General features: G+C 45.4%; 1 protein-coding gene and 3 long non-coding RNA genes across 6 annotated transcripts in view; 1 reads left to right on the forward strand and 3 right to left on the reverse strand.

Annotated features, from left to right (window-relative positions):
- Positions 1-39,814: 39,814 nt before the first annotated feature.
- LOC143816641 (uncharacterized) lies at positions 39,815-44,138 on the reverse strand. The gene is made up of 2 exons (XR_013223970.1): positions 43,798-44,138; positions 39,815-40,123 (listed from the first exon to the last, which is right to left on the reverse strand). It is a non-coding gene; the product is annotated as an uncharacterized LOC143816641 (long non-coding RNA).
- Positions 44,139-57,045: 12,907 nt separating this feature from the next.
- On the reverse strand, positions 57,046-85,670 carry LOC143818416 (uncharacterized). The gene is made up of 4 exons (XR_013224527.1): positions 85,018-85,670; positions 72,982-73,067; positions 72,753-72,901; positions 57,046-57,079 (listed from the first exon to the last, which is right to left on the reverse strand). It is a non-coding gene; the product is annotated as an uncharacterized LOC143818416 (long non-coding RNA).
- On the reverse strand, positions 81,287-82,036 carry LOC143818415 (uncharacterized). Its single transcript, XR_013224526.1, has 3 exons — positions 81,721-82,036; positions 81,586-81,646; positions 81,287-81,404 (listed from the first exon to the last, which is right to left on the reverse strand). It is a non-coding gene; the product is annotated as an uncharacterized LOC143818415 (long non-coding RNA).
- A 27,758-nt stretch (positions 85,671-113,428) lies between the features above and the next one.
- Positions 113,429-144,179, forward strand: part of DIAPH3 (diaphanous related formin 3) — a 766,072-nt gene continuing 735,321 nt past the window's right edge. For 2 of the 3 annotated variants that reach the window (XM_077297278.1, XM_077297276.1), the window contains exon 1: positions 113,442-113,814. In XM_077297278.1, the coding sequence (XP_077153393.1) occupies positions 113,701-113,814 (114 nt within the window). In that variant the 5' untranslated portion in view covers positions 113,442-113,700. Of the gene's footprint in view, positions 113,815-144,179 lie in introns of all 3 variants that reach the window. The other variant, XM_077297277.1, reaches the window with a different exon arrangement.

Consider the following 144,179-nt stretch of genomic DNA (forward strand, 5'->3'; position numbering starts at 1 on the left):
CTATCAAAACACCATCCAGAAATTACTTTAAAACTCTGGCATTAACTCATAACACCAGAGTGGCAATTCCTGTTCACAAGAGCTTTCCAGACACAGTAACGAAACTACAGCTGTGAACTGGAACAAAAATGCAAAAACAAACATGGACAAGAGTCCAACTTATCTAGTAGTTGTCTAGGAGCAGGAACAAGCACAGAGAGGCTTCTGATAACATTGTTGACCGGCAAGCAACTAACAGAGCAGCAAGGTTATATAGCGACTCCCACATCTTGATGGGAACAGGTGAACAGAGAAGATGAAGACACCAGTTCAATTCCACCAGTAGCCACCGGGGGAGCCCAGAATCCAAATTCACAACACATCAGCTGGTTCTCGGCAGTGTCTTTTGCTCTTGTACCTTTTGCTCCCCATCCTGGTTCCAGTATCGTCAGCTGGTTCCGGGCAGAGCCTTTGGCTTAGGTGCCTCCTTCTGGGTATCTGATTTCCACCAACGTCTGGTGGTCCTTGGTAGTGCTTTCTGGCATGGGTACCTCCTGCTTAGTAACCGGGTTCCAGTACCGTCAGCTGGTCCTCGGTAGTTCCATTGGCTCTTGTACCTTCGGCTACCCATCCGGGTTCCAGTACCGTCAGCTGGTTCCGGGCAGAGCCTTTGGCTTAGGTGCCTCCTTCTGGGTATCCGAGTTCCACCAACGTCTGGTGGTTCTTGGTAGTGCTACTGGCACGGGTACCTCCTGCTTAGTAACTGGGTTCCAGTACCGTCAGCTGGTCCTCGGTAGTTCCATTGGCTCTTGTACCTTCAGGTAGCCATCTGGGTTCCTGTACCGTCAGCTGGTTCTTGGCAGTTCCTCAGCCTTCTTGTACCTTCTGCTACATTTCCAAGTTCAAGACCCTAAAGATAACGACCCTGAAGACCACCCCGTAGATGACGACGACCCCGGAGATAATGACCCCTGAGACGATGACCCTGGAGACGATGACCCTGAAGACCACCCCGAAGAAGACGACGACCCCGGAGAAGACGACCCTGGAGACGACGACCCTGAAGACCGAGAAGCAGAAGAACAAGAAGCTGCAGAACAAAAAGCAGAAGAACATTAAACATAAGACTAAAAATCAGAGCAAAAGACATTATCTAAATTATAAGCAGAAGAAGACTAAGCAGTGCATGGGGTGAGTCCGTTCCTCCTCGTGGTGCCCCTGGAAAAGAGCTGCTGCTGCAGGCCAAACTGAACACGGACAAATCCTGTTGTAAATCTTTTGTGACAGGCAGAACGGAAGGTGTAATCTTCAAACTTTTATAGGTAACAACTACAGGTATGCCTGTCACAAATAATAATATGATGAAGAAGAAGAATATGAAGAAGATGAAAAAGTAGAATATGAAGAAGAATAATAGTTGAATAAAAAGAATATGAAGAATGTAAAAAAAAGAATAATAGGAAGAAGGTAAAGAAGAAGAAGATGAATAATGTGAAGAAGTTGATGAAAAAGATGCTGCTGCTGCTGAGGATGATGAAGAAGAAAGTGTGGGAGAAGTAAAAAAGAAGGTGAAGAGCATGGAAGCAGTGAAACATAAATATCTGACAAAATATAAAAAAATCTTAACATTGTCAATATCTTTGTAACTCCGAATGTCTTAAAAAAAAGAAAAATCCTGCTATTCCATTTGATTTTCCTAAACCTCTATGCCTTTAATGTCTCCTCCACCTCCCCTTGTAGAATTAACCTACAAGGAAAGAAAGGGTTTATTTTAATTCCGATATTTTTGTCCCATTGACTTGCATTGGTATCGGGTATCGGTATCGGCGATATCCGATATTTTTTTAATATCGGCCGCTGCAATCCGATACCGATACTTTTGAATATCGGAAGGTATCGCTCAACACTAGTAGGGGCACACTTAAGGAAGATCGAGGGAGGTGTTTTTTGGTAGTCTGTCACACCGCTGGATTAGCGGTGACATCACTGAAAGAAAAAATGCAGACCACCAGCACTTATGACAGGTCATGACAGGGCCCTCAAGGATGATGTGCCTGGTACAAATTCAATCAAAAAAGGGTAACCCAAAAGAACACCTCCAGTGGTGTTATTAATAGAAATTAACATAATGTCTTCAGCAGAGCAATAGAGGTTACTGAGGTAACCATAACAACCTCACAGACACTAGGTAAAACAGGTAAACCAGAAAAAAACACTAAAAGCAAGAATTGTTTTAAAAATATCATAAATCCACACAAATGTATATAAAAAATAAAAAACACAATTTTAAAAAGAAAAATTGTAGTCCTGTAGTTTATTTTTCCTCAGAAAATTAGTCACTCACAGGGACAAGCCGTTTGATGATGCAATTTTTAGTCTGTCATCTTCAAAACAGGATAAACAATCCTAGGATTATCCGATAAAGGCGAAAAATGTCTCAATGTGCACAATACATTTCTGAATAAAAGTAAATATGAATGGAAGTAAAAATTTTCATAAAAGATCACGTTATATGTTGCGTTAGAGGGTTACCTCAGGAGCTCGCAAGTTTTGCGACCTACATCACCTGGGCCTACGCCACGCCCACTTGTATTTACCTTGTACCCTGAGAGTAGTCCATATTCACATTTCATACATGGAAATGGGGTGAACCACCCCAGGAGTAGTTGGCTGACCAAAATTACCCCAAGAGCGCAGCGACAACTCACTCAACAGGTCAAAAAGGCCGCACAACAACATCCAAAAAACTGCAGGCTTCACTTGCCTCAGTTAAGGCCTCATGACTCCACCATAAGAAAGAGGCTGGGCAAAAATGGCCTGCATGGCAGAGTTCCAAGATGAAAACCACTGCTGAGCAATAAAAACATAATGGCTTGTCTGATTTTGCCACAAAACATATTGATGATCCCCAAGACTTTTGGGAGAATACAATGTGGACTGACGAGTCAAAAATTGAAATTTTAGGAAGGTGTATGGAGTGTTCATTAAAGATTTCCCTTAACCCACTTCCTTTGGACTGAGAGCCATGAAACTTGGCACAGATATTAGCCCTTCTCTACATAGGTGCCATGCCCGCATCCTGACTGGGTGGTGTGAGCAAGGGGACTGTGGCCCCACTGTGCCACAAACCTGGCTACCCTGGAAGGGGCATGACTAAGAAGCTACCTTGGTGTTCACTGGAGCCTGTGATGGTGAGGTCAGGCTTGTGCGGCAGGTAGCTGCCAGGTGTCACTCCAGGGTGGTGTCTGGCTGTGGCAGCTGATCCCACTGAGGGACGAAACACTAGTGACAGGTGCGAGCTAGTACATACAGGCATGACTGGTACTCTGGCAGGTGCGGCGCGCCCCCACACCGCCGCAGGGCCGAGGGGTACCCGGAGCCGGGCCTCTAGGTCTCAGTCCTGGGGTTGTCACGGTGGCTAGACCCGGTCCGTGGCCCTGTCCGTCAGTGGGGGACGTCCGGTGAAATAAGTGGTGCTAATGGTGGTGTAGCGGTGCAGTTGTGGGGTGCAGGTCGCGGTAAATAACAAGGACACCAGGTTGCAGTCTCTTTACCTCTTTACTGGAGATCTCTGAGTCCTCAGTCCAGAACACGGTTCACCAGGCCACGCAAGTCCAGCCGGTCCAATGGCACCTCCAGAGTCCTCCTCTCAGGTGGAGATCTGTGCCTTCCTTCTAGCGCTATGTGTTGTAGTCCTTCCCTGCTGTGCTCACGGAAAGTGACCCCACAACGGTTGTGTCTGTTTCTTAAGTTCCCTCACAACTCGATTTGATGTTCCTCTGTAATCCACCCCTTCCCTGTATTCAGGTTGGAATGGCACCCGTTTGTCAGGTAGGCCTGGAGTTCTTCCGGGACCCTAGAGACGCCCCTCTCCCGCAATTGCCCCCCAAGACTTCATAGGTGATATGTGGTAGACAGCCCGCCTGAGACCGACTGTCCTGCCGCTGTTTGGAGTATGGCTTGAAGCTGTATTCTAATCCACTCCCTCGGCGTTCCGGCCACCGGTATTGCGCCTCAGCAGGGTGCTGCCTCTTTCAACAAAACCCCTGCTGGTATTCTCCTTCTGCTTGATCTCGTTTCTCACTCAGCACAATCTGCCTCGCTTCTAGTCCTTTCTTGGGCACCGCCGCTAAGCTGAGCAGGCACGGTCCCGTTACGTTCTCTCAATGCCAAGCCTCTGCCAGGATCCCACCCCTGGCAGAGACCCTACAGTCTCTCCCTTCACAACACCCTCTGCCACAGGGTGTTGCTCTGTTCAATCCCGTCAGCGTTCTCTTCTAACTTCCTGCCTGACCCCCAGTTTACCCACTATGGTGGGGAGTGGCCTAATGAATAGCACCCTTAGCTCCCCCCGGAGGCCCTGCTGTGAAACATATTGGTGTCTGTGATACCTGATTGGAGGAACTCCTTCAGTGCCATCGAACGTACCATGGCTCCCCTTAGTGGCAGAGCCACAGTACTGCAACGACCAGAACTCTGGGGCGCTGCACTCCCCCCTGGTTAAACACAGTACTCCGGGACTGGGAAGAAAAACAACAATACAGATTAGTAAACAGACATACAATTTTGTTGAGTGCAAAACAATAAGTATACTTGAACAGGCTTCCCTTTATGGGAGGTGAGGACACTTTTAACGTTACAAACATAGTCAACATTATAAATTACAGGCTATACATAACTCCTGTTACCCAACCGGGTATTCTACTTAGTGCAAATTCTGGAACAATAAATTAACATTGCCTTTAAGAAACATACACTCTTAGTTTACCAAAGGCCTTCCTATAATCACATTACAGGGTAGGGTAACTTCACATTCTCCTACTTTGAACCTGCAGGACCGCCTGTCCCTATGGCACCAGACCTACTGCCTCTCCTTTCTTTTACAGGACCGCCCCGTTCAGCCAGAGCCTACTGCCTTTCGCTACTATACATAGTATAGACATAACATTCCTTTCGTTTAAAGAACTCTGAGCCAGCTCTACTCGGCTCCTTTAAGGACTCATTCTCTAACCCCTACGGGTTCGCTTTCTGTCCTTAGTAACAAAGTAACTTTCTATGGGGACGCAGGGTTTACCTTCTATCCTCACCTTCATCATTACTTCTTTACTTTCAACTACGCAGATCTCTACTTCTACCCCTGCGGGCTCTCTGCATCTTTTCCTTTCACAAAACATTATTTTCAGATTTCAAAATTCAAACAATTTAAACACATATAACTTTTCATGTCAAACAGTTACATTCTTTTTCTCAAAGCATCATCATGTTACCGTTCTAAAACAGTATCGCTTTCAAGTTCAATTCCACGCATCCCCTTTAAGAGGGGACCAAGCCTTTCTGAGGTAGCTCGTCTTCTCAGCCTACCAGTCCACGCAAAGGCTCCGGAATGGCATCTTCGCAAAGTGTCTTTTAACTAAAACCAATAGGAAAGGTATCTTCGCAAAGTGTCTTTTAACTAAAACCAGTAGGAGGCACCCTTAAGAAGGTGCAAACTATTTACAAGGAAGTTCGAATCATGCACAGTCCATGATTTCTGCAGTTTGTGTAAAACTTCTGGAAAACAACAATAGTGACCCCGGGTCAACAAAGGGGTCACCTTTTAAAGTTTACCCTGGACGGGTTTAGCAACAAACAATCAGGAACAGCTAAAGGAAAACTATTTACACTTTTCAGGTTTCCGAGGTTTATTCTTCTTCAGGTGGCTTTGGTTCCGGGACCCCGGCCACTGTAGCGCCAGTGTCCGCGGTGGGTCTTCCCAGTGCAGTCAGACCACTTGACGCCTGAACCTGAAGACGGATCCTGGCTGCCAGCTCAGTTGCTGCAATGATATGGGCGGTGGCAATGTTGGTAAGCTCCGCTACATTTAGTTCGATCGCAGCTGAGGTAGTAGATGACACTCTCTCAGATCCACATCGGCGAACGTTGCGGGCACACTCTTCCCGGGCACTCCGATGGCGGATATCTCCTGACCGTGCAGGCTTCAGACCCTGGTTCACGGCTAATGCAGCGGAGACTTGCCCCATCTCTTTCCAGTCTTTCCATTGGGAAATCAGGCACTGTTTATATTGTTCCCAAGTGAGCACGGCAACGGCGTGGCTTCTTCTCCAAACCCCATTCGACTTAATCCGGGGGGCCTCCCACCGGAGAACCACTCCCTCTGAGCTCACATCTAGGAACTCCCCCATTGCGGTCGGTGGCAGGGGTACCAGACCCTTCATCACTTCGGGGGATGATGCCACCATTCCCGCCATGAAGAGGCGGCTACTGTTGTGAGAGGGGTCGGTCGCGAGAGCGGGATCGAGCGGGGAGGCAGGGGTGTCTTCCGTACCTACGCCTGATGTGGTTCCACCGATGTCGCTCCGGTCCATTAACAAGGGTGCTGGAGTCGGCTGCAACCCGGACTGCGGCTCCTCCAATAGGATTCTCGGATTCGGCTCCGCTTGCTGTAGTTCCTCCTCCTCTAACTCCGAAGTCAGGATTGGTGGACGTAGCCCCGCTGTCGGGTCCGCAGGCTTCCGGTCCATCGTTGGTGAAGAAGGGCAGGCCGGAACTGCTCCTTCCTCGCTCAGGCACTCGCTGTTCATCATCGCTGCCTGATAGTCGGTCGCAGCGCATGCACCTAACTCCGCCATTTCTCCGAGGTCCAGCTTCTCCATCCCCAGCCCCTCGCTGTTGCATATCAAGGGGTGTTTCTCTTCCGTTTTGGGGCAGGCCATTCCTCTGCAACCAGAAGTGCAGGGGGCGGTAGCCATTTCTCGCGCCACACTGGGAGTCTCCGCCCATAACACGCCCTCCTTCCCCTTGGATGTAGCAATGGCGGCGCCTTTTGGCGGGAACTTTTGGCGGCTAATGGCGCAGCACAGTCTTACAATAAAGTACAGTTCAAGCACAGTAAATCACAGTCTCTAGGCACACATGACCTGATTCTTCAGGCTTAAGTAGATCCTGTTCGTGACGCCATAATGCGGCGCGCCCCCACACCGCCGCAGGGCCAAGGGGTACCCGGAGCCGGGCCTCTAGGTCTCAGTCCTGGGGTTGTCACGGTGGCTAGACCCGGTCCGTGGCCCTGTCCGTCAGTCGGGGACGTCCGGTGAAATAAGTGGTGCTAATGGTGGTGTAGCGGTGCAGTTGTGGGGTGCAGGTCGCGGTAAATAACAAGGACACCAGGTTGCAGTCTCTTTACCTCTTTACTGGAGATCTCTGAGTCCTCAGTCCAGAACACGGTTCACCAGGCTACGCAAGTCCAGCCGGTCCAATGGCACCTCCAGAGTCCTCCTCTCAGGTGGAGATCTGTGCCTTCCTTCTAGCGCTATGTGTTGTAGTCCTTCCCTGCTGTGCTCACGGAAAGTGACCCCACAACGGTTGTGTCTGTTTCTTAAGTTCCCTCACAACTCAATTTGATGTTCCTCTGTAATCCACCCCTTCCCTGTATTCAGGTTGGAATGGCACCCGTTTGTCAGGTAGGCCTGGAGTTCTTCCGGGACCCTAGAGACGCCCCTCTCCCGCAATTGCCCCCCAAGACTTCATAGGTGATATGTGGTAGACAGCCCGCCTGAGACCGACTGTCCTGCCGCTGTTTGGAGTATGGCTTGAAGCTGTATTCTAATCCACTCCCTCGGCGTTCCGGCCACCGGTATTGCGCCTCAGCAGGGTGCTGCCTCTTTCAACAAAACCCCTGCTGGTATTCTCCTTCTGCTTGATCTCGTTTCTCACTCAGCATAATCTGCCTCGCTTCTAGTCCTTTCTTGGGCACCGCCGCTAAGCTGAGCAGGCACGGTCCCGTTACGTTCTCTCAATGCCAAGCCTCTGCCAGGATCCCACCCCTGGCAGAGACCCTACAGTCTCTCCCTTCACAACACCCTCTGCCACAGGGTGTTGCTCTGTTCAATCCCGTCAGCGTTCTCTTCTAACTTCCTGCCTGACCCCCAGTTTACCCACTATGGTGGGGAGTGGCCTAATGAATAGCACCCTTAGCTCCCCCCGGAGGCCCTGCTGTGAAACATATTGGTGTCTGTGATACCTGATTGGAGGAACTCCTTCAGTGCCATCGAACGTACCATGGCTCCCCTTAGTGGCAGAGCCACAGTACTGCAACGACCAGAACTCTGGGGCGCTGCACTGGCACTGCTGTCACTCTGGCAGGAAGTTAGGCATGGCTGGCACTCTGGCAGGCAAGTGGGCACGGCTGGCACTCTGGCAGGTGGGCATGGCTGGCACTCTGGCATTCAGGCACAGCTGGCACTCTGGCAAGAAGGCAGGCACTCTGGCAAGCAGGTTGGCACTCTGGCGGGCACGAGTAAGGAACAGATAGGAACCAGTTCAGACTGGAGGGACAAGGACCTGCTTCATGAGACACGGGAACACAGGCTGCAATGAGTAGTATAAGGCAGGTAGGAACCAATACAGACTGGAGGGACAAGGACACACAGGGCGCAAGTGGGAGCAGGTCAAAGCCACACGATGCAGAGAGCAGAACAGAGTCACAGAAGGCGAGACGGGAATAGAGCAGAACCACAGGAGGCGAGACAGGAGAAGAGCAGACCCGCAGGAGGCGGAGCAAAGAGCTTAACCCCATGAGGCAGAGCAAAGAGCAGAAACGCAGTAGGTGGAGCAAAGAGCAGAACTGCAGGAGGCAGAGCAAAGAGCAGAGCCGCAGGAGGCAGAGCAAAGAGCAGAAGGAGTGTATACAAGGAACACACAGTGGAATAGGAAAGGCTCCATACAGGGATACAAACAGACACAGGTATAGGACTAAGTTCAGACAGGGTCAGGAACGGGACAAGGCACAGAAACAAAGATTCAGACCAGGGTACGAATCCCCGCTGGGTGGCTGAAATAAGAGACAAAGGTACAGGCCAGGGTACAAAGCCCCCCCGGGTGGCTGACAAGAGAGATAAAGCAAGACAGGACCTGGCAACTCAGCAGCAAGACACTAACTGAGTAAATACGTTGCTCAGGCATCCCCCTAGGGGTGAGAAAGCCTTAAGTACCTGAGGCCTCTTGGCAACTGGTTGGGGACACCTTAGGAAGGTGCACACAATCACTACAAGTAACAAGAAGTGTCGAGGCCACCGCCCTAAGCATAAAGCCAGGAAGTATGCAACAAGCAAGGACACGAGACCCAGAGCACAGAGCCGGCAGAGGACAGAACTCACAGCATGGCCCGGAGTGGTGAGTAAGAGGGGAAATGGGAAGCCATGCAGTGATGCCTGCAGGGATGATACAATAGGTGCCACCTAGGGACACACAATTCTTTCATTTCTTTAAACACCTTGGTTGTATGTTGATGGGTTGCTCCAAAAGCCACATTTCGACTTCAGAAATCAGAGTCCCATCATGTGGAAAATGCTTGCCCTTCAAAATTAACTTCATGGTTGGAAAGAGATGGAAGTCTGATGGTGCGAGTTTGGGTGAATAAGGGGGATGCAATAGAATTTCAAAGCCACAGGAGCATGCTTCCATTTGGGCAACATGTGAGTTGTGAACTGGTGCATTGTCTTGCAGAAGGCGAACACCTTTGGTGAGCATGCCATGTCTCTTGGTTTTGATAGCCTCCCACTATTTCTGCACCAGTGAAGCATAGTATGCACCAGTGATCATGGTACCCTTTTCTAAGAAATCCATCAATACTACTCCGTGCTGATCCCAAAATACTGTGAGCATGACCTTGCCTGCTGAAGTATGGGCACATGCCTTCTTTGGAGGTGCTGAGTCATGATGCTTCCATTGCATCAACTGGACTTTAGTCTCAGGATCATAGTGATGGACCCAACCTTCATCCTGTATGATCAGTCTGGTGAAAAAGTCCATCTGGTATCCATAGCACATCATCAATAGAGCCTGAGAGAATTGTGAAGATGGTCTTGGATGATTTTTTCCACGGACTCCACATTAATCTTAATATTTTTGGCTAGGTGGCGAATGGTTACGCGGGGATTTTCCAAAATGGCGATCTCCACTTGATGGATGGTGTTGTGATGTATTATACATAGTCTGTTTAGAGTCTTGTGCTTGGGTGCGAGGAAGACACAGTAGACACAGGTTTAGTTTTGACTTGCTTGTATTACTGCATACAAGTATGCCACAGGGAAAAAGGCTTTACACAATTGCAGGTACACAGGCTGGAGACACGGCAGATGACACAGCAGGTCAGAGTGAACGTTAAGTTCAACAATAAGCACAAACTGGTTCAGAGTCTCTCTCTCTCTGTTACTTCCCTTGCAAATGTAGATTAGCATGCAGCAGAGTTCCAGTGTCCACAAGTGTCCCAGAGATCCACAGTAGAAGATGGAAAGAATACTAAGTCCAAGACTTCCAGGAGCAGGTCACAGGCTGACTGCAGACATGATTCAGAAGCACTGATTGAACAGCTGAGGCTGCTTATAAAGGCAAGAGGCAGAGAACAGGGTGGAAATATAGAAGCTAGAAACTCCATACTGACTCAGGGCAAAGTAGCTGCAGCAGGACAATGCAAAATGGCTGACGGAAAAGTCAGGTTTCAATAACAGAAAACAACAGCAGATATAGCAAAAATACTGAGAACCTTACAGGTGTTTTCATCAATAGCAGAGTGGGGTCGCCCTGGAATTCGAGCTGTTTACACCGTCCAACCACATTTGAATTGACGATGATGGGGAATCATCACTATAAACCTCTTTCATCTCATTGAACGTCTACTTTGGTGTGCACTTTTCAAGTAAAGGAACTTGATGACTGCTCTGTATTCCACTGGGTTCTTTATCAAACTTCACACCACTTCAGCACCTGTAAAATTAAGACCGTTATCTGTTCTGAGTTGCCAATTTGCACGTAACCAAAAGAGACTTATATCATTAAACTTGTGCAGTTTCAGCATCCTGTGACAAATAGAAGTGGGTCAGGGGAAATCTTTAATGAACATCCCTCAAATGTCCAATTACATCTGGTGTAGAAGTAACACAGCTTTTGGAAAAAGGAACATCATACCAACAATGAAATATGGTGGTGGTATTGGGATGGTCTGAGATTCTTTTGCTGCTTCAGGACCTGAAAGGGTTGCTGTGATAAATTGAACCATGAACCATGAACTTGACTGTCTTCCAAAAAATCCTGAAGGAGAATGTTCATGAACTCAAACTGAAGCGCACTTGGGTTCAGGGCCGGCGTTAGAGCAAGGCAGACTAGGCAGCTGCTTGGGGCCCCTACTCCCTTGGGGGCCCCCAGCATCTACAGCAGAAGCTTCACTGATAATAGCATTATCAGTGAAGCTTCCGAGTAGAGACTGGTTAAGGACCTGTAGTGACATCACGATCAGGTGACCTGCCATGTGACCGTGATGTCACCACAGGCCATGTACTCTGGGAATGTTTGTAGCAGTAAAATAGGAGCCTGCAGTGAAGCACAGGAGCAGCGGCCACTGAACCTCCCCCATCAGCGTGATAGAAGCGCTCATTGGCCAGTGCCCTGTCCTGCTGAACGGAGCCTCTGAGGGGAAGGGAGAGAGACCCAGCACCAGTAACAACCTGAGCCGGCAGATAAGTAAAGAGCACCGTCCCACTGTGTGTGTGCTGCTCCTGGTGATGATGGCTCCTGTCCTGCTGTCAGCAACTCCTGCTCTTGTCGGCAGTCCCAGCAGAGGAGAGGGCAGAAAGGTGTCTGCTGGGAGCAGGAGGAGCTGCATCTGATAGTGTGCATCATCTCATTCCCTCCAGCATAAAGGTGTGTGTGTGTGGTGTGTATAGCGTGTGTCATGTGTAGTGTGTGCTTATGTGAATCACATGTATCAAATGAGCATTTGTTGTGCTGCATGTGTGTGCCGTGTATGTGTGTGTATAAGTGTGTCTTTGCTTGGTGTGTGTGTGTGTGTGTGTGTGTGTGTGTGTGTGTGTGTGTGTGTGTGTGTGTATATATATATATATATATATATATATATATATATAATGTGTGTGTATCTATGTGTATATATATGTGAGTGTATGTATGTGTGTATAAATGCGTGCCATGTATGTGTATAAATGCGTGCCATGTATATATGTGTGTGTATAAGTACGTGCCATATGTGTGTTTATGTGTGTGTAATATATATATATATATATATATATATATATATATATATATACACGCTATGTATGTGTGTATGTATAAGAATGCTATGTATGTGTCTGTGTATAAGTGCATGCCATATATATGTGTGTGTATATAAGTGTGTGCCGTGTATGTGTGTATACGTGCGTGCCATGTACATGTATGAATGTGTGTATAAGTGTGTGTGTATAAGCATGTCATGTGCGTGTGTGTTTAATTGTGTGTATATATATATATATATATATATATATATATATATATATAATTTTTTGCATTATTCTATATAAACATACAGTGATAGTGTGTGTGTTCCATGCACATTTTAAAATAATGGTTGAACAGACTAGAGTGTGTGTGTGTGTGTGTGTGTGTGTGTGTGTGTGTGTGTGTGTGTGTGTGTATATATGTATGTATATATGTATATATATATATATATATATATATATATATAGACACACACACACACACACACACACACACACACAGCCCTGCTGCTTATAGCATGATACTATATGGGGACAGATTGATCTACTAGTGTCCTGTCCCCATGATTCGATTCGTCCTCAGACGATGTAAAGAGGCCGAGAAACAAGAGCCAAACGACTTCGGCTACTTTCACACTAGCGTTAACTGCATTACGTCGCAAATCCGTTTTTTTGCCGAAAAAACGGATGCGTCAAAAAAGTGAAAAACGTATGCAACGCATACAGCATTTTGACGGATCCGTCGCAAATCCGTTAAACGTTTCCGTCAAATACTGGATGCGTTGCATACGTTGCATCCGTTTTTACCATCCGTTGCATCCGTTTTTACGACTGATCCGTTTTTAAAATGGGAGGCTCCCAAATTTGATTGGCTACTGGAAAATATGGAAAACTATATAGTTACTGTTTTTACAGCCCATCTTTGAGGGTTTTAGTTTTGTGGCAGCGATGGAAGGTGTTCTTGTGAGCATTGCTAGTTTGGTTACCGACATTATCTTTGAGACAAATCGCCTGGATATCATAGTGCGGGAGAAGGAGGCGGCAGCGGAAAAACGGAGGATGCTTCTGCAGCAACGGAGACGGAGGCGACTCTGGATACATCCGATTAATGAACTACGGATGATGATAAAGGGATCCAAACCCTACCCCTAACCTCACCCCTAACCGTTTAATGAACATTTTCTGACAGTCATAGTGCCACGTATTTCAGTGCCACGTATTTCAGTGCCACGTATTTCAGTGCCACGTATTTCAGTGCCACGTATTTCAGTGCCACGTATTTCAGTGCCACGTATTTCAGTGCCACGTATTTCAGTGCCACGTATTTCAGTGCCACGTATATAAGTGCCACGTATAACCACGTAGTTATAGTATTTATAGTACGTGGCACTTAAATACGTGGCACTTAAATACGTGGCACTTATATACGTGGCACTTATATACGTGGCACTTATATACGTGGCACTTAAATACATGGCTGGCTGGGGTCTTGTGGCTGGCAGTCTTCTCTCTGGGTCTTGCTGGCATATGTGGGGTTGAAGGCCCAGGCCAGGTTTATATAGATTTGGGGGTGTCTGGCCAATTGGCAACAAAATCCAGCTTCTGAGCATGCTCAGTGTAAAAAAAATGTATTGCAGCGCTGCATTGCGTCGTACGACGTGTCCCGACGCATCCGTCGCTCATAGGCTTCCATTGTAGCCAACGACGTATGCCGCAGGATGCGTCGCGACACGTTTTTTAGGCGGAGACAAAAAACGTTACAAGCAACGTTTTTTGCCGACGACGTGTGGCCAAATTTTGACGCATCCGTCGTAAAACGGACACGACGTATGCCAATCCGTCGCAATACGTCGCCAATACAAGTCTATGGGGAAAAAACGCATCCAGCAAAAACTTTTGCTGGATGCGTTTTTTCTGAAAAAAGACGTTTTGAGACGTAATGCAGTTAACGCTAGTGTGAAAGTAGCCTTCAATGTTGTCAATCGCACGCATCGAACGGTCTGAACTCAACGCATGTAAATGCAACCAAAATGTTTGAGCGTCATGGTGCAATATGTATGTGAGCATTGGGGGCCTCATTTTAAACTTTTGCCTAGGGCCCCACTTTGTCTAAAACCGGCCCTGCTTGGGTTAGGCTACTTTCACACATCAGGTTTTTGCCGTCACGCACAATCCGGCGAGTTTTGAACAAAAACGGAACTGTTTTTTCCCAACGGATCCGTTTTTTTTCTCATAGCGTTGTATTAGCACCAGATTGCGCCTGATGGCCACATGATTCATCCGTTTTTTGCCGGATCCGTCAAAAAAAGGTCTTTCCGGAGCACGGAGAAAATGTACAGAGGAAAGTTTTCTTTCTGTCCGGCAAAAAAACGCCCAGCAGTCGCAAAAAATGTCCGGCAAAAAATGTATGAAGCTGAGATTTGAAATTATGAATCCGGCCCTCGAATCCAGTTTTTCATGCATTTCTCTATCCAAATCATGCACATTTTCCATTCTGGTGTCTCTCTCTCTCTCTCTCTCTCTCTCCTTTTTCCCCGGAACAGGAAGTCAAAACTCTATCCGCGACCCCGGCATAATAAAAAAAAACCCGGATCCAGCAAAAAAACGGATCCATTGCATCAGTTTTTCACAATTTGCAATAGATCTGTTTTTTCAAAAATTCACCGGATCCTGCCTGATGGAATAAAACACACCGGCAATTCCACCTCTGAATGGCTTAAGAAAAAATTAAGACTTTGGAGTGGGCAAGTCAAATTTCTGACCTTAATCTGATTGAGATGCTGTGGTTTGGCCTTAAAAAGATGATGCCAATGTGGCTGAATTACAACAAAACTGCAAAGATGAGTGGACCAAATTTCCTTCAGACCATTGTAAAAGACTCATTGCCGGTTATCACAAACGCTTGTTTACAGTTATTGCTGCTAAGGGTGGCCCTACCAGTTATTAAGTTTAGGAGAAAATTAGTGATGAGTGAGTATACTCGTTACTTGAGATTTCCCGAGCATACTCAGGTGGTCCCCGAGTATTTGAGCATGCTCGGGAAAACCCGAGTAACGAGTATACTCACTCATCACTAGAGAAAATCATTTTTTTTTACACAGGGCACTATAGGTTTGGATTTCTTTTTCCCCTAATAATTAAGATGTTCATTTAAAAGCTGCATTTTGTGTTTTTAATTGTGTAAACTTTGTCTAATATTTACATTTATTTGGTGATCTGAAATATTTAACTGTGACAAACATGCAAAAGAATAGGAAATCAGGAAGGGGGTAAACATTTTTTCACACAACTGTATTTAAATACTGTGCGACATTAAGTTTACAAGTGTTGTACTGCTGTTGGTATCTGAGTAGAGAATGAGGTATCGCTCATATCCAGTAGTTTGTACTTTTGAAAGCTGCTGATTTTATTTCACACGACGATGTATCCATTGCCTAAATGGCATAAATAAACCAGTATCAGCTAACAGCTATGTACTAATGTGGCCATTACTGTGCATTCAATAAAAAATAACAACTACCTGAGTACTTTGCCACTATGTAAACTGTAAACTGCAATTTCCTCCATACATGTCTGATAAGCAGAGTATTTGTGCAATATATTATCACATAATTCTTTCAATACATTTTAGGTGTTATAAAACCATTGAGCTTTAATTCTAGGTGCATGAAGTTGTCATAGTAACCAAGAAGACGGTATTGTGTTGAATACAGAAATTTTGACTTTCTGGACATTGGTGCTGCTCATTTCATAAATGCACTACTATATTGTTAAATAACATACTAGATTTCAATGCAAAAATTACACTGTGTGCAGAACTATTAAGCAAGTTGTATTTTAGAGGATCATTTTTATTATTGATCACCAACCATGTTCTCAATCAACCCAAAAGACTCATAAATATCAAAGCTTAATATTTTTGGAAGTTGGAGTGTTTTTTTTTTAGATTTGACTATCTTAGGAGGATATCTGTTTGTGCAGGTAACAGTTACTGTGCAGAATTATTAGGCAACTTAATTAAAACCAAATACAGTATATTCCCATCTAACTTTATTTTTACCAGGTAAACCAATATAACTGCACAAAATTTAGAAATAAACATTTCTGACATGCAAAAACAAAACCCCAAAACATTGGTGACCAATATAGCCAACTTTCTTTATAATGACATTCAACAGCCTTCCATCCATAGATTCTGTCAGTTGCTTGATCTGTTTACGATCAACATTGCGTGCAGCAGCCACCACAGCCTCCCAGATACTGTTCCAAGAGGTGTACTGTTTTCCTTCCTTGTAGATCTCACATGGTTCTCTATGGGGTCCAGATCAGGTAAACAAGGGGGCCATGTCATTCTTTTTTCTTCTTTGAGACCTTTACTGGCCAGCCACACTGTGGAGTAGTTGGATGCATGTGATGGAGAATTGTCCTGCATGAAAATCATGTTTTTCTTGAAAGATACCGACTTCTTCCTGTACCACTGCTTGAAGAAGTCTTCCAGAAACTGGCAGTAGGTCTGGGAATTGAGCTTCACTCCATCCTCAACCCAAAAAGGTCACACATGTTCATGTTTGATGATACCAGCCCATACCAGTACCCCACCACCACCTTGATGGCGTCTGAGTCAGAGTGGAGCTCTCTGTCCTTTACTGATCCAGCCTCATTTCATCAGTCCATAAAACCTTTGAAAAGTCAGTCTTAAGATATTTCTTGCCCCTGTCTTGATGTTTTATCTAATGTTTCTTGTTCAAAGTTTGTAGTTTTTCAGCCTTCCTTACCTTGGCCATGTCCCTGAGTATCGCACACCTTGTGCCTTTTGTTACTCCAGCAACGTTGCAGCTCTGAAATATGGCAAAACTGGTGGCAAATGGCATCTTGGCAGCTTCATGCTTGATTTTCCTCAATTCATGAGCAGTTATTTTGCGCCTTTTTTTCCTAACACGCTTTTTGCCACCTGTTGGCTATTTGCCATGAAACGCTTGATTGCTCGGTGATCACGCTTCAAAAGTTTGGCAATTTCAAGACTGATACATCCCGCTGCAAGACATCTCACAATTTTGGACTTTTCAGAGCCCGTCATATCTCTGTTCTGACCCATTTTGCCAAAGGAAAGGAAGTTGCCTAATAATTAAGCACACCTTATATAGGGTTTTGATGTCATTAGACAACACCCCTCCTCATTACAGAGATGCACAGAAGCTTATTGATGGTTAAAGGAAGCAACTGACTGCAGTTATTTATTCCAAAGGGTGTGCAACCAAATATTAAATTGAGGGTACCAACATAATTTTGTTTAAAAAAAACATAAAAGCTATCAGACCATGTCAAGGTGGCCCTATTCGGCATGGTCCTCTAGTATTGAAAACTTAACATATTTTAAGTTACGTAAATAGGTATAAGGGCAGAGAACAGCTGAGACCCATGTAGTGGACACCCAGCCCTGGTGAACTATATGAATGTAATATCTAGCTCAAGGAAAAAGAAGGCCACACCCTTATTTGCAAAGAGTGTAAAAAACTAAAACAAAAACCTAACTAGATTAACTGAAATATAGGTTGGTGTGCATGCAGTGTGTAGGCGCATGTTCACACTGGCCACTAAACAGATAAAACCTAAGATAAAATCAAAATAAGCAATTACCCTGCAGTAAATAAACAAACAGCAATAGTGCATGAAAATAATATAGGGTACTTAGTTAACATAATTTTGATCAAAAAGCATTAAAGCCATCCTACCACGTCAAGTTGATCCTATTCAGGACAGTACTAATTAAAAGCCCTGTATGAATGGAGAGGTGGTCAATCAAGTGCTCAGCTGGTCAATCAAGTGCTCAGTTGGTCTTCAGCTCTCTCAGAAGAAAAGAATGAAGTAGCAGTGCATATGATTAACTACTGTTTTTTTCACCCAGGGCTCTGTCAACTTTTGATTTAAGGAGGACCTGCCATTTGCTAAAAAATTGAGTTAAATAACTGGTAAAAATTCTGGATCTCTTCTGATTCTCCATTGATTTCAATTGTGAGCTACATCAGTCCATTGCTGAGATATTCACATTTGATGCTTTAGTTGAGCAGTATGTTTCTTTAAAGCCTGTTCTGGCAGTGAGCATTTTAATCCCTCTCAGATGTTGCCAATGACAGCTGGAGACTGTTATATCAGCTGCCAAGCTGTGATCACCAACATTTGGGAGGGAGGGGTGAAAGCGCATGTCCCAGAGAAGACTCTAAAAAAAATCCACTAAATCACCTAGTTGGACTGCAAAGCAGAGATTTCACATGGTGCACTCCAAAAGAAACAAGTGTGAATACCTTTACAATGGAGCAATTCAGTTCTAAACAGAAAAAAGTGGCAGAATCAGGGGAGCTTAGGATTTTTTCTATTTTTTTATCAAATTTATGCTAGCTAAGTACCCTATGTTATTTTCATGCACTAGTGCTATTTATTTATTTACTGCAGGGTATTTGCTCTTTTTGCTTTTATTTCAGGTTTTGTCTGTCTATCAGTGGTGGTTGGTCTCCCAGGCAAAGAGCAAATTCTTTCCAATTGAGCTTGTAAGCGATGTACTGAAGCTAGCTGGATTGTCAGAACTGGGTAGCGTCAGTGCCACTGCACTCTTCCAATAATGCAAAGCTGCAACATGAGAGAGTACATATTTCAAGACAGTAGAGCAACTATGCCACTGGCCGAACTGTCACCACGAAGCAGAGGAGTACTGAGGTCCACAAGTTGAGATTAGAAAACCTCTTTAAGCTTTATTTACAGTCCTTTTAAAATTTAAGTAATTAACAAGACTAATAGAAATCTGAGAAGTAAAATTATTTCTGACTTCTTTTGGACAGCTAAGAGATATTATTTTTAGGGATCAGGGGACCCAAACAAAAAAGTTTGGGGTCTGTACTGGACACCTAGTGACCAGTACCGAACCCCAAACATGAACTTTTGCTTGTTGAAAGGCTGCAGGGCACCCAGTCAATAAGCTTTTACAGTGTGGGCACTTTCGAAGCCATTGCATCCATACCAAGTTTTGGCAACGCTGTGATTGGCTGGCGCACCATGTGACCCAGCTTGTATAAAGGCCGGATCCTGAGTGCCACCGCCATTCTGCTTTCAGTAGTGTAGGGATAAGATGGATCTGGAGTGAGGGACAGATTCTGACTGCGTACTCTGCAATAAAAAGCTGCTATGTGTACTCTGAAACTCATATCTGTGGGAGTACTTTGCAAAAATGCCACTGTGTGTACCCTGCAAACACTGCCTGGGGAGTACTGTGCCTTTAAGCTGCTGTGTGTATTCTGCACCCTCTGCCTATGGGAGTACTGTGCCTTTAAGCTGCTGTGTGTATTCTGTCCTGGCACCATGTGAGTACTGTGCCTTTAAACCGCTGAGTGTACTCTGCACCTTCTGCCTGTAGGAGTAGAGTGCCTATAAGTTGCTGTCTGTACTCTGCCCACCCCCACGGTGGGAGTACTGTGCCTTTAAGCCATTGTCTTTACTCCTGCACCCTTGATTGTTGAAGTACTGTGCCTTTAAGCCACAGTATGTACTCTGCCACCCCCACCATGTGAGTACTGTGCCTTTAAACTGCTGTGTGTACATTGCCCCCTCTGCCTGTGGGAGTACTGTGCCTCTATGCTGCTCTGTGTACTCTGCACCCTCTGCCTGTGGGAGTACTGTGCCTCTAAGCTGCTGTGTACTCTGCCATCCTCCACCTGTGGGAGTACTGTGCCTCTATGCTGCTCTGTGTACTCTGCACCCTCTGCCTGTGGGAGTACTGTGCCTCTAAGCTGCTGTGTACTCTGCCATCCTCCACCTGTGGGAGTACTGTGCCAAAAAGCACTGTGTATTTTCTGTGGTTTGTGAAATATATAATTGCCATCCTCCATCTCATTGCCATTTCTAGGCCAAATGAATAATTTTTCTGGACCAGTGTGTTTTTTTAGTAGTCTGCAGAATATTTGATCCTCTGATATATTATATCCTCTGTCAAATAGACTAACTTCATGTCCTAAATGTCACTTTATTAACTCCGATCTGATGCACGGCCTTTGGTCTTGCCCTGTGTCAGTTTCATTTTGGGGACTAGTTTCAAACTTGGTTAACACTATTTGGGGTTCAGAGTACACCCTATCTCCTTATTTAGCCTTATTACACTTCGGGAATGATGTGGATAATCATGGCAGAAAGGTGGGTGTTCCCCCTATACTGATACATACATTGCTTACCGTATATACTTGAGTATAAGCTGACCCGAGTATAAGCCAGACCCCTAATTTTGCAACAAAAAACTGGGAAAACTTAATGACTCGAGTATAAGCCTAGGGTGGAAAATGCAGCAGCTACCAGCAAATGTCAAGAATAAAAATACTGTAGATACCAATAAAAGTACAATTAATTGAGACATCAGTAGGTTAAGTGTTTTTGAATATCCATATTGAATCAGGAGCCCCATATAATGCTCCATACAGTTCATGATGGGCCCCATAAGATGCTCCATACAAAATACGCCCAGGGGTGGGATTCAGCCAGTTCTCCCCGGTTCGATGGAACCGCTTGTTAAAAAAGTAGCCAGTTCCCTGAACCGGGGAGATTCAGAGCCGCGATCCGGTACCACGCCTCCCAACCGTCCTTGTCCCGCACTGTGCAGAGCCGCATCCCAGGCTCCAGGTGCAGAGAGCCGCACACCACATATATGGCTGCCGCTGCTCTGTGCGCACAGGACCTGTGATGAGGTCACAGGAGGGGAGGAGTTAGGAGTCACATGATCAGGGGCCACCGTGTATTTCAGGACTCTGCTGTGCTGGTTGTCATGGTGCTGGACGACGGTAAGCTTATGTGTGGGGTCAGGAGTTGTTTACCCCCTTAATGACCGCCAAAACGTCTTTTAACTGACCTGAGATATAAGAGAATAGCGTCCTCGTAAAGGTGACAATCCAGCAGCTATCAGCTGTACACTATAGCTAACAACTTGCTGCATCAGCCATGATTGCACCGTCCAAATCTGTTTAACCCCTTAGATGCTGCTGTCAATAGACTATATCATGTAAATGGTTAACAGAGTAACTGCTATTTATCCCAATTTGTGCCCTCAGATCATGATTGTGTGGTCCTGATGTTTGCCAAGGCAATTCATGACCAAATAGTGGCCTTACAATCTGCCGGCTGTTGTAACCTGTTCAGAAGTTAGCGGCATTTAGGCCTGTCCCACACGTCCAGATATTTCCGGTACCGGAAAAATCGGTACCGGAGTTATCCGTTTCCGTGTGTCCGTGAGCTCACGTGGCACATCAGTGTGGCACACGTGCGGCAGCCGTGTGCCGCCCGTGTGCCGACTGGGTACCACACGGACCGTGCTGGAGACAGCGCTACAGTAAGCGCTGTCCGCAGCGTGGTGCTGAAGCCACCATTCATCCCTTCCCAATTTGTGGGACCCCTAAAGGCACTTCAAACATGGATAGGTCCCTAAAAAAAGAAATTTTGTATATTTCCTAGAAAAAAATTAAAAAATTACTGCTACATTTTTAAACCTCCTAAAATGCTAACAAAATAAAAGAACATTTTACAAATGGTGCTGATGTAAAGCAGACATCAGGGAAATGTTGTTTATTAATGTTTTGCTGTGGTATGACTCTCTAGCTTAAAGGGATAATCATAAAAAATTTGAAAATTGCTAATTTTTTAACATTTTTCTCAAATTTGGATATTTTTTATAAATAAGCACAAAACATATCGACCTAAACTTACTGTTATCATAAAGTATAATGTGTCACGAAAAAACAGTCTCAAAATCACTGGGATTTGTTAATGCGTTCCAGAGTTATTACCAAATAAAGTGACACTGATCAGACTTAAAAAATGTGGCTTCATCACTAAGGGGTTACAGTGTGGATGTAGTAGAGCCGTGTGTGTGTGTATGAGGTGTGTGTGTGTGTACAAGGTGTACAGAGCTGAGCCATGTGTGTATGAGGTGTACAGAGCAGAGCCGTGTGTGTGTGTACGAGGTGTGTGTATGTATGAGGTGTACGGAGCGGAGCCGTGTGTGCATGAGGTGTATGGAGCGGAGCTGTGAGTGCATGAGGTGTACGGAGCGGAGCCGTGTGTGTGTATGAGGTGTACGAAGCGGAGCAGTGTGTGAATGAGGTGTACGGAGAAGAGCCGTGTGTGTATGAGGTGTACGGAGCGGAGCCATGTGTGTATGAGGTGTACAGAGCGGAGCCGTTTGTGTGTATGAGGTGTACGGAGCGGAGCCATGTGTGTATGAGGTGTACGGAGCGGAGCCGTGTGTGTATGAGGTGTATGAAGCAAAGCTATGTGTGTGTATGAGGTGTGCGGAGCTGAGCTGTGTGTGTGTATGAGATGTACGGAGCGGAGCTTTTTGTGTGTATGAGGTGTGCGGAGCGGAGCCGTGTGAGTATGAGGTGTACGGAGGTGAGCCGTGTGTGTGTATGAGGTTTACGGAGCAGAACCGTGTGTGTGTATGAGATGTACGGAGCGGAGCCGTTTGTGTGTATGAGGTGAACGTAGTCGAGCCGTTTTTGTATGAGGTGTATGGAGCAGAGCCATGTGGTGTACGGAGCGGAGCCATGTGTGTGTATGAGATGTATGGAGTGGAGCCGTTTGTGTGTATGAGGTGTACGGAGCGGAGCCGTGTGTGTATGAGGTGTATGGAGCAGAGCCATGTGATGTACGGAGCTGAGCCGTGTGTGTGTATGAGATGTACGGAGCGGAGCCGTTTGTGTGTATGAGGTGTACGGAGCGGAGCCGTGTGTGTATGACGTGTAGGAGCTGAGCCGTGTGTGTGTATGAGATGTACGGAGCGGAGCCGTTTGTGTGTATGAGGTGTACGGAGCGGAGCCGTGTGTGTATGAGGTGTATGGAGCAAAGCCATGTGGTGTACGGGGCTGAGCCGTGTGTGTGTATGAGATGTACGGAGCGGAGCCGTTTGTGTGTATGAGGTGAACGTAGTCGAGCCGTTTTTGTATGAGGTGTATGGAGCAGAGCCATGTGGTGTACGGAGCGGAGCCGTGTGTGTGTATGAGATGTATGGAGTGGAGCCGTTTGTGTGTATGAGGTGTACGGAGCGGAGCCGTGTGTGTATGAGGTGTATGGAGCAGAGCCATGTGATGTACGGAGCTGAGCCGTGTGTGTGTATGAGATGTACGGAGCGGAGCCGTTTGTGTGTATGAGGTGTACGGAGCGGAGCCGTGTGTGTATGACGTGTAGGAGCTGAGCCGTGTGTGTGTATGAGATGTACGGAGCGGAGCCGTTTGTGTGTATGAGGTGAACGTAGTCGAGCCGTTTTTGTATGAGGTGTATGGAGCAGAGCCATGTGGTGTACGGAGCGGAGCCGTGTGTGTGTATGAGATGTATGGAGTGGAGCCGTTTGTGTGTATGAGGTGTACGGAGCGGAGCCGTGTGTGTATGAGGTGTATGGAGCAGAGCCATGTGATGTACGGAGCTGAGCCGTGTGTGTGTATGAGATGTACGGAGCGGAGCCGTTTGTGTGTATGAGGTGTACGGAGCGGAGCCGTGTGTGTATGACGTGTAGGAGCTGAGCCGTGTGTGTGTATGAGATGTACGGAGCGGAGCCGTTTGTGTGTATGAGGTGTATGGAGCGGAGCCGTGTGTGTATGAGGTGTATGGAGCAAAGCCATGTGGTGTACGGGGCTGAGCCGTGTGTGTGTATGAGATGTACGGAGCGGAGCCGTTTGTGTGTATGAGGTGTACAGAGCAGAGCCGTGTGTATGACGTGTAGGAGCTGAGCCGTGTGTGTGTATGAGGTGTATGGAGCTGAGCCGTGTGTGTGTATGAGGTGTACGGAGCAGAGCCGTGTGTGTATGAGATGTACGGAGCGGAGCCGTTTGTGTGTATGAGGTGTACGGAGCGGAGCCGTGTGTGTATGAGGTGTATGGAGCAGAGCCATGTGGTGTACGGAGCGGAGCAGTGTGTGTCTATGAGGTGTACGGAGCGGAGCAGTGTGTGTGTATGAGGTGTACGGAGCTGAGCCATGTGTGTGTATGAGGTGTACGGTTCTGAGCCGTGTGTGTGTGTGAGGTGTACGGAGCTGAGCCGTGTGTGTGTGTATGAGGTGTACGGAGCTGAGCCGTGTGTGTGTATGAGGTGTACGGAGCTGAGCCGTGTGTGTATGAGGTATACGGAGCTGAGCCGTGTGTGTATGAGGTGTGTGGAGCTGAGCCGTGTGTGTGTATGAGGTGTACGGAGCGGAGCCATGTGTGTATGAGGTGTACGGAGCAGAGCCGTGTGTGTGTGCGTATGAGGTGTACAAAATGGAGCAGTGTGTGTATGAGGTGTACGGAGTGGAGCCATGTGTGCAAGGTGTGCGGAGTGGAGCCATGTGTGTATGAGGTGTACGGAGCTGAGCCGTGTGTGTCCGAGGTGCACAAAGTGGAGCCGTGTATGCTAGGTGTACGGAGCAGAGCCGCGTGTGTACGAGGTGTACAGAGCGGAGCCGTGTGTGTCCGAGGTGTACGGAGTGGAGCCGTGTATGCAAGGTGTACGGAGCAGAGCCGCTTGTGTATGAGGTGTATGGGTGTATGGAGCAGAGCCATGTGTACGAGGTGTACGGAGCGGAGTAACTATGTGTGGCCATTATACTGTACGCAATATCATGTGTAGCCATTATACAGTGTGGAGCATCATGTGGTGCCATTATACAGTATAGAGCATCATGTGTGGCTATTATACAATATGGAGCATCATGTGTGGTCATTATACTACAGTATTGAGCATCATGCGAGGCCATTATACAGTATAGAGTACTGTGTGGCCATTATACAGTATGGAGTATCATGTGTGGTCATTATACAGTATTGAGCATCATGTGTGGCCATTATACAGTATGGAGCATCATGTGTGGCCATTATACAGTATTGAGCATCATGTGTGGCCATTATAAAGGAGCATCATGTGTTGCCATTATACAGTATGGAGCATCATGTGTGGCCATTATACAGTATGGAGCATCATGTGTGGCCAATATACAGTATGGAGCATCATGTGTGGCCATTATACAGAATTGAGCATCATGTGTGGCCATTATACAGTAAGGAGCACTATGTGTGGCCATTATACAGTATGAATCACTGTGTGTGGCCACTATACAGTATGGAGCATCATGTGTGGCCATATTTTTTTGTTTATAATTATTGCTGATGAAACAGTGTGATCAGCAGTGCTAAATGGGTGTGGTAGGAATGTGGATATGGGTGTGACTAGGTGTAAAATGGGTGTGGTCAGAGGCGTGGCCTAAAATTTGCCGCTACGCGCGCCGCAAACTTTACCTTCTTTCCCTTCTTCAAAAGTTGGGAGGTATGGTTTGACTGCGCCCCTACCTCTATATGTTTGAGGAAAATGTGTGTAAATGGGTGTGGTTTTCCTACACACAAACACAGATTTAATCCCACCCCTGAATACGCCCCATATAATGCTCCATAAAATTTATGATGGGCCCCATAAGATGCTCCATATTAAAATATGCCCCATATAATGCTGCGCAAATGTTGATTATGGCCCCATAAGATGCTCCATACAGATATTTGCCCCATATAATGCTACACAAATGCTGATTATGGCCCCATAAGGTGCTCCATATAAAAATGTGCCACATATAATGCTCCATACAGTTCATTATGCCCCCATAAGATGCTCCATATAAAAATGTGCCACATATAATGCTCCATACAGTTCATTATGCCCCCATAAGATGCTTCATATAATAATGTGCCACATGTAATGCCGCTGCTGCAATAAAAAAATGACATACTCACCTCTCGTTGCTGCCCGCTGCTCCTCAGCGTCCCATCTCCACAGTGACTGTTCAGGCAGAGGACGGTGCGCACAATAATATGTCATCGCGCCCTCTGACCTGAACAGTCTCTGCAGAGGATGCAGAAGGTGGAACGAGGAAAGGTGTATATGAAATACTCACCTGCTCCCAGCGCGGTCCCTGGCAGCTTCTCCCGGACAGATGGTCTCTGGGAGCCGGCAGCTTCTTCCTCTGTTCAGCAGTCACTGGTACCGCTCATTACAGTAATTAATATGCTGCTCCACCCCTATGGGAGTGGAGTCCATATTCATTACTTTAATGAGCGATACCACGTGACCGCTGAACAGAGGAAGAGCTGCGGGCGCCGGACCATGGGACATGCAGGGACCGCACCAGGAGCGCCAGGAGCAGGTGAGTATGTGACAGTCGTTGCTCCCCCTCACCCGCCGACCCCCCCCGCCAACCATGACTCGAGTATAAGCTGAGAGGGGCACTTTCTGCACCAAAAAATGGGCTGAAAATCTCGGCTTATACTCGAGTATATATGGTATATTGGTGAAGAAACTGCTACTTAAATATTGGCTAGATCCAAAGTCCCCCATTGTAGAATTGATAGCACAAATGAAGCATTTCATGGAGGCGGAGCAAAGGCATGCATGATGTAATAAAGAAATGCAAGTGGGCAAGTTTCTTCTAAAATGGAGGCAATTTATTGTGAATTGTTGCTCTTTGGAGCAAAAGGAATATGGTTGAGCCGTTTAGATCTACAGCATGGTATATACTTGAGGATCTCAAGAACAACCTGAGGCTATTGCAGCTGAATTAAAGTAGGGGAGGTCATTTCTATGTCAGTGATCATAGTTTATAATTTGATTACAAAATAACAGTTTTTCATGATGTTATTCAATAAAACTCAATGTCATCTAGGTCACATGTTTAAATAATTGATGATAGTTTAGAGATTTTAATTTTAATTTTTGTGTTAATGTCATGCCAGCTGAATTTGCAAAAGTCTGTATTATCTGCCCCGTCTGCACACGGGTATTTGATATTCTTCTACAGCCTGGTGTGTTAACGTATTTTCTGAAAATTTCAATAAAAATTAGGTTTTTAAAAAAAGAAATAAATAATTGGCATCGGCCATCTTGTTACCATGTCTAGTAGGAAAGTTTTAGCATGCAATCTATCAGGATGCGAGGTGCTGGTGTAATGGTGCGAATAACCCCTGATCAAGGTAATCAAATTGACCGCACACTCTTGAGTTCAGGTGATGCAAAATCATTTTATTAAAGTTCATGAAAAAAGGGGGATATGACAGCAGCAAGGCGTGGGAGCGCCAACACAACCATAATACAAAGCTCCCTCTATCCAATACCCTGTACTGACGACAATACAGCATTTTTTCTATGTTAGGGTATGGCTCCACGGTCCGGAGGGGCGGCGGTATCGCCGCAGCGGCGAAGCCGCTTAGCGCTAAGCCCCGCCCCCTTCCTGGGACGCGATCATGCCGGATGTGTTAACTCTTCACATCCGGGATGATCGCTCGCTCCCATAGGGCCCTGTGATATGCCTTGCGGGGACGCTGCGTCCCCACAAGGTGTACGGGCATGCTGCGATCTGAAAAGACGCGCAGCATGTCCGTAGTCGCAGGGCCGCCGCGTGCGGGTTTCCACGCATAGTGGAGACGGGATTTCATAAAATCCCCTTCACTATGCAGGAACATCTGGACGCTGCTTGTTTGACGCTGCAGCGCTGCGCAGCGTCAAACAAGCAGCGTTTCCTGAACGTGGAAACATACCCTTACTCTGACCTGGAGATTCTCTTCCTCCTCCATTAACACTATTTGATCAAACCCTATCCTGCAACGATCAACGACATAATAAGTAAGGACCAGAATGGGTCGAAACGTCTATAATGTACTGTAGTTGCTTTGTATTGCCATATCCCCTTTTTTTCACGGACTTTAATAAAATTATCTTTCATCTCCTGAACTCAAGAGTGTCTAATGAATTTGACTGCCTTGTTGCCATTTCTAGGCCAAATAAATAATTTTTCTAAACCGGTGTGTGTGTTTAATAGTAGTCTGGGAAATAAATAATTGGCATCAGTACTTTTCTAAGCCAAACAAATAATTTTTCAGGACCAGTGTGGTTTTCTTAGTAGTCTGGTAAATAAATAATTGGCATCAGCTGTCTCTTTGCCATAGGCCAAATATATAATTTTTCTAAACTGGTGTGTTTATAGTAGTCTGAGAAATAAATATTTGGCATCCGCCATATTGTTGCTATTTCTACGTCAAAGAAATAATTTTTCTAAAGCGGTGTGTTTTATAGTAGTTTGGGAAATAAATAATTGGCATCAGCCATTTTTTTCCATTTCTAGGGCAAGAACATAATGTTTCAGGACTGCTGTGTGTTTTCTAGTAGTGTTGCCAATTATTTATTTGCATCAACCATCTCGATGCCATAAGTAAGCCAAAGAAATAATATTTCAGGACCACTGTGTGTTTTCTAGTAGTGTTGCAAATAAATAATTGGCATCAGCAATCTTGTTGCCATTAATAGGACAAGGAAATACATTTTCTGGACTGATGTGTTTTCTAGTGCTGTTGCAAATAAATAAATCTACTCTTCCACCATCTCTTTGCAAGTAGTGTTTATAAAAAACACTACCAAAAATGAGGAAAGCATCAAATAGGGGACTTGGACATGGATGTGGTGGTGCTGGTGTAACTGTTGATGGTAGTGGTGGTGTAGCTGATGCAGGGAGAGGACGAAGTCATTCTGTACCTGCTACATGCCCAAATACAACACCTTCCCCCGGTGCATTTAGGTGACAGGACGTTATGTGTCCTTTTGTAGGACCACATACAGCTGCATGAATGGTGATGCCACATGATGTTGAAAAGGTGTTAGATTGGATGACTGAGAGTGGCTCCAATTCCTTCCCATTATCTTCCACTCTGGCCACTGCAGAAGGTGCACAGTTGGCACTGTCCGGCTTGCACCTCACCTCCTAGCATTCTCTTCTGCTTTTTGATGATTCCACTGGCTGTGGTTCCACGGCCCATCCATCTGGCTTAGCCCCTGAAGTGGGAGTGACTGAGTGCACTGATGTCCATCCACTTATTATGTTGCAGGATGAGTATGTGAGAGGGCTAGTGCACATGGTCAATGGATCACCGCAGGACAAATCAGATGATAGCGAAACTCAGTTGCCAACTGCAGTGTCTTCATGCAAGTGTCCAGACCAGCAAGGGGGGCAGGGTTGAGGAGTCGGTGGAAGATGATGCAGGGCATGATGAGGTCCTACAGCCCACATAGAGCAGAAGCCAGTAGTGTAGCTACTGGGGGGCAGAGGGGGCCTTCGCCCTGAGCCCCGTCATATGAAGGGGCCCAATAGGAGCTGGCACTGTCACTTCAGTGATGAGGCACAATACAACACAGGAGGAAAGCAGTAAAATGCCTGCTCCCCTGCCTGACAGAGATTATGCACGCTGGTAGCGCAGTGGCTAGTTGCAGAATCTCCCTCCTGCACTGTATTGTACTTAGAGATTCAAATACTTACCTCAGGCTATCCTCCAATCTGACGGCTCCCTTCCTACAAGAACTCCAAAACATTTTGATTGGGGCCCTTGATGATAACATTATCTCTAAGCAGGTGTTCGATGGGCTGCTTGTGAGATCACCGAGGGTTCCCACCTTCTATCTTCTGCCCAAGGTCCATAAGGATGCCCTCGACCCTCCGGGACGCCCCATCGTGTCGGGGATTGACGGCATTTGTGACCCGGTTTGCCGTTTTATTGATTATTACCTCAAACCTTTAGTTGAGACCCTTCCGTCTTTTGTCAAAGACACGACGGACGTCCTGTCCAGGGTCGACGGCATCCTTGTGGACCAGGGCACTATTCTTGTTACGGCTGACGTTGAAAGCCTTTATACATGCATAGATCACTCACATGGCCTGGCGGCTGTCCGTCGCTTCCTGGGGGCCTCCGACCTGGACGGCCCTTTATGTAGGCTTATCCTCGAGCTGGTTGGGTACATTGTCATGGTTCCCAATGGCAAGGGAACGTCAGAGAACTTAAACTACAGACTAGCTCCTGGGTGATGGAATCTCGAGCTGACCGTGAGCTAAACCTACCACACAACTAACAGTGGCCGGGTGGCGTACCTACGTTTTATCCCTAGACGCCTAGCGCCAGCCGGAGGACTAACTAACCCTAATAGAGGAAAAGACAGACCTGGCTTACCTCTAGGGAAATTCCCCCAAAAAGGAGACAGAAGCCCCCCACATATATTGACGGTGAGTTCAGAGGAAAAGACATACGCAGTATGAAGGTAGGTACAGCAAAGCGAGGTCCGCTTACTAGATAGCAAGAAGATACAATAGGGAACTTCACGGTCAGCTGAAAACCCTATTAAAATACCATCCCGAAATTACTTTAAGACTCATGTGTCAACTCATGACACCGGAGTGGCAATTTCGGCCCACAAGAGCTTCCAGCTACAGAAAAATAACATTACTGTGAACTGGAACAAAAATGCAAAACAAACTTAGGACTAAGAGTCCAACTTAGCTGATAGTAGTCTAGAAGCAGGAACATGCAACAGAAAGGCTCTGGTTACATTGATGGCCGGCACTAGAATAACTGAGCAGCAAGGCTAAATAGGATACACCCATATCCTGATGGAAACAGGTGAACAGAGAAAGTGAAGCACACAAGTCCAGTACCACCAGTGACCACCGGGGGAGCCCAAAAACCAAATTCACAACAGTACCCCCCCCTCAAGGAGGGGGCACCGAACCCTCACAAGAACCACCAGGGCGATCAGGATGAGCCCTATGAAAGGCACGGACCAAATCAGAGGCATGAACATCAGAGGCTGTCACCCAAGAATTATCCTCCTGACCGTAGCCCTTCCACTTGACCAGATACTGAAGTTTCCGTCTGGAAACACGGGAGTCCAAGATCTTCTCCACAACGTACTCCAATTCACCCTCAACCAACACCGGAGCGGGAGGCTCAACGGAAGGCACAACCGGTACCTCATACCTGCGCAATAATGACCGATGGAAGACATTATGGATAGAAAAAGATGCTGGGAGGTCCAATCGAAAGGACACGGGGTTAAGAATCTCCAAAATCTTATACGGGCCGATGAACCGAGGCTTAAACTTAGGAGAAGAAACCCTCATAGGGACAAAACGAGAAGACAACCACACCAAGTCCCCAACACGAAGACGAGGACCAACACGACGACGGCGGTTAGCAAAATGCCGAGTCTTCTCCTGGGACAACTCCAAATTGTCCACCACCTGTCCCCAAATCCGATGCAACCTATCCACCACAGTATCCACTCCAGGACAATCCGAAGACTCCACCTGACCGGAAGAAAAACGAGGATGAAACCCCGAATTGCAAAAGAAAGGAGAAACCAAAGTGGCAGAACTGTTGTGGATTCTGTTTGTGGGCTCCCTCTGGTGGTTACTGCTGGTACTGGGTGACTTTGGTGGGTTGCGGCCTTTGGTTTCCACCTGTCCATCAGAGGCTGGGTGTTTCCTATTTTACCTGGCCTTTCTGTCATTCCCTTGCCGGCTATCAATGTATTCAGATGTGCTCTGTTTGGTTCCTGCCTACCTGCTCCCAGATCTTTCAGGATAAGCTAAGTGCTGATTTTCAGTTGTTGGTTTTTTTGTCCAGCTTGCTTATTATGTCTCTATGCTAGCTGGTAGCTCTAGTGGACTGAGGTTCTCCCCATGTGCCATGAGTTGGCACATGGGTTCTTGTAATCTCAGGATGGTTTTTTGATTAGGGTTTTTTGCTGACCGCTCAGACCCCTTTTGTATCGTTCTGCTTTCTAGTTTACAGCGGGCCTCAATTTGCTGAACCTATATATATCATCTCTATGTGTGTGCCTTCCTCTCATTTCACCGTCAATACATGTGGGGGGCAACTATACCTTTTGGGGTTCATTCCTCTGGAGGCAAGTGAGGTCTTTATTTTCTCTGCAGTACTAGTTAGCTCTTAGGCTGGTGCGTGGCGTCTAGAACCAACGTAGGCACGCTCCCTGGCTATCTCTAGTTGCGTTTGTCAGGCGTAGGGCAGCGGTCAGCCCAGGTTCCATCACCCTAGAGCTCGTCCGATATTTTGTATTACTTTGCTTGTCCCTTGCTATCCCTAGCCATTGGGATTCATGACAGTATAGCCGGCCCACAAAGTGTTAATTGTTTGGGCTGAAGCAGGAGAAAAAGAAGTGTTTAAGGGAAATTTTTTTTTTTTTTTTTTTTTCCTTCAGAGTTTTGCTGCCTAGCCCTTAATTGCTGTCTAGCTGCTTATTACCTCCTCTTAACCCTTGAATGGCTCTGATCTTAGCTGTTTAACATGGATGTCCAGAGTTTGGCTTCCAGCCTGAGTAATCTCGCGGCAAAAGTTCAAAACATACAGGATTTTGTTGTTCACACTCCCATGTCTGAACCTAGAATTCCTATTCCAGAGTTCTTTTCTGGAGATAGATCTACCTTCCTGAATTTCAGGAACAATTGTAAATTGTTTCTTTCTTTAAAATCTCGCTCCTCTGGAGACCCTGCTCAACAGGTCAAGATTGTAATATCTTTCCTGCGAGGCGACCCTCAGAATTGGGCATTTGCATTGGCACCAGGGGATCCTGCATTGCTCAATGTGGATGCATTTTTTCTGGCATTGGGATTGCTCTATGAGGAACCCAACCTGGAGATTCAGGCTGAAAAGGCTTTATTAGCCCTCTCTCAGGGGTATGATGAAGCGGAAATATATTGTCAAAAATTTCGGAAATGGTCGGTGCTTACTCAGTGGAATGAGTGCGCCCTGGCTGCAAACTTCAGAAATGGTCTTTCCAAGGTCATTAAGGATATTATGGTGGGGTTCCCTACGCCTACAGGTCTGAATGAGTCGATGGCTATGGCCATTCAGATTGATCGGCGTTTACGGGAGCGCAAACCCGTGCACCAGTTGGCGGTGTCTTTTGAACAGGCACCTGAGACTATGCAATGTGATAGAATTCAGTCCAGAAGTGAACGGCAAAATTATAGGCGGAAAAATGGATTGTGTTTTTATTGTGGTGATTCAGCTCATGTTATATCAGCATGCTCTAAACGCACAAAAAGGGTTGATAAATCTTTTGCCATTGGTACTCTGCAGCCTAAGTTCATTTTGTCTGTGACTCTGATTTTTTCACTGTCTTCCATTTCCGTCGATGCCTATGTGGATTCGGGCGCTGCCCTGAGTCTTATGGATTGGTCATTTGCTAAACGCTGCGGTTTTAGTCTGGAGCCTCTGGAAGTTCCTATTCCTCTGAAGGGAATTGACTCTACACCATTGGCTATGAATAAACCGCAGTATTGGACACAAGTGACCATGCGCATGACTCCCGTTCATCAGGAGGTGATTCGCTTCTTTGTACTGTATAATTTACATGATGTAGTAGTGCTTGGTCTGCCATGGTTACAAACTCATAATCCTGTCCTGGACTGGAAAACAATGTCTGTGTTAAGCTGGGGATGTCAGGGGCTTCATGATGATGCACCTCCGATTTCAATCGCTTCATCTACTCCTTCTGAGATCCCTGCGTTTTTGTCTGACTATAGGGATGTTTTTGAGGAGCCTAAGCTCAATTCGCTCCCTCCTCATAGAGAGTGTGACTGTGCTATAGAATTGATTCCTGGCAGTAAGTTCCCTAAGGGTCGTTTATTTAATCTGTCACTGCCAGAGCATACTGCTATGCGGAATTATATTAAGGAGTCCTTGGAAAAGGGACATATTCGTCCATCTTCGTCCCCTCTGGGAGCAGGTTTTTTTTTTCGTGGCAAAAAAGGACGGTTCCCTGAGGCCTTGTATAGATTATCGCCTTCTGAATAAGATTACAGTTAAATATCAGTATCCATTGCCATTATTGACTGATTTGTTTGCTCGCATTAAGGGGGCTAGGTGGTTCACTAAGATAGATCTTCGCGGTGCGTATAATCTGGTGCGGATAAAACAGGGTGATGAGTGGAAAACCGCATTTAATACGCCTGAGGGCCATTTTGAGTATTTGGTAATGCCTTTTGGGCTCTCCAATGCTCCGTCAGTCTTTCAGTCCTTTATGCACAATATTTTCCGTGAATATCTGGATAAGTTTATGATTGTGTATTTGGATGATATTTTGGTGTTTTCTGATGACTGGGAGTCTCATGTTCTACAGGTCAGGAAGGTGTTTCAGGTTCTGCGGGCCAATTCTCTGTTTGTGAAGGGCTCAAAGTGTCTCTTCGGAGTCCAGAAGATTTCTTTTTTGGGGTACATTTTTTCTCCTTCTACTATTGAGATGGATCCCGTCAAGGTTCAGGCGATTTGTGACTGGACACAACCTACATCTGTTAAGAGCCTTCAGAAGTTCTTGGGGTTTGCTAATTTTTATCGTCGGTTCATTGCTAATTTTTCCAGTATTGTTAAACCTTTGACTGATTTGACTAAAAAGGGTGCTGATGTTGCTAACTGGTCTCCTGCGGCCGTGGAGGCCTTTCAGGAACTTAAGCGCCGGTTTTCTTCTGCTCCTGTGTTGTGTCAACCAGATGTTTCACTTCCTTTTCAGGTTGAGGTTGATGCTTCCGAGATTGGAGCGGGGGCGGTTTTGTCACAGAGAAGTTCTAATGGCTTGGTGATGAAGCCATGTGCATTCTTCTGTAGAAAATTCTCGCCCGCCGAGCGCAATTATGATGTGGGTAATCGGGAGCTTTTGGCCATGAAGTGGGCATTTGAGGAGTGGCGTCATTGGCTTGAGGGTGCTCAACATCGTGTGGTGGTCTTGACTGATCACAAGAATCTCATTTACCTTGAGTCTGCCAGGCGTTTGAATCCTAGACAGGCTCGTTGGTCATTGTTTTTTTCTCGTTTCAATTTCGTGGTTTCATACCTGCCAGGTTCAAAGAATGTGAAGGCAGATGCTCTTTCCAGGAGTTTTGTGCCTGACTCTCCTGGAGACTCTGGGCCTACTGGTATCCTTAGGGATGGGGTAATATTGTCCGCCGTATCCCCAGACTTGCGACGTGCATTGCAGGAGTTTCAGGTGGATAAACCGGATCGTTGTCCACCAGAAAGACTGTTTGTTCCGGATGATTGGACCAATAGAGTCATCTCCGAGGTCCATTCTTCTGTGTTGGCTGGTCATCCTGGAATATTTGGTACTAGAGACCTGGTGGCCAGGTCTTTTTGGTGGCCTTCCTTGTCTAGGGATGTGCGTACCTTTGTGCAGTCTTGTGAAGTGTGTGCTTGAGCTAAGCCTTGCTGTTCTCGGGCCAGTGGGTTGTTGTTATCCTTGCCCATCCCGAAGAGGCCTTGGACGCACATTTCCATGGATTTTATTTCTGATCTCCCGGTTTCACAGAAAATGTCCGTTATCTGGGTTGTGTGTGACCGCTTTTCTAAGATGGTTCATTTGGTGCCCTTGCCTAAGTTGCCTTCCTCCTCTGAGTTGGTCCCTTTATTTTTTCAGAACGTAGTTCGTTTGCATGGGATTCCGGAGAATATCGTTTCTGACAGGGGATCCCAGTTTGTGTCTAGATTTTGGCGGACGTTTTGTGCCAAGATGGGCATTGATTTGTCTTTCTCGTCTGCATTCCATCCTCAGACGAATGGCCAGACGGAGCGAACTAATCAGACCTTGGAAACTTATTTGAGGTGTTTTGTTTCTGCTGATCAAGATGACTGGGTTGCTTTTTTGCCACTGGCCGAATTTGCTCTTAATAATCGGGCTAGTTCGGCCACGTTGGTCTCTCCTTTTTTTTGTAATTCGGGGTTTCATCCTCGTTTTTCCTCTGGTCAGGTGGAGCCTTCGGATTGTCCTGGAGTGGACGTGGTGGTGGACAGGCTACATCAGATTTGGAATCAGGTGGTGGACAATTTGAAGTTATCTCAGGAGAAGACTCAGCAGTTTGCTAATCGCCGTCGCCGCGTGGGTCCCCGACTTCTTGTTGGGGATTTGGTGTGGTTGTCTTCTCGTTTTGTCCCTATGAAGGTCTCTTCTCCTAAGTTCAAGCCTCGGTTCATCGGTCCTTATAGGATCTCGGAGATTCTTAACCCTGTATCTTTTCGTTTGGATCTCCCAGCATCGTTTGCTATTCATAATGTGTTCCATCGGTCGTTGTTGCGGAGGTATGAGGTGCCCGTTGTTCCTTCGGTTGAGCCTCCTGCTCCGGTGCTGGTGGAGGGAGAATTGGAGTATGTTGTTGAGAAGATCTTGGATTCTCGTGTTTCCAGACGCAAACTCCAGTATTTGGTTAAGTGGAAGGGTTATGGTCAGGAGGATAATTCTTGGGTGGTCGCCTCCGATGTTCATGCGACTGATTTGGTCCGCGCCTTCCATAGAGCTCACCCTGATCGCCCTGGGGGTTCTCGTGAGGGTTCGGTGACCCCTCCTCAAGGGGGGGGGTACTGTTGTGGATTCTGTTTGTGGGCTCCCTCTGGTGGTTACTGCTGGTACTGGGTGACTTTGGTGGGTTGCGGCCTTTGGTTTCCACCTGTCCATCAGAGGCTGGGTGTTTCCTATTTTACCTGGCCTTTCTGTCATTCCCTTGCCGGCTATCAATGTATTCAGATGTGCTCTGTTTGGTTCCTGCATACCTGCTCCCAGATCTTTCAGGATAAGCTAAGTGCTGATTTTCAGTTGTTTGGTTTTTTAGTCCAGCTTGCTTATTATGTCTCTATGCTAGCTGGTAGCTCTAGTGGACTGAGGTTCTCCCCATGTGCCATGAGTTGGCACATGGGTTCTTGTAATCTCAGGATGGTTTTTGATTAGGGTTTTTTGCTGACCGCTCAGACCCCTTTTGCATCGTTCTGCTTTCTAGTTTACAGCGGGCCTCAATTTGCTAAACCTATATATATCATCTCTATGTGTGTGCCTTCCTCTCATTTCACCGTCAATACATGTGGGGGGCAACTATACCTTTTGGGGTTCATTCCTCTGGAGGCAAGTGAGGTCTTTATTTTCTCTGCAGTACTAGTTAGCTCTTAGGCTGGTGCGTGGCGTCTAGAACCAACGTAGGCACGCTCCCTGGCTATCTCTAGTTGCGTTTGTCAGGCGTAGGGCAGCGGTCAGCCCAGGTTCCATCACCCTAGAGCTCGTTCGTTATTTATTTGTACCTTGCTTGTCCTGTGCTATCCCCTAGCCATTGGGATTCATGACATATGGCATTGTCTTCCGAGCGGAGTCCTGAGCCTATGCAGTGTGATAGGATTGTGTCTAGAGCTGAACGACAAGGATTCAGACGTCAGAATAGGTTGTGTTTTTACTGCGGCGATTCTGCTCATGTTATTTCTGATTGCCCTAAGCGTACCAAGAGAATCGCTAGTTCTGTTACCATCGGTACTGTACAACCTAAATTTCTGTTGTCTGTGACCCTGATCTGCTCATTAATGTCATTTTCTGTCATGGCGTTTGTGGATTCAGGCGCCGCTCTAAACTTAATGGACTTAGAATTTGCCAGACGTTGTGGTTTCCCCTTGCAGCCTTTGCAGAGTCCTATTCCTTTGAGGGGCATTGATGCAACACCGTTGGCTAAAAATAAACCTCAGTTTTGGACACAGCTGACCATGTGCATGGCGCCAGCCCATCAGGAAGATTGTCGTTTTCTGGTTTTGCATAATTTGCATGATGCTATTGTGCTGGGTTTCCCATGGTTACAGGTGCATAATCCGGTATTAGATTGGAAATCTATGTCTGTGACTAGTTGGGGTTGTCAGGGGGTTCATGGTGACGTTCCTTTGATGTCAATTGCCTCCTCCCCCTCTTCTGAAATTCCTGAGTTTTTGTCAGATTTCCAGGATGTATTCAATGAGCCCAAGTCCAGTTCCCTTCCACCGCATAGGGACTGTGATTGTGCTATTGACTTGATTCCAGGCTGTAAGTTCCCTAAGGGCCGACTTTTCAACCTGTCTGTGCCAGAACATACCGCCATGCAGAGCTATGTTAAGGAGTCCTTGGAGAAGGGGCATATTCGGCCATCTTCTTCACCATTGGGAGCAGGTTTTTTTTTTGTTGCCAAAAAAGATGGCTCCTTGAGACCCTGTATTGATTATCGCCTCTTGAATAAGATCACGGTCAAATTCCAATACCCTTTGCCTTTGCTTCCTGATCTGTTTGCTAGGATTAAGGGGGCTAGTTGGTTTACTAAGATTGACCTTCGAGGGGCATATAATCTTGTTCGTATTAAGCAGGGTGACGAATGGAAAACTGCGTTTAATACGCCTGAAGGCCATTTTGAATACCTTGTAATGCCATTCGGACTCTCTAATGCTCCATCTGTGTTTCAGTCCTTCATGCATGATATGTTTCAGAATTATCTTGATAAATTCATGATTGTATATTTGGATGATATTTTGATTTTTTCAGATGATTGGGAGTCTCATGTGAAACAAGTCAGGATGGTATTTCAGATCCTTCGTGATAATGCCTTGTTTGTGAAGGGGTCTAAGTGCCTCTTTGGAGTACAGAAGATTTCTTTTTTGGGCTTCATTTTTTCTCCCTCATCTATAGAAATGGATCCGTTTAAGGTTCAGGCCATTCATGATTGGATCCAGCCCACATCCGTAAAGAGCCTTCAGAAATTTTTGGGCTTTGCTAATTTTTATCGCCGTTTCATTGCCAACTTCTCCAGTGTGGTTAAACCCCTGACCGATTTGACAAAGAAATGCACTGATGTGACGAATTGGTCCTCTGCGGCTGTTTCTGCCTTTCAGGAGCTTAAACGCCGATTTACTTCTGCCCCTGTGTTGCGTCAGCCAGATGTTTCTCTTCCTTTTCAGGTTGAGGTTGACGCTTCTGAGATTGGGGCAGGGGCCGTTTTGTCTCAGAGGAATTCTGATGGTTCCTTGATGAAACCGTGTGCCTTCTTTTCTCAAAAGTTTTCGCCTGCGGAACGCAATTATGATGTCGGCAATCGTGAGTTGTTGGCTATGAAGTGGGCATTTGAGGAGTGGCGACATTGGCTTGAGGGGGCCAAGCACCGTATTGTGGTCTTGACCGATCATAAGAATCTGATTTATCTCGAGTCTGCCAAGCGGCTGAATCCTAGACAGGCCCGATGGTCCCTGTTTTTCTCCCATTTTGATTTTGTGGTCTCGTATCTTCCGGGTTCTAAGAATGTTAAGGCTGATGCCCTCTCTAGGAGCTTTTTGCCTGATTCTCCTGGGGTCCTTGAGCCGGTCAGTATTCTGAAGGAAGGGGTGATTCTTTCTGCCATCTCCCCTGATTTACGACGGGTTCTTCAGGAATTTCAGGCTGATAAACCTGACCGCTGTCCAGTGGGGAAATTGTTTGTTCCTGACCGATGGACTAGTAAAGTGATTTCAGAGGTTCATTGTTCTGTGTTAGCAGGTCATCCTGGGATTTTTGGTACCAGAGATTTGGTTGGTAGGTCCTTTTGGTGGCCTTCTTTGTCACGGGATGTGCGTTCTTTTGTGCAGTCCTGTGGGACTTGTGCGCGGGCCAAGCCTTGCTGTTCCCGCGCTAGTGGGTTGCTTTTGCCTTTGCCGGTCCCTGAGAGGCCTTGGACGCATATTTCTATGGATTTTATTTTGGATCTTCCGGTTTCCCAGAGGATGTCAGTTATCTGGGTGGTTTGTGACCGGTTTTCTAAGATGGTTCATTTGGTACCTTTGCCTAAGTTGCTTTCCTCTTCTGATTTGGTTCCGTTATTTTTTCAGCATGTGGTTCGTTTGCATGGCATTCCAGAGAATATTGTGTCCGATAGAGGTTCCCAGTTTGTTTCTAGGTTTTGGCGGGCCTTTTGTGCTAGGCTGGGCATTGATTTGTCTTTTTCTTCCGCATTTCATCCTCAGACAAATGGCCAAACCGAGCGAACTAATCAGACTTTGGAAACTTATTTGAGATGCTTTGTGTCTGCTGATTGTCACGCCCTACAGATGGGTCTATCGGGTGGACCCTCTGGACCGCAAATACAGCGGTTGCTGATACCAGGAAGGGAGAGCCAGACCAAGAAAGCAGGTTAAAAGCTTTATTGTAAAGTAATACAAATACTAGGGGAGACTCCCCAAAGGAGGGCCACAGGACCACAACACCAGGGTGCCTCTAAGGAGTCCAAGGCTTGGAGTGACCCCTATACAGGGATTTCCCCTTGACCACCAATAGAGGGTCCGATGAAGCAGACACCTGTGTTAAACCGACCTAGGAGGCTGGGGAGAAATGAACTGAAAAGACAGGGCAGAACGTGGAACTAGGAAGCAGGCTGAAGACTGCAGGGAACCGTCCAGGATCCAGGACACAGGATGCCGAGAAGGCCAGACACGATCCTAGGGGAAAAAGGAACACAGAGTAAGGCAGGCAAACTGGATTGGTAAGCATAGCAGGACAAGACCTGGAGCAGCAACTTCAGGATAATAGAAGTTGCCCAGGCGGAGTCCAGGAGTGACTGAGATCCTTTTATCCCTCCAGCCTGCAGGTGATAGGCCGGGAGGAGGGGCAGTGAGTAGGAACGGGCTGGCCGTTTAAGAAGCCAGAGAGCTGGCCTGCCCGCCCCCTATGCACTCCCTAGGAGAGGGAGAGGAACGAGGAAGTGCAGCAGACATGGGAGCAAGGACCCGGGCAGCATGTCTGCAGGGATGGGCCCCGGAGCGCCGGCGGATGACCGGAGCGTGACCCTGCTGGCTCAGGACAGAACCGGAGGAGGTAAGAACAGGCGGGGAAGAGAAAGTAGGTGCCCCGGACTGCGAGGTGGTGACAGTACCCCCCCTCCAGGCCCCCCCGGGCAGCGACTGGCAAGGAACCGACGTAGGAGACGAGGAGCATGGATGTTGCCCTCCGGTTCCCAGGACCTCTCCTCAGGACCAAACCCCTTCCAGTCGACTAGGTACCATGTGGCACGCCCTCTCTTCTTCACGTCCAGAATGGCACTGACCTCATACTCGTCATTGGCCGATATAGGAGGAGGACGCTCTCCCGGATCCTGGGAGAAGCGGTTGAGGATCACAGGCTTGAGGAGGGAACGGTGGAAAGAATGATGTATTCGCAGAGAAGGAGGCAGTTGTAGCTGATAGCACACATCGTTGAGTCTCCGGGACACCTCGAACGGTCCGATGTACCGAGGTCCGAGCTTGAAGGAGGGCACCTTAAGGCGGACGTACTTGGCTGATAACCATACCTTGTCACCCGGTTGAAACATCTGGGCATCAAGTCTTCTTTTGTCGGCATGGTCCTTCATACGCTGGGATGCTTTCTCAAGAGCTACACGAGTCTTGTTCCAGATGTCGGCGAAGTCACGAGCCACGGCCTCTGCTGCAGGATTGGTAGTAGCGATGTCCAAGGGGGTCGGGATCCTCGGGTGCTGCCCATATACAATAAAGAATGGAGTGTTACGTGGAGACTCACCAACATGATTATTGTACGAGAACTCCGCCCAAGGCAGTAGGGACGTCCAGTTGTCGTGGTGTGCGTTGACAAAGTGCCGTAGATAACCTGCCAACACCTGGTTTACCCGTTCCACCTGTCCGTTAGTCTGTGGATGATAAGCCGAAGAGAAGTCCAAGGTAATATCGAGTTTCCTGCAGAGAGACCGCCAGAATCGGGACACGAATTGAACTCCCCTATCGGAAACAATGTTGGAGGGTAACCCATGCAACCGGAGGATATGTAGAACAAACAACTCGGCCAGCTTGGGTGCCGAAGGAAGACCAGGCAGAGAAACGAAGTGACCCATCTTGGAAAATCTGTCCACCACGACCCAGATGACAGTATTCCCGGAGGATGCAGGAAGATCCGTGATGAAGTCCATCGCAATGTGTTGCCATGGTTTTGATGGTACAGGCAAGGGCAAGAGTTGACCGGCGGGAAGCCGTTTGGGGGTCTTGTTGCAGGCACAGGAAGAACAGGCAGAGACGTAGTCTGTCACCTCTTGACGCATCCCAGGCCACCAGTAGTACCGGCCGATCAACTGTAGGGTCTTAGTCAGACCCGCGTGCCCAGCTAGTAAGGAGGAATGTCCCCAGCGGAGGATGCGTTCTCGATTAGGTTCAGGCACCAGCGTCTTCCCTGGGGGTACCTGCGACAGTCGGAGCGGTGCAACCATGATCACCTTGGATGGATCGATGATGGGACGAGGTTCCTCCTCATGATCGTCGGTAAGAAAAGAGCGGGAGAGGGCGTCAGCCTTGACATTCTTATCTGCGGGACGAAAATGAAGACGGTAATCAAACCGAGCAAAGAATAAAGACCAACGGGCCTGGCGAGGATTGAGCCTCTGGGCAGAGTGGAGATAGGCCAAGTTCTTGTGGTCAGTGTAGATCACCACCGGGTGCACTGCTCCCTCTAGGAGGTAACGCCACTCCTCCAAGGCCATTTTGATGGCAAGCAACTCACGGTCACCAATGGAGTAATTCCGCTCACAGGGGGAAAAGGCCTTCGAAAAGAAGCCGCAAGAGACCTTACGTCCGGAGGCGGCTCTCTGCGTGAGGACGGCCCCGGCACCTGTGGAGGATGCGTCCACCTCCAGAAAGAACTGCTTCTCAGCGACGGGCCTGTGCAGGGCTGGTGCGGAGGAGAAGGCCCGTTTGAGTGCCTGGAAGGAGCACTCAGCCTCTGGAGCCCATCCATTAGCAGGTGTTCCCTTGCGTGTGAGTGCAGTGAGGGGCTTGACCAGATCCGAGAAGTGCGGGATAAACTGCCGGTAGTAGTTGGCGAATCCCAAGAAGCGCTGGATGGCTTTGATCCCGACCGGCCGAGGCCAGTTCATGATGGCTGACACTATATCAGGATCCATCTCCAGCCCAGAGTCAGAGACGATGTATCCAAGGAACGGCAGAGAAGACCGCTCGAAGAGGCATTTCTCATACTTGGCGTACAAGCGGTTCTCCCGTAATCGAAGGAGAACTCGTCGGACGTCTCTTCTGTGTGTGGGTAGGTCTGGGGAGAAAACCAAGATGTCATCTAGGTATACCACAACACATACGTACAGCAAGTCACAGAAGACGTCGTTCACGAACTCCTGGAAAACGGCTGGTGCATTGCACAGTCCGAAGGGCATCACCCGGTATTCGAAGTGACCATCACGGGTGTTGAAGGCGGTTTTCCACTCATCACCGGCCCGGATGCGGACAAGGTTGTAAGCCCCTCGCAGGTCCAGCTTGGTGAACAACCGGGCTCCCCGGAGCCGATCGAAGAGTTCTGGAATAAGAGGCAGAGGGTACTTATTCTTTACCGTGATGGCGTTTAATCCACGGTAGTCAATGCAAGGACGCAAAGACCCGTCCTTCTTTTTCACGTAGAAGAACCCGGCTCCGACAGGGGATGTGGACCTCTGGATGAATCCCCGGGCCAAGCTGTCTGTGACGTATTCTGACATCGCCTGAGTCTTAGCAGGGGACAGTGGGTAGATTCGTCCTGTAGGAAAAGAGGCACCTGGAACCAAATCGATGGGACAATCATAAGGCCTGTGCGGGGGCAAGACCTCTGCTTCTCGTTTATCGAAGACGTCCGCATATGCCCAGTAGGCCTCCGGAAGTCCAGGCAAGGACGTAGGTGAGGGAGGCAAACGGATAGGCCGGACGGACAGCAGGCAATGGCTATGGCAGGCCGAACCCCAACGCTGGATCTCCCCACTTCGCCAGTCTATGACTGGCTCATGCATACGCAGCCATGGCAGACCGAGCAAGAAAGGTGGGGAGAGAGTGGGTAGCACGAGAAAGGCAATCCTCTCTGTATGGAGAGCTCCAATCTGAATCTCCACCTCACTGGTAATGCCCTCAACGGAGTCTTGTAGGGGTCTCCCATCAACGGAGGTGATGGTGCGGGGATGCTGCAGGGGGTGTATAGGGATGCCGAGGCGGAGAGCCATGTCTCGCTGAATAAAGTTACCTGCAGATCCCGAGTCCAAATACGCCAACTCTGAGAACCGCCTGTCACCAATTTTCACCTGTATGGAAACAGTTAATGGTAGAGAGGTATCACTCTCACCTAGGATGGCCTCTCTTACCTGTCCTAGGTGGAGGAGTTTTCCGGTCTTCTGGGACATTGCCGGCGGAAGTGGTTGGAGCCACCACAATAGAGACACAACCTCCGGGCGACTCTCTCCTCACGCTCCCGGGGACTCAGCCGGAGACGATCCACCTCCATGGGTTCGGGTGCTTCGGCAGACGAGGCGTTACCTGGTAACAGGGGCCTCTGAAAAGAGGGTGCCAATCGAGGTGGTCTTCTCTCCTGGGCTCTCTCCTTGGTGCGTTCTTGTAGGCGGCGGTCCATCCGGACGGCAAGGGAGATGTATTCGTCCAGGGTATCGGGGAGGTCTCGTACGGCAAGCTCGTCCTTCAGGTGACTGGATAACCCTCTCCGGAAGACACCGATCAGGGGCTCGTCAGACCAGCGAAGCTCCGAAGCCAAAGTGCGAAACTGTATGGCGTATTGGCCAACCGAGAGAGTACCTTGCTGTAAGCTGAACAACTCCTCCGTGGCCGAAGCCACTCGACCTGGCTCATCAAAGATCTTCCGGAAGGTGTCCAAGAAGGACCGCAGATCAGATACAATGGGGTCCTCTCTCTCCAGTAGTGGGTTGAACCAGGCCAAGGCCTCGCCCTCCAGGTGTGATGCCAGAAAGGCCACTTTCGCCACATCCGTAGGGTATTGATGAGGGAGAAGCCTGAAATGCAGCTGACATTGGTTGATGAAAACCCTGCACATTTTTGGATCCCCAGAGTACCTGGTGGGTTTGCAGAGACGAGGGGAAGAGAAGACGCCTCCTACGGCAACGGGACCCAACACGGGTGCAGTAACCGGGGCAGGAGGAGACCGCTGTAGATTCGAGAGCCGCTCGTCCACAGACGTCATGTACTCCAGCATCTGGGTCTGTATCCGTCCTTGTTGATCCAGCTCTTGATGTAGATCTGCAAGATGAGAGGAGTAAGATGCATCCACCCCCTGAGGGGAACCTAGACGGGCCTCAAGGGTCCGCATGAACACAACAACCTGTTCCTGGCTCTGGCGGAGACTAGCAAGCTCCCTCTGAGCATCGAACCTGGCATCAGCGGGGTCCATGGCCTGGGCAAAATCTGTCATGCCCTACAGATGGGTCTATCGGGTGGACCCTCTGGACCGCAAATACAGCGGTTGCTGATACCAGGAAGGGAGAGCCAGACTAAGAAAGCAGGTTAAAAGCTTTATTGTAAAGTAATACAAATACTAGGGGAGACTCCCCAAAGGAGGGCCACAGGACCACAACACCAGGGTGCCTCTAAGGAGTCCAAGGCTTGGAGTGACCCCTATACAGGGATTTCCCCTTGACCACCAATAGAGGGTCCGATGAAGCAGACACCTGTGTTAAACCGACCTAGGAGGCTGGGGAGAAATGAACTGAAAAGACAGGGCAGAACGTGGAACTAGGAAGCAGGCTGAAGACTGCAGGGAACCGTCCAGGATCCAGGACACAGGATGCCGAGAAGGCCAGACACGATCCTAGGGGAAAAAGGAACACAGAGTAAGGCAGGCAAACTGGATTGGTAAGCATAGCAGGACAAGACCTGGAGCAGCAACTTCAGGATAATAGAAGTTGCCCAGGCGGAGTCCAGGAGTGACTGAGATCCTTTTATCCCTCCAGCCTGCAGGTGATAGGCCGGGAGGAGGGGCAGTGAGTAGGAACGGGCTGGCCGTTTAAGAAGCCAGAGAGCTGGCCTGCCCGCCCCCTATGCACTCCCTAGGAGAGGGAGAGGAACGAGGAAGTGCAGCAGACATGGGAGCAAGGACCCGGGCAGCATGTCTGCAGGGATGGGCCCCGGAGCGCCGGCGGATGACCGGAGCATGACCCTGCTGGCTCAGGACAGAACCGGAGGAGGTAAGAACAGGCGGGGAAGAGAAAGTAGGTGCCCCGGACCGCGAGGTGGTGACACTGATCAGGATGATTGGGTGGCTTTCTTGCCATTGGCCAAGTTTGCCTTTAATAATCGGGCTAGTTCTGCTACCTTGGTTTCACCCTTCTTTTGTAACTCTGGTTTTCATCCTCGTTTTTCTTCGGGGCAGGTTGAGCCTTCTGATTGTCCTGGGGTGGACTCGGTGGTTGACAGGTTGCAGCAAATTTGGGCTCATGTTGTTGACAATTTGGTGTTGTCTCAGGAGGGGGCTCAGCGTTTTGCTAACCGTCGTCGGTGTGTTGGTTCCCGGCTTCGGGTTGGGGATTTGGTCTGGTTGTCTACCCGTCATGTCCCTATGAAGGTGTTTTCCCCTAAGTTTAAGCCTCGGTTTATTGTCCCTTATAGGATTTCTGAGATTATCAATCCAGTGTCTTTTCGTTTGGCCCTTCCAGCCTCTTGTTCCATTCATAATGTTTTTCATAGATCTTTGTTGCGGAAATATGTGGTGCCCGTTGTTCCCTCTGTTGATCCTCCTGCCCCGGTGTTGATTGATGGAGAGTTGGAGTATGTGGTTGAGAAGATTTTGGATTCTCGTTTTTTGAGGCGGAAGCTTCAGTATCTTGTCAAATGGAAGGGTTATGGCCAGGAGGATAATTCTTGGGTTGTTGCCTCCGATGTTCATGCTGATGATTTGGTTCGTGCCTTTCATTTGGCTCGTCCGGATCGGCCTGGGGGCTCTGGTGAGGGTTCGGTGACCCCTCCTCAAGGGGGGGTACTGTTGTGAATTCTGCTCTTGGGCTCCCTCCGGTGGTTGTAAGTGGTAGCGCTGCTGTCTCTGAATCGCAGCATTTATCAGGTGTGTTCACTTTTTGCAATTTTGACTGGGCTATTTAGTCTTGCTTCACCCTTTAGTCAGTGCCAGTTGTCCATTGTTCCTGGAGGATTCACATCCCTGCCTGGTCTCTTCTGCTTTGCAGTTCATTTCAACAAAGATAAGTTCTGGCCTTGATTTTTGCTGTCCATTCTGTAGCCTTATTGTTTAGTTCTTTTCCATGTTTTTGTCTTGTCCAGCTTGGTCTGTATAAGGATTTGTTTAGCCAAGCTGGTATCTCTGGAGATGCAGATATACCCTCCATATCTTTAGTTAGCTGTGGAGATTTTGTATTTTCTGTGGTGGATATTTTCTAGTGTTTTAATACTGACCGCATAGTACTCTGTCCTATCCTTTCTATTTAGCTAGAAGTGGCCTCCTTTGCTAAATTCTCATTTCAGTCTGTGTATGTTTTTTCCCTCTCCTCTCACAGTCAATATTTGTGGGGGGCTGCCTATCTTTTGGGGATTTTCTCTGAGGCAAGATAGTTTTCCCTTTTCTATCTTTAGGGGTAATTAGTCCTCCGGCTGTGTTGAGATGTCTAGGGAGCGCTAGGTACATTCCACGGCTACTTCTAGTTGCGGTGTTAAGTTCAGGGTCTGCGGTCAGTACAGGTACCACCTTCTCCAGAGTACGTCTCATGCTGCTCTTAGGCCACCAGATCATAACACATGTCTCTGCAGCCCCCTATATGGAATATGGTGGCCCCACAGCCCCATATGATGTATGATGATATATATAGTATGAAGGTATCCCACTGCCCCACATAAATAGTATGATGGTCCCCGCATATATAGTATAGGAAGTGCGATGGCCCCAGTTCCCTCCACAAATATAGGACGATGGTACAAGTTGCGTGTGTGTGTGTATTTGTGTGTGTGTTCTCCCTAAATATCTATAATGATTACCCCAGTTCTCCCCATATATATAGTAGGATGGCCCCAGTTCTCCCCCATATTTTTCTCTTCTGGTCCGCAGAGCGGCATGAGGCAATAATGTCATCGCCCCGTCTGCGTCAGCACACTGAAGTCTCAGGAAGCTGCGGTCTGCAGCTTATGAGACAGACCAGGTTTCCACTAGGAATTTCGGGGCCCCATACTGGCAACATTTTCGGGTTCCCTTGAGACTCCGTTCAGGCTCCACATCCACTGTCCCACTGCTCATTCTTGGAATAACTCAACTCCTCCACCATGTCCTCACCAATCAGATATTAACAGTTCCCATCAAACACCAGATCACATTAATAACCAGCAGCTTTTGTTCTGGCGAAAAGAATTTTTAAGTTGACACCACGACTCGGTAGACTCTTTCGGCCGGGCCCTACTCTACTCTAAACTATTAAAAATAAATATATTTTTATGGATTTTTCTTTAGGGAATGAGTGACATACATTTACATTTTGTTTTAAACAACCATAAATACCACATGACAGTACAAGGGACAAATATCGTCACACCATGACCAGACCACACATTACCACCACAGTGACCGAATAATACCACATACAAGGAACAAATACCGCCACACCATGACCAGACCACATATTACCAGCACATAGTGACTGAATAATACCACTTACAAGGAACAAATATAGTGATGAGCGTGTATGCTCGTTACGCAAGATTTCCCGAGCACGCTCGGGTATCCTCCGAGTATTTTTTAGTGCTCGTCGATTTAGTTTTCAGCGCCGCAGCTGAATGATTTACATCTGTTAGCCAGCATAAGTACATGTGGGGATTCCCTACAAACCAGGCAACCCACACATGTACTTATGCTGGCTAAGAGATATAAGTAATTTAGCTGCGGTGCTGAAAACGAAATCTCCGAGCACTAAAAAATACTCGGAGGACACCCGAGCGTTCTCGGGAAATCTCGAGTAACGAGTATGCTCGCTCATCACTAAACAAATACCAACGCACCATGTCCAGACCACATATTACCACCACATGATGACCAATAATACCACATACAAGGAACAAATACCGCCACACCATGACCAGACCACATATTAACATCACATAGTGACTGAATACTGCAATACTGATCATTAATTTAAAAACCCCCACAATACTAAGTGCTATTGTATACAGGAACTCCGTATTTACTGTCAGTGTACAGGTAATACAGTGATCACCAGTGACATTATACACAGTAGCTCTGTAAAAAGTGCCAGTGTACAGGTAATACAGTGATCACCACTGCCAGTGACATTATACACAGGAGCTCTGTATCTTGTAGTATACAGTGTATAGTGTCAGTGTACAGGTAATACACTGACTCACCAGTGACGTCTGTAGCTGAAGTCCTTCATCTTTGCTTTTCTCATTCATGCAGCACAGACCACCGTCGTTTCTTCCAGCCAAGACTCGCCTCTTCATAAAATAACACAGTTACCTAGAGCACCGCTTCTAGAGCTCATTCCCCACATTTTCCCTTTCTTCTACACTACACATCTGAATACAGAGGTCCACCCACAATCAATATATAATTGGTTATTATGCAACCTCATATATTGCAAGCTTACGAGTCCCCCATCATGTGCAGTCCCCCTTACCTCCCACTTCATGTGCAGTCCCCCTTACCCCCACTTCATCATGTGCAGCCCAACTCCCCCACTTCATCATGTGCAGCTCAACTCCTCCTTCATCATGTGCAGTCTCCTTAACCACCAAACTCCATCATGTGCGGCCCCACTCCCCTTCATCATGTGCAGCCTCCTTTAACCCCCAAACTCCATCATGTGCGGCCCACACTCCCCTTCGTCATGTGCATTCTCCTTAACCCCCATAGTCCATCATGTTTGGCCCCAATTCCCTTTGTCATTTGCATTCTCCTTAACCCCCAAATTCCATCATGTGCGGTCCCACTCCCCTCATCATGTGCAGCCTCCTTTAACCCCCAAATTCCATCATGTGCGGCTCCACTCCCCTTCATCATATGCTGTCTCCATAACCCCCAAATTCCATCCTGTGCAGCCCCCTTTAACCCCCCAAATTCCATCATGTGCAGCCTCCTTTACCTCCCAAATTCCATCATGTGCAGCCTCCTTTAACCCCTAAATTCCATCATGTGCAGCCTCCATTAACCCCCCAAATTCCATCATGTGCAGCCTCCTTTAACCCCCCAAATTCCATCATGTGCAGCCTCCTGTAACTCCCCAAAATCCATCATGTGCAGCCTCCTCTAACCCCCCCCAAATTTCATCATGTGCAGCCTCCTTTAACCCCCCAAATTCCATCATGTGCAGCCTCCTTTACCCCCCAAATTCCATCATGTGCAGTCCTCCTTTAACCCCCCAAATTCCATCATTTGCAGTCTCCTTAACCCCCAAATTCCATCATGTGCGGTCCCACTCCCCTCATCATGTGCAGCCTCCTTTATCCCCCAAATTCCATCATGTGCAGCCCCACTCCCCTTCATCAAATGCTGTCTCCATAACCCCCAAATTCCATCATGTGCAGCCTCCTTTAACCCCCCCCAAATTCCATCATGTGCAGCCTCCTTTACCTCCCAAATTCCATCATGTGCAGCCTCCTTTATCCCCCCAAATTCCATCATGTGCAGCCTCCATTAACCCCCCAAATTCCATCATGTGCAGTGTCCTTTAACCCCCCAAATTCCATCATGTGCAGCCTCCTGTAACTCCCCAAAATCCATCATGTGCAGCCTCCTGTAACTCCCCAAAATCCATCATGTGCAGCCTCCTCTAACCCCCCAAATTCCATCATGTGCAGCCTCCTTTAACCCCACAAATTCCATCATGTGCAGCCTCCTTTACCCCCCAAATTCCATCATGTGCAGTCCTCCTTTAACCCCCCAAATTCCATCATGTGCAGTCCTCCTTTAACCCCCCAAATTCCATCATGTGCAGCCTCCTTTAACCCCCAAATTCCATCATGTGCAGCCTCCTTTCACCCCGCAAATTCCATCATGTGCAGTCCTCCTTTCACCCCCCAAATTCCATCATGTGCAGCCTCCTTTAACCCCCCAAATTCAATCATGTGCAGCCTCCTTTAACCCCCCAAATTCCATCATGTGCAGCCTCTTTAACCCCCAAAATTCCATCATGTGCAGCCTCCTTTAACCCCCCCAATTCCATTATGTGCAGCCTCCTTTAACCCCCCAAATTTCATCATGTGCAGTCCTCCTTTCACCCCCCAATTTCCATCATGTGCAGCCTCCTTTCCCCCCCCAATTCAATCATGTGCAGCCTCTTTAACCCCCCAAATTCAATCATGTGCAGCCTCTTTAACCCCCCAAATTCCATCATGTGCAGCCTCCTTTCACCCCGCAAATTCCATCATGTGCAGTCCTCCTTTCACCCCCCAAATTCCATCATGTGCAGCCTCCTTTCACCCCCCAAATTCCATCATGTGCAGCCTCCTTTAACCCCCCAAATTCCAACATGTGCAGCCTCCTTTAACCCCCCAAATTCCATCATGTGCAGCCTCTTTAACCCCCAAAATTCCATCATGTGCAGCCTCCTTTAACCCCCCAAATTCCATTATGTGCAGCCTCCTTTAACCCCCCAAATTCCATCATGTGCAGTCCTCCTTTCACACCCCAAATTCCATCATGTGCAGCCTCCTTCCCCCCCCCAAATTGAATCATGTGCAGCCTCTTTTCACCCCCCAAATTCCATCATGTGCAGCCTCCTTTAACCCCCCAAATTCCATCATGTGCAGCCTCCTTTAACCCCCCAAATTCCATCATGTGCAGCCTCCTGTAACTCCCCAAAATCCATCATGTGCAGCCTCCTCTAACCCCCCAAATTCCATCATGTGCAGCCTCCTTTAACCCCCCAAATTCCATCATGTGCAGCCTCCTTTACCCCCTAAATTCCATCATGTGCAGTCCTCCTTTAACCCCCCAAATTCCATCATTTGCAGTCTCCTTAACCCCCAAATTCCATCATGTGCGGTCCCACTCCCCTCATCATGTGCAGCCTCCTTTAACCCCCAAATTCCATCATGTGCGGCCCCACTCCCCTTCATCATATGCTGTCTCCATAACCCCCAAATTCCATCATGTGCAGCCTCCTTTAACCCTCCCAAATTCCATCATGTGCAGCCTCCTTTACCTCCCAAATTCCATCATGTGCAGCCTCCTTTAACCCCCCAAATTCCATCATGTGCAGCCTCCATTAACCCCCCAAATTCCATCATGTGCAGCGTCCTTTAACCCCCCAAATTCCATCATGTGCAGCCTCCTGTAACTCCCCAAAATCCATCATGTGCAGCCTCCTGTAACTCCCCAAAATTCATCATGTGCAGCCTCCTCTAACCCCCCAAATTCCATCATGTGCAGCCTCCTTTAACCCCACAAATTCCATCATGTGCAGCCTCCTTTACCCCCCAAATTCCATCATGTGCAGTCCTCCTTTAACCCCCCAAATTCCATCATGTGCAGTCCTCCTTTAACCCCCCAAATTCCATCATGTGCAGCCTCCTTTAACCCCCAAATTCCATCATGTGCAGCCTCCTTTCACCCCGCAAATTCCATCATGTGCAGTCCTCCTTTCACCCCCCAAATTCCATCATGTGCAGCCTCCTTTAACCCCCCAAATTCAATCATGTGCAGCCTCCTTTAACCCCCCAAATTCCATCATGTGCAGCCTCTTTAACCCCCAAAATTCCATCATGTGCAGCCTCCTTTAACCCCCCCAATTCCATTATGTGCAGCCTCCTTTAACCCCCCAAATTTCATCATGTGCAGTCCTCCTTTCACCCCCCAATTTCCATCATGTGCAGCCTCCTTTCCCCCCCCAATTCAATCATGTGCAGCCTCTTTAACCCCCCAAATTCAATCATGTGCAGCCTCTTTAACCCCCCAAATTCCATCATGTGCAGCCTCCTTTCACCCCGCAAATTCCATCATGTGCAGTCCTCCTTTCACCCCCCAAATTCCATCATGTGCAGCCTCCTTTCACCCCGCAAATTCCATCATGTGCAGTCCTCCTTTCACCCCCCAAATTCCATCATGTGCAGCCTCCTTTAACCCCCCAAATTCCAACATGTGCAGCCTCCTTTAACCCCCCAAATTCCATCATGTGCAGCCTCTTTAACCCCCAAAATTCCATCATGTGCAGCCTCCTTTAACCCCCCAAATTCCATTATGTGCAGCCTCCTTTAACCCCCCAAATTTCATCATGTGCAGTCCTCCTTTCACACCCCAAATTCCATCATGTGCAGCCTCCTTCCTCCCCCCAAATTCAATCATGTGCAGCCTCTTTTCACCCCCCAAATTCCATCATGTGCAGCCTCCTTTAACCCCCCAAATTCCATCATGTGCAGCCTCCTTTAACCCCCCAAATTCCATCATGTGCAGCCTCCTGTAACTCCCCAAAATCCATCATGTGCAGCCTCCTCTAACCCCCCAAATTCCATCATGTGCAGCCTCCTTTAACCCCCCAAATTCCATCATGTGCAGCCTCCTTTACCCCCTAAATTCCATCATGTGCAGTCCTCCTTTAACCCCCCAAATTCCATCAATTGCAGTCTCCTTAACCCCCAAATTCCATCATGTGCGGTCCCACTCCCCTCATCATGTGCAGCCTCCTTTAACCCCCAAATTCCATCATGTGCGGCCCCACTCCCCTTCATCATATGCTGTCTCCATAACCCCCAAATTCCATCATGTGCAGCCTCCTTTAACCCTCCCAAATTCCATCATGTGCAGCCTCCTTTACCTCCCAAATTCCATCATGTGCAGCCTCCTTTAACCCCCCAAATTCCATCATGTGCAGCCTCCATTAACCCCCCAAATTCCATCATGTGCAGCGTCCTTTAACCCCCCAAATTCCATCATGTGCAGCCTCCTGTAACTCCCCAAAATCCATCATGTGCAGCCTCCTGTAACTCCCCAAAATTCATCATGTGCAGCCTCCTCTAACCCCCCAAATTCCATCATGTGCAGCCTCCTTTAACCCCCCAAATTCCATCATGTGCAGCCTCCTTTACCCCCCAAATTCCATCATGTGCAGTCCTCCTTTAACCCCCCAAATTCCATCATGTGCAGCCTCCATTAACCCCCCAAATTCCATCATGTGCAGTCCTCCTTTAACCCCTCAAATTCCATCATGTGCAGCCTCCTTTAACCCCCAAATTCCATCATGTGCAGCCTCCTTTCACCGCGCAAATTCCATCATGTGCAGTCCTCCTTTCGCCCCCCAAATTCCATCATGTCAGCCTCCTTTAACCCCCCAAATTCCATCATGTGCAGCCTCCTTTAACCCCCCAAATTCCATCATGTGCAGCCTTTTTAACCCCCAAAATTCCATCATGTGCAGCCTCCTTTAACCCCCCAAATTCCATTATGTGCAGCCTCCTTTAACCCCCCAAATTCCATCATGTGCAGTCCTCCTTTCACCCCCCAAATTCCATCATGTGCAGCCTCCTTTCCCCCCCCCAAATTCAATCATGTGCAGCCTCTTTAACCCCCCAAATTCCATCATGTGCAGCCTCCTTTAACCCCACAAATTCCATCATGTGCAGCCTCCTTTAACCCCCCAAATTCCATCATGTGCAGTCCTCCTTTAACCCCCCAAATTCCATCATGTGCAGTCCTCCTTTAACCCCCCAAATTCCATGTGCAGCCTCCTTTAACCCCCAAATTCCATCATGTGCAGCCTCCTTTCACCCCGCAAATTCCATCATGTGCAGTCCTCCTTTCACCCCCCAAATTCCATCATGTGCAGCCTCCTTTCACCCCGCAAATTCCATCATGTGCAGTCCTCCTTTCACCCCCCAAATTCCATCATGTGCAGCCTCCTTTGACCCCCCAAATTCCAACATGTGCAGCCTCCTTTAACCCCCCAAATTCCATCATGTGCAGCCTCTTTAACCCCCAAAATTCCATCATGTGCAGCCTCCTTTAACCCCCCAAATTCCATTATGTGCAGCCTCCTTTAACCCCCCAAATTCCATCATGTGCAGTCCTCCTTTCACACCCCAAATTCCATCATGTTCAGCCTCCTCCCCCCCCAAATTCAATCATGTGCAGCCTCTTTTCACCCCCCAAATTCCATCATGTGCAGCCTCCTTTAACCCCCCAAATTCCATCATGTGCAGCCTCCTTTAACCCCCCATATTCCATCATGTGCAGCCTCCTTTAACCCTCCAAATTCCATCATGTGCAGTCCTGCTTTCACCCCCCAAATTCCATCATGTGCAGTCCTCCTTTAACCCCCCAAATTCCATCATGTGCAGCCTCCTTTAACCCCTCAAATTCCATCATGTGCAGTCCTCCTTTCACCCCCCAAATTCCATCATGTGCAGTCCTCCTTTTACCCCCCAAATTCCATCATGTGCAGCCTCCTTTAACCCCCCAAATTCCATCATGTGCAGCCTCCTTTATCCTCCCAAATTCCATCATGTGCAGCCTCCTTTACCCCCCAAATTCCATCATTTGCAGTCCACATTTCACCCCCCAAATTCCATCATGTGCAGTCCTCCTTTAACCCCCCAAACTCCATCATGTGCAGCCTCCGTTAACCCCCCCAAATTCCATCATGTGCAGTCCTCCTTTCACCCCCCAAATTCTATCATGTGCAGCCTCCTTTAACCAACAAAATTCCATCATGTGCAGTCCTCCTTTAACCCCCAAATTCCATCATGTGCAGCCTCCTTTAACCCCCAAAATTCCATCATGTGCAGCCTCCTTTAACCCCCCAAATTCCATCATGTGCAGCCTCCTTTACCCCCCCAAATTCCATCATGTGCAGCCTCCTTTAACCCCCCAAATTCCATCATGTGCAGCCTCCTTTATCCCCCCAAATTCCATCATGTGCAGCCTCCTTTACCCCCCAAATTCCATCATGTGCAGCCTCTTTACCCCCAAATTTCATCATGTGCAGTCCTCCTTTCACCCCCCAAATTCCATCATGTGCAGCCTCCTTTAACCCCCAAATTCCATCATGTGCAGCCTCCTTTAACCCCCAAATTCCATCATGTGCAGCCTCCTTTAACCCCCCAAATTCCATCATGTGCAGTCCTCCTTTAACCCCCAAATTCCATCATGTGCAGTCCTCCTTTCACCCCTCCCCACTTCTTCATTTGCAGTTACCCACCATTTCATTTAAAAAAAAAAAAAAAAAAAAAGTTTTTTTATACTTACATCACCACTCGCTCCCCTGCAGCGCCTCTCTGCTTCTAGCATCCTGGTCGGGACATGTCGGCGCGTGCGCAATTACATCATCGCGCAAGCCTGACATCTGACCAGGAAGCATAGAGAGATCATAGAGGGAGCAGGAGCTGTGCAGCCATCAAGGTAACAGCCGCGCACAGCTCCCGGAACCGGCGTGGACGTGTGCGCTGACTGTGACTGCTCCTGGCCGCGTCACAGTGCAGCGCACACGGCCATGCATAATTTGATGTGCAGCTGCACAGCCACCACCAGGCGGCCGGCCCTGAGCAGCTGCTGGGGGAGCGGCCCGGGGGGCATTTGCATCTTTGCCACCCGGCCCAGCCCGCCCCTGAGCATTCCAGAGTTATAATCTCATAAAGGGACAGTGGTCAGAATTGTAAAAATTGGCCCGGTCATTAACGTGCAAACCACCCTTGGGGGTAAAAGGGTTAAACACAGGTTGCAATGTAACAAAATAGGTAAAAAGTCAAGGGAGGTGGGGTGGAATACTTTTGCTAGAGCCATTATATATTACCTTACATTTGACACATGCTTTAATCAGTTTTTGGATCTTTAGTGGGCACATTCAAGATGCAAGAGAGCACATATAATCTAATACAAAAAGGTTTATGAATAAATTGATTTTTCCTCTTCTTAATCAATACTTAACAGTGCTCCAAATGAAGCTCACCAACTGCCTCACTCAATAGAAGAGTCAGAGAACAGAAAAAGTAAACTATTACTTCCTAGAGGCAGATCCATAAGTCTAGGTCATATTTTAGCCATATACTTGTCGATACATGGTCACTCTCTAGCCAATATTTCGAGAATACAGGACAGTTTATTTGCAGTAAAAGCAATTCAAATATTTGTGAAAGTGGAATAGTTTGCTTTGATAAAAAGACAAAAGCAATATATCGATTCTGCTTTATTTTTTGGAGTGTATTATTATCTAATGTGTAAGAAACACCATGCTGTAATACCAGAGCATACTGCTCACAGCATTCAGAGATTTATGAAAAGCTACAACAGAGAATATTTCTTCTGTCGCACATCAATGTTGTGTCTACACAACTTTATTCTATTGGGAATAAAATTCTAAATATTTGACAGATATTCTCATTTAAGTAATACATCATAGGAAACACTACGACAATAAGCAGCAGGACAGTGAATGGATTTTTTTGGGGATTAGCGGGATAAAATATACTGCTGTTCTTACTATGTTACTGCACAAGCTCCTAGGGCTGGATTCAATATTTTCTGATGAGAGTGATTGAAGAAAACTGCCGTTCACGTCAGTGCCAGTTTTCACAGTGGGATCAGATGCTTCAGACAATATCAGGTCCTTTCCTCTGCTTCATTACTGAAGTCTAGTAGCACATAGCATAGCTTATCTCCAACCTTTTCACAGCCTGCCTCCTCTGCAAAAATGTATGGAAGAGATAGTCTTATCAAAAAGTAATAAAGCTTATAACACTGTCTGAAACTGTAAAAAAAAAACATTTATACCAGAGGGAAACAAGACAAAACTTTTCTAAAAAGAAGATTTGTATTACTAATTGAAGTGTATATATATATAGTTTTTTCTCTGCCATAATTCAATAGTGTATGCAAAGATAATACAGGAAAGATATATATTTTGGTACTGTGTTAGGCTAGTTTCACATTTGCGTTTAAAAACGCATCATTGAGACACACATATATATATATATATATGTACATATATATATATTTATATTTACTTCAGCGCGATATAGCAGAAAAGCCGATTGCCGGCTTTTCATTTCTCCTGCCTAAACCCGACATGATATGAGACATGGTTTACATACAGTAAACCATGTCATATCCCCCTTTTTTTTTGCATATTCCACACTACTAATGCTAGTAGTGTGTATGTGCAAAATTTCGGCGCTGTAGCTATTAAATTTAAGGGTTAAATCGCGGAAAAAATTGGCGTGGGCTCCCGCGCAATTTTCTCCGCCAGAGTGGTAAAGCCAGTGACTGAGGGCAGATATTAATAGCCTGGAGAGGGTCCACAGTTATTGGCCCCCCCCCTGGCTAAAAACATCTGCCCCCAGCCACCCCAGAAAAGGCACATCTGGAAGATGAGCCTATTCTGGCACTTGGCCACTCTCTTCCCATTCCCGTGTAGCGGTGGGATATGGGGTAATGAAGGGTTAATGTCACCTTGCTATTGTAAGCCAGATTAATAATGGAGAGGCGTCAATTATGACACCTATCCATTATTAATCCAATTGTATGAAATGGTTAAAAAAAACACACACACAATATTGCAAAGTATTTTAATGAAATAAACACACAGGTTGTTGTAATATTTTATTGCTCTCTCAATCCACCTGAAGACCATCGTTCTGTAACAAATTAAAAATAATAAACCAACAATATACATACCTTCCGTAGATCTGTAACGTCCCACGATGTAAATCCATCTGAAGGGGTTAAAATATTTTACAGGCAGGAGCTCTGCTATAATGCAGCTGTGCTCCTGCCTGTAAACCCCGGGGAATGAAGGTAATGTAGGTCAATGACCTATAGTTACCTTCAGTCGCGGTGATGCGCCCTCTGCTGGATGTCCTCATATGACGTCGAGCGTGGGAAAAAGTTCCCAGGCTCCAGTTCATGAGGACATCCAGCAGGGGGCGCATCACCGCGAATGAAGGTAACTACAGGTCATTGACCTACATTAGCTCCATTCGCGGTGATGCGCCCCCTGCTGGATGTCCTCATATGACCTCGAGCGTGGGAAAAAGTTCCCAGGCTCCAGTTCATGAGGACATCCAGCAGGGGGCGCATCACCGCGAATGAAGGTAACTACAGGTCATTGACCTACATTAGCTTCATTCGCCGGGGTTTACAGGCACGAGCCCAGCTGCATTAGCAGAGCTCCTGCCTGTAAAATATTTTAACCCCTTCAGATGGATTTACATCGTGGGACGTGACAGATCATCGGAAGATATGTATATTGTTGGTTTATTATTTTTCCTTTGTTACAGAGCGAGGGTCTTCAGGTGGATTGAGAGAGCAATAAAATATTAAAACAAACTGTGTGTTTATTTCAATAAAATACTTTTTAATAATGTGTGTGTGTTTTTTTTAACCCTTTCATACAATTGGATTAATAAGGGATAGGTGTCATAATTGACGCCTCTCCATTATTAATCTGGCTTAATGTCACCTTACAATAGCAAGGTGACATTAACCCTTCATTACCCCATATCCCACCGCTACACGGGAGTGGGAAGAGAGTGGCCAAGTGCCAGAATAGGCGCATCTTCCAGCTGTGCCTTTTCTGGGGTGGCTGGGGGCAGATGTTCGTAGCCAGGGGGGCCAATAACCATGGACCCTCTCTAGGCTATTAATATCTGCCCTCAGTCACTGGCTTTACCACTCTGGCAGAGAAAATTGCGCGGGAGCCCACGCCAATTTTTTCCGCGATTTAACCCTTAAATTTAATAGCTACAGCGCCGAAATTTTGCACATACACACTACTAACATTAGTAGTGTGGAATATGCAAAAAAAGGGGGATATGACATGGTTTACTATATGTAAACCATGTCTCATATCATAAGGAAAATGCACACGGCACTCAAGGTTCCTATGTGGTGCTCAAGTCAGGTTTCCAGCCCGTCAATCCAATAATCAAAATAACTTGGCACTCAGAGGATTATTTGCAAGATGATTATTCCATTTTATTTGTGCATCCAGTTAAAGAATAAACGTTTTCGGTCCATACATCAGACCTTCATCAGAAATTCCTTCTTAAATAAATAACAATATACAAAAAGTGCACAATATAAAGAACAACGGTATTGCAGTTATATTTTTCCAGACCAGATCCAACATGTGACGACAAAGAAGTGCGCAATCGTGGCGGCCCTATTCTTTCTTCCACTGCTTTCTTTTCTTTTCGGTCAGCCATATAATCTTGTGCCTTATACCACTATCTTAATTCCTATATCAGGTCACGTATATTAGTCATTAATGTTAAAATTCTCCTTACAGCCGGATACCTATACGGACACTAACAATTTCCCAATTAACAGATGTTGTCACACTTTTCTTCATAGGTTATCTCTTATTTGTTGTAGTGCACAACACCTTTCTCAAGCACCCGGACTATTCTTCCACCTAGTATCCTTTGAGGTAGCATTGACCTCGACCACATATGGAGTCCTCTTACAGGATTGACCGTCTTGTGCCATAACCTTTTGTTTCCATGCCATTTGTTCTTTTCCTTAAGGCCCCGTCTCACATAGCGATTTACCAACGATCACGACCAGCGATACCACCTGGCCGTGATCGTTGGTAAGTCGTTGTGTGGTCGCTGGGGAGCTGTCACACAGACAGCTCTCCAGCGACCAACGATCAGGGGAACGACTTCGGCATCGTTGAAACTGTCTTCAACTATGCCGAAGTCCCCCTGCAGCACCCGGGTAACCAGGGTAAACATCGGGTTACTAAGCGCAGGGCCGCGCTTAGTAACCCGATGTTTACCCTGGTTACCAAAAAAAACAAACAGTACATACTCGCCTTTCGGTGTCCGTAACGTCCCCCGGCGTCTGCTTCCTGCTCTGACTGAGCCGCCATACAGTGAGAGCAGAGCGCAGCGGTGACGTCACTGCTGTGCTGCGCTCTCACTGTACGGCGGCACTCAGAGCAGGAAGCAGATGCCGGGGGACGTTACGGACACCGGAATGTAAGTATGTACTGTTTTTTTTTTTTTACATTTACGCTGGTAACCAGGGTAAACATCGGGTTACTAAGCGCGGCCCTGCGCTTAGTAACCCGATGTTTACCCTGGTTACCAGTGAAGACATCGCTGGATCGGTGTCACACACACCGATTCAGCGATGTCAGCGGGACCTCAACGACCAAAAAAAGGTCCAGGCCATTCCGACACGACCAGCGATCTCGCAGCAGGGGCCTGATCGCTGGTACGTGTCACACATAGCGAGATCGCTACTGAGGTCGCTGTTGTGTCACAAAACTAGTGACTCAGCAGCGATCTCGCTAGCGATCTCGCTATGTGAGACGGGGCCTTTACCTTTACTTACAGCTGTATAGCTTGTTTAGCTCTTGATAATAGGAAGCACTCACAGCTCACGGATCACGATACCGGATTTGCTCCAGCCGCCACGATTGCGCACTTCTTTGTCGTCACATGTTGGATCTGGTCTGGAAAAATATAACTGCAATACCGTTGTTCTTTATATTGTGCACTTTTTGTATATTGTTATTTATTTTATTCTATGATCTGCCTATATTTCAGTTTGATAAGAAGGAATTTCTGATGAAGGTCTGATGTATGGACCGAAAACGTTTATTCTTTAACTGGATGCACAAATAAAATGGAATAATCATCTTGCAAATAATCCTCTGAGTGCCATGTCTCATATCATGTCGGGTTTAGGCAGGAGAAATGAAAAGCCGGAAATTGATTTACCGGCTTTAGGGTTAGGGGTAGGGTTAGGGTTAGGGTTTGGGTTTGGATCCCTTTATCACCTTGATGGTGGGGGGTGGCTTATCAGTGTGTATTCTTGTTTTTTTCTATAAAAACGCATGTGTTTTTAACGCAAACAAACGCATGTGCTTAAAAACGCATGCGTTTACATAGACAGCAATAGGTTTTTTTGCCTCTAGAAATTACTACATGTTGCATTTCCGCAACAAAACGCAAGCATGGAAAAAACGCATGCGTTGTCAAATGCGGCAAAACGCATGCAAAAAACGCATGCGTTTTTAATGTTAAGTATAGGAAAAAAACGCATGCGTTTTTTTGCGGTAAAACGCAGCGGCAAAAAACGCAAATGTGAAACCAGCCTCAGCCAGTGGATAAAAAAATATTTAGAAATATTTTGCAAAGATAATAAACATAAAATAAATCCTCTTTTCCCTATACTTGGTTATTACACTCTGCATATGAATGAGCTTTCAGTTTACATCGAGTGAACGTTTTTGGGTCTCTAAGGGTATGTGTCCACGTTCAGGATTGCTTCAGGCTTTACCTGCATAAAATCCTGACCAAAACTGCACCTGAGGTCACTGGCAGGTCACCTGCGGTGTTCCTGCGTGTTTTGCTCATTGTAGCAACATGCTGCGTTTTGAAAAAACGCACCGCATGTGCGTTTTCGCGGCAAAAACGCATGCGTTTTTTAACGCATAGTGGAGTCGGGATTTCATGAAATCCCCTTAACTATGCTGTAACATCTGGACGCTGCGTTTTTGACGCTGCGGAAAAACGCAGCGTCAAAAACGCAGCGTTTCCTGAACGTGGACACATACCCTTAGGGTATGTGTCCACGTTCAAGATTGCATCAGGATTTGGTCAGGATTTTTCATCAGTATTTGTAAGCCAAAACCAGGAGTGGGTGATAAATGCAGAAGTGGAGCATATGTTTCTATTATACTTTTCCTCTAATTGTTCCACTCCTGGTTTTGGCTTACAAATACTGATGAAAAATCCTGACCAAATCCTGATGCAATCCTGAACGTGGACACATAACCTTAGGGTATGTGTCCACGTTCAGGATTGCTTCAGGATTTGGTCAGGATTTTATGCAGGTAAAATCCTGACCAAATCTGCACCTGAGGTCACTGGCAGATCACCTGCGTTGTCCTTGATTTTTTTCTGCAATGTAAGGACATGCTGCGTTCTTAAAAGACGCGCCGCAAGTGAGTTTTCTCGGGTGTGCCGCATGCGTCTTTTACTGCATAGTGGAGACAGGATTTCATGAAATCCCCTCCACTATGCTGTAACATCTGGACGCTGTGTTTTTTATGCATGCTGCTCAATGCTGCGTCAAAAACGCAGCGTTTCCTGAACGTGGACACATACCCTAAGGGTACGTGTCCACGGTCAGGAAACGCTGCGTGTTTGACGCTGCGTGGGGCTTATAACAGGAGTCTGTAAAAAGAAGTGAGGAGGGAAATAATGTGATATATATTGCAAATCGGAGCTTTCAAAAATATAATGTATAAGCAAGAACTGAAACCTGTTATAGAAAACTAGTTCCCACTGTATCATAAGGATATCACACACTGCCTGTCAAAAAAGGAAATGCTTGTAAGACACTTATCAGCCCATCCCTGCAAAAATAACATTACAATAGGATGAAAAAATCTACAATGAAAACATTCTTCTTTAGCTTAAAAAAGAAAACTACAATATCTGTCATACGTACAGAATTAATTCAAATATTTAAAGGGAGCCTGTCACATGAAAAAATGGTATTAACCTGCACATATGAGGTAAATCTGCAGGTTAATAGTGTTCTGAACCTGCCCGGCTCCCACACTTAGACCCCCACTGATTGAAGGAAATTAATCTTATTCCTCCCAGTAAGGTTCAAGTTTTAGTCACAGAGGGCAGCTCCTGCGTGCATCAGTCACCATTCTGTATACTGAGAGCCATGGCTGTAACTGAGCCGCCACTGACTGACAGCAGCTCAGCATTAGGGCTCGCTGTCAGTGACTAAAACCCAAACGTTACTGGGAGGAATAAACTTAATTTCTTCATGGCAGCAGGGGTCTAAAGGTACCTTCACACTAGGCGACTTTGCAGCGATAACGACAGCGATCCGTGACGTTGCAGCGTCCTGGATAGCGATATCGTTGTGTTTGACACGCAGCAGCGATCTGGATCCTGCTGTGATATCGCTGGTCATTGCTGAAAGTTCAGAACTTTATTTGGTTGTCAGATCGGCGTGTATCGTCGTGTTTGACAGCAAAAGCAACGATGCCAGCGATGTTTTACAATGGTAACCAGGGTAAATATCGGGTTACTAAGCGCAGGGCCACGCTTAGTAACCCGATGTTTACCCTGGTTACCATTGTAAAAGTAAAAAAAAAACAGTACATACTCACCTTCTAATGTCTGTCACGTCCCCCGGCGTCCGCGCTGCTGCTCAGAGCTTCCTGCACTGAATGTGTCAGTGCCGGCCGTAAAGCAAAGCACAGCAGTGACGTCACCGCTGTGCTTTAGGGCCGGCGCTTACACAGTGCAGGGAAGCTGAAGGCGAGGGACGCGACAGACACGGCAATGTAAGTATGTAGTGTTTGAATTTTTTTTTACATTTACACTGGTAACCAGGGTAAACATCGGGTTACTAAGCGCGGCCCTGCGCTTAGTAACCCGATGTTTACCCTGGTTACCCGGGGACTTCGGCATCGTTGGTCGCTGGAGAGCTGTCTGTGTGACAGCTCTCCAGCGACCAAACAGCGACGCTGCAGCGATCGGCATCGTTGTCGATATCGCTGCAGCGTCGCTTAGTGTGAAGGTACCTTAAGTGAGGGCAGTGGGCAGGTTCAGACCACTGTTAACTTGCAAATTAAACCCATATCTGCAGGTTAATAGGTTCCCTTAAAGGCTCCTATAACATTAAAATCAGACAATCTGCAGTGTGTCTGAGAAACTTTTTTGATCCAAAAGTGAAGTCTAATATTGATTTTTCAGAGAGGACCTGTTTTCCCAATGTGTTCTAGTGTTCTAGTTCAGTCTAATGGTGTTTAATTGGCTTGAGTTCAGGTCTTCCTTGATCAGTCAAGTTCTTCTACACCAAACTCATACTACACTGCTTTTATTGACCTTGCTTTGTGCACCACTGTTTTCTGAAACAGAAAAAGGCCTTCTCTAAACTGTTCCCACAAAGTTGAAAGCATACATTTGTCTGAAATCTGTTGGTATGCTAAAGCATTAAAATTTGCTTTCATTGGAACTAAAGGGCATAGGCCAACTCCTGAAAAACAACCCCGTAGCATTATCTCTCCTCTCATAAACTGTCACAAACACCGATCACTTACTGCACACGTGACTCGGCTGTGACTGTAAAGAGGGACTCTGCTTCTCACACTCATTCAAATCCATTAATGTACCCCACTGCCAGTTCATGCATCCTCATCACACTTTTTATGCAACTGCCCACAGTTTTATGAGGCCAACAGGACGCCTGCACTGAGTAACACACTAGCATTCATGACTCCCAGCTTTACCAAGTACTCTGATAGGTAATCTTCTTACACTCTGACATACGAAAGTAACAAGTAACATAACCAAACTATACCTTCCTTCTTGAGAATTGCAGAGGACAGAAGAGTGAATAGCAGGGAGGGGAACAGAGGCATACAGTCAGCCATCTTGCTGAGCTCTGTAAAGAGTGTTTTACCTCACATCAAATCTTGATTAGAGATGGGTGAACTCGAACAGTAAAATTCAGGGTTCGTACTGAACACCTACTGTTCAGGCATGGACCCGGAACATGGACTTCTCCAGGAAGTCCATGTTACTGTTCTGGTTTGGAACCCCAAACCAGAAGCGCTGAGGTTCCCACACTGTCATCTGAAATTTCTCAATGTGAACTGCGGTACACTCACTGAGCTCAGCGCTGCACCGTGAGACTTTTTATTACTGTGCTAGCAGTGATCTTACTGAGGTCACCGCAGTTCATTGGCCTGGATCACAGCCAAGTGAGCAAGGAATGCAGCCTCAATGATCTGTGGTAACCTCGATAATGTCACCGCTAGTTACTGACGCTTATCTCGCAGCAGCTAATTCTCCCATGGTTTTCAACATGAATGGTCACATCTTGGCATCGTCTAGGCTGAAAGCCACTTATTGCAGACATGAATTACGGAGTGGTGGGGGATATGGTGTTTTATTGTTTTTTTTTTACAGTAGACCAAGGCTTCAATGGAATGGGTATAGAGTGAGTATAGCTTTTTTTTTAAATATAAAAGAAAAACGGTGTGTATTTTTATTTCGAATCAAGGTCTTTATTTTAGCTGTGTGTTTATTTACAATATGACTATGTGATTAGTAATGGATTGGTGTCTTATAGACGCCTCTACATTACTAATCCGTGGGCTTAATGTCACCTGACAATACAAAGGTGACAATGACCCCACAAATATTGCCCCACTTGCCACCACCACAGGCAAGTGGGACGAGCCAGGCAAAACACCAGATTGGTGCATCTAATAGATGCACCTTTTCTGGGCCAGCTGTAGGCTGCTATTTTTAGGCTAGGGGGCCAATATCCATGGCTCCTTACCAGCTGAGAATATCAGCCCCCAGCTGTCTGCTTTCGCTTGGCTGGTTGTCAAAAATGTGAGGGACCCCACTCCGCTTTTTAAAATTATTTAAATAATTTTAGAAAAATGGCATGTGGACCCCTTTATTCTTTATAACCAGCCATGATAAAACTGACAGCTGGGGGTTGCAGCCTGCACTGGTTATCAAAAATAGAGGGGAACCCACGTTGGCTGATGAATACTCCCATCAGCCGCCGCGTGCTCTCACTGCTATCAGTGACAGCAGGTGAAGGCTGATGGGATTAGTACTCCCATCAGCACACGCCTGTGACCGGATGTAAACTTTTTACCTCCAGTGACAGCTACTGGCTCACGCTGTCAGATGACAACGTGAGAGCTGCAGATCTCTGATCTGCAGAGACAGTGTTTGCCGTGCTGTCATGCAGATGACAGCATGGAAAACAATGGATGTTCAGGCCCCCCATTCATTTGAATGGGGTTTGGGTTTGGGTTCAGGTACCGTTCTGGTACTCGATCAAAACCTTTTCAACTGTTTGGCTGAACCCAAACCATTAGGGGTTCGCCCATCACTAATCTGGATTCATAGTTACATAATTACATAGGTTGAAAAAATACCTAGGTCCATAAAGTTCAACCTTTTTCCACCACTTAAACATTTTGTCACTAAATTATCTGTAATCTACATTATTATTTGAACTTTTAAAATCTGTTATTGTGTCTGCCATTATTACCTCTTGTGGTAGAGCATTCCTCAGCCTGACTGCTCTAACTGTAAAGAATCCTTTCCTATTTAGCTGCTGGAATCACCTTGGTTCTTAGTATGGACTTTGGAAGGAATAAGCCGTGTGCCTTTGTAATGACCACACATATATTTATACATATTAATAATATCTCCTCTGAGACATTTTTTCTAAGCTAAACCAACCCAACTTTTCCTATTTCACATCATATCAGAGGCCTTCCATCCCTTGTAATAATCTGGTTGCCTATCTTTGAACTGACTTTAACTTCTGAATATGCTTTTTAAAATGTGGAGCCCAAAACAGGATGCTATATTCTAGATGTGGCCTTACAAGTGATTTATAGAGGGGTAAAAATACGTTGGAATCACAAGATTTTATCTCTCTTCTTATACACCCTAAAATCTTGTTTGCTTTTGTCGTGGCTGCTTCATATTAGGTACTGTGGCTCAGCTTACCTGTAACCAGAATACCAAAGTCCTTCCCCAGTACTGTAGTCCCAAGTATACTCCCATTTAACCCCTTCATGACCGTGGGATTTTTCAATTTTCCGTTTTCGTTTTTCACTCCCCTCCTTCCCAGAGACATAACTTTTTTATTTTTCTGTCAATTTGGCCATGTGAGGGCTTATTTTTTGCGGGATGAGTTGTACTTTTGAATGACACCATTGGTTTTACCATGGCATGTACTAGAAAACGGGAAAAAAATTCCAAGTGTGGTGAAATTGCAAAAAAAGTGCAATCCCACACTTGTTTTTTGTTTGTTTTTTTTGCTAGGTTCACTAAATGCTAAAACTGACCTGCCATTATGATTCTCCAGGTCAGTACGAGTTCATAGACACCTAACATGACTAGGTTATTTTTCACCTAAGTGGTGAAAAAAAATTCCAAACTTTGCAAAAAAATAAATAAATAAAATTGCGCCATTTTCCGATACTCGTAGCGTCTCCATTTTTCATGATCTGGGGTCGGTTGGGGGCTTATTTTTTGCGTGCCGAGACAGCGTTTTTAATTATACAAATTCGGTGCAGATGCGTTCTTTTGATCGCCCGTTATTGCATTTTAATGCAAATCGCAGCGACCAAAAAAACGTAATTCTGGCGTTTCGATTTTTTTTCTCGTTACGCCGTTTTGCGATCAGGTTAATGCTTTTTTTTTATTGATAGATCGGGCGATTCTGAACTCGGCGATACCAAATATGTGTAGGGTTGATTATTTTTTTATTGATTTATTTTGATTGGGGCGAAAGGGGGGTGATTTAAACTTTTATATTTTTTTTATTTTTTTCACATTTTTTTTTACTTTTTTTTTTTTACTTTTACCATGCTTCTATAGCCTCCATGGGAGGCTAGAAGCTGGCACAGCCCGATCGGCTCTGCTACATAACAGTGATCATCAGATCCAAGCATCGCCGACCCCCGATCATGTGACGGGGGTCGGCGATGCGCTCATTTCCGGCCGCCCGGCCGGATGCGGTAGTTAAATGCCGCTGTCTGCATTTGACAGCGGCATTTAACTAGTTAATAGCGGCGGGTGATCGCGATTTCACCCGCCGCTATTGCGCGCACATGTCAGCTGTAAAAAACAGCTGACATGTCGCGACTTTGATGTGCGCTCACCGCCGGAGCGCACATCAAAGCAGGGGACCCGACATCGGACGGTATAGTACGTCCGATGTCGGGAAGGGGTTAATGTGTATTCTGCAATAGGATTACTCTGTCCTAGGTGCATTACTTTACATTTATCAACATTAAATCTCATTTGTCAAATGTTTGCCAATTTAGACATCTTACCAGATTGTTTTGCTACATTTTAATGTCAAGGTTAGACTTGAATATCCTACATAGTTTGGTGTCATCATCAGCAAAGACTGATACTTTTATCCCAATCCCATCTACAAGGTCATTAACCCCTTAATCCCATATGACATACTATCCCGTCGAGGTGGGGTGGGCCTTAATTCCCACCGACGGGATAGTACGTCATAGCGAACGGCCGCGCTCACGGGGGGAGCGCGGCCGATCGCGGCCGGGTGTCAGCTGCCTATCGCAGCTGACATCCGGCAATATGTGCCAGGAGCGGTCACGGACCGCCCCCGGCACATTAACCCCCGGCACACCGCGATCAAACATGATCGCAGTGTACCGGCGGTACAGGGAAGCATCGCGCAGGGAGGGGGCTCCCTGCGTGCTTCCCTGAGACGATCGGTACAAGGTGATGTACTCACCTTGTACCGAGCGTCTCCTCCCTGCAGTCCCCAGATCCAAAATGGCCACGGGGCTGCATCCGGGTCCTGCAGGGAGTACTTCCGGGTGCCGTGCAGGCGCTGGTAAGCCTGCACGGCTGTATGTCAGATCGCCGATCTGACAGAGTGCTGTGCAAACTGTCAGATTGGCGATCTGTGATGTCCCCCCCTGGGACAAAGTAAAAAAAAAAATTTCCACATGTGTAAAAAAAAATAAAAAAATTCCTAAATAAAGAAGAAAAAAAAAAATATTATTCCCATAAATACATTTCTTTATCTAAAAAAAACCCCAAAACAATAAAAGTACACATATTTAGTATCGCCACGTCCATAACGACCCAACCTATAAAACAGTCCCACTAGTTAACCCCTTCAGTGAACACCGTAAGAAAAAAAAAAACGAGCCAAAAAACAACGCTTTATTATCATACTGCCGAACAAAAAGTGGTACCATGGTACTGCTGAAAACGTCATCTTGTCCCGCAAAAAACGAGCCACCACATAGCATCATAACCAAAAAAATAAAAAAGTTATAGTCCTCAGAATAAAGTAATGCCAAAATAATTATTTTTTCTATAAAATTGTTTTTATCGTATAAAAGCGCCAAAACATAAAAAAATTATATAAATGAGATATCGCTGTAATTGTACTGACCCGACGAATAAAACTGCTTTATCAATTTTACCAAACGTGGAACGGTATAAACGCCTCCCCCAAAAGAAATTCATGAATAGCTGGTTTTTGGTCATTCTGCCTCACAAAAATCAGAATAAAAAGTGATCAAAAACTGTCACGTGTCCAAAAATATTACCAATAAAAACATCAACTCGTCCCGCAAAAAACAAGACCTCACATGACTCTGTGGACCAAAATATGGAAAAATTATAGGTCTCAAAATGTGGAGATGCAAAAACTTTTTTGCTATAAAAAGCGTCTTTTAGTGTGTGACAGCTGCCAATCATAAAAATCCGATATAAAAAATGCTATAAAAGTAAATCAAACCCCCCTTCATCACCCCCTTAGTTAGGGAAAAATAATAAAGTAAAAAAAAGTATTTATTTCCATTTTCCCATTAGGGCTAGGGTTAGGGTTAGGGTTAGGGTTAGGGCAAGGGTTAGGGTTAGGGCTAGGGTTAGGGCTAGGGTTAAGGCTAGGGTTAGGGTTAGGGTTGGGGCTAAAGTTAGGGTTAGGGTTGGGGCTAAAGTTAGGGTTAGGGTTGGGGCTAAAGTTAGGGTTAGGGTTTGGATTACATTTACGGTTGGGATTAGGGTTGGGATTAGAATTAGGGGTGTGTCAGGGTTAGGGGTGTGGTTAGGGTTACAGTTGGGATTAGGGTTAGGGGTGTGTTTGGATTAGGGTTTCAGGTAGAATTGGGGAGTTTCCACTGTTCAGGCACATCAGGGGCTCTCCAAATGCGACATGGCATCCGATCTCAATTCCAGCCAATTCTGCATTGAAAAAGTAAAACAGTGCTCCTTCACTTTTGAGCTCTCCCGTGCGCCCAAACAGGGGTTTACCCCAACATATGGGGTATCAGCGTACTCGGAACAAATTGGACAACAACTTTTGGGTCCAAGTTCTCTTGTTATCCTTGGGAAAATAAAAATTTGGGGGGCTAAAAATCATTTTTGTGGGAAAAAAAGGATTTTTATTTTCACGGCTCTGCGTTGTAAACTGTAGTGAAACACTTGGGGGTTCAAAGTTCTCACAACACATCTAGATAAGTTCCTTGGGAGGTCTAGTTTCCAATATGGGGTCACTTGTGGGGGGTTTGTACTGTTTGGGTACATCAGGGGCTCTGCAAATGCAACGTGACACCTGCAGATCAATCCATCTAAGTCTGCATTCCAAATGGCGCTCCTTCCCTTCCGAGCTCTGCCATGCGCCCAAACAGTGCTTCCTCCCACATATGGGGTATCAGCGTACTCAGGACAAATTGGACAACAATTTTTGGGGTCCAATTTATCCTGTTATCCTTGTGAAAATACAAAACTGGGGGCTAAAAAATCATTTTTGTGAAAAAAAAAGAATTTTTATTTTCACGGCTCTGCGTTATAAACTGTAGTGAAACACTTGGGGGTTCAAAGTTCTCACAACATATCTAGATAAGTTCCATGGGAGGTCTAGTTTCCAATATGGGGTCACTTGTGGGGGGTTTGTACTGTTTGGGTACATCAGGGGCTCTGCAAATGCAACATGACACCTGCAGACCAATCCATCTAAGTCTGCATTCCAAATAGCGCTCCTTCCATTCTGAGCTCTGCCATGCGCCCAAACAGTGGTTCCCCCCCACATATGGGGCATCAGCGTACTCAGGACAAATTGGACAACTTTTGGGGTCCAATTTATCATGTTACCCTTGTGAAAATACAAAACTGAGGGCTAAAAAATAATTTTTGTGAAAAAAAATATTTTTATTTTCACGGCTCTGCGTAGTGAAACACTTGGGGGGGTTCAAAGCTCTCAAAACACATCTAGATAAGTTCCTTTGGGGGTCTACTTTCCAAAATGGTGTCACTTATGGGGGGGTTTAATGTTTAGGCACATCAGAGGCTCTCCAAACGCAACATGGCGTCCCATCTTAATTCCAGTCAATTTTGCATTGAAAAGTAAAATGGCGCTCCTTCCCTTCCGAGTTCTGCTATGCGCCCAAACAGTGGTTTACCCCCACATATGGGGTATCGTCGTACTCAGGACAAATTGCATAACAACTTTTGTGGTCTAATTTCTTCTCTTACCCTTGGAAAAATAAAAAATTGGGGGTGAAAAATCATTTTTGTGAAAAAATATGATATTTTATTTTTACGGCTCTGCATTATAAACTTCTGTGAAGCACTTGGTGGGTCAAAGTGCTCACCACACATCTAGATAAGTTCCTTAAGGCATCTTCTTTCCAAAATGGTGTCAATTGTGGGGGTTTCAATGTTTAGGCACATCAGGGGCTCTCCAAATGCAACATGGCATCCCATCTCAATTCCAGTCAATTTTGCATTGAAAAGTTAAATGGCACTCCTTCCCTTCCGAGCTCTGCCATACGCCCAAACAATGGTTTACACCCATATATGGGGTATCAGCGTACTCGGGACAAATTATACAACAACTTTTGTGGTCCATTTTCTCCTGTTACCCTTGGTAAAATAAAACAAATTGGAGCTGAAATAAATTTTGTGTGAAAAAAAGTTAAATGTTCATTTTTATTTAAAAATTCCAAAAATTCCTGTGAAACACCCGAAGGGTTAATAAACTTCTTGAATGTGGTTTTGAGCACCTTGAGGAGTGCCGTTTTTAGAATGGTGTCACACTTCGGTATTTTCTATCATATAGACCCCTCAAAATGACTTCAAATGAGATGTGGTCCCTAAAAAAAAATGGTGTTGTAAAAATGAGAAATTTCTGGTCAACTTTTAACCCTTATAACTCCCTAACAAAAAAAAATTTGGGTTCCAAAATTGTGCTGATGTAAAGTAGACATGTGGGAAATGTTACTTATTAAGTATTTTGCGTGACATATCTCTGATTTAAGGGCATAAAAATTCAAAGTTGGAAAATTGCGAAAATTTCAAAATTTTCGCCAAATTTCCATTTTTTTCACAAATTAACGCAAGTTATATCGAATAAATTTTACCACTAATATGAAGTACAATATCTCACGAGAAAATAGTGTCAGAATCGCCAAGATCTGTTAAAGCGTTCCAGAGTTATAACCTCATAAAGGGACAGTGGTCAGAATTGTAAAAATTGGCCCGGTCATTAACGTGCAAACCACCCTCGGGGCTTAAAAGAGGTAAAATAGAATCGGTCCTAGCACAGATCCCTTTGGTACCCCACTGCTGACTATATCCCAATTAGAGAACGTACCATTTACCGCAACTCTTTTTTCCTATCTTTTGGCCAATTCCTTACCCATCTGCATATAGTTTCCTCCAGTTCCTGCTTCTTCGTCTTTAGTATAAGGCTGTTGTGTGGTGCAGTATCAAATGCCTTTGCAAAGTCCAGATAAATCACATCAGCCACATTACCAACATCTAGATTTGCACTTACCGTACTTCCTAATAGAAACCCAACATGTTAGTTAGACATGACTTATTCTTCATGAATCCATGCTGGTTGTCAATTACTATATTATTTTCTGCAATATAACTCTGCAGGTCATCATCATCATTTGTAAAGTGCTGCAGAATATGTTGGCGCTATAAAGATAAAAATTATTATTATTTTTATCTGTTGTAATGCCATAAAAAAATTTGCACGCTACTGATATTAGACTTACCGGATGGTAGCTGCCTTGGATTCACCTTCTTAACATTCTTAAATATTGGTACCACGTGAGCCATCCTCCAATCCTGTGTCACCACCCTGTTACAAGAAAGTCTAAGAATATGAGATACATCGGTCTGTCAATTACTGAGCTCAAGTCCCTCAATATACGTGGATGAATGCCATCTGTTCCGGGTAATTTGTCAATGGTTAATTTGCCAAGACTCAGGCGTTCTTCTTGTGTTAAACTAGTTATATCAGGTTGCAAACTTTTATTTTTGCCTTGTTGAATGATCCCTGGAACAGACAGTTCATTTGGTGAACATGGATGAAAAGTGCCCATTTAATATCACAGCCTTTTCTTTGCCCTCTATAATTATCTTATTATCATTTTACAGCTAAGCTCTGCTGTGTAATGGCCTCCATGTTGCTACAGCTTCTGTCTGTGAGCTAAAAAGTGAATTAAGAGGAAGCATTACCCTCTATGTGGTGTCTATTGGAGAAATCACTGCAGTTCGTCTCCTCCCCAGCTACCAGTGGATTGCAGATTGATCATGCAGAGGGGAACACCAGTGAGAATGCAAGTTATGTCACATAATGGCCAGAAATGGCCACCTTTGATCTAAGGCTAGGTTCACATTGCGTTACGGTGATCCTTTTAAAGGATCCATTAAACGGATGCGCTAAAAATGAGCCCAAAATAGTCTCTTTATGGTGCATTTTTGCCATCGCGTTAACGCATGCGTTAATGCATGTGACTGCATTGGTCATTGATGGTGTCCGTTCCGGAAGTATCTGTTTGTATGCGTTCCGAAACTGTCAATATAGTTCAATTTTTTTTGCTATAAAAATGTCAGCGTTGTGAGTGGGTGGACCCATTCACCATTTTGGAAGCTTTGAGTGTATTTCAGCTGCCAGCAAGATGTTTGTGTCTCAGCTTTAAGATTTCGTCTGATGCAGTTGCGACATCGTTGTCGGAGAAGATGTGTTTGTAAGAGGAGATATTGAGTTCATGAAGTCAACATTTTTCGGCAAACATATGGTACCTTTCACACTCTCTATGTTCAAATACGGAATCATTTAAATTTCAGCGATATCTTCGAATGACAATTGAAACATTTGATATTCTGCTGTCGCATGTCAAGGATGAGATACATCAACACATCAATTTCCCTGAAAGTATTTCTGGTGAGGAACGTTTAGTGGTGACCCTGAGGTAATTTTTCTTTAATTTCTTTACATTGTGCTAGCTGATTTCAAAGACAAGCATTGTGCATTTCATGTTGTTTCCTACACGTAGTCAAATGTCATACAGTTTAATGTCCATTTTCAGTCGCCTTGTTTTTTGTCTTGAAAAAAATGTAAGCGTTTCTGTACTCTATGTCCATTTTGCTCATGATATTGTTTTTGCTCAGAGATACCTGGCTACGGGAGAAACATTTGCCTCACTGCACTTCCAATTTCGACTGGGCAAATCGACCAATTGCAAACTTGTTTGTGAAACCTGTGAGGCCATTTGGAACATCTTACAGCCAATTGTACTACAGACACCAACACTAGCAATGTGGCTCTCCATGGCCAAAAGCTTTGAGGATGTGGCTAATTTTCCCAATTGCATTGGTGCCATGGACGGGAAGCACATCCGGATTCAAAAACCCGTACATAGTGGATCCCTGTACTACAACTATAACAAATTTTTTTTGGAAGTGCATCTGAACAGCAAGGTGGATTGCTGTTGAGGGGAGATAGAGAGAAAAAAAAAAAAAATCTATAAATCTTCAGCACAGCGAGTGTGAGCGAGCTGAGTGTGACCTGAGCGTAAGTGAGAACGGCGGTAAGTGTGTGACTTGTGATTCAGTGACTTTGGAATCAGGGAGTTTCCAAGGGAGGAATTGCTTCTGTTTTTTTTTTTTTTTTTAAATTAATACTTTGTATTTATTTTTAATTAAAGTTTCTGTGTGGTGCAATCCCCATTAGGAAATGTGCTCCACTATTGTTAATGCCATCCAGTGCACATCTTGCCACATGTATGCAGTCCTTGACCAGCTGGTCGAGGGTGCATACTGCTGTGCGAGATGTGAGCACATTGTGCATTTGGAAGCCCAGATTTTGGATCTAAATGTGCAGCTGGCAACACTGAGATCCATAGACAATATGGAGAGGAGTCTTCTGCTCACAGAGCAGACGCTCAATGGGATAGATGAGGAGGGGGATGGTAGGATGGAGCTGCAGGACAGTGTGGCAGTTAGCTGGGTGACAGATAGAAGGCGGGGTAGAGGGAAGAGTGCCAGGGAGGCTAGTCCTGATCTGGCACACCCCAATAAGTTTGCTAAGTTGGCAGATGAGGGGGGTGCCAGTACAGGGGTAGCACTGCTGCAGCCAGGCATGTCCTCTGAAAGCCGGAGGAGTGACTGCTCCAGTAAGGAGGGAAAAAGGAGAGCAGGGCAGGCCAGACAGGTGCTGGTAGTGGGGGACTCAATTATTAGGGGAACAGATAGGGCAATCTGTCACAAAGACAGGGATCGTCGGACGGTGTGCTGCCTACCTGGCGCTCGAGTCCGACACATCGCTGATCGGGTGGACAGATTACTGGGAGGGGCTGGTGAGGACCCAGCAGTCATGGTGCACATTGGCACAAATGACAAAGTTAGAGGTAGGTGGAAGGTCCTTAAAGATGATTTCAGGGAATTAGGCTGCAAGCTGAAAGCAAGGACCTCCAACGTGGTATTTTCCGAAATACTGCCTGTACCACGTGCCACGCCAGAGAGGCAACGGGAGATTAGGGAGGTTAATAAGTGGCTCAAGAATTGGTGTAGGAAGGAGGGGTTTGGGTTCCTGCAGAACTGGGCCGACTTCTCAGTGGGCTACAGGCTCTACGCTAGGGACGGGCTGCACCTCAATGGGGAAGGGGCAGCTGTGCTGGGGGAGAAAATGGTTAGAAGGTTGGAGGAGTGTTTAAACTAGGGATTGGGGGGGAGGGTATTCATTTTATAGGAGGGGAAGATAGTGCAGATAGAGAGCTGGGCACAAATAAGGAAGTTGGGGGTGGCGGTGGCATGGGGGGTGGGGTTAGAACAGTTAATAATTTAAGAAAGAATAGAGGTACAGAGAGTAACATCAAGTGCATGTATACTAATGCCAGAAGCCTCGCCAACAAAATGGACGAATTAGAACTAATGTTGTTGGAGCATAATTATGACATGGTGGGGATATCTGAGACGTGGCTGGATGAGAGCCATGACTGGGCTGTTAACTTGCAGGGCTATAGCCTGTTCAGAAATGACCGTACAGATAAGCGAGGGGGAGGGGTGTGTCTATATGTAAAATCTTCCTTAAAACCCATCCTGCGTGATATAGGTGAATTTAATGAAAATGTCGAGTCCCTGTGGGTGGAGATAAGGGGAGGGGGAAAAAATAATAAATTACTGATAGGGGTTTGTTATAAATCTCCAAAAATAATGGAAGCAATGGAGAATATCCTCGTAAAGCAAATAGATGAAGCTGCGACTCAAGGAGAAGTCATTATTATGGGGGACTTCAACTACCCTGAAATAGATTGGGGAACAGAAACCTGCAGTTCCAGCAAAGGTAATCGGTTTTTGACAACTATGAGAGACACTTACCTTTCACAGCTGGTTCAGGACCCAACAAGGAGGGGGGCACTGCTAGACCTAATATTAACCAACAGGCCAGACCGCATATCAAATATAAGGGTTGGGGGTCACTTGGGGAATAGTGATCATAAAATAATAAGTTTTCATGTAACCTTTAATAAGATGGGTAGTAGGGGGGTGACAAGGACACTAAACTTCAGGAGGGCAAATTTCCAACGGATGAGAGAGGATCTTGGTGCAATTAACTGGGACGATATCCTGAGACACAAAAATACACAAAGAAAATGGGAGACGTTTATTAGCATCCTGGATAGGACCTGTGCACAGTATATACCGTATGGGAATAAACATACTAGAAATAGGAGGAAACCAATATGGCTAAATAGAGCTGTAAGGGGCGCAATAAGGAACAAAAAGAAAGCATTTAGAGAATTAAAGGAAGTAGGTAGTGATGAGGCATTAAATAAATACAGAAAATTAAATAAATTCTGTAAAAAGCAAATCAAGGCAGCAAAGATTGAGACAGAGAGACTCATTGCCAGAGAGAGTAAAAATAATCCCAAAATATTCTTTAACTATATAAATAGTAAGAAACTAAAAAATTACAGTGTTGGCCCCCTTAAAAATAGTCTGGGTGAAATGGTGGATGAGGATGAGGAAAAAGCCAATCTGCTAAATGACTTTTTTTCATCAGTATTTACAAAAGAAAATCCCATGGCTGCCAATATGACTAGTGATAAAAATTCCCCATTAAATGTCAACTGCTTAACCCAGCAGGAAGTACAGCGGCGTCTAAAAATCACTAAAATTGACAAATCTCCGGGCCCGGATGGGATACACCCCCGAGTACTGCAGGAACTAAGTACAGTCATTGATAGACCATTATTTTTAATCTTTAAAGAGTCCATAATAACAGGGTCTGTACCACAGGAGTGGCGTATAGCAAATGTGGTGCCAATATTCAAAAAAGGGGCAAAAACTGAACTCGGTAATTATAGGCCAGTAAGCTTAACCTCTACTATGGGTAAAATCCTGGAGGGCATTCTAAGGGATGCTATACTGGAGTATCTGAAGAGGAATAACCTCATGACCCAGTATCAGCACGGGTTTACTAGGGACCGCTCATGTCAGACTAATTTGATCAGCTTCTATGAAGAGGTAAGTTCCGGACTGGACCAAGGGAACCCAGTGGACGTAGTGTATATGGACTTTTCCAAAGCTTTTGATACGGTGCCACACAAAAGGTTGATACACAAAATGAGAGTAATGGGGATAGGGGAAAATATGTGTAAGTGGGTTGAGAGCTGGCTCAGGGATAGGAAACAAAGGGTGGTTATTAATGGAGCACACTCGGACTGGGTCGCGGTTAGCAGTGGGGTACCACAGGGGTCAGTATTGGGCCCTCTTCTTTTTAACATATTTATTAATGACCTTGTAGGGGGCATTCAGAGTAGAATTTCAATATTTGCAGATGACACTAAACTCTGTAGGGTAATCAATACAGGGGAGGACAATTTTATATTACAGGATGATTTATGTAAACTAGAAGCTTGGGCTGATAAATGGCAAATGAGTTTTAATGGGGATAAATGTAAGGTCATGCACTTGGGTAGAAGTAATAAGATGTATAACTATGTGCTTAATTCTAAAACTCTGGGCAAAACCATCAATGAAAAAGACCTGGGTGTATGGGTGGATGACAGACTCATATTCAGTGGCCAGTGTCAGGCAGCTGCTACAAAGGCAAATAAAATAATGGGATGTATTAAAAGAGGCATAGATGCTCATGAGGAGAACATAATTTTACCTCTATACAAGTCACTAGTTCGACCACACTTAGAATACTGTGCACAGTTCTGGTCTCCGGTGTATAAGAAAGACATAGCTGAACTGGAGCGGGTGCAGAGAAGAGCGACCAAGGTTATTAGAGGACTGGGGGGTCTGCAATACCAAGATAGGTTATTACACTTGGGGCTATTTAGTTTGGAAAAACGAAGACTAAGGGGTGATCTTATTTTAATGTATAAATATATGAGGGGACAGTACAAAGACCTTTCTGATGATCTTTTTAATCATAGACCTGAGACAGGGACAAGGGGGCATCCTCTACGTCTGGAGGAAAGAAGGTTTAAGCATAATAACAGACGCGGATTCTTTACTGTAAGAGCAGTGAGACTATGGAACTCTCTGCCGTATGATGTTGTAATGAGTGATTCATTACTTAAATTTAAGAGGGGACTGGATACCTTTCTGGAAAAGTATAATATTACAGGGTATATACACTAGATTCCTTGATAAGGCGTTGATCCAGGGAACTAGTCTGATTGCCGTATGTGGAGTCGGGAAGGAATTTTTTTCCCCATGGTGGAGTTACTCCTTGCCACATGGGTTTTTTTTGCCTTCCTCTGGATCAACATGTTAGGGCATGTTAGGTTAGGCTATGGGTTGAACTAGATGGACTTAAAGTCTTCCTTCAACCTCAATAACTATGTAACTATGTAAATACTTTTCAATTGTGTTAATAGCTATTGTGGATGCTAAATACCATTTTGTTGCAGTTGATATTGGGGCATATGGTCGGACCAACGATTCCCGAGTATTCAAAGAGTCCAACATGGGGAAATGCCTGTACAGCAACAGCTTCAACATACCTGCAGCACGACCTCTACAAGGCACGGAAGGCCCAAGTTTACCATTTGTTTTAGTTGGGGTGAGGTGTTCCAACTAGGACGAAATCTAATAAAGCCGTACTCAAGCCGCAGTCTAAACTACACCAGAGGCATCTTTAATTATCTCTTGAGCCGAGCAAGACGCTATGTTGAATGCACATTTGGCATTCTGACTTCAAAATGGTGGATTTTATTATCGTGTATGCAATTTCAACCTGAAAATGTGGACCATGTAGTGAAGGCTTGCATCTGCCTACAGAATTTTGTGTCACGACATGAACCTCCGGTAGTTGACCCCGATGACTGTGAGTCAAGCCTGATGAGCATAGTCGACTACAGTTCGTTCACCAGTTAAAATTATGCAAATACGTGATCAATTTGCCCATTATTTTGTAAATGAAGGTCAAGTTCCATGGAAAAACATGGATGTTATGTTGAAATATGTGAATTGAGTGTGGATTATGATCAGTGTACCATGTGTATTTTTTGTTCTTTTGGTGTTATGTTCTGTTGTCATATGTACTAAATTTTGGCTTTATGTACATTTATTTTTTAAAACACAAGTAAAGTTTCGAATCTTCATTAACAAAATCAATTTTTTATTAACATGCCCTGAATACAATAGTCTCCCCCTCCAAATTTTGGTAGGCATTTAAAACATATGTGATCCCATTGGGATTTAAGATATAACGTATTCAAATAGAGGTCTAGTAAAATTAAAACCTAAACTTTCAAAGGCTATATTGCCCAACTGAATAAAATCCAAATATGGACTATAACAAACAGCAGTTTCAGTCATCAATTTTAGCTTTTACAGATTGTGGTACTGCGTGGGCATATTGTCTGGCCAACTGAAAGTTGGACTGCTACATTGAAGGTACATTTCCAGACCAGGTTCACTCTGGCCGCACAGTTGTGTTGTCGCTTGGTACGACTGCATCTCCATGGTACAATGGCTCGCACTTGCTTTTGTTTGAAAGGAAGTGGGTTGTTGAGGTCCCAAAAATTCCTCAACTAGATCATTTACCCTGTGTCGGAACTGTAAATTCCTGTGCTGAATTATGTTTTGGACTAAAGGGACATAGGATCAAAAAAAAAATAGCTTCCAGTCATTGGCTGTGTAAACAGATTCTCGAGATTGCAAGTCCTTAATTTCCCGCCTTAGTTCTCTGTGTTTGCTGTGACACAGATTCTCTAACCGTTGGATTCCATCAACTATTATCGCATCGACTTCTTCTTTAGCAGTCCAGCTGTGCTTGCAAACCGGCACTGACAACAGGAGCCACAGCACTACTGTCCATTGATCGTGGCTCGCTCAGGACAGACACATCTTCAGTGCCTGTTTGTTAGGTTTGTTCCTGGCCAGATGGCTCCATTAACGCCTCTGGCTCTTCAGGAGCAGCTGTACTGCAGACCGTTCTATAAAAAAAAAAATAATATTAAAAAAACAATGTAAATTTAACACACACTTGTAGCAGAAAATATTTTTAGCCATCTTTTTTTGAACACACTTTATTAACACACAAAACACACACTACACACTTTTAACACACAATCTTGTCACACAAACTTATTAACACACTTTTTTCACACAATTGTTAAACATACTTTTTGAGCACAATTTTTTACCAAAATTTTTTAACACCATTTTTTCACACAAACACATAGATTATAATAAGATTACTGTACTTATGATCGCTGGGACAATGTTTTCTGAAGAAACATCAATTGCTCGTAGAGAACATAAGGGGTGGTCCGTCTACCAGAAGATCCACTTGGGGTAGAAAGGTTTCAACGGTAGTCACGGACAAATATGTCTCTTATTGCACGCTAACGGGTATGGACTGCATCGACTACAATAAAAAAAAATGAAAAATTATTTCTCAAAAAAAACATTTCAAGGAACTAACATCAGTTTAACTTGCCCATTAATTACCAATTTTTTGGGGGAGGAGGTCGACTTTTCCAGATAGCGGGGATCCAACTCACAAATTATTTTCTTCCACAATCTCTTGTTTTTAATAATATCACTATGCGAGCTGTCACTCTGGTCCCATATTGAAGGATTTGCATGCACCAAAGCTATCAGAGTCTCATTTTCAGTCCAAGGGCTCTTCATCTACACGAAGGTGTCTTTTTTATGGCAGCTTGGACTATGTAACACAATGTTTGAAAAACAAATCAGAGTGTATGTTCATATTGCGTTTATATATATGTTTCAACAATGACGGTTCTACACATTATTTGTTGGTTTGTTTAATGTTATTTTGCTTGAATACTACATTGGATAAAAAAAATAAAAATTGTACAAAAATATCGCCTTTGTGAGCTTACCACTGCAACAGGAGGTGATGCAACACGCCGAGGCTGGGAGGTAGCTCTTTTTTGTTGGAACCTTCAATTTAAAAAAGATATAGTTACCATTCATATCGCTATTAATGTCAAGAAGGCAACACTTTTTGCATTTACCTTTTTGCTTGGTTTATTTTTGGGGGGTGGCTTGGTTTTCTTCTTTGGCTCTGAAGAGTCAGATGAATCCTAAAATATTAAACAGACACATGATTACACTATGCATAATACCATACTGAGCAGAGCTATAAAGAATGATTTCACATAAAATGCATGTGAAACCCGTCAGTACACTAGAGTGCCATTCAACTTTTTATGTAAAGATTTCATGACTATACCGTTTCAGAGAAGGGGGTGGCAGACATGCTTCTGCGGGTAGATCCCTCAGTATCTGACATTTGTGTACGTACAAAAACATATATTTAGTCCACATACATTGGCCACCACACAATTCACACAATATGTAAATACATATATAAAAATAGTACTTACATTGGCTCCAGTAGATCACACAGTGCACACAGTGTTTGTTTGCAGACTGTAGGCTCCAAAATGGCTGAAATCACATTTCCTGTCACATGAGGTGATGATATCATGGGTACATAACCATAGCAGGCCCTCATGAACGCAATCCAAACCAGGGCTAAAATTTGTACAAATTGGTAGAATTGCGTCTGCCTGCATTTGTAATACAGTTCTATGACAGAATGAACCCTTCCGTAACTGTGCATACACCGTACCTGTTAAATATTAATTATTAATTGAATTATTCATATTCTCAATCCTGCACTGAACACATTGCTTCTTGCTGACATTACAAAGGGCTATTTCTGTGTATGTAGTTCAGAGTATAAGTCAACACCATATAAAGGGGAACACGTGGTCTGTAGGACACATATATAAACACAGCTCTTAGGAGGGTGTGGGGCTTTTTTCACGTGGGGGCTGTCACCTCCTGTCTTCACCATCATTCTCCATGGACATCAGACAAGTCACACAAGGAAGGAACATGAACAGCTGGTAGCCATGATGACCTTCAGATTTCACACAGACAGATGGCTTTTACCATTCAGAACTTTGGGAAAGATGAGTATCAAGTGCTGATATCTACACATGGACAATCTGTTCGTAACTATTTCATCTATTTTATGTTTTGCTACAATGTGGTTTTTCTGTGGACAATTCAATAAACCACTACCTTTTTTATGAGAATATTATGACATTTTTCTTTAAGAATAATGCACCTGGTTAAGTCCTGATTAAATAAATGTGCAAAATAAGCATATTTAACAGTACCGGACTCGAAAACATGGTAGTTCGCGTTCAAAGGTGCGTCACATACTAACGGACCATTGCAAAGCATGCAGATTTTGACATGCATTAGGATCCGTTACACTAATGCGTTAACGTGTCCGTTACTTTGCATTAGTGCTGCTTACAAACTGATCCATTAAACGGATCGCCCTAACGCAATGTGAACCTAGAGACTGCTAGAGAATTGTGATTCATCACTCCACAGAGTACATTTCCAATTGCTCCAGAGTCTAATAGCTGTGTTCTTGAATTTGTGCCTAATACACACCTGTCTCACATTCAGAGCTGGGTTCCGCTCCCTTATACTATAGCCCCCGCCCTTTGTTGTGCTCCACATCGGGTCTTACAAGTGCCCCGATGTTCCTCAGTGACATCATCTCTCAAGTCTTTTAAGGCCCTCTTACCTACACCTTTGTGTCTGAATATTGAGACTCTAATGTGTTTTCCAACTGTTTGTTTGGATTTTGCCACAATCCAGTTTCTTTTGTTGCTATCATCTTAGACTCTTATGATTTCTACAATTTGCCCCTTCTGCTTCACAAGACATGCTGATTAACCCATCATATGCTCTAAGCATTATGATAGTTGTAAGAGTCTGTTCACATTACGATGCAATCTGCTGTGGATTCTACAACTTGTATCCCCTGCTTCTGTGACCTGCTGGTCAACTCATCGTTTGCTGTAAGCATTATGAACTGTTATTAGACTCTGTTCGCATTATATTGTAATCTGCTGAGGAATCTACAAATTGCAGCTACTGCTTTTCAGACCTCTAGGTTAACCAACCGTTTGCTTGTTTGCTGTAAGTTATACAAACTGTTATTAGATTCTGTTCACCGAAGCAGACCCCTTTGGTTTGTACTATGTACAGTCGACATTTAAGATCTGCTTCAAACTTGGCAATTTTCCTCTACATCTGCTCTCCTGTTCCATGGCTTTTGACATGTCCCTCCTCAATTGCTTGCCTGCAGTCCAGTCACCCTGCTGTGTCATCAAACTGGGTCCATGTGTCCACCCTGACCTGCAACTTCATCAACCCGCCTTTCCAGGTGAGCTCTAACAGTACTTAGTGATGTAAGGATTGCTTTCATTTTTTAATAATACAAATAACCGTTGATCAAAGAATATTTATTTCACAAACTGACTTTTAATGGTGGCATGCTATTATTGTTCCACACTCAAATTCAAGGCGTTCTTTAGAACTACCGGTATCCATTCGTTCACAAATGTTTATAAAGGCTGGCTACATGGCTCTGGCAAGGATTTTATATACCGGTGGCATTGAGTAAAAAAACTGAATTCAATGATTAAGAGTAGTATCCCAATACTTCGGTCCATATTGTATATGTTATATATCTATTTTCCACTACATGCACTCAGACGTTACTGTGATTCTCCTTTTCAGTTAGCTTACGTTATGGGGAAGGAATGCGCATTCCAGACATTACTAAGTTCCTTCTCAATATTTACGGTACTTCAAGTTTTTCCAAACTAGGACAGAGTATCACTTCTGTGAGCTGAAAAAACACAGTTTCTATAACAAAGAAATATATAGTAGATGCAAGATGCTATTTGTGATATTCCCAGGCAAGGACACTCCTGAAGTTTAATAGATTCTTTATTACTGTATATTCAAAAGCGAAGTCTTCTGCGCGCTCGGGTGTTTACAGTCTGCCAGCTCTTAGCTCAATTATAAAGCTCACTCACTTGAAAGTAATCTAAAGATCGATCTGTGTTAGTTCTTGTCACTGGGAGTTTGAGACTGTATGTCTTATGGAGAAGGGGAATGTCTTGCTGAGTTGTGAACTTCTAAGAACCTGATGATATGGCTAATTTAGAAACTGCATGTGGATGCTTTCCTCTGAAATACATTACTGAGCAAGCCGCAACAAAGTGTGTTTGGGATTGACAGATGAAAATCTAAGAATTCAAAAGGACAAAGTTCAGAAATATATGCGCTGAGCATGACATGATCAATACAGCTCTTCTTAATAAAGTAGAATACATTTTTTTGCTTATATGCAATGTGCATGAGGAAATAATGGTCTGTAAATTACCGAAATTATGAACGCTGTGATTGTAAAAATTAAATACTGACCTTACCTCTATCTGACTCCACAACTGTCACAGAATGACCCAGCGACTCAGATAAGTAACTTTACTGCTCTTCACAGTCTCCGTATTTGCAGAGCCCACCGTGAGCCAGGAGTGGTTGCTGCTAAAACCTGTGGTGTCTCAGAATGAGGCTCCATAGGCTTTCGACGATGGACTCGAGGAATGTTGTGGGAAGTGCTGGACTACGTTGAATCTGAGCAGAAAGTTTTTTAGAATAAATTGGTGAACGTGAGACAGTGTCTTGTTATAATTTTTCCACATTTATGTTTTTCAGGTTTCCCTTTGAGGACTACATCAGATTCACCGGACCATGTCAGATTTTTTTTTTATATAAATTGGTGAACCAGGGAAAGAGTTGGGGAATTTTTTTTAAATAAAGCATTTTTAGGTGTGTGTTTTTCTTTTTAATACTGGGTTAATAATAGGGGTGTCTGATAGACACCTCTCCATTGCTAACATCAGGACTTAATGTTAGCTGTGGTTATGAACCATTCCCAAACGACCCCGATTTCCAATACACCAGGGCAATCAAAAAGAGCAAAGGCAAAGTGCCAGAATTGGAGCATCTCATGAGATGCTTCACTTCTGGGGCATCTGAGGGCTGGTATTTTTATGGTGGGAAGGGCCCAATAACCATTGACCTTCCCAGGCTGATAATATCAGCTCACAGCTGTCTGCTTTACCTTTGCTGGTTACCAAAAATGAGGGGGACCCCACATAATGTTTTTCATTTATTTATTTTGTTAATACATGTTCAGTAAGTTACACATGCAAGGCAATAATTATAAATCTCACTGATATCTATTTATCTACAGTTGTGATCAAAAGTTTACAAACCCTGGCAGAATTTTAGCTTTCTTGGCCTTTTTTCAGAGAATATGAATGATAACACCAAAACTTTTTCTCCACTCATGGTTAGTGGTTGGGTAAAGCCATTTATTGTCAAACTATGATGGTTTCTCTTTTTAAATCATAATAACAGCCCAAAACATCCAAATAGACCTAATCAAAAGTTCACATACCCTGGTGATTTTGGCCTGATAACATGGACAGAAGTTGACACAAAAAGGTTTGAATGGCTACCAAAGGTATCCTCATCTGTGACCTGTTTGCCTGCAATTAGTGCATCAATGTGTGTATAACAGCTGAGAGAATTTCTGGGATCCAGACAGACTCTTGCATCTTTCATCCAGCCAATGATGTTTCTGGATTGTGAATTTGTGAGTCATGGGGAAAGCAAAAGAATTGTCAATGGATCTATGGGAAAGGGTAGTTGAACTGTATAAAACAGAAAAGGGATACAAAAAGATAGCCAAGGAATTGATAATGCCAGTCAGCAGTGTTCACACTGTGATTAACAAATGGAAAATCAGGGACTCTGTAAAAACAAAACCACGGTCAGGTAGACCAACAAAAATGTCATCCACAACTGCAAGGAAAATTGTTCGGGATGCAAAGAAAAACCCACAAATAACATCAGCTAAAATGCAGGACTCTCTGAAAACTAGCAAGGTGCACAATAAGGAGGCACAAATGCCACAATACGCAAAACAGCACAGAGACAAGCTTCAAAACTTCTGACACAAGGTAATTTGAAGTGATGAGACCAAAATTGAAAGACCAGGTGATGCAAATTTCCAGCTTTATTAAAACCCAGCCTCCTCTAACCTTGTGCCAAAAAACAGCAGCCATAGGTTCTTCTAAGCAGATGCTAACACTCTGAAAATGGAAATGGTGCAGGCCCACAAAGCAAGGAAAGGCAATAATAAGACAGCAAAGTTGCCATTTCCTCACTTCGAAATGTAACTAAGAAATAGCAGTTAACAGGAACAGTGGAGGTCAAGACCCAGAAACATTTCAGTGAGAGCTGCTGGTAGGATTTCTAGAGAGGCAAATCAGAACCCCCGCTTCAGTGCAAAAGACCTTCATAAAGATTTAGCAGACTCTGGACTTGTGATACATTGTTTTACTGTTCAGAAACACCTGCACAAATATGACCGTCATAGAAGAGTCATGAGAGGGAAACCTCTCCTGCGTCTTCACAATAAAATTCAGGGACAGAAGTATGAAAAAGAACATCTAAACAAGCCTGATGCATTTTGGAAACAAGTCATCTGGACCATTGAGGTCAAAATAGAACTGTTTGACCACAAAGATCAAAGATATGTGTTGTGAATTCCGTTCTCGGGCTCCCTCCTGTGGTCATGAGTGGTACTTTGTGAGTTCTGTTCTTGGGCTCCCCCTGGTGGCTTTGAGTGTTACGGCTGGCTTTAGCTGGATCCCAGCTGCCTCGTTTCCTGCTAGGCTTGCTGCCTATTTAACTCCACCTGGACCTTTACTTGTTGCCTACTGTCATTGTATTCAGTACTGGTTCAGATCTCTCTGGGACTTCCCTTGTGACCTGTCTCCTCGTGGAGAAGCTAAGTTTCATGCTAGTCTATTTTTGCTCATTGCTATTTGAAAATGTTTCTCATTATATGATGAGTTCAGTCCAGCTTGCTTATATGCTATTTGATTGCTAGCTGGAAGCTCTGGGGTGCGGAGTTGCGCCCCTCACATCGTGAGTCGGTGTGGGGGTCTTTTTGTATTCTCTGCATGGATAATTTTTGTAGTATTTTATACTGACCGCACAGATTCCTTGCTATCCTCTTACTATTTAGTTATTAGCGGGCCTCATTTGCTAAAACCTATTTTCATTTCTATGTCTGTGTTTTCCTCTTAACACACCGTCATTATTTGTGGGGGCTGCTCTCACTTTGGGGAAAATTTCTCTGAGGCAAGTGAGGCTTTGTTTCTCTCTAGGGGTAGCTAGTTTCTCAGGCTGTGCAGAGGCGTCTAGGCCGAGTTAGGAACGCTCCACGGCTGCCTATAGTGTGTGTTGATAGGATCAGGATTGCGGTCAGTAAAGTTCCCACATCCCCAGAGCTTGTCCTATGTTTTGGTTTACCAATCAGGTCAGTTCATGTGTTCTTACCACCAGAACCATAACAGTACAGCAGGCCAGTAAAGTGTTAATGCATCGCAAAAGAGGGATAAGAGAAGCTCTGAGGTTTGTTTTTTTCCTCTGCAGTGTGTTTAGCCTCTCTCCTCCCCTTAATCTCTGGGTGGTTCAGGACTCAGATGCAGATATGGACATTCAAGGTCTGTCCTCTTGTATGGATCAGCTCGCTGCAAGGATACAAAGCATTCAGGATTATGTAATTCACAGTCATATGTCAGAACCTAAAATACCAATTCTTGAGCTGTTCTCTGGAGATAGGTCTAGGTTTTTAAATTTCAAAAATAATTGCAAATTGTTTCTTTCTCTGAGACCTCGTTCCTCTGGTGACCCTGCTCAGCAAGTTAAAATTATTATTTCTTTGGTACGTGGTGACCTTCAAGATTGGGCATTCTCCCTGGCGCCAGGAGATCCTGCATTGCTAAATGTGGATGCGTTTTTTCTGGCGCTTGGATTGCTTTATGAGGAACCTAATCTAGTGGACCAGGCAGAAAAGATTTTGCTGGCTCTCTCTCAGGGTCAGGATGAAGCAGAGGTTTACTGTCAGAAGTTTAGGAAGTGGTCTGTGCTCACTCAGTGGAATGAGTGTGCCCTGGCAGCGATTTTCAGAAAGGGTCTTTCTGAAGCCCTTAAGGATGTTATGGTGGGGTTCCCCACGCCTGCGGGTCTGAATGAGTCAATGTCTTTGGCCATTCAGATTGATCGGCGTTTGCGGGAGCGCAAACCTGTGCACCATCTGGCGGTGTTTTCTGAACAGAAGCCTGAGTCTATGCAATGTGACAGGATTCTGACCAGAATTGAACGGCAAAATCACAGACGTCAGAATGGGTTGTGCTTTTACTGTGGTGACTCCACTCATGTTATCTCTGACTGTTCTAAGCGCACAAAAAGGTTCGCTAAGTCTGTCACCATTGGTACTGTACAGCCTAAATTCATTTTGTCTGTTACTTTGATTTGCTCTCTGTCATCCTACTCTGTTATGGCTTTTGTGGATTCAGGCGCTGCCCTGAATTTGATGGATTTGTCATTTGCCAGGCGCTGTGGTTTTATCTTGGAGCCATTGCAATTCCCTATTCCACTAAAGGGAATTGATGCTACGCCATTGGCCAAGAATAAGACTCAGTACTGGACTCAAGTGACTATGTGCATGACTCCTGCACATCAGGAGGTTATTCGCTTTCTGGTGTTACATAATTTGCATGATGTTGTCGTGTTGGGTCTGCCATGGCTGCAGGTTCATAATCCAGTCCTGGATTGGAAAGCAATGTCTGTGTCAAGTTGGGGTTGTCAAGGGGTACATGGCGATGTTCCTTTGGTATCAATTGCTTCTTCTACTCCTTCTGAAGTCCCTGAATTTTTGTCGGATTACCAGGATGTATTTGATGAGCCCAAATCCAGTGCCCTACCTCCTCATAGGGATTGTGATTGTGCTATAAATTTGATTCCTGGTAGTAAGTTCCCTAAGGGTCGACTTTTTAATTTATCTGTACCAGAACATACCGCTATGCGGACTTATATAAAGGAGTCTTTGGAGAAAGGGCATATTCGTCCGTCCTCGTCACCTTTGGGTGCAGGGTTCTTTTTTGTGGCCAAGAAGGATGGTTCTCTTAGACCCTGTATAGATTATCGCCTTCTAAATAAAATCACGGTCAAATTCCAGTACCCTTTGCCTCTGCTGTCCGATCTGTTTGCTCGGATTAGGGGGGCTAGTTGGTTCACCAAGATAGATCTTCGAGGAGCTTATAATCTTGTGCGAATAAAGCAGGGCGATGAATGGAAAACAGCATTTAATACGCCCGAAGGTCATTTTGAGTACTTGGTGATGCCTTTTGGGCTTTCTAATGCCCCTTCCGTGTTTCAGTCCTTCATGCACGACATCTTCCGAGAATATCTGGATAGATTTATGATTGTGTACCTGGATGATATTTTGGTCTTTTCTGACGATTGGGAGCCTCATGTGAAGCAGGTCAGGATGGTGTTTCAGGTCCTGCGTGCCAATGCCTTGTTTGTGAAGGGCTCTAAATGTCTCTTTGGAGTCCAGAAGGTTTCCTTTTTGGGCTTCATTTTTTCCCCTTCTACTATCGAGATGGATCCAGTTAAAGTCCAGGCCATCTATGACTGGACTCAACCTACATCGGTGAAGAGTCTTCAGAAGTTCTTGGGCTTTGCTAATTTTTACCGTCACTTCATCACTAATTTTTCTAGTGTGGTTAAACCTTTGACGGATTTGACTAGAAAGGGTGCTGAGCTGATGTGACGAATTGGTCTTCTGCGGCCGTTGAGGCCTTTCAGGAGCTGAAACGTCGGTTTTCTTCGGCTCCTGTCTTGCGTCAGCCTGATGTCTCTCTTCCCTTTCAGGTCGAGGTTGATGCTTCTGAGATTGAAGCAGGGGCTGTCTTGTCACAGAGAAGCTCTGATGGCTCGGTGATGAGACCATGTGCTTTCTTTTCTAGAAAGTTTTCGCCTGCCGAGCGGAATTATGATGTTGGTAATCGGGAGTTGTTGGCAATGAAGTGGGCATTCGAGGAGTGGCGACATTGGCTTGAGGGAGCCAAGCATCGCGTGGTGGTCTTGACGGATGACAAGAATTTGATTTATCTCGAGTCTGCCAAGCGGTGAAATCCTAGACAAGCTCGTTGGTCGCTGTTTTTCTCTCGTTTTGATTTCGTGGTTTCGTACCTTCCGGGCTCAAAGAATGTGAAGGCTGATGCCCTTTCTAGGAGTTTTGTGCCTGACTCTCCGGGAGTTTCTGAGCCGGCTGGTATCCTCAGAGAGGGGGTGATTTTGTCTGCCATCTCCCCTGATTTGCGGCGGGTGCTGCAGGAATTTCAGGCCGATAGACCTGACCGTTGTCCACCGGAGAGACTGTTTGTCCCAGATAGATGGACCAGTAGAGTTATTTCCGAGGTTCATTCTTCGGTGTTGGCGGGTCATCCTGGGATTTTTGGTACCAGGGATCTGGTGGCCAGATCCTTTTGGTGGCCTTCCTTGTCGCGGGATGTGCGTTCCTTTGTGCAGTCCTGTGGGATTTGTGCTCGGGACAAGCCTTGCTGTTCTCTTGCCAGTGGATTGCTTTTGCCTTTGCCTTTGCCTGTCCCGAAGAGGCCTTGGACGCATATTTCCATGGATTTTATTTCGGATCTTCCAGTCTCTCAGAGGATGTCTGTCATCTGGGTGGTTTGTGATCGTTTTTCTAAAATGGTCCATTTGGTGCCCTTGCCTAAGTTGCTCTCCTCCTCTGATTTGGTTCCGCTGTTTTGTCAGAATGTGGTTCGTTTGCATGGTATTCCGGAGAACATTGTGTCTGACAGAGGATCCCAGTTTGTGTCCAGATTTTGGCGGTCCTTTTGTGCTAAGATGGGCATTGATTTGTCTTTTTCTTCGGCCTTCCATCCTCAGACAAATGGCCAAACTGAACGAACTAATCAGACCTTGGAAGCTTATCTGAGATGTTTTGTTTTGGCTGATCAGGATGATTGGGTGACTTTTTTGCCATTGGCTGAGTTCGCCCTCAATAATCGGGCTAGTTCTGCTACTTTGGTTTCGCCTTTTTTTTGTAATTCTGGTTTTCATCCTCGTTTTTCCTCAGGTCAGGTTGAGCCTTCTGACTGTCCTGGGGTGGATTCTGTGGTGGATAGGTTGCAGCAGATTTGGAACCACGTAGTGGACAATTTGACGTCACAGGAGAAGGCTCAGCGCTTTGCTAATTGCCGTCGCTGTGTGGGTCCCCGACTTCGTGTGGGGGATTTGGTATGGTTGTCATCTCGTTACGTTCCTATGAAGGTTTCCTCTCCTAAGTTTATACCTCATTTCATCGGTCCTTATAAGATTTCAGAAATCCTCAATCCTGTGTCATTTCGTTTGGACCTCCCAGCATCTTTTGCCATTCATAATGTGTTCCATAGGTCATTGTTGCGGAGGTATGTGGTGCCTGTGGTTCCTTCTGTTGATCCTCCTGCTCCGGTGTTGGTCGAGGGAGAATTGGAGTATGTGGTGGAGAAGATCTTGGATTCTCGTATTTCGAGACGGAAGCTTCAGTACTTGGTTAAATGGAAGGGTTATGGTCAGGAGGATAATTCCTGGGTTGTTTCCTCTGATGTCCATGCTGCCAATTTGGTTCGTGCCTTTCATTTGGCTCATCCTGATCAGCCTGGGGGCTCTGGTGAGGGTTCGGTGACCCCTCCTCAAGGGGGGGTACTGTTATGAATTCCGTTCTCGGGCTCCCTCCTGTGGTCATGAGTGGTACTTTGCGAGTTCTGTTCTTGGGCTCCCTCTGGTGGCTTTGAGTGTTACGGCTGGCTTTAGCTGGATCCCAGCTGCCTCGTTTCCTGCTAGGCTTGCTGCCTATTTAACTCCACCTGGACCTTTACTTGTTGCCTGCTGTCGTTGTATTCAGTACTGGTTCAGATCTCTCTGGGACTTCCCTTGTGACCTGTCTCCTCGTGGAGAAGCTAAGTTTCATGCTAGTCTATTTTTGCTCATTGCTATTTGAAAATGTTTCTCATTATATGATGAGTTCAGTCCAGCTTGCTTATATGCTATTTGATTGCTAGCTGGAAGCTCTGGGGTGCGGAGTTGCGCCCCTCACATCGTGAGTTGGTGTGGGGGTCTTTTTGTATTCTCTGCATGGATAATTTTTGTAGTATTTTATACTGACCGCACAGATTCCTTGCTATCCTCTTACTATTTAGTTATCAGCGGGCCTCATTTGCTAAAACCTATTTTTATTTCTATGTCTGTGTTTTCCTCTTAACTCACCGTCATTATTTGTGGGGGCTGCTCTCACTTTGGGGAAAATTTCTCTGAGGCAAGTGAGGCTTTGTTTCTCTCTAGGGGTAGCTAGTTTCTCAGGCTGTGCAGAGGCATCTAGGCCGAGTTAGGAATGCTCCACGGCTGCCTATAGTGTGTGTTGATAGGATCAGGATTGCGGTCAGTAAAGTTCCCACATCCCCAGAGCTTGTCCTATGTTTTGGTTTACCTATCAGGTCAGTTCATGTGTTCTTACCACCAGAACCATAACAGATATGTGTGGAGAAAAAAGGGCACAGAATTTAAGGAAAAGAACATCTGGCCAACCATTAAGCATGGGGATGGATCAATCATGATTTGGGGTTGTATTGCAGCCAAAGGCACGGGGAATATTTCACGAGTAGAGGAAAAAATGGATTCAATTAAATTTCAACAAATTTTTGATGGAAACATAACATATCTGTAAAAAAGCTGAAGATGAAAAGAGGATGACTTCTACAAATGGTTATGGATCCTAAACACACATCAAAATCCACAATAGATTATCTCAAAAGGAGCAAGCTGAAGGTTTTTCAATGTCTCTCACAGTCCCCTGATCTGAACATCATTAAAAATCTGTGGCTAGACCTCAAAATAGCAGTACATAAAAGGAGACTGAAGAATCTCACAAAACTGGAAGAATGTTCCATGGAAAAATGAATGAAAAACCCTCAAACAAAACTTGAAAGACTCTTGGCTGGCTACAAAAAGCATTTACAAACTGTGATACTTTCAAAAGGAGGTCCTACTAGGTACTAACTATGAAGTGCGCCCAAACTTTTGCATATTCCCATTTTCATTTTTGTAATTTTTAAAATGTTAAAGATATATACAGCTCTGGCAAAAATTAAGAGACCATTACATCAAAACCCTGTCATGGGCAGCCCAATCTCCAGACCTGAACCCCATTGAAAACCTCTGGAATGTAATCAAGAGAATGATGGATAGTCACACGCCATCACACAAAGAAGACCTGCTTACATTTTTGCGCCAGGAGCAGTGTGAAAGACTGGTGGAAAGCATGTCAAGACGCATTAAAGCTGTGATTAAAAGTCAATGTAATTCCACAAAATATTAATTTCTGAACTCTTCCTGAGTTAAAACATTAGCACTGTTGTTTATAAATGATACTTAACTTGTTTTTTTTTTTGCATTATTTGAGGTTTGAAAGTACTGGTATTTTTTTTTAATTTTGACCATTTCTTCATTTCGTAAAAAAAATACAAAATTTATTGCTTGGAAATTTGGAGACAAGTTGTCAGAAGTTTATAGAATAAAAGAACAATTTACGTTTTACTAAAAAATATACCTATAAAGAGAAAAATCAGACAAACTGGACATTTTGCAGTGGTCTCTTAATTTTTGCTAGAGCTGTATATATTTATTTATTTTTGCGTACAATACAAAGGAAATGTGTCATTTTTAACTTTAGGCCTTTTAGAGATCATTTCATCTTCAACTTGCTTGACCAGGGGTGTCTAAACTTTTACATGCCACCGTACATAAAGTGGTAATGTGTCCAGGACAAGCATATACACTTGTGAAAATGACACGAAACCAATGTATATTCAAAAATGCAAAGTTTATTAGAAATAATTTAAACAAAAATTATGTTTCAAGGGAAACATCAGCACAAACATATGTTAAAATATTCATGTGAAGAGATAAGTATCTATAACTGAATAATTGTAGGATTATATAAAGAAGATTGCTGTCATATATTATAAAAAAAGTTTAGGTCAGGTAAATATATTAGAATGACTCTCTAAATCAGGATATAACCTACCCAAGCCATTATAAACTAGGTGATTAATAAAGTGACATGTGCCTATGTGTAATTATTTAGTATTTACCGTATGCACGTATAAATGTCTGGTACAATCAAAATATATAGAGAAGGTCAGGGTTTAGTAACAAAAAGATCAGCAAATGTGCAGTGTAATCATAAAGGTACATTTCAAAACAAGCAATACATCTTAGAAGTGGAAAGAAAACGTAAAGTGTAGCATATCATGGACTTATTATGTAGTAATCTCCAAGTGGATACAAACCCAGCACCAAGAGTGTGGAACCCAATGCACGTTTCGCCAATTGTGCTGATGTTTCCCTTGAAATATTTTTTTTTTCATGTTTGCATTCTTATAAACTTTGTTTACATTTTTTAATATACATTGATTTTGTGTCATTTTTCTAGGTATATATAGTGGGTAAGTTTGCCTGATTGTGTAGTGGGTAAGTATGCCTGATTGTTTAGTGGGCACAGTAAGTACGACTGATTTTACACTTGGTAAGTATGCCTGATTGTGTAGTGGGTAAGTATGCCTGATTGTGTAGTGGGTACAGTAAGTACGACTGATTTTGCACTTGGTAAGTATGCCTGATTGTGTAGTAGGTAAGTATGCCTGATTGTGTAGTGGGTAAGTATGCCTGCTTTTGTAGTGGGTAAGTATGCCTGATTTTGCAGTGGGTAAGTATGCCTGATTTTGTAGTAGGTAAGTATGCCTGATTGTGTAGTGGGTAAGTATGCCTGACTGTGTAGTGGGTACAGTAAGTACGCCTAATTTTGCACTTGGTAAGTATGCCTGATTGTGTAGTGGGTAAGTATGCCTGATTTTGTAGTGGGTAAGTTTGCCTGATTGTGTAGTGGGTACAGTAAGTAAGCTGATTTTGCACTTGATAAGTATGCCTTGTTCTGCAGTGGGTAAGTGCTCCTGATTTCACAGTGGGTACAGTAGGCAGTAGGTTGAATAAACACATCTGATTTGGCAGTAGGTAAGTACATCTGATATTGCAGTGAGGAAGTATGCCTGACTTTGCAGTGAGTAAATACAGTACGCCTGGTTTGGCAGTGAGTAAGAACGTTTGATTTAGCAGTCATTAAGTACGCCGTGTTCTGCAGTATGTAAGTACGCCTTATTCTGGAGTGAATAAGTATGCTAGGTTTTGCTGTGGACAAGTACGCCTGATTTTTTGCAATAAGTATGCCTGATTTCACAGTGAGTAAGTACGCCTGATTTTGTAGTTGGTAAGTATGCCTTGCCCCGCAGTATATAAGTACGCCTTATTCTACAGTGATTCCGTATGCCTGGCTTTGCAGTGGGTAAGTACGCCTCATATTGAAGTGGGTACCGTACTTCTAATTTTGTGGTGGGTAAGCACACCTGGTTTTGCAGTGGGTAAGTACGCCTGATTTAGCAGTAAGTATGCCTGATTTTGCAGTAAGAACACCTTCTTTGGCAGTAGGTTGAGTAACTACAGTACGCCCGTTTTGGCAGTGGGTAAGTACACCTCGTTTAGCAGTCAGTAAGGACACAAGAGTTTGTAGTGGGTAAGTAAATCTTGTTTTATTTTTATTAAGTGAATGCCAATATAATTAAATAATTTTAATCTAGTTAACCCCTTTAACTCCTTTGCGCTGGAAGCTTTTCTGGATGGCTCACACCTGATAAACAGCTCTTAGAATAAATCAATATTCTAAAAAACCCTTTTATAAAATAATCTTTTTTTAATGACACAGCTGCAGGTACCCAGGAGATTCATGATTTTATGCAGAGGAGTATCTGGGTGGGAGGAGGGGCATTTGCTCAATCGGACCACCTATGTGGCGTTCTGAAGTGTCTCCTAGGCGTCTCCGCCCCCCTGACATGGGATATGGCAGTTTTCCGAGCTGACAGCCAGCTCAGAGAAGGTGCAACATGCAGACTCCCAGCATTCAACTATACTCACGTCTTTCAGATGTAAGTACAATTGAAGCCCTGACACATCAGATCAGGGTGACATAAACAGCGTCATCACCAGGTCATCTCATCACACTGCTTACATCACTCTCCGGCGGGGCCACATAGGCACACTGAACAAATGTCGGAAGGGTAAGCACTCCTATGGGCTGAAAAAAACAGTAGATTGCTTGTAATGAGCATTCTTGTGAGGGGACATTATGAGGAAGAGGATGAGTTTGAAGACACAATATAGGTATGGGCAAAAATGTAAAGAAACAGTATGGGCAGTGGGGGAAGGGGTTAATGTGTTAGGAGACAGTATGGGGAGAATAGGGAATATGTGTGAGGGAGCAGCACATGGAGCAGGGGGATGTGTGAGGAGACAGTGAAGGGAGTGGGTTGGATATGTATGGATACAGTATGGGGAGCAGGAATGTGTGTGGAGCCAGTATGGAGAGGAGGGGAAATTGTGACCAGACAGCATGGGGAGTGGAGGGGATGTGTGAGGAGACAGTATAGGGAATTTGGAGGATTTGTATGGATGCAGTATGGGGAGACAGTTTGGCCAGCAGGGAGGAATGTTTGAGTTGACAGTATGGGAAGAGGGGGTGATGTGTAAGGAAAGAGTATTGAGGGGAATAGTGTGAGGAGAGAGTATGGGGGAGGGAAGTATGAGGAGGCACAGTATAGAGACTGGGTAGTGCACTGGGCAGTATAGAGAGGGTGCAGGATTGGGAAAACATTGTAAGGGCATAGTATGCAGAGGGGGACTGTGAGGGGCACACACAGTATATAGAGTGGGCAGAATAGAGAGGGACATAATGTAAGAGGACAGTGAAGAAGGTATGTACCATAAGAGGGACATTGTGGAAGACATATTTTTGCAGGGAGCATAGTGAGGGGCCATTATTCAGAGGCACAGTGTAGGGAAGACATTTTTATTCAGGAGCTTTATAGTGACACTATTACAGTATTTTTAAGGGCACTGTGTCGGGTTCTGCTGCAGAAAAATGGAGAAGATGGAAGTCTGCAGAGGCAAGTTGTGCATGTCCAAATCCACCTCGGTATCCGAACATGATAAAGAAAAAAAAAGAAAGAGAACAACTCTAATCAGAAAAGATGTAATCTATAAGGTACCTGGATTATGTAATTATTCATTTGCGATACTGACTGCGTCTCATCAGTATGAATGTAGGTTCATGCAATACAATTGTATATGAAGCTTGGTTTTGTATTCATGTACTGATTGTGGTTCTGGAGTTGTATTTCGCTACTGTTGGTGGTTCTGATGTTGTATTTCTGTAATGATGGGGATTCCAATGTTGAATTCCAGTACTGATAAGGGTTCTTGTGATATAGTTCTGTACTAATGGTGGATTCGATGTTACAGTGCCTTGTGAAAGTATTCGGCCCCCTGGCAATTTTCAACCTTTTCCCACATACAGTATCATGATTCAAACATAAAGATACCAAATGTAAATTTTTGGTGAAGAATCAACAACTAGTGGAACACAATTGTGAAGTTGAGCAAAATGTATTGTTTATGATAAATTTTTGTTGAAATTCAAAAACTGAAAAGTTGGGCGTGCAATATTATTCGGCCCCTTTACTTTCAGTGCAGCAAACTTACTCCAGAAGTTCATTGTGGATCTCTGAATGATCCAATGTTGTCCTAAATGCCTAATGATGATAAATATATTCCACCTGTGTGTAATCAAGTCTCCGTATAAATGCACCTGCTCTGTGATAGTCTCAAGGTTCTGTTTGAAGCACAGAGAGCATCATGAAAACCAAGGAATACAACAGGCAGGTCCGTGATACTGTTGTGGAGAAGTACTGTATAAAGCTGGATTTGGATACATAATGATTTCCAAAACTTTAAACATCCCATGGAGAACTGTGCAAGCGATCATATTGTAATGGAAGGAGTATCATACCACTGCAAATCTACCAAGACCTGGCCGTCCCCCTAAACTTTCATCTCAAACAATGAGAAGACTGATCAGAGATGCATCCAAGAGGTCCATGATCACTCTGGATGAACTGCAGAGATCTACAGCTGAGGTGGGACAGTCTGTCCACAGGACAACAATCAGGCGTACATTGCACAAATCTGGCCTTTATGGAAGAGTGGCAAGAAGAAAGCCATTTCTCAAAGATATCCATAAAAAGTGTTGTTTAAAGTTTGCAACAAGCCACCTGGGAGACACACCAAACATGTGGAAGATGGTGCTCTGGTCAGATGAAACCAAAATCAAATTTTTTGGCAACAATGCCAAACGATATGTTTGGCGTAAAGGCAACACAGCTCATCACCCTGAAGACACCATCCCCACTGTCAAACATGGTGGTGACAGCATCATGGGCCTGCTTTTCTTCAGCGGGAACAAGGAAGATGGTTAAAATTGATGGGAAGATGGATGGAGCCAAATACAGGACCATTCTTGAAGAAAACCTGTTGGAGTCTTCAAAAAACCTGAGACTGGGACGGAGATACCGTGGGGTACCAGGTACCGGGTCCGCTATTCACAGGGGGATGTCACGGTGGCGGCGACCCGGTCCGTGGCCCTGGGCGCCCATTTAAAAGGGATAATTGAGTAAAGTTTATGTTTGTGACGCCACCTGTGGTATTCAGTCAGTGGGGACCGACGCTACTTTAAGGGGTTCACTGGGGTGATGTTATGGCAGCTTGATGGTATAACTTCCCACAGGTGAATTATATCCCCAGGGCTCCCGGTGTGTGGATGGAAGATGGTGAATGGTGCAGTAAAGAACGAGGACACAGGTTTTCAGTCTCTTTACCTGGTTTACTGAAGACCTTAGGCAGCCACAGTCCAGGGCACCAGATCACAGGGCAGGCAGGGTCCTTCTGTTTCTCTGTCAAGGAGCTGCAGCACTTTCTCGTGGCTGCACGGCTCCTCATACCTTCTTTCTGCCTCAGACTGCTCCAGTCTGCTTCCTGGCACTATCTGTATGAAAACTCAACAACTTTCCCTCCAAACCACAATATATATAGGGGAGTCACCTAGAAATAGGATCAAAAGCTCCCCCTTGTGGCCTGGAGTATGAACATGCTGTGTGTATGGTGATTACCTGATAAAAGATATCCTTCATCGCTAAACATAACATCACTCTCCCCGTGAGGAAAGCAATGCTACTGTGACGACCAGGACCCTGGGCGCCACACTCCCCCCCCCCCCCCCGTTAAATCCAGCACTCCCGAACTGGGAAAAGAAGAACACCAATACATATTAGCAAAAATACATACAAAATTTTGAAATGCATGTAAAATTGGTTAATGTAAACTGGAGCTTCCCTTTATGGAAGGAATTGATGCTTGAACGTTACTGGAACATATTTACATGGTATGCATACCTATTACAACTGACTATGAAATGCAATTACCCTCTAAGGGTATAATATCTTTAAGGCTTCAAAGTGCAAAACAAACATTATCTTTACTTTCTTCAAAGTGCAGAACTTTCCTTACAAACAGCGACTACCCCTATGGGTATACTATATCAGGTCCGCTTAATTCAACATTGCAACATTAGACATACTATTATCTTCAACACTTTCTTCACATAACACTATCTAGCTTATAAAATACAGTTCTAACTTTTCTGACACTATCAAATACTATAATTTTATTAAAGTGCAACAAATCAACATTCCCTTTAAGGGTGCAAACGTTTTTCATGTCATTAGCATTTTTCTTTCACTTCTAACTATAGTAAACATCATGGCTACTGTTATGAACTGGTGGCCTAGGAGCAGCATGAGACGTACTCTGGAGAAGGTGGTACCTGTACTGACCGCAGACCCTGAACTTAACACCGCAACTAGAAGTAGCCGTGGAATGTACCTAGCGCTCCCTAGACATCTCGACACAGCCGGAGGACTAATTACCCCTAGAGATAGAAAGGGGAAAACTATCTTGCCTCAGAGAAAATCCCCACAAAGGATAGACAGCCCCCCACAAATATTGACTGTGAGAAGAGAGGGAAATAACATACGCAGACTGAAATCAGGATTTAGCAAAGGAGGCCAATTCTAGCTAAATAGAAAGAATAGGACAGAGTACTATGCGGTCAGTATTAAAACACTAGAAAATATCCACCACAGAAAATACAAAAGTCCACAACTAACTAAAGGCATGGAGGGTATATCTGCATCTCCAGAGATACCAGCTTGGTTAAACAAATCCTTATACAGACCAAGCTGGACAAGACAAAACATGGAAGGTAACTAGAACGATCAGGCCCACAGCATGTCGACTGCAGAAAACAAGCCAGCACTTATCTTGGTTGAAATGATCAGCAAGCAAGAGAGACCAGGCAGGGAAGTGAATCCTCCAGGAAACAATGGACAACTGGCACTGGCTAAAGGGTGAAGCAAGACTAAATAGCCCAGTCAGATTTGCAGAAAGTGAACACACCTGATAAATGCTGCGATTCAGAGACAGCAGCGCTACCACTTACAACCACCGGAGGGAGCCCAAGAGCAGAATTCACAACAGTACCCCCCCCCTTGAGGAGGGGTCACCGAACCCTCACCAGAGCCCCCAGGATGATCAGGACGAGCCAAATGAAAGGCACGAACCAAATCATCAGCATGAACATCGGAGGCAACAACCCAAGAATTATCCTCCTGGCCATAACCCTTCCATTTGACAAGATACTGAAGCTTCCACCTCAAAAAACGAGAATCCAAAATCTTCTCAACCACATACTCCAACTCCCCATCAATCAACACCGGGGCAGGAGGATCAACAGAGGGAACAACGGGCACCACATATTTCCGCAACAAAGATCTATGAAAAACATTATGGATGGAAAAAGAGGCTGGAAGGGCCAAACGAAAAGACACTGGATTGATAATCTCAGAAATCCTATAAGGGCCAATAAACCAAGGCTTAAACTTAGGGGAAGAAACCTTCATAGGGACATGACGGGAAGACAACCAGACCAAATCCCCAACCCGAAGCCGGGAACCAACACACCGACGACGGTTAGCAAAACGCTGAGCCCCCTCCTGAGACAACACCAAATTGACAACAACATGAGCCCAAATTTGCTGCAACCTGTCAACCACAGAGTCCACCCCAGGACAATCAGAAGGCTCAACCTGCCCCGAAGAAAAACGAGGATGAATACTAGAGTTACAAAAGAAGGGTGAAACCAATGTAGCAGAACTAGCCCGATTATTAAGGGCAAACTCGGCCAATGGCAAGAAAGCCACCCAATCATCCTGATCAGCAGACACAAAGCATCTCAAATAAGTTTCCAAAGTCTGATTAGTTCGCTCGGTTTGGCCATTTGTCTGAGGATGAAATGCGGAAGAAAAAGACAAATCAATGCCCAGCCTAGCACAAAAGGCCCGCCAAAACCTAGAAACAAACTGGGAACCTCTATCGGACACAATATTCTCTGGAATGCCATGCAAACGAACCACATGCTGAAAAAACAACAGAACCAAATCAGAAGAGGAAGGCAATTTAGGCAAAGGTACCAAATGAACCATCTTAGAAAACCGGTCACAAACCACCCAGATAACCGACATCCTCTGGGAAACCGGAAGATCCGAAATAAAATCCATAGAAATATGCGTCCAAGGCCTCTCAGGGACCGGCAAAGGCAAAAGCAACCCACTAGCGCGGGAACAGCAAGGCTTGGCCCGCGCACAAGTCCCACAGGACTGCACAAAAGAACGCACATCCCGTGATAAAGAAGGCCACCAAAAGGACCTACCAACCAAATCTCTGGTACCAAAAATCTGAGGATAACCAGCTAAAACAGAACAATGAACCTCCGAAATCACTTTACTAGTCCATCTGTCAGGAACAAACAATTTCCCCACTGGACAGCGGTCAGGTTTATCAGCCTGAAATTCCTGAAGAACACGTCGTAAATCAGGGGAGGTGGCAGAAAGAATCACCCCTTCCTTCAGAATACCGACCGGCTCAAGGACCCCAGGAGAATCAGGCAAAAAGCTCCTAGAGAGGGCATCAGCCTTAACATTCTTAGAACCCGGAAGATACGAGACCATAAAATCAAAACTGGAGAAAAACAGGGACCATCGGGCCTGTCTAGGATTTAGCCGTTTGGCAGACTCGAGATAAATCAGATTCTTATGATCGGTCAAGACCACAATACGGTGCTTGGCCCCCTCAAGCCAATGTCGCCACTCCTCAAATGCCCACTTCATAGCCAACAACTCAAGATTGCCGACATCATAATTGCGTTCCGCAGGCGAAAACTTTCGAGAAAAGAAGGCACACGGTTTCATCAAGGAACCATCAGAATTCCTCTGAGACAAAACGACCCCTGCCCCAATCTCAGAAGCGTCAACCTCAACCTGAAAAGGAAGAGAAACATCCGGCTGACGCAACACAGTGGAAGAAGTAAATCAGCGTTTAAGCTCCTGAAAGGCAGAAACAGCCGCAGAGGACCAATTCGTCACATCAGCGCCTTTCTTTGTCAAATCGGTCAGGGGTTTAACCACACTGGAGAAGTTGGCAATGAAACGGCGATAAAAATTAGCAAAGCCCAAAAATTTCTGAAGGCTCTTCACGGATGTGGGCTGGATCCAATCATGAATGGCCTGAACCTTAACCGGATCCATTTCTATAGATGACTGAGAAAAAATGAAGCCCAAAAAAGAAATCTTCTGTACTCCAAAGAGGCACTTAGACCCCATTCACAAACAAGGCATTATCACGAAGGATCTGAAATACCATCCTGACTTGTTTCACATGAGACTCCCAATCATCTGAAAAAATCAAAATATCATCCAAATATACAATCATGAATTTATCAAGATAATTCCGAAATATATCATGCATGAAGGACTGAAACACAGATGGAGCATTAGAGAGTCTGAATGGCATCACAAGGTATTCAAAATGGCCTTCGGGCGTATTAAACGCAGTTTTCCATTCGTCACCCTGCTTAATACGAACAAGATTATATGCCCCTCGAAGGTCAATCTTAGTAAACCAACTAGCCCCCTTAATCCTAGCAAACAGATCAGAAAGCAGAGGCAAAGGGTATTGGAATTTGACCATGATCTTATTCAACAGGCGATAATCAATACAGGGTCTCAAGGAGCCATCTTTTTTGGCAACAAAAAAAAAACCTGCTCCCAATGGTGAAGAAGATGGCTGAATATGCCCCTTCTCCAAGGACTCCTTAACATAGCTCCGCATGGCGGTATGTTCTGGCACAGACAGGTTGAAAAGTCGGCCCTTAGGGAACTTACAGCCTGGAATCAAGTCAATAGCACATTCACAGTCCCTATGCGGTGGAAGGGAACTGGACTTGGGCTCATTGAATACATCCTGGAAATCTGACAAAAACTCAGGAATTTCAGAAGAGGGGGAGGAGGCAATTGACATCAAAGGAACGTCACCATGAACCCCCTGACAACCCCAACTAGTCACAGACATAGATTTCCAATCTAAGACCGGATTATGCACCTGTAACCATGGGAAACCCAGCACAACAGCATCATGCAAATTATGCAACACCAGAAAACGACAATCTTCCTGATGGGCTGGCGCCATGCACATGGTCAGCTGTGTCCAAAACTGAGGTTTATTTTTAGCCAACGGTGTAGCATCAATACCCCTCAAAGGAATAGGACTCTGCAAAGGCTGCAAGGGGAAACCACAACGCCTGGCAAATTCTAAGTCCATTAAATTTAGAGCGGCGCCTGAATCCACAAATGCCATGACAGAAAATGATGATAACGAGCAGATCAGGGTCACAGATAACAGAAATTTAGGTTGTACAGTACTGATGGTAACAGAACTAGCGATTCTCTTGGTACACTTAGGACAATCAGAAATAACGAGCAGAATCGCCGCAGTAAAAACACAACCTATTCTGACGTCTGAATCCTTGTCGTTCAGCTCTAGACACAATCCTATCACACGGCATAGGCTCAGGACTCCGCTCGGAAGACAATGCCATAGTGTGCACAACTCTGCGCTCGCGCAAGCGCCGATCAATCTGAATGGCCAGAGACATAGAATCACTCAGACCAGCAGGTGTGGGGAACCCCACCATAACATCTTTAACGGATTCAGAAAGACCCTTTCTGAAGATTGCCGCCAAGGCATCCTCATTCCATTTAGTCAGTACAGACCATTTTCTAAACTTCTGGCAATATGATTCTGCCGCTTCTTGACCCTGAGACAGGGTCAACAAGGTCTTCTCAGCATGATCCACTGGATTAGGTTTGTCATACAATAACCCAAGCGCCTGAAAAAAGGTGTCTACATTAAGCAACACCGGATTCCCAGGTTCCAGGGCAAATACCCAATCCTGGGGGTCACCACACAGCAGAGATATAACAATTTTAACCTGTTGGATGGGATCACCAGAGGAACGCGGTTTCAAAGCAAAAAACAGTTTACAGTTATTTTTAAAGCTCAGAAATTTGGACCTATCCCAAAAAACCCAAATCAGGAGTTGGAATTCTAGGCTCTAAAACCGGAGTCTGAACGATATAATCGGAAATACCCTGTACTCTAGCAGCAAGTTGATCCACACGAGAAGCCAATCCCTGAACATCCATATCAGCACCGAACTCCTGAGCCACCCAGAGGTAAAGAGGGAAGAAGGAAAAAAAAACAAAACAACACAACAGACTACAGAAAAAAAATGGCTCAGCACTTTCCTTCCCTTCTTCTGAGATGCGGTTAACTCATTGGTGGCCAGTTGTACTGTTATGAACTGGTGGCCTAGGAGCAGCATCAGACGTACTCTGGAGAAGGTGGTACCTGTACTGACCGCAGACCCTGAACTTAACACCGCAACTAGAAGTAGCCGTGGAATGTACCCTAGACATCTCGACACAGCCGGAGGACTAATTACCCCTAGAGATAGAAAGGGGAAAACTATCTTGCCTCAGAGAAAATCCCCCACAAAGGATAGACAGCCCCCCACAAATATTGACTGTGAGAAGAGAGGGAAATAACATACGCAGACTGAAATCAGGATTTAGCAAAGGAGGCCAATTCTAGCTAAATAGAAAGTATAGGACAGAGTACTATGCGGTCAGTATTAAAACACTAGAAAATATCCACCACAGAAAACACAAAACTCCACAACTAACTAAAGGCATGGAGGGTATATCTGCATCTCCAGAGATACCAGCTTGGTTAAACAAATCCTTATACAGACCAAGCTGGACAAGACAAAACATGGAAGGTAACTAGAACGATCAGGCCCACAGCATGTGGACTGCAGAAAACAAGCCAGCACTTATCTTGGTTGAAATGATCAGCAAGCAAGAGAGACCAGGCAGGGAAGTGAATCCTCCAGGAAACAATGGACAACTGGCACTGGCTAAAGGGTGAAGCAAGACTAAATAGCCCAGTCAGATTTGCAGAAAGTGAACACACCTGATAAATGCTGCGATTCAGAGACAGCAGTGCTACCACTTACAACCACCGGAGGGAGTCCAAGAGCAGAATTCACAACAGGCTACCCTAAAGTGCAACACATTTAACTCTTTATACTGAGGTAGCATATTTAAAAGTGCAATTTGTCATTCAAGTTAATATTCAAGTCTAGAACGCATGACCATAAAAATCTACACTTTCACATACCTGGGGCCTTTTAGGCCCGTGTGCAAATAACATGGAATAACTCAAATAAAAATATTTTTCAAAGTTTATTTGAAATTGCAAAGTAAGTATGCATTCCCACAAGCGGCGCTGGGGACTGCCAGGAGGGGATCCGTAATGGATCTGACCTCCTGGTGACCCCAGCTAAGGAGCGTACAGATACGCTCAGATTTCCTTTCCTGGACAAATATAACAACGCTTTCTCTTTTTTTTCTCTTGGCTCTGGATGTTCCTGAAAATGTATACCACATCGGATCATAGCTTCCGGAGTTTGCCTTTGCAAGCATTTCGTGTTGCTTCGCTCCATCATGGTAGGCATTAAAAGTTCATAGCAAATTTCCGTCAAGAAAAGACATCTCTTGTCCTTCCTGTTGGCATGGAATTCTGGATGAGTTTCACTATAAGGGCAATATAAGCATTCAGTTCCTCTTTTGTTATATTTTTACATGTTTTTTTTATCTTACTGAAGCGATACGTTTTCCTTCTAAGTTAGTACACAAAACTACCTCATCTACAATATCATTTGAAAAAATTTACAGAAAACATCTCTTGTAATCACATGTAAACCTAGTACAGGCCTAAAAGGCCCCAGGTATGTGAATATGGGGTATTCCCAAAAAAGAGTTGTTATACCAAAATGCCTGTAACATAAAAATATATGAACAACTGGAAATTATTAACAACTATATACCTGAGGAATACCTAGAGTTTCAGAATTCTAACTAAAGTAATCTTGCAGAAAATGGAAATCAATTAACCTAGCGGACCTGCGAGGCCCCAGGTATGCGTTCTAGGGTTAAGAACATTTTTGAACAGCAGAAACGATTCGAGGGACCCATCCTAAACACCCAACGTAGGCCTTAAGCGGGCTACAAGGCGTGTATCCAGACCCGGAATCCTGCCGCGCCAAACGGGTTTTTCAAGACAAGGCAACTTTCACAGCAATATTAGAAACAATTTCTTTAAAGCTTCTTTGTAAAACCAGTAGGAAGCAGCTAAATAGATGCCAACTATATACAACAAAGTTTGTGAATCATTCACTGTCCATGATCCAAATGTCCTTTAACCCCTTCCCGACATCGGACGTACTATACCGTCCGATGTCGGGTCCCCTGCTTTGATGTGCGCTCCGGCGCTGAGCGCACATCAAAGTCGCGACATGTCAGCTGTTTTTTACAGCTGACATGTGCGCGCAATAGCGGCGGGTGAAATCGCGATCACCCGCCGCTATTAACTAGTTAAATGCCGCTGTCAAACGCAGACAGCGGCATTTAACTACCGCATCCGGCCGGGAGGCCGGAAATAAGCGCATCGCCGACCCCCGTCACATGATCGGGGGTCGGCGATGAGTCAGGAAGGTAACCATAGAGGTCCTTGAGACCTCTATGGTTACTGATCGCCGGTGGCTGTGAGCGCCACCCTGTGGTCGGCGCTCACAGGACACCTGCATTTTAGCTACATAACAGCGATCTGATGATCGCTGTTATGTAGCAGAGCCGATCGGGCTGTGCCTGCTTCTAGCCTCCCATGGAGGCTATAGAAGCATGGTAAAAGTTAAAAAAAAAGTAAAAAAAATGTGAAAAAAATATAAAAGTTTAAATCACCCCCCTTTCGCCCCAATCAAAATAAATCAATAAAAAAATAATCAAACCTACACATATTTCGTATCGCCGCGTTCAGAATCGCCCAATCTATCAATAAAAAAAAGCATTAACCTGATCGCAAAACGGCGTAACGAGAAAAAAATCGAAACGCCAGAATTACGTTTTTTTGGTCGCCGCGATTTGCATTAAAATGCAATAACGGGCGATCAAAAGAACGCATCTGCACCAAATTGGAATCATTAAAAACGCCGTCTAGGCACGCAAAAAATAAGCCCTCAACCGACCCCAGATCATGAAAAATGGAGACGCTACGAGTATCGGAAAATGGCGCAATTTTATTTTTTATTTTTTTGCAAAGTTTGGAATTTTTTTTCACCACTTAGGTGAAAAATAACCTAGTCATGTTAGGTGTCTATGAACTCGTACTGACCTGGAGAATCATATTGGCAGGTCAGTTTTAGCATTTAGTGAACCTAGCAAAAAAAACAAACAAAAAACAAGTGTGGGATTGCACTTTTTTTGCAATTTCACCGCACTTGGAATTTTTTTCCCGTTTTCTAGTACATGCCATGGTAAAACCAATGGTGTCATTCAAAAGTACAATTCGTCCCGCAAAAAATAATCCCTCACATGGCCAAATTGACGGAAAAATAAAAAAGTTATGGCTCTGGGAAGGAGGGGAGTGAAAAACGAAAACGGAAAAACGAAAAATCCCACGGTCATGAAGGGGTTAAACAGGAGGAGTAGTAGTGGTGGTGGCTACTTTGGCACTAGGTGGAACTGTTGATGTTTTTGGTCTGGTTTCCTTTACTTTTGGAGTGGTGTCTCTTAGTTTCCTGACGTTTAAATTGTACCACCCTTTGTCACCAAAATGTCTGGTGTAAGTCACTGTATCCCCTGGGTACAGGTCCCTGTCTGGGTGTCCTTCTCTAAGGTGAGACTCCACGTCTCTCCTGTTGACAAACACTTCCGCATACAAGCCTGGCTCCTTAAGAAACCCCCAGCCTCTTTTCAGTTTAAAGGCCACTACAGTGCCCTGCCTCAGAGGGTCCTGGTAGGTATGTTTGCCCTTGCGGGCCTGAGCCTTAACACATAGGTCCCTTTCATCAAAGGCTTTGCGCCCAGCCTGGAACTCCTTGTCCTTTTCCTCCCACTTATAGGCGAGCTGCTGTTGGTACTACTCCCAGCTAAGGACTTCCATGACCTCTCCTTCCTTCCTTTCTGTCCCGGGGAACCCCATCAGTTCTGTCCCAGGGTTCACCCAGCGATACATTGTCTTTTCGGCGTATATCTCGCCTGGCATACTGGTGGGCTGGATCAGGGCTCTCATATGGCTTTCCATCACCGTGGCCTGGTCCCATTCCCCCAGGATCTGAATCCATCCGGATCCATAATGGGGTGGTGCAGCTAGTGGGCCCACTAGAAGTTCCTCGGCTACTGGGGCAGGGTCGGTCTCCTTACCTGCTGCTGCGGTGTCTCCGGTGCTTGTCTCTACTGCTGGTATCAGGGCCCATCGAATGGGACGCGGTTCCTGCAGCTTTTCTCCTGGCACCGCCTTCCACGTGGTCTCGGCGTTCAGCTGCATTCGCAGGAGTTGGTCAGTGAGTTCTTCCACTCCAGCTTGCAGGAGTTCGGGGATGGCTGATGACTGTGCGCCGCAACTTCCATCCAGGTGGCTGGGGGAGCCCTCAGCTTCCACCCAATGCTCCGGGTCCGGACTGCTCGCCATGACGTCCTCCACGTTGCTTGCTGCGTCTTCGTCTCTCTCCTGCGGGGGCGGAGCTTCTTCTTTCTCTTTCTCCCACCATTCAGGATCAGGAGGCGGATCTCAGTTGCTGATGGGCATGTCCGCATGGTGCAGAAGTATTTGGAGTAGGTGGCCATTATTTTCACGCCACACAGTTCCCGCCCACGATGGCACACTTTTCTTTTTCAGCCCTCCTCGTGGCACTATAATGGCGGCAGTTTTGGCGGCAATTCACAATGCACAGTCTCTCAATAAATCACAGTTAGGCACAGTCTCTTAGGCGCACATGACCCGACTTGCTGGGTTAGTCCATCCTGTTCGTGACGCCAAGATGAGTCGCCCGCAAGGGCCGTGGGGTACCAGGTACCAGGTCCGGTATTCACAGGGGGATATCACGGTGGCGGCGACCCGTTCCGTGGCCCTGGGCACCCATGTAAAAGGGATATTTGAATAAAGTTTATGTTTGTGATGCCACCTGTGGTATTTGGTCAGTGGGGACCGACACTGCTTTAAGGGGTCCACTGGGGTGATGTTATGGCAGCTAGATGGTATAACTTCCCACAGGTGAAGTATGTCCCCAGGGCTCCCGGTGTGTGGATGGAAGATAGTGAATGGTGCAGTAAAGAATGAAGACACAGGTTTGCAGTCTCTTTACCTGGTTTACTGAAGACTTCAGGCAGCCACAGTCCAGGGTACCAGATCACAGGGCAGGTAGGGTCCGACCAGCTTGGAAGCGAATCCAGAGTCCCCTTTACCAGGTGAAGTTAAAAGCCTTCCTCTAGCGTGGTGGTGTTGTAGTCCCTTACTGCCTATGGCTTCAGATAAGGTCCTCACAGTTCTTCTCTGTCCCCCATATAGGATAGGACAATACCTGTATGACTGGTAACTTGAGCCTTTTTACAGGGACTCTATCACACCCCGGGCTCTATGTGTTACTGTCTCTTCAGGTGTGTGTGGTGGACAGGTAACTTGCAGTTCAGCTGTCCTGCCGGTCTCTGCTGTAAGTCGTAGAGTCCCTTACTACCTCGGTAATCCGGCTACCGGTTATCTGTGCTTTAGAGTGAGGCAGCTCCTTCGCAGCTGGTCTCCCCTGATATCACTCTCCTGTGCTTCGCTCTCCTTCACTCTCACTGAACGATGTCCTTTCCTTCTGTTTCTCTGTCCAGGAGCTGCAGCACTTTCTCGTGTCTGCACTGCTCCTCATACGTTCTTTCTGCCTCAGATTGCTCCAGTCTGCTTCCTGGCACTATCTGTCTGAAATCTCAACTACTTTCCCTCCAAACCACAATATATCTGCATATGCAGTGGAGTCCCTTAGGAATAGGATCAAAAGCTCCCACTTGTGGCCTGGAGTATGAACATGTTGTGTGTATGGTGATTACTAGTGTTGAGCATTCCGATACCGCAAGTATCGGGTATCGGCCGATACTTGCGGGTATCGGAATTCCGATACCGAGATCCGATACTTTTGTGGTATCGGGTATTGGTATCGAAACAACATTAATGTAAAAATGTGTAAAAGAGAGAATTAAAATAAAAAATATTGCTATACTCACCTCTCCGACGCAGCCTGCACCTTACCGAGGGAAGCGGCAGCGTTCTTTGTTTAAAATTTGCGCTTTTCTTTCCTTTACGTGAAGTCCCGGCTTGTGATTGGTTGCGTCGCAGTCACATGGGCGACGCAACCAATCACAGCAAGCCGTGACGTAATTTCAGGTCCTTAAGGATTTTAAAATTACGTCCCGGCTTTGTGATTGGTTGCGTCGCAGTCACATGGGCGACGCAACCAATCACAGCAAGCCGTGACGTAATTTCAGGCCCTTAAGGATTTTAAAATTACGTCCCGGCTTTGTGATTGGTTGCGTCGCAGTCACATGGGCGACGCAACCAATCACAAGCCGTGACGTCACGGGAGGCTGGACACGCGCGCATTTTAAAATGCGCGCTTGTCCAGCCTCCCGTGACGTCCCGGCTTGTGATTGGTTGCGTCGCGGTCAACCAATCACAAGCCGGGAGGCTGGACACGCGCGCATTTTCAAATGCGCGCTTGTCCAGCCTCCCGTGACGTCCCGGCTTGTGATTGGTTGCGTCGCGGTCAACCAATCACAAGCCGGGAGGCTGGACACGCGCGCATTTTAAAATGCGCGCTTGTCCAGCCTCCCGTGACGTCCCGGCTTGTGATTGGTTGCGTCGCGGTCAACCAATCACAAGCCGGGAGGCTGGACACGCGCGCATTTTAAAATGCGCGCGTGTCCAGCCTCCCGTGACGTCACGGCTTGTGATTGGTTGCGTCGCCCATGTGACTGCGACGCAACCAATCACAAAGCCGGGACTTCACGTAAGGAAAGAAAAGCGCAAATTTTAAGCAAACAACGCTGCCGGTTCCCTCGGAGAGGTGAGTATAGCAATATTTTTTATTTTAATTCTTTCTTTTACACATTAATATGGTTCCCAGGGCCTGAAGGAGAGTTTCCTCTCCTTCAGACCCTGGGAACCATCAGGAATACCGTCCGATACTTGAGTCCCATTGACTTGTATTGGTATCGGGTATCGGTATCGGATTGGATCCGATACTTTGCCGGTATCGGCCGATACTTTCCGATACCGATACTTTCAAGTATCGGACGGTATCGCTCAACACTAGTGATTACCTGATAAAAGATATCCTTCATCACTTCCAAAAGTAACATCACTCTCCTCGTGAGGAAAGCAATGCTACTGTGATGACCAGGACCCTGGGGCGCCACAGATTTGTCTTCCAACAAGACAATGATTCCAAACATAAAGCAAAATCTACAATGGAATGGTTCACAAATAAACGTATCCAGGTGTTAGAATGGCCAAGTCAAAGTCCAGACCTCCATCCAATCGCGAATCTGTGGAAAGAGCAGAAAACTGCTGTTCACAAAAGATCTCCATCAAACCTCACTGAGCTCGAGCTGTTTGCCAAGGAAGAATGGGCAAGAATTTCAGTCTCTCGATGTACAAAACTGATAGAGACATACCCCAAGCGACTTGCAGCTGTAATCGCAACAAAAGGTGGCACAACAAAGTATTAAGTTAAAGGGGCCGAATAATATTGCAAGCCCCACTTTTCAGTTTTTGAATTTCCACAAAAATGTAAAATAACCAATAAATTTCGTTAAACTTCACAATTGTGTTCCACTTGTTGTTGATTCTTCACCAAAAATTTACATTTGGTATCCTTGTGTCTGAAGCATGATATGTGGGAAAAGATTGAAAAGTTTTGTCACTGTTTAAATTGTCTTAACTGGTATTGAATTTATTGTTCGTACATGTCCCCGCTTAATTGTAAAGCGCTGCGGAATATGTTGGCGCTATATAAATAAAAATTATTATTATTATAAAAGTTCCAGGGGGCCGAATACTTTCGCAAGGCACTGTATATTTATGTAATGACGGTGGTTCTGGTGTTGAATTCCTGTACTCAGAAGGGTTCTTGTGCTATATTTCTGTAATGATGGTGGTTCTGATTATGTAGTTCTGTACTGATGGTTGCTCTGGTGTTATATTCCTGACTTCATCAAACTAAATTCTTGCCCCGGATGCTGGAAAACATAGATCTGCCTCTGTTTTATGTAAATAAGCCCTAATTTCTGTGTGCAGACCTAGTGTCATACCTACACATAATGACTATTGTCATTACCAACAAGAAGTGCTATGAATAGTAGGAATCTGCACTCTTCAGCATACAGTCGCACTCTAGCCCTCTGTGTCAGTGCACTGCGACCCCTCAGCATGCATCCCTGCCCAGCAATCCCACACTGCCCTCTTCTCTGCCAGTTACCAAGATGTCTGCGGCGCGACCTCGACACTTCGTGACGTCACAACTAGAGCGCCTGCCCCATTGGTTACATGACTTTGTTTCTGGCGAATGCGGCTTACCCATAGGTTGGACTTGAGAGAGTGGGCGTGGCCAGAGTGGCGGGAACATTGAGTGTGTCGATGAGTGCGCTGTGCGGGCGCTGGCCCCCTGGTATGGACGGTGGGCAGTGGCAGTAGCTGGCAGCGCATGATATCGCAGTCACTAAGTGGATCAGCGCGCTGCCCCGACCCGCCCGGCGGTAATCGGATTCCTCCATAATCCGCTGTCAGAGCGGCCAGGTGACACCTCAGCTCGCCGCCCGGGGCGGGACACACAGCTGCTCTCCCGTCTCCTGATGGATCTGTCACGGGCCAAAATGAGCCGCAAACAAAGGGGGGCGCCGGGCAGTGGGCCGGGATGGCCGGACTATCAGACGGGAGAGGACGGGGACCGGAAGATCTCTAAGTTTGTAAGTATGGCAGAGTGGCCCGTGCTGGCCACAGTATCCCGTGTGCCCGCTGTGTGACCCGTGTCCTGTCATTATTAACCCTTTCTCTACAGCGGCAGACCCTGAGGCTGTCACCTCCCTCTGTACCCGCGATCTGTGTGTGTGGCTGGGTCCCCAGGTGTAGTGCCAGTCTGTGCCCGCTATGTGACCCGTGTCCTGTCATTATTAACCCTTTCTCTACAGCGGCAGAGCCTCAGGCTGTCACCTCCCTCTGTACCCGCGATCTGTATGTGTGGCTGGGTCCCCAGGTGTAGTGCCAGTCTGTGCCCGCTATGTGACCCGTGTCCTGTCATTATTAACCCTTTCTCTACAGCGGCAGAGCCTCAGGCTGTCACCTCCCTCTGTACCCGCGATCTGTATGTGTGGCTGGGTCCCCAGGTGTAGTGCCAGTCTGTGCCCGCTATGTGACCCGTGTCCTGTCATTATTAACCCTTTCTCTACACCGGCAGAGCCTCAGGCTGTCGCCTCCCTCTGTACCCGCGATCTGTATGTGTGGCTGGGTCCCCAGGTGTAGTGCCAGTCTGTGCCTGCTGTCTGACCGTGTCCTGTCATTATTAACCCTTTCTCTACACCGGCAGACCCTCAGGCTGTCACCTCCCTCTGTACCCGCGATCTGTGTGTGTGGCGGGGCCCCCAGCTGTAGTGCCAGTCTGTGCCCGCTGTCTGACTGTGTCCTGTCATTATTAACCCTTTCTCTACACCGGCAGAGCCTCAGGCTGTCACCTCCCTCTGTACCCGCGATCTGTATGTGTGGCTGGGTCCCCAGCTGTAGTGCCAGTCTGTGCCCGCTGTCTGACCGTGTCCTGTCATTATTAACCCTTTCTCTACACCGGCAGACCCTGAGGCTGTCGCCCTCCCTCTGTACCCGTGATCTGTGTGTGTGGTGGGGCCCCCAGCCGTAGTGCCAGTCTGTGCCCGCTGTCTACATATAGGGACCAGAACTCCGCTTATTCACAGATTAGTCTCGTAAATTGTGCCAGTCCTGCCGTTCTCTGTACATGTGACCGTGCCCGCTGACGGGAAATGTCAGGAGATAACCATGTTACATGTAGTTGGACATCCCTCGTGGTTTCCTGCTGGGGTCTGCCTCTGCTCCGCGGGTCTCCTGCATCCTAGGTGCAGATCTGCCACACAGGTATGATGGTGCTGGTGCCCTCCGTCTGATGCCGCCCTCCTATTCATTTAGGACTTCTCCTATGTAGCATCCTTGGTTCGGTCCTTTGGAACCTATTGCTTTCTGGCCGCTCCTCCCTGGGCTTCATCCTGGTGCGGCCTGTGATGATCGCCAGTCGCTCCTACTAACGCACAGTAGAGGGATAGCGGCCATGTTGTACCCTAGATATTTCCCTAATTATGTCCCCCGCTGCTCCGATACGAGTAATTCCATAGACCCCCCGATTTCTTTTTACATTACAGTGATTATATACCATGTTGGCACACAACCGCTGCAGTCAGTCATTGATAACCTACAATGCTTTGCATGGGAGCTGTATACAGAAAACGGTAGGATATTTTATTTGTCTCTGCCATCTCTCAGCTTCCTGTTTGCTGGGGTAGTGTGCTCCTGAATATTGGCCCTTCTGGCCAATAGCATGGACGCAGGTCTGGTATGAGTGCTCCGCCGGCTGCCAACGGCGGAAGCTTTACCATCATCAGAGGAGCGCAGGGGACGGCGCCATCCGGCTAGCCTCAGGAAAACACTTGCGTATTCTGTACCATGGGTGGGGAGCCCTTTCTCTGCCTGGGGCCATTTGGATACTTAGAACATCATTCATGGGCCATAGAAAATTATCACTTGGACGATGATCATGCTATATTTGGTCAAACGGTCCGTCATTCCTAATGTGATGGCTGGAGCTGCTTCTCTTTGGTGTGACGTAGTGATGTTGCTACTTGAACTGCTTTTCCAGATTTGCATCAGTCTGGAGCACGGGTGACTCATTGCGATGTATTTTCTGAACACAGATGTACATTACACTGCAGATCTCCTTACAGGGGGAAATTCATCAATGGTTATGTAACATTTATAGAACTCACGCAATGGGAGGTCTGAAGTGTACATCACATAGTATACACCGAGACCGCTCTATATACATCATAGAGGAGACCGACTGCCCCCTATATACATCACATAGTATACACCGAGACTGCTCTATATACATCATAGAGGAGACCGACTGCCCTATATACATCACATAGAATACACCGAGACTGCTCTATATACATCATAGAGACCGACTGCCCTATATACATCACATAGTATACACCGAGACTGCTCCATATACATCATAGAGGAGACCGACTGCCCTATATACATCACATAGTATACACCGAGACTGCTCTATATACATCATAGAGGAGACCGACTGCCCTATATACTGTACATCACATAGAATACACCGAGACTGGCCTATATACATCATAGAGGAGACCGACTGCCCCCTATATACATCACATAGTATACACCGAGACTGGTCTATATACATCATAGAGGAGACCGACTGCCCTATATACATCACATAGAATACACCGAGACTGCTCTATATACATCATAGAGGAGACCGACTGCCCTATATACATCACATAGTATACACCAAGACTGCTCTATATACATCATAGAGGAGACCGACTGCCCTATATACATCACATAGAATACACCGAGACTGCTCTATATACATCATAGAGGAGACCGACTGCCCTATATACATCACATAGTATACACAGAGACTGCTGTATATACATCACATAGAATACACCGAGACTGCCCTATATACATCAAATAGAATACACCGAGACTGCTCTATATACATCACATAGTATACACAGAGACTGCCCTATATACATCACATAGAATACACCGAGACTGCCCTATATACATCACATAGAATACACCAAGACTGCTCTATATACATCATAGAGGAGACCGACTGCCCTATATACATCACATAGTATACACAGAGACTGCTGTATATACATCACATAGAATACACCGAGACTGCCCTATATACATCAAATAGAATACACCGAGACTGCTCTATATACATCACATAGTATACACAGAGACTGCCCTATATACATCACATAGAATACACCGAGACTGCCCTATATACATCACATAGAATACACCAAGACTGCTCTATATACATCACATAGTATACACAGAGACTGCCCTATATACATCACATAGAATACACCGAGACTGCCCTATATACGTCACATGGAATACACCGAGACTGCTTTATATACATCACATAGAATACACCGAGACTGCCCTATATACATCACATAGAATACACCGAGACTGCCCTATATACATCACATAGAATACACCGAGACTGCTCTATATACATTAAATAGAATACACCAAGACTGCCCTATATACATCATAGAGGAGACCTCCCTATATACATCACATAGAATACACCGAGACTGCCCTATATTCAGAGTAGAATTTCAATATTTGCAGATGACACTAAACTCTGCAGGGTAATCAATACAGAGGAGGACAATTTTATATTACAGAATGATTTGTGTAAACTAGAAGCTTGGGCTGATAAATGGCAAATGAGCTTTAATGGGGATAAATGTAAGGTCATGCACTTGGGTAGAAGTAATATGATGTATAACTATGTGCTTAATTCTAAAATTCTGGGCAAAACCGTCAATGAAAAAGACCTGGGTGTATGGGTGGATGACAAACTCCTATTCAGTGGCCAGTGTCAGGCAGCTGCTTCTAAGGCAAATAAAATAATGGGATGCATTAAAAGAGGCATAGATGCTCATGAGGAGAACATAATTTTACCTCTATACAAGTCACTAGTTCGACCACACTTAGAATACTGTGCACAGTTCTGGTCTCCGGTGTATAAGAAAGACATACAGTGGGGCAAAAAAGTATTTAGTCAGTCAGCAATAGTGCAAGTTCCACCACTTAAAAAGATGAGAGGCGTCTATAATTTACATCATAGGTAGACCTCAACTATGGGAGACAAACTGAGAAAAAAAAATCCAGAAAATCACATTGTCTGTTTTTTTTATCATTTTATTTGCATATTATGGTGGAAAATAAGTATTTGGTCAGAAACAAAATTTCATTTCAATACTTTGTAATATATCCTTTGTTGGCAATGACAGAGGTCAAACGTTTTCTGTAAGTCTTCACAAGGTTGCCACACACTGTTGTTGGTATGTTGGCCCATTCCTCCATGCAGATCTCCTCGAGAGCAGTGATGTTTTTGGCTTTTCGCTTGGCAACACGGACTTTCAACTCCCTCCAAAGGTTTTCTATAGGGTTGAGATCTGGAGACTGGCTAGGCCACTCCAGGACCTTGAAATGCTTCTTACGAAGCCACTCCTTCGTTGCCCTGGCGGTGTGCTTTGGATCATTGTCATGTTGAAAGACCCAGCCACGTTTCATCTTTAATGCCCTTGCTGATGGAAGGAGGTTTGCACTCAAAATCTCACGATACATGGCCCCATTCATTCTTTCATGTACCCGGATCAGTCGTCCTGGCCCCTTTGCAGAGAAACAGCCCCAAAGCATGATGTTTCCACCACCATGCTTTACAGTAGGTATGGTGTTTGATGGATGCAACTCAGTATTCTTTTTCCTCCAAACACGACAAGTTGTGTTTCTACCAAACAGTTCCAGTTTGGTTTCATCAGACCATAGGACATTCTCCCAAAACTCCTCTGGATCCTCCAAATGCTCTCTAGCAAACTTCAGACGGGCCCGGACATGTACTGGCTTAAGCAGTGGGACACGTCTGGCACTGCAGGATCTGAGTCCATGGTGGCGTAGTGTGTTACTTATGGTAGGCCTTGTTACATTGGTCCCAGCTCTCTGCAGTTCATTCACTAGGTCCCCCCGCGTGGTTCTGGGATTTTTGCTCACCGTTCTTGTGATCATTCTGACCCCACGGGGTGGGATTTTGCGTGGAGCCCCAGATCGAGGGAGATTATCAGTGGTCTTGAATGTCTTCCATTTTCTAATTATTGCTCCCACTGTTGATTTCTTCACTCCAAGCTGGTTGGCTATTGCAGATTCAGTCTTCCCAGCCTGGTGCAGGGCTACAATTTTGTTTCTGGTGTCCTTTGACAGCTCTTTGGTCTTCACCATAGTGGAGTTTGGAGTCAGACTGTTTGAGGGTGTGCACAGGTGTCTTTTTATACTGATAACAAGTTTAAACAGGTGCCATTACTACAGGTAATGAGTGGAGGAAAGAGGAGACTCTTAAAGGGAACCTGTCACCACGTTTTTGGAAGATGGGATAAAAATAGCGTTAAATAGGGGCAGAGGTGGGCGTTACATTAGTGTGTTTGTTATGCGTTTATTACCCACCTAAGTTGCCGAAATACCTTTGCAAAGTCTCCGTTTTCGCCTGTCAATCAGGCTGGTCTGGTCAAAAGGGCGTGTTGTCTTCCCCCAGATTTTGCGTAGTTTTCCGTTGGTGGCGTAGTGGTGTGCGCATGCCCAAGGTCCCGAAACCTCTGCCAGGGGATTTAAAAGAGCGCGCTGTTCGTTATTTCATTGGTGATCGGTGGGCGCGGCCATCTTCCTTTGGCCGCGCGTGCGCAGAAGCGGCGCTCTGCTGGCCGCGGCTTCAGGAAAATGGCCGCGGGATGCCGCATCATAGAGGAGACCGACTGCCCTATATACATCACATAGTATACACAGAGACTGCTGTATATACATCACATAGAATACACTGAGACTGCTCTATATACATCACATAGAATACACCGAGACTGCCCTATATACATCACATAGAATACACCGAGACTGCCCTATACACATCACATAGAATACACCGAGACTGCTCTATATACATCAAATAGAATACACCGAGACTGCCCTATATACATCAAATATAATACACCCAGACTGCCCTATATACATCACATAGTATACACAGAGACTGCCCTATATACATCACATAGAATACACCGAGACTGCCCTATATACATCACATAGTATACACAGAGACTGCCCTATATACATCACATAGTATACACAGAGACTGCCCTATATACATCACATAGTATACACAGAGACTGCCCTATATACATCACATAGAATACACCGAGACTGCTTTATATACATCACATAGAATACACCGAGACTGCCCTATATACATCACATAGAATACACCGAGACTGCCCTATATACATCAAATAGAATACACCGAGACTTCTCTATATACATCACATAGAATACACCGAGACTGCCCTATATACATCACATAGAATACACCGAGACTGCTCTATATAAAGTACAGACCAAAAGTTTGGACACACCTTCTCATTTAAAGATTTTTCTGTATTTTCATGACTATGAAAATTGTACATTCACACTGAAGGCATCAAAACTATGAATTAACACATGTGGAATTATATGCTTAACAAAAAAGTGTGAAACAACTGAAATTATGTCTTATATTCTAGGTTCTTCAAAATAGCCACCATTTGCTTTGATGACTGCTTTGCACACTCTTGGCATTTTCTTGATAAGCTTCAAGAGGTAGTCACCGGGAATGGTCTTCCAACAATCTTGAAGGAGTTCCCAGAGATGCTTAGCACTTGTTGGCCCTTTCGCCTTCACTCTGTGGTCCAGCTCACCCCAAACCATCTCGATTGGGTTCAGGTCTGGTGACTGTGGAGGCCAGGTCATCTGGCGTAGCACCCCATCACTCTCCTTCTTGGTCAAATAGCTCTTACACAGCCTGGAGGTGTGTTTGGGGTCATTGTCCTGTTGAAAAATAAACAAGACACTGCAGTCTTGCAGCACTGGGCTCCTGGTTTCAAATCCCACCAAGGACAACATCTGCAAGAGGCTTGTATGTTCTTGTGGCTGTGTGGGTTTCCTCCCACTCTCCAAAGACATAGGGTATGTGCACACAATCAGTAAACATTGTGGATTGGAAGCTGCGTACTTGTGCAGCGTCCAGCTGCTTCAGCATAGTGGATGGGATTTCAAGAAGTCCTATGCCCACCATGCGTCCACAGACACCCGCGGCTCACCCGCAGAGATGGGTATGCGGCACGTCTCCAGACTGCAGCATGTCTCAGCAGGAGAAATTTCACCTTAGAATGTATTGGACGCGGTGAATCCGCACGGTTCTGTGATCACATGTGGAATCACCTGTGTTCAATAGACGGCAGCGCTTTGGACGCAGAGATAAGGATATACCAAGAGTGGAATAGCGAAGGAGTATACGATCCAAATATTATAAAAATATACGTTTTATTAAAAAAAAATCATACACAATATTGCAATCAATGATGAAAAAGGACTAAAAATGCTTGGGACATGTAACAGAAGACTGGAAAGCAGACAATAACACCAAAGGGGCAAACCCACATATCATGAATTATCAGCAAATATCATTAGTAAATATCCATAATTAAATTAATAAGATATGCAAGGTAAAAGTCCCCACTTTCCACGTAACAGTATGTCAATGTGAACCATGACTGGTCTTACAATATATCAGGTTGTAGCTACAGACCATGTATGACAATGACTAATAAGTTAATAATCAATTGATATGCTATGTGTATCTAAATAACAAAAAGTGCCAAAAGTTCAACTCATGTAATTGTATTTCAATACTATCTTACAGCATTTATAGTCAGGTACAGATGTCCAAGGTATAATGCCTGCATGTATCATATCCTAACTGCAGGAAGCATATACACTCACCGGCCACTTTATTAGGTACACCATGCTAGTAACGGGTTGGACCCCCTTTTGCCTTCAGAACTGCCTCAATTCTTCGTGGCATAGATTCAACAAGGTGCTGGAAGCATTCCTCAGAGATTTTGGCCCATATTGACATGATGGCATCACACAGTTGCCGCAGATTTGTCGGCTGCACATCCCAAAGATGCTCCATACAAGGCAGGATGGATCCATGCTTTCATGTTGTTTACGCCAAATTCTGACCCTACCATCCGAATGTCGCAGCAGAAATCGAGACTCATCAGACCAAGCAACGTTTTTCCAATCTTCTACTGTCCAATTTCGATGAGCTTGTACAAATTGTAGCCTCAGTTTCCTGTTCTTAGCTGAAAGGAGTGGTACCCGGTGTGGTCTTCTGCTGCTGTAGCCCATCTGCCTCAAAGTTCGACGCACTGTGCGTTCAGAGATGCTCTTAGGCCTACCTTGGTTGTAACGGGTGGCGATTTGAGTCACTGTTGCCTTTCTATCAGCTCGAACCAGTCTGCCCATTCTCCTCTGACCTCTGGCATCAACAAGGCATTTCCGCCCACAGAACTGCCGCTCACTGGATTTTTTTTTCTTTTTCGGACCATTCTCTGTAAACCCTAGAGATGGTTGTGCGTGAAAATCCCAGTAGATCAGCAGTTTCTGAAATACTCAGACCAGCCCTTCTGGCACCAACAACCATGCCACGTTCAAAGGCACTCAAATCACCTTTCTTCCCCATACTGGTGCTCGGTTTGAACTGCAGGAGATTGTCTTGACCATGTCTACATGCCTAAATGCACTGAGTTGCCGCCATGTGATTGGCTGATTAGAAATTAAGTGTTAACAAGAAGTTGGACAGGTGTACCTAATAAAGTGGCCAGTGAGTGTATATTAATGTAGCAATGAGTCACAAACTTATATTACCTGTAGTCATTGTGGATGGGGTATGGAGTCTGCTGAGATGCACCTCGACGCGCGTTTCACCGCTGTTAGCAGATTTGACCTCCTGACGCATCCCCACTGTGCATCCAGCCTCTGATCTAAATGGGTGGTCCTATTCTTATCAGCAGCACGCTGTGTCTCCTAAGTGCTGCAGGCCCTTCTGTCTGCTCTCATGTGGGCTTCCTGATAGAGATCTCAACATTGATGGTCTTGAATGTAGCGACTGTCTGATTGGCCAATATTCATTACTATTTATAAGCTCCACATTTCATTGCTGGTGGGGATGATCATGGGGATTTTCAGTGCATTATGCTTCCCCTGATTTCAGAACTGAGCTGTACTATAAGGCGGCTCTTGGGACAATGAGGTTGAAGTAGGCTGGGTCGTATGTGCATCTGTTTTCATGAATTAGACAGGGTCATTCTGTGCAAATATAGCTGACATCAGTAGGAGCTTCACATAACAATGCTGATCTGTGCTAAAACATGCCTGTTAGATGTTTTAGGCCATGTTCACACGTTCCTGATTTCCCTGCTGTTTTTCTGCACTAAAAACCGCAGCTCTTGGCAGAAAACGCAGGTGCGGTTTTTGGTGCGTTTTTGGTGCGTTTTTTGATGCGGTTTTTAGTGCGGGTTTTTTATGCAGTTTTCTCTGCAGATTGTCTGTGTTTGACACAAATAAAGCTTTAACTGCAGTGGGGAAAAAAAAAAAAGAAATGTCATTTCCTTGTCCAACCCTTTTCTTCTTCCATCCTCCATTTTGGGACTAAACACCAAAATGAGTGGACGTGTTTTGAATGACAGCGCTCCGCTGAGTGCTGAGCGTAGGCCAGATCACAGCCCGCGGATCCAGCTCTATCCAGCTATTTAAGTGCCACGTATCACGTATTTCAGTGCCACGTATTTCAGTGCCACGTATTTCAGTGCCACGTATTTCAGTGCCACGTATTTCAGTGCCACGTATTTCAGTGCCACGTATTTCAGTGCCACGTATTTCAGTGCCACGTATTTCAGTGCCACGTATTTCAGTGCCACGTATCACGTATTTCAGTGCCACGTATCACGTATTTCAGTGCCACGTATCACGTATTTCAGTGCCACGTATCACGTATTTCAGTGCCACGTATCACGTATTTCAGTGCCACGTATCACGTATTTCAGTGCCACGTATCACGTATTTCAGTGCCACGTATCATGTATTTAAGTGCCACGTATCACGTATTTAAGTGCCACGTATTTAAGGTGGCATTAATCCCGGTTAATAATGGAGAGGCGTCTATAAGACGCCTATCCATTATTAATGCTCTTAAAATGATAAAAATATAGGGGGGACCCCCCCCCCAAAAAAAAAATGACATAGGGTCCCCCTATATTTTTAGGCCAGAAAGGCTAGGCAGACTGCTGCGGGCCAATATTTGTGGCCTGGTAAGGGGTTAAAATACCCATGGCTGTTCCCAGGCCATGAATATGAAGCCCACAGCTGTCTGCGTAGCCTTTCTGGCTCAGAAATAAAGGGAGAGCCCCCCCCAAAAAAAGTGTTGGGGTCCCCCTATATTTTTAGGCCAGAAAGGCTACGCAGACAGCCGTGGGCTTATATTCATAGCCTAGGAAAGGGGCCATGGATATTTCCCCCCCCCCCCCTGGCTACAAATATAAGCCCGCAGCCGCCCCAGAAAAGGCGCATCAAAATGATGTGCCAATTCCGGCACTTAGCCCCTCTCTTCCCACTCCCGTGCAGCGGTGGGATATGGGGTAATGAGGGGTTAATGCCACCTTGCTATTGTAAGGTGGCATTAAGCCCGGTTAATAATGGAGAGGTGTCAATAAGACGCCTATCCATTATTAATCCAATGAAAGGGTTAAAAAAACCCCACAAACACTAGAAAAAAAATATTTTAATGAAATAAAGACACCCACTTTTTGACCATATTTTATTGTACGCTCAACCCGTCCTGAAGACCCTCGACCTGAAAGACGCAAAATAAAAAAACAAATTCATACTCCCTGGCCCTGTCCGTAGAAATCCATCGAGGGTCCCACAAAGATCTTCCATGGAGAACAGACACATCCAGAGATATGTCTGCTCTCCACGGCTGCAGCAACACACTGACAGGAGCCATAGTTCCTGTCGGTGTGTCACTGCGCATGCGCGAGCGAGTTTACCGGAGGTCATTGACCCCGGCACTCTCGCTTAACGGCAGTGCTGCGTGGGAAAGTTCAACGCAGCTGTACTGCCGTTAACTGAGACGCCGGAGCCATTGAACTCCGGAACAGTACGCGATACACTGCTAGGAGCTTCGCTCCTGGCAGTGTATCGCCGGAGAGCAGCCGATCGGCGTGGGACACTCGTTTTATAGATTCTGCGGACAGGGAGTATGAATTAGATTTTTTATTTTGGGATTTTTTCTAGGGGATCGAGGGCTTCGCCTACCAGTGTGCTGTTGGTGAGTATATACTCTGTGTTATATGTTGTATGTACTGTGTGTCATGTATGTGTATTGTGTGTGTTTGTGTTTTGTGTAACTTTACAACTGTGCTAAGTCGCCGGACACAGGGACAACTCTCCCATCCTAATACCGGATGGGAGTAGTAGTCCCATACGGCGACTTAGCACAATGGTGGCACTAGCGTCCCATGGGGACACACACACATACACACACACACAGACAGAGACACACACACACACACACACACACATACCAAATCTATCAAACGGCCGACATCGATCCCCATGCGACGGTATGCCTCCATGTCTCTTCGGGATACAGGAACACACTCCGCCCAAGCACTTCCGCCCACGCACTTCCTCCCGCTTCCCCGCACTTCCTGCTGCAGCGGTTTCTCCACCCATAACCGCAATAAAACCCGCAGATATATTTTTGATCTGCGGGTTTTACTGCGGGTTTGACCTCACAATGGAGGTCTATGGGTGCCGAACCGCTGCAGTTCCGCACAAAGAAGTGACATGGTCCTTTTTTACCGCAGCTATTCAGCGCGGCTTTTTTAGTGAATTTCAGCATCATGTGCACAGCGTTTCCTGTTTTCCATAGGGTTACATTGTACTGTACCCTGCATGGAAAACAGCTGCGGACCCGCAGCGGCAAAATCGCGGCGGTTCCGCAGTAAAAAACGCATCGTGTGAACATGGCCTTATTGTAAAGGTTCATGAGGTGCATCTGAGCATGCTCCAATGACTGCTTTAGAACTACTTGGGGACGGATCGAGTGGCAATAGTTTAGAGAGCCCTGGGAGGTCATCATTGGGATGCAGTTAGCTGTAAATCCGTGCAGATTTAAAAATAAGTTGTATTGGCACCTGTGATTTATTCTGCATGTGCCGCATTATGATACTGGAATAACCCTTTAAGCAAAACCTAACGGATACCATTCTAAGTATGCAGGATTTTTTATTCGCTGGTGGTGATTGCCTTGAGATAGATTTGGCACAGTTGGGTCGTCTTATGATGGAAAGCAGAACTTTTCACGTTATTCTTCATGCAGACCTCAGTATTGCAGGAGAGACGTTCCTGATCTTCAGGAAGACTGGATCCTATGCTGGACTTATCTCAATCTATGGATCGGTGACGCTCTTACTGCTTATGACACAACCAGATTTGCTGCATCTTCTGAAAATGAAAGTAGTTTAATCACTTGAAGACTTGTGCATCATATATACAGGGTGATCCACTCTTTACCCAGAGAAATTGATGTAACCTCTAAAAGAAATTTTCTATTGTACTGAAATTTGGACTGTACATACTTAGGTTCACAAGACACTGATGTTTTAAAGCAGGGGTTGAAAATGTGCACGGTTCTTATCCAAGCATGTCTGCACGCGCCGTTCTATAGTGCTGAATGTGTTCTGCAGGTATGTTTGGGGTCATGGCCTGAATTTCCTGCTGTATGCTCTCACAGGGCCTGCAATGTTTGTGGCTTGTTACTGTGCACTTGAAACGGCAAATGGCTACAAAGAAATAATCTGGCAATATCAAAATCTTTCCTCGTGATTCTTGAATGAGAGTGACTCTGTATGGGCGAACATGACCTTTCTTGCCTTCTTGTTGACATTTAGAAAATGCAATGATTTATGTCAAAATGCCAGCAGTCGCTGTTTCACGTCTTGAATTGTTTCCTTGGACATTTTTGGATGTCCTCCATCATGCCTACCTACCCAGTAATGTTCCTGAACGTTCCAGCTTCCCCAATGACACTACACTTTTTGGATGGCAGATTGCGACCTCCTTACTCCTTTAGAAACTCACTTTGGCAGCTCTTTTAGGACACATTTTCCAATATGATTTCACAGTGAAAACATTTTCTTCTATATGTATCTGTACGTTGTTTATAAAGGAAGAAGGAATTTGGCAGGAGTGAAATGCGAATGCCACACACAAGACTATCTCGTGGTGGATGCATAGCAGCATCAATAGTAAAAAGTTGGTCACACTTGTTAAACACTATGTTTGACAAGCATGACCAACCTGTCAATCAGTTTTCCAAGCAATGCTACAGATAGCTTGGAAAACGCTAGTGTTTAGCGGGAACATGCATTCCTATTCCGCATGTGATATACCCGCGGCAGGAGTTGCGGAATTGCCGCAACGTGTGCACTTAGCCTAAAGGTGTGTTTTATATGGTGCTGCTTAAAGGGGTTGCCTGTCCAAATAGATAAGTCTGCATTCACTCTGTGTGACTGCAGACTTATGAATCCTCTCAGTTAGCGCACTGTGTGCTGTGTAGATTCGCTGGTTTCTGAGCCAGGACTGTAGCGTATGTATGAGTTATCCATACTTCTAGTAGGCATGGCCTCGCTCTAACCCTTTAATAAAAATATAGACCTTGATCAGTATTCAGGTGTAATAGAGTGTAGGGTAGAGTATGTCACCACGGAACAGACAGACCAACTGTTGAGAGGGGTTTATTAACAGGAGCAATATTCTCCTCGCAGGGAGAAAACAGTAGAATATAAACTGATAAAATAACTGGGCAAATATATGGGAAGCAGTATAAGTTCCCAGACAGTCAAACAGTATAACAGTAGTAAACGGAATTTCTTGGGAAAACACTTGTCAGTCTGATGAGGACTTGCTTGTAGGGTCGTCTTCTCCAACGTAGTCGCCGAGAAACAGCGGCATTTATCGTCCCTCTGTTATCCATGGGCAGTGTAGTCTCTAGGAACCCGCAACCTGGGGTTTAAGGGGTTACTGTGGTGGGCAGAGGGGATGTTAGGCAAATGGGGTCCCCCGTGCTCTGAGTCTTTTGCTTCAAAAGTGCAGCCTATCTCGGGAGAATGATGCTCAGTCTATTATTGTGTCTCTCAACAGGAATCAGGGGCTCTGCACTAATACAGTGGGTACGAGGGGCCACTGTCCACTGTCTCTGCACAGGCCACTGTCTTTGCACGGGCCACTGTCTCTGCACGGGCGTCAGGGCGCACCTCTCCAGTCACAGCAGAGTCCGTTTTCACATACTCACAAGATGCAGTCTTTCTGGACAATCTCCCTGTATCAGTCCTCTGACCGGGAGCTCTCTCTCTCTTCCCCCGAGCGCAGCTGCGTGCTGTTGTGGCCGCTGTATCCGCTGCTCTCCCTGCTGCTCTCTCCAGTACACGCTGCTCTAGCCCTGGAACGCACGCCCTTTTTCTCCCTCAGCCCGGCTTCCTTCCTGTCCCGATCTCTAAGTCTGCCTCCAGGGAAACCTGCTGCACAGCTAAGTGGTTCCAGGCACGGAGCAGAGAAGGTAACCCCCTTACACAGGTGTGCTCATTGCTCATGTATTGTCTTTCTCCTTCCCCCTTACGTGCTGTTTTACAATCACCCATAGATTTGGAGTGGGTGCGTGTGCTCTGATTTGCGGAGCCATTCACAGCATGCCGATGTTCCTCAGGTCCATTGCGGAGTCTCCAGCGCTGCTTCTGTGTCTTATTCTCTGCAGCACTTACATGGAGTAGACCGCGCTGTAGCCATTCATTGAGCTCAGCGACTCCTGTTGGCAGCTTCGGTAGGGCTACTGAGCTCCATTATTGGCTGCAGCGCTGTCAAAGTGGAACCCCTTCAGGGTTAATCCTCCGATAGTTGCCAGAAGCTGCAGCTGTGTTTAGTTTTACCTTGTCATCAAAGTTTCAGAATGTATTTCTTTGAGCGCACAGACAAATGTTAAATATTTGCAAAGTTGAGCCAATTAGACTTATTTTTTCTTTCCAAAATGGGACAAAAACATCAGACAGAAACTAATGTGGGGCAGGATCTCCTCGAATTCTATGGGATGGTTTCCATAGATCCAGCACATCAGTTATTACACAAAATCATTTTAGAGCCAGTGAGAAATGTGGCATGATGCACTTTCTGATCTGGTTTGGACAGCCTGACCGGCACACAACTTGGCTTCAGATGTGTCAATATCCGTATTAGAAAATACTGATATGTAGAAAAAAAGCCCCAACTGATATCTGTAAATGCACACCAGCAATTTTCTACGCATATCAATGATCAAGGTGAAAAAAAAATCGCAGCCTGCACTTGTCTGGTCTGTGTGGAAGAGTGAATGTAACAGACAGCTGCTGCATCCACCCATGGTGCGGACAAGAACACGGAGTCACTCATGGACCAGTGTTACTGACACGATGAGCATAAGCCTGCTTTTTTTTATTTTTTTTAGACTGGCATCAGATTGTCAATGTCTGATCGTGCTTGAAATTCCATCACTTTTCTCATTTCCTGCTTGTTAATGCAGTTTGTCTTGAGATATTAACACTTCTTATTGCCTTGAAGACCGACTACCGTTGCAGTCTAGGTTGAAAGTGCTGTGCTAACTATGGCTGCTATAAAGAGGTAAAAACTCACTCTGGAAATCCCACCAGCTTTAAAGCAGTTCTTACAAGCTCGATAGAAAACTTTGTAAGCTCTGCTCTGTGTTCTGATGTCTAGGAGTGGTGCAAAAATGTGAAGAAAAGTGTTAAATATCTCCACAACAGCTGACGATTTTAAAAAGCATTATTCTGTGAAGTTGTTTAAATTTTCAATCACTATCCCATCCATGAAGATGGCAATTACCCCTTAAAGAAGCACTCCCATCAAAATTTGTATCCTCTTAATACTCATCATATTATATAGCATGGTGTACTTACAATTGCTCATTTTGCCTTTCTGCCCAGTTTTTCATCTTTTTTTCTTTGCTCTATGTAGAAACAGGAAGTGTCTTCTTCCTGCAGAAATCCTCTCCTGACCCAGCTTCTCTGCCCTCCCCGTCATTGACTTTTGCTGTGACTGATGAGGGAACATTGACCTCTTGCTTCTATATAGCGCTAAGGCTACTTTCACATTAGCGTCATGCACTGCACGTCGCTATGCGTCGTTTTGGAGAAAAAACGCATCCTGCAAAAGTGCTTGCAGGATGCGTTTTTTCTCCATTGACTTGCATTAGCGACGCATTGCCACACGTCGCAACCGTCGTGTGACGGTTGCGTCGTGTTGCGTCGGACCGTCGCCACCAAAAAAGTTGCTTGTAACGTTTTTTGGTGCGTCGTTCCCGTCTTTTCTGACCGCGCATGTGCGGCCGTAACTCCGCCCCCGCCTCCCCGCACCTCACAATGGGGCAGCGGATGCGTTGAAAAACAGCATCCGCTGCCCCTGTTGTGCGGCGCTTGCACAGTATGCGTCGGTGCGCTGCAACGTCGCATTGCGACGTGCAGTGCATGACGCTAATGTGGAAGTAGCTTAAGATGGCTTCAGCTAGTCAGTTTTTGATCACATGATGTAGAGAAACTTGGCACTCAGGTGTTAGATGAAAAGAAGTGATTTTATTTCCAGTATCACATTACAATTTGACGCTTCGGTCGGCAAGGACCTTCATCAGAGTCCACACTGTTATTGGTAAAGTGTCTTGGACACGCAGTCCGGTGGTGTAATCTCAGTGGTCCTGGGAAGACTCAGTGTCGGTGTGGCCTTGTGAACGTGGTATCCACCTCTCATACCACAGCCCTTGGAGTGCCGCTATCTTTTAACTATGTTTAATCACGCGATGTCATAGGCCTAATGGAAAACAGAAGAATTAGCTGGGTAGAAAGCAAAATGAGCAATTGTAAATGCACAGTGCTATATAATATGACTGCAATATATTGAGGATAAAAGTTTTGACAGGAATGCTTCCTTAAAGGTTACGGATAACTTATTGATGTATAAAAATGATTACTTTTTAGATTGATGTCTTCATTTAGTTAACGTAATTGCACTAAGTTTCAGTGTGCAGTCTTTATTCCGTCATTCATTTCCCGGGCCCCTGATATGTAGTTTGCATTCTGATCCATACAGATCTTTCGCTGATTGGAGTGACTTTCTCAGGACTCGTTCAGACGTCTGATTTTTCTCTCCATCAGTGTTTCTTATCAAAGTTTCAACATAATTTCATTAGTTTTTCTTAGGCCTCTTTCACACTTCCGTCGGTACGGGTCCGTCGCAATGCGTCGGGCCGACGTACCGACGGACGTTGTGAAAGTTTTGCACGACGTGGGCAGCGGATGCAGTTTTTTGACCCATCCGCTGCCCATTCTGCAGTCCGGGGAGGAGGGGGCGGAGTTTCGACCGTGCATGCACGGTAGAAAATGGCGGACGCGACGGACAAAAAAAGTTACATTGAACTTTTTTTGTGACGACGGTCCGCCAAAACACGACGGATCCGTCGCACGACAGACGCGAAGTGTGGCCATCCGTTGCTAATACAAGTCTATGGGCAAAAAACGCATCCTGCGAGCACATTTGCAGGATCCGTTTTTTGCCCAAAAACTATGGTTTGCGGCAGATGCCAAACGACGGAAGTGTGAAAGAGGCCTTAGATGTAAAAAACGAAAAAAAAAAAATTAAATTAAAAAATAGATGTTTCTCCAACTTCTCCTATCAAACAGACTTGGTGACTCATATCAAAATTGGACAAGTCTCCACTTGGTCTGCAAACGTACACGGACCTGTGAATAACGTCATAGACTATAATAATAGGTATGAGTTCTGTTGGGTAAAACCTCAGATCTGTGCGCAGCTCTGTACTTGTTTTTCCTGCTGTCTCCAACCATTACACAAAGCAGGAAGGAGCAGAAAGTTGTCAGAATTGAGCCGGAGCGCCGACTGACGGTTCTCCGGTGACATCCAGCGTTCAGTGCTGTGACACTATGTATTGATCAAGCGATTGGATGATTGCAGGTTCAAGTCCCCTAAGGGGACTAACAAATATAGTAGAAAGGGATTTTTTCCCAAATAAATGTAAAAGTTCAAGTCACCCCTCTCTTGCCTCATTAATATAAAGAAATTGAAAAAAATAAATTTAGTATTGCTGTGTTTGTAAAAGTCTGAGCTATCAAAGTATAAAGTAAGTTAATCCGAACAGTAAACGGTGTTATGTGGAAAAAACAACTTTGTTTTGGCCACCAGAACATTGCAATAAAATGCAATAAGAGGTGATAAAAGCAATTTATCTATCCCAAAATGGTATCGATAAAAAGGTCAACTCTGTGTACAAAACGGAAGCCCACACACGGCCCCATATCCCGAAAATGAAAAGCGCTGCGTGTCTTGGAAAATGGCAACACAAGCATTTTTTTTTTGTTACAAATTTCAGAATTTACTTTAGCCATTTAAATCAAAAAAGCATGTTTGGTATCTGCATAATTGTACTGATCTGAAGAATCATATTGACAGGTCAGTTTTACCGTATAATAAATATAGTTATTAACTTTTTTGAATTTCAACGCCCTTGTAATTTTTGCCCGCACTTTAAAATAAATGTTTCTCACTTTCCAGTGCATCACAGGATAAGATAAGTGATATTAATTCAAAAGTAGAACTTGTCCTGCAAAAACCAAGCCCTCTTACTGCTATATTGATGGAAAAATAAAACAAACAACAAAAAAAAAACGGATCCAGAAAAAAAAAAGACGTACCTGTCGCATCAGTTTTTCACAATTTGCACCGGATCTGTTTTTTTTTTTCAAAATTCGCCGGATTGTGCCTGATGGAAAAAAACTGATGTGTGAAAGTTCCTAATGTTGCATTTTGTAAGTAAACAAGGGAAGTTTCTGCATGCGACGGTGTAGATGGTTTACCTTCTGCTAGACTATAATGTCTCTCACAGAAGTTCACCAACATTTGCCTGTGAAGGATGTAAATTATATACATAGGACATCTAGTGCTCATTCAAAGTAATATTATAAAAGCAAATGGTAAAGTACAATATGCAAAACGTCTAAATGAAAAACTGCCATAATATCCCCCCCATACTCTCCAACAGAGGCCTAAATACCCACAAGTATGGCAAATAGTGCTCATGAGCTGCATTGGGGGGAATAAAAAGGGCGAGAGTAGCCTGAACATTTTTATTCCAACATTGCCTGGGCTCACACTTGTCTCGTCATTCTGCTGCCTCTTAGGAGGATGATTTGTTAGCCAGTTATGGTCACATGTCGTCCGTGTCTGGATATCCTCTCTAGAGCAGCAGCATAATCTTAATGCCATTTTTGCATCACCGCTCCCTGCCACCTACGTGCAGGGAACTGCAGCCCAGCTCCATTCAGGACACTGGGGTTGGCTGCAGCTTCTGGCACATCTTTGTGGTCTATAGGCGTTGTATAGGGGAACATTGAGTGGGTTTCATATGGCGGCATACTGGGGTAGATGTAGCGGAATGTTTTATGCCATTTTTTGTTTCGTAAATGGATTGAAAATGACACTGTTAAAGGGAATCTATCACCAGGTTTTTGCTACAACAACTGAGAGCAGCATAATGTAGGAAAAGAGACCCTGATTCCATCAAGGTGTCACTTAGTTTACTGGGTGAAGCAGTACTCTGCAATTACCGTGTATACTCGTGTATAGGCCGAGTTTTTCAGCACATTTTTTTTGTTGAAAGCACTCCCCTCGGCTTATACACGAGTCATGGTACAGAAAGCCGTTGGGGAAGGGGGAGCAGGAGCCGATGGCTGTGGCTGTAACTGTGCAGCTGCTAAAGAGAAATAAATATTAATTTCCATTACGTCCCTCAGGACAGCACCATGGAGGACGTCCTTCCTTGACCTATAGCGGGACAGGATCATAGGTTAAAAGAACCCTCCCACCTCCACCCTCCAGTGTTTTTTCCTGTCCCTACAGGGACGGTTGTATGAGAGGTTGCTCCTAGAGCGAATATATCCTGTGGATTCTCTTCCCCCTGTCAAGTGGTCTGTGGCCGACACCTAACTAACTGGGTAGAGGTCCCTCAGCTATCAGTGCTGTACCAGATGGACTCAGAGTTCGGGGATCCCAGCCTTCCCTTTTCCCGGTCAGACGGACCATGGCCGACTCCTCTTTGAGAGGTTTCTCAGCCATCAGCCTGTGTAATGGGCTTAGGGGGATCATGCGGCAGGTCCAATCCTTCCCCCTGTCAAGTAGCCCAGGGTGGAAACTCCCCGGTGGGGAGTCCCTCAGCCCCAGAGACCAGTCGAGCGGACGGGCTCCTGGGTAGAGCCGCTTCCTCCCAGTGGGGGGGCTCTCGGCTCGGATGCTGACCGGCAAAACACCGCTTCTTCCGAAAGTCGTGTGGTGGAGAAGGCCGTTGCGCTCCCAGTGACGTCAGAGAGGAGCGCCGGCACATTTGATTGGCGTGCGTTCCACAATGGAACACGGAAGGGGGCACAGGCAGTAATGCAGCATTTCTGAATGGACGCCGCTTCCTTCCACAGTAGGCTCTCGGCGTTACCAGCTCCCCCTGTCTTCTAGCAGGTATGGAGCCAGCACAGGTGAGTGCTTGGTTTAATGTTGCATCGATGGCCGGGGCCTCTGGGCTGACTCTAGTCTCATGCCTTTGTGCCAAAGCTGTACCTGGAACCCATTTGCAGCTATGCCTTGGACCTCTAGGCTATGGTGGGGCCATATGTACAGGCTACATCTCATGACTGGACTTTAGTTAGTTGCAGGTCTTGTCTGCACAGAGCCTTATGATCGGGCTTCAGAGTGACTTTGGAAGCATGCTTTCCATTTTCTGGTTCAATAAGCAAGTGTTTCACTTTTCTTTGCAACTTAACTACTCCATCCATAGGAGGACACAAGGTGTTAATTCAGCACATTGTCTCCATGAAGACTGCCCTCCAGCTGCGGCTCATTAATTAGCTCCTTCGGGTGGAGTCAGTCTGACAAATGAGATGTATTGTTCAGAGTGGAGATTTATCTGGAACTCTGATAGATTGCTTTTTTGCTTAAAAGTGTAAGTCTGGTCTCTTGTTTGGCACCTTCAGGCATGACCTAGTCATACTGCCTCTATGTATCATATTGAGTGCCTCTGTGCATAATACTGCCTCTATGCATCATATTGAGTGCCTCCGGGCATAATACTGCATAATAGTGCCTCTATGCATCACATTGAGTGCCTCTGTGCATAATATTGCCTCTATGCATCATATTGAGTGCCTCCGTGCATAATACTGCATAATAGTGCCTCTGTGCATCATATTGAGTGCCTCCGTTCATAATACTGCATAATAGTGCCTCTATGCATCATGTTGAGTGCCTCCGTGCATAATACTGCATAATACTGCCTCTATGCATCATATTGAGTGCCTCCGTGCATAATACTACATAATAGTGCCTCTATGCATCATATTGAGTGCCTCTGTGCATGATACTGCATCATAGCACATCTATGCATCATATTGAGTGCCTCTGTGGCATCATACTGTTTCATAGTTACTTCATGTATCATATTGCATCATATTGCTTCATGGTTCCTATATGCATCAAGGTGCTTCATTGTTCCGATATGCATCATAGCGCTTCATAGTTACTTTGTATCCTATTGCATCATATTGCTTCATGGTTCCTATATGCATAATGGTGCTTCATTGTTCCTATATGCATCATAGTGCTTCATATTGCATCATATTGCTTCATGGTTCCTATGTGCATCATAGCGCTTCATAGTGACTTTGTGCGTCATATTGCATCACTTCCTATATGCATCATAGTGCTCTTATTGCCTTTGTGCATTATATTACAGCATATTGCTTCATGGTTCCTATATGCATCATAACGCTTCATAGTGACTTTGCGCATTATATTACAGCATATTGCTTCATAGTCCCTATATTCATCATATTGCTTCATTGTTCCTATATGCACCATAGCGCTTCATAGTTACTTCATGCATCATATTGCATCATACTGCTTCATTATTTACATCATATTGTTTCATTGTTCCTATATGCATCATAGTGCTTCAAATTGCCTTTGTGCACCATATTTCTTCATAGTTGCTATATGCATCATAGCGCTTCATAGTAACTTTGTACATCATATTGCATTATATTGCTCCATAGTTCCTATATGTTTCATAGGTCCTATATGCATCATTTTGCATTATAAGGTTTCGGTGCCCTTTTGCAAGGCAGGGGGTATCAGTGTCGGGCTTGGTGCCTTTTTCGCCTCTGGCTGTGAGCCACTGGATCAGACCTTCTGTCTGGTGCCTTGTTGTGTGGCCGCACATTGTATCATCGGCCTACCACTTCACATTTTTGTCTTGGGCCTCAACTCTGGATATGGAGTCCTTGTGTTTTGGACCCAGATCCAGATTCTGTTACTTCATTCTTTACAAAAGGGCTTAGTCAAGCAAACAGATATGCTTGAATTGGCTTAGTAAAATCTGCATTTCTTCTGTTTGGAACAGGTCTCTCAGGTAGGTTCTACCTTGAGTGCTAAAGGCAAGTTTATTTCATAATTAGTTTTAAAAGATGACATACGTCATTTTGATACATTCTATAATCCTATAGAAGGACATACTACTGTCCCGGGAGCGGGAAATCCCACGAGTTGAAAGGAAGGATTCCTTCCGCCTCGGAATGCTTTGCCCTAAGTTATTAGGACCATCTACAATTTGCATAGTTTTGGGCGCTCCCTTAAGACACATTTGTTCAGAGCGGCCTATCACGTTCCCTAATCAGTCATTTTATGTTTGTGCATGTAGCCCATTCACTGTCTCCATCTATCCCCCACCCCCTGAGATGGTTGTGCCATCATTGTAAATAAAATATTGTTGATACACACCGGTACTTTGTATCTTCCCCGCCTCATTGTAGATTGTAAGCTTTCAAGAGCAGGGTCGTCTTATTTTGCTTTAATTATTATATGGTTACTTATGACCGTTGTGTTTGAAACTGTCAAACTGTAAAGCGCTGCAGAATATATTGACGCTATATAAATAAAGTTTATTACTGTTGTTATTATTGTTAATCCATCCCAAACTCTACATTCGGCAATCAGACAGATTCTTGTCCCATAAGTCTGTTGCGTTATGTTTACCAGGGACAAAAGCACTGCCTTCTGTACCTTGTGGTGAAGCAGCAGCACTGTGTCGTGTGGCAGAGGATCCCATACTTGTGGCTCTTACAGCAGTCGCGGCTCCTAAGATAAATGAAACTGTATCCAGGACTCTTACTGTTAAGACCCCATAGTCTCAGTGCCTCACAGTAGATAATCTCCCTCTGTTACGAGGAAGAAATCTACTTTTCTCTAGCCATGGAATATGGTTACTCCCACAATGGCAGTCTGAGTGTATAAAGATCCCTGAGAAGATTGCCTCTTGGGATATGTATGAGCGTAATATGCATATATGGACAAATAAGTTGACATACTTATAATGTCTGGACTAATGACTCGTATGAATGCAGTTCCGAATAATTTCAAGTGTCGGAAGATTTTTACTAGCACTACCACCACCACCTTCATCGATTCAGAGTCCAGACTCCCTGTGTCTAACATCAGTTAAACAGGAGTGATGATCCACGTTTCTCTTTCAGAGCTTCTAACGAGAAGCCAGACATTGGTAATGGCAGGAGATATTACCTGCCGGATGATGTATTCCTTAGTTTCAATAATATATAACCCTTCTTGGGGTTAGACATCTAAGGATTTGGAATAGACGTGATCTCCTGGATGAGTACTGTGCGTACACCCAATGCTCTGCCATTATCCACGTACTAACTGTTATTGGTTTGATATTCCTGCAGTCCAGGGCCTCTGTCCTGCAGGTCTCCTTGTAGTACGGTAAGCTGGTCTGTAACCAGGGCTTAACCTGAGCCCAGAAGGTCCGATGAAGGAACAGTCCTGTTATAAGCACATGCAGCTTATTATTGGTCGGTACAGTCCTCATTGTGTGGTGGCTGTGACTTTCACCATATTTTGCTGGGCAATAAGGTTCTCTAACCCTATTCTGGGGCTGCGATGTCTATAAGTATCTATCACAATAAATAACTTGCTGTGGTTCATTATTGGTATTGGAGTACAATGGGTGAATTTCACTCTCTGCGCCTGATGCTTATTTCATTTACCACATTCATACTGAAATTGGCCATTATAGATGTATACCAGGCACTCACTACGGTGATTTTCTTTGCGGATCTCTTTAGATATCTATGGTTTTTCTGATCTTTCAGATCCTCTATATATTTAGTCTGGTTTTTGCCTGGGACTTTGATTCCTGGGCTTCTGTACCCACCCTGGGAGAGTTACTTTGGTATTCTCCATGGTGCTGTCCTGAGGGACGTAATGGAAAAAGGGAAATTAGACTTACTGGTAATTCCATTTCCAGGTAGTCCCTCAGGACAGCACCCGTAGTTCCCTCCCTTATGTTTCTGTTTTTTAGGATTATTCGGGATTAATCTACCGGCAGATCGTTTATCCTTCGGGTCACCATGGCTCGAAATTAAGATGAAGCAGTTTAATGGTTATTACAGACATATTTGTAAGGGCACATTTAGACCATTTATTTCCATCCTCGGTGGTACTTTGAAACAACACTGGAGGGTGGAGGTGGGAGGGTCCTTTTAACCTCTCTATGATCCTGTCCCACTATAGGTCAAGGAAGGACGTCCTCCATGGTGCTGTCCTGAGGGACTACCTGGAAATGGAATTACCAGTAAGTCTAATTTCCCTTTTTCTCTTTATAGTGCACAGTGACAGCTGCAGCCGCCGGCTTCCAGAACACATCATACCGTCCTCTGTGCCGTCGCAGCATCTCGATGGACCCGGTGCCCGCAGCTCTTCCTGTGCTGAGCGATCATGTGGCCCCACTCATTAAGGAAATGAATATGCACGTGTCTCCACTCTCATAGGCGTGGCACGCATATTCATTACCTTAATGAGCGGGACCACGTGATTGCTCAGCACAGGAAGAGCTGCAGGCGCTGGGACCATCGAGATGCTGCGACGGCACGGAGGAGGGTGAGTATGATGTGTTTTTTTGTTTTTTTCGGAATGAGAAGCATGCATGCTGGGACGGGGGGGGGGGGGGAGCCGTGCATACAACGATGGGACCGGGGGAGCCATGCATACAACGATGGGACCGGGGGAGCCATGCATACAACGATGGGACCGGGGGAGCCATGCATACAACGATGGGACCGGGGGAGCCATGCATACAACGATGGGACCGGGGGAGCCATGCATACAACGATGGGACCGGGGGAGCCATGCATACAACGATGGGACCGGGGGAGCCATGCATACAACGATGGGACCGGGGGAGCCATGCATACAACGATGGGACCGGGGGAGCCATGCATACAACGATGGGACCGGGGGAGCCATGCATACAACGATGGGACCGGGGGAGCCATGCATACAACGATGGGACCGGGGGAGCCATGCATACAACGATGGGACCGGGGGAGCCATGCATACAACGATGGGACCGGGGGAGCCATGCATACAACGATGGGACGAGGGGAAGCCACGCATACCATGTAGCCCTCAGATTGCATAGCCAAAATTTGCTGACAGATTCCCTTTAACCCCTTTACCCCCCAAAGTGGTTTGCACGTTAATGAACAGGCCAATTTTTACAATTCTGACCACTGTCACTTTATGTGGTAAAATTTCTTTGATATGATTTGCGTTTATTTGTGTAAAAAAAAAATATTAAAATTTAGCGAAAATTTTGCAATTTTCAAACTTTGAATTCTTAACTCGCGCTTCCGGCAAGCTCGCCGGAAATCCATATTATAGTGCAGATTTTACTGTTATGGTTTGCGAGTTCCATAATTCACTGGGAGAGCCCCTGATGTTCGAGCACAGCATAACTCCCATAAGTGCCCCCATTTTACAAACTACGCTTCTCAATCAATTCATCTAGGGGTGCAGTAATCCTATTGCCACCAGGGGTGTGTCACAGAATTTTATATCATTGTGCAGTGAAGAAAAAAAGATACATTTTTACCACCAAAATTTTGTTTTAGCCCCAGATTTTAAATTTTCATAGAAGAAGTGGGTAAAAAATGGCATCAAACTTTGTCCCTCAATTTCTACTGAATATGGCAATACCCCCATATGTGGCTCTACTGCTTAGCCATACGGCGAGACTCTGGAGGGACAGCGCTCTATGCTGAGCACTTACATTGGGGTTTCCATCTAAATCTCCAAGTGACATGATTCAGATGAAACCCCCGAGGGATCCATTCACTATAACGAGGCAGCAGAGTTACGCTGAACTCTCTCTGGCCTCTGTTCAGCAGTGTTCTTCTTTTCAGAAGTGCACAAAACTGTGGCCAAGTGTACTTTTATGCACGCCTAAAAAGACGGACACCGCCGGATCACAGGTCAGACGGCGTCCACAGTGCCTAAATCTGCCTCATTATAGGTAATCTTCCACTGGTGGTTTCGTCTGAACCACATCTTTTAGAGATTAACACGGAAACCCCAGTGTAAGCGTCTTTTTTGTTTTATTTGTTATTAAAAAAAAATATTTTTACATGTTTCTTCCCCTTTTCTTTTTTTTTTTTTTAAACTTTTTTACTTATTCACACAATGGGACTTTAACTTTCTGCAGTCTGATCGCAGTTATAAGGTATAGCAATGCAGGAGCATTGCTATACCTTATAGTCTGTCAGCCCTGCAAACACAAGTTAGTTAGATCATGCAATGGGCATGATCTAACTAACTTCCTAGTGCCTGGTGACCCTGGTCACCATGGCAACTATTGGGACTCTGCCATGAAGTCATGGGGTCTATGATCCATGGGCAGAGGGGCTTTCTTCCCTCTGCCTGCTCCCAAAATTCTGTGATCGAGTTAGATCGCAACATTTAGTGTGTTAAAGTGCCGGGTGCGGTGCGGGACCGCACCTGGCACTGAGTGTCAGCTGTCAGTTTCGGCTGACACCCGGCGGTGATTGAGCTTTCAAAATCACCTAGACCTATCAGTCCGTCCCAGGTCGGTAAATACTAGGCCAGCAGGACATATGGATAGTTATGTCCAAGGTGGTCAAGGGATTAATGCATTACACCATTTTTTCAGAATAGAGTGCATTATTTTGTAGTCCTTATGAAACCCTAGCACTATAGTATTTTTTTATAGTGTTTTTTTTTGGGTTATGTGCATGTAGAGGAGTGGAGAAGATTTGATGGTTGTAAAACGCATTGTAAATTTTGAAATAGTTTTTCTATTTTCTGCCAAGCGACAGTGATTTAGCAGCAGACAGGGTGAACAGTGGGGGTAGCGGGCCGGGATGGGAAGAGTTACATGGCACACAGATTCCAGCTTCCTGTTTGTTAGCGGTTAGAGTACTTGAGAAGTAACAGACCTAAACTTGTTGCAGACTTTCTTGAAACGGTGTTGTGTGTGAAGATGGAAGACCACAATATGTCAGATAGTATGTTCCTTTCTGAAGGAATTAAAGGATCTAGTGACTGCAAAGGTCCTGATTTTAGGCGGGAAGCCTAGTGAAGATAAGGTCCTCAGCCCAGGCCAGGAGGCCCAATAATGGGAGGGATTAAGCTGAAGGAAGGATGCCTTATCTCAGATAAACAGGATTTAGGCAAACAGCAACCTACTCTGCTGAGAAAACTAGTGTCACATACTGGGACACAAGTTCTACGGAGAGCTGAAGATGCAGTGCCACAGAAAGGAGCGTAAGGCTTTCATGGAATGGACTTTGCGAGAACTAGTGAGGAGTCAAACTGATGTACCTCAGCCAGTGGGGTCCTCACAGATCACTTAGGAGTAGAGAAAAGCTGTTAGGGCCGTAGCAACAGGCCTTGACCCGTGCGGTCCTCACAGGGGAAGATGGAACTTCCCATAATGGTTTGCTGGACTGTTGTAATATATAACCATGAACCGTAAAGTTCCTGTCTCTGGATAATGCAGAGGATGCATTCATAAAGTGTTGTGCCTACTATCTGATATGTTTGCTTCTCATCAAATTGTTGTTCATTCAGTAAATACCGTAGTTTATTTTTGAGATTTGTTTTTCCCTTTCATCTCCATACCATTTGGTCTTGTCCTGCTAAGTCCGATGACAGTATGCGGTCTGCAGAGGCGTATTCCCAAGCTAACAGGAGCGCACAGTCCTAGCCAGGACCCCCTCGCCCACGACTGCCGCCTCGTACCATGTTACATGCAGGCTACGTCTTTTTTAGGTGGATGTCGTGTCTTTCTCTTGGAAAACTCTGCAGATTCACTTAGGTTTAAAAGACTGCTTGCCCTTACCCTAAACTTCTAACCTTTGCCAGTTTGCCAGCCAGCGTCCTCTGATCCACAAGTAGTTAATGTGATGCACAGTGGTACGGCCTGGCCACATAGAGTAAGAGGGGGGCACTGTCCTGTCTTTAAATTTAGCTGGGGGGACGATTTAAAACTCCCCCAATTTCTCAGCTTGCGCATGCCACATAGTATAAGAGAGTATTCATTATTTAGTAGTGAAAAATGGGTTATTAGCTTTCCTCTTTTCTGTGCTTTCAGCACGTGGAATTGTGATCTAAGCACATATACCGAAGTCGCCCGCTTAATGATTACAGAACTCTTGTTGAATTAAGGCATAAAATTGGGCTTGAGGGAATTCTCTTAATCTTTTGGCATGATAACGTGACTGGTGGCATTAAGCATCTACGGGCTTTGCTGCCTCCTTAATTAGAAAGCTCGCCTAGTTTTGAGCACCATATTAAATGAATAATCCTCCTGAAATATTCCTCTTAATGACAAACTTCTCTAAAGGATAAAATTAATATTGTGCAATAAGTTTAATTATTAAAAGCGAGTACAAGCAATTTTGGCTGTGGAAAGTTTGTTTACATGGCAGCTTTTGCTCCAGTTCGGCATTGTCCCTGTAGGAACAGATGTAAGTTTTCAGTGTTTGGCAGCCGGCTGTGTCAGGGCTCGGGACGCGCTGTCATAGATTTTGGCTTTATATAAAGGCTGTGAAGTCTAATTGATGAACTGTGATGCCCGTCCTGCAGGAAGGTTCTTGGGTTGTATCAGTGCCTAAGGATAGCAGTACTTTTTATTTGCTTTCAGCTCTCGCCACCAGACTGAGTCCTTAATTGCTGCACATTACATGTCACCAGAGTTCTGCCATTCACGTGTATGTAAGTAATAACTGAATCATCCGTGTGGTCTGCTGTCTGAATGCACGTTATACAGACGTACAAGGTACTACATACACTAGGTCTTGTCTCTCATAGATGGAGAAGCTTATCCCCTGTGCCAACCTTTGTCATGAGAACAAGTCATCATCTGTGAACAACCACTGACACACTACTCATTGCTAAATACTTGGGGATAATGGGTCTCTAATACATGCTAATGTAACTGTATTGTCAAAGTTATCAGTCCTGACAGCTTCACTTATGGCACGGATTCTAAATAATAATCCATGATGTGTATGAAGCGGGCTGGCTGCTAGAGTCAGTAGCTAAGCCAGCGCACTGTACTTTGGCCATAACCTATGTGTAATACTTGCCTGCTTTTTATTTTCTGTACATTAGTGTAGGTTGGGGATCCCTTGGACATTATCTTCTATTTCACTCATTCTTGAAATAAAAATCACCTCCGGAACAATTCTAACACCCCTTTCCTGCCTTAGGATTTGTGCAATTTGTTTCTATATGGAGAACTTAAAAGAAGTAACTTCCTGCTGACTAGGACCACAGGGCTCTGTAGGTCTGGCTTTTAAATACAGGCGGTCTCCTATTTCATCTGGTGAGGAGGATACTTGAAGCCCCATGCCGACCTGTACAGACAGATCGCTGCATGGACTGACAACATATAGACAGTGGGGTGAACCAATAGAAGCATAGTAAGCTATAGAGGCTGGAGGAACAGAGGCAGTAGAGGCAGGATGGCACCTTGAGAAACGGAGACTGTAGAGGTGCAGGATAGCACCTGGAGGAACGAAAGCTGTAGAGGTGCCGGATAGCACCTGGAGGAACGGGACTGTAGAGGTGCAAGATAGCACCTGGAGGAACGGTGACTGTAGAGGTGCAGGATAGCCCCTGGAGGAACGGAGACTGTAGAGGTGCAGGATAGCACCTGGAGGAATGGAAGCTGTAGAGGTGCAGGATAGCACCTGGAGGAGCAGAAGCTGTAGAGGTGCAGGATAGCACCTGGAGGAACGGAAGCTGTAGAGGTGCAGGATAGCACCTGGAGCAACGGAAGCTGTAGAGGTGCAGGATAGCACCTGGAGGAACGGAGACTGTAGAGGTGCATGATAGCACCTGGAGGAACGGAAGCTGTAGAGGTGCCGGATTGCACCTGGAGGAATGAAGGCTGTAGAGACTGGACAGCAAGATGAGGAATGGAGACTGTAGAGGTGCCAGATGGCACCTGGAGGAATGGAGGCTGTAGAGGCGCCAGATGGAACCTGGAGGAATGAAGGCTGTAGAGACTGGATAGCACCATGAG

Source organism: Ranitomeya variabilis, chromosome 3 (genome assembly GCF_051348905.1).
Source record: "Ranitomeya variabilis isolate aRanVar5 chromosome 3, aRanVar5.hap1, whole genome shotgun sequence".
In the NCBI taxonomy this organism is placed as follows: Eukaryota; Metazoa; Chordata; class Amphibia; order Anura; family Dendrobatidae; genus Ranitomeya; species Ranitomeya variabilis.